This window comes from Nomascus leucogenys, chromosome 22a, assembly GCF_006542625.1.
Source record: "Nomascus leucogenys isolate Asia chromosome 22a, Asia_NLE_v1, whole genome shotgun sequence".
In the NCBI taxonomy this organism is placed as follows: Eukaryota; Metazoa; Chordata; class Mammalia; order Primates; family Hylobatidae; genus Nomascus; species Nomascus leucogenys.
In genome coordinates, this window is record NC_044402.1 from 23,064,115 (window position 1) to 23,208,293 (window position 144,179).

The 144,179-nt window shown below is 35.0% G+C and overlaps 1 non-coding gene across 1 annotated transcript; it reads right to left on the minus strand.

The window, feature by feature from the left end:
* Window positions 1–111,972: 111,972 nt before the first annotated feature.
* LOC115832716 lies at window positions 111,973–112,073 on the minus strand. The gene has a single exon (XR_004028225.1). It is a non-coding gene; the product is annotated as a small nucleolar RNA U13 (small nucleolar RNA).
* Between the last annotated feature and the right edge of the window lie 32,106 nt (window positions 112,074–144,179).

Sequence of the window (144,179 nt, forward strand, 5' to 3'; positions counted from 1 at the left end):
TCTGTTTACCAACAACGGGAAAGGTAGCATTCATTTTTATTTCTCTGATTTCCCAAGGGACACCTGCTTCCATTATCATTTATTTGTTAATACTTTACTATGTTCCACAGCAACTAGACTCAAGGAAGATGAAGCCAAAGTCTTCTGTCTGGTATTAAACACCTTGAAAATATCATAAATAAAAGCCTGCATATGGTGCCATGGTTTGTTCTGCTCTGGGCCCATTCCAGCCCACCCCTGGCCCTCACCACCACGCACATACACAGACACTGCACTTCATGCTTCTCTCAAATTAGGAAGGAATGATCATTTTCATATTGATTCTGGCCAGGGCTGCTCTATGGAGTGAATTGGCCATTAGATAACCTTGATTTTCAGCCTTTGTAAACTAATGATATCTATTAATCACGCAAGCTCCAGAATTTGTCTCTTCCAGTAAAAATATTCCCAGAGAGCAACTTATGTATTTTTTTGTAACTCCATTTACAACCTCCCATTAATTTTTGTCCATTCAAAGTTTTATTTGTCCAGTCTATCCTGAATAAATATTTCTAAAACAATTATTTACAAAAGCATCAGAATGAAAACAATTATATTCAGTTTAATTGGGTGCTTGAGAAAGTTTTTGTTTAACAACGAACAAAATGAGATAAAAACACAAAGTTGCAAAAAAAAAGAAGTTATTCAAATTGGAAATGCAGATTTGTGGTGAAACAGAAGTAAACAGAGCTAATACATCTTTAGGATGTTTTGCCTTTAATCCAAAGCATTAAAATCTGCATAAAAATAATATCATCGCTGTCTCAAGGTGTCCCTTGCCTATTATTTAAGTCAAGTTTGTCCAATCTGCAGCCAAGAGGCCACAAGCGGCCCAGAATGACTTTGAATGTGGCCCAACACAAATTTGCAAACTTTTTAATAACATTATGAGATTTTTTGACTACATATATATATTTTTAGCTCATCAGCTATTGTTAGTGATAGTGTATTTTATGTATGGCCCAAGACAATTCTTCTTCCAATGTGGCTCAGGGAAGCCAAAAGATTGGAGACCCCTGATTTAAGTCAATTGCCAATAGCGATACTTGTAATTATGTCTGTTACTTTATTGAGGACTTATTAAGGATAGATATGTTTAATTCCTGTCATCTGATATGTGGGAAACCTGTGATTGAGAGACACCCAAAGAGCCCTCAGTACCTTTAGTATCAAACTCAACCATAAAGATTCCTAGACTGGTCATCAAGAACCATCAAGGGCATGATTATGTTCCTTCTCCACACACATATCACGTAGATTCAGTTGATTAAAATTATAAATGAGAAAGTACAGATGAGAAACTTCAACTCAACCATGTAAAAAAAATTTACATGCTGTTTAAATAACCAGAGCTGCATGGTCCGTTATAAGAGCAACTGGACACACGTGAATGTTGAGCCCATAACCTCCAGCTAGTGTAAATAAGAAACTAAATTTTAATTTTATTTCATTTAATTCATTTAAATATAACTTTAAAAATTAAAAATTGAAACGTGAGTTTTTTTATGTTAAGCACATCTTTATTGTTTTGGTAGATCTAAATTTCACTTTAACCACTGCATCATGAAAGGTATCATTGTGGTATCAGTGTGTACAAGTCAGGCACTTGCGTTATATCTAGTATTGCACATAAATATATCACTGATATAGTCAGTGTTAATGGGTTGATTCAATCAAATAAGTTTTGCTATGCACTGAAATAACATTGCAAAACATTTATTTGAATAATTTAGGCAGAGAGCCAGAGTTACAATTATATCTATGTAATTGTATTTAGTATTTAAATTCAATTACTGATTTTTGGCAATAATTATTTTCCTAGTTTAAAAAGTAAATACAGACAACTTTTAAATTTTAAGGAAAAAACTGTTACCAATGCAGAATTAAGTGAAGATGCAGAAACAAGTAATATAACCTGAAAGTTACTGGAACAACGTTTCTCAAGTATAAAAGTGATTAGAACAAAGTACGTCATAAATTTCACTATGAAGGTATACTGCAATTTGCTGATAAAAAGCAAAACAAATGAAAAGTTCTTGTGCTCAAAAAAGGAGAAAACAAACTAGATAATAGACAATGCTAAGAAACATTTTCAGCAAGTACCTAATGATTTTATAAGAGGTTTCCTCTCAATAGTAAAAAAAAATGAAATCAATTATCGCAATTATAATTAAATATTAAACACAATTATTTAAATAGTCTGTAACCATTTAAGCTTATACTTTGGGCCAGCTAGAAGTTATTTGGATTCTTGCACAAAAAAGTAAATATAAAAAAAAGAAAAAAATCTCAGTTAGATGGAGAAACAGTAAATGAAATTATTATTTCACTTATAAAAGTTTTGTTAGAAGATCATGTAGGGAAGACTTAAAATAACTTTATTTTGCAAGATGTGAAAGATCTTTAGTTAAGCCACCAAATAATTTCCTGTGGACTACAAGATCTTATTAATAATATCAAGCATCAATTATTTCAAAATTTGAACAACTGCAAGTACTTCTTTTTAGATCTGCATTCATTATGTGATATAAAGACACTGCCTGATTAGTACTTTGGGTACACATTAACTAAAAAGACTTCGAAATCTATAAAGATAATTTTTAAATTTTCAACTCTCCAAAAATTTTCAACTCTCCAAAAATGGATTTGTGGTTTTCAAGGAAGAATTTCAGGTAAAGAAAATAATTATTTCTATCCTAATAAGCTGTCTTATTGCTTTGTTTCACTGTGTGATGCACGTTAAAAATATTCTTAGTTTTCTGGAAAAGATTGTAAGAAAAGTGTCATGGATATAGCTGTTAAACTGTTGACTACATAGAAGAAAATGCTAAAAATAATATGGAACTACTGAAAAATATTAAAATCTTGTGCTCTTTAACAATGTTCAGTGAGTCCTGAAAGAGTTTTACGGATTTACTGAAGTTAACTAAAATTTAAGTCTTTCTTGAAACAAAATGAATATTTTCTCAATATTCACTAATAGTGGCAAAAAATTGTGTGAGATATTAGACTACATATAAATGACTTAAATTTGAATCTCCAAGAAAGGAAAATTTGTTTTATGATCTAAACAGGTAAAATGATTTGGGTTGAAATTGAAGCTTTTCAAGATATAAACAAACAATAATTCTACACATTTTTCTAATAATCAAAATACAGAACATTTTAATTAACATTGATACGTAAAATGGCTGAAAACCATAAAAAAAATTGTATTGATATTGATAATTTTTAAGTTGCTTTTTAATTTGGGCACTAATCTTTTAAAATCAATGTTAGAGTTGACACAAGAGTTTGTACATTTCTTTATCTTGGACAGATGGAATTTGAAACTAATCTGCTGTTTATTAAAAATTAAGTGAATTATTTATTTTTTAGGATAGTTGTAAATTTATAAATTTATGTTTTGCTTAAATCTCTTTTAGTTCATTAGAAGCCCACTTATATGAAGAGATGTTACTATAGCACTTATACTGCCAGGAGTACAAGTTGGAAGTCAAGGAAATTTTTATAAAAGCGTAGGCACATATCTCTTCTACTTCTCCTTAGGAAGCAAAAATCAGTTTCCTGCTCTTCCAACTCATATAATAATAACGATATGTTAATATCACAGTGGGTAACATGTCTCAAAAGAATAAGAAATGGATCCAAGAACACAGGGAAAATCTCTCTACAGAAAATCAGTTAAATTTTTGTACAGAGAAGTTTTTAAGATAATACTTAAATTAAAAAAGTTATTAAAGTTATATAAGTTCAAGAGCTACATTCTATATGAAAATGAAAAATAACAACAGAAGAATAAGAGTGCTCTGTTACCTTTTTTTAATTTTATTTTAGGTCCAGGTGCACATGTGCAAGTTTTTTACGTAGGTAAATTGTGTGTCACAAGGGTTTGGGGTATAGATTATTTCATCACCCAGGTAATAAGCACAGTATCCCAGAGGTAGTTTTTCGATCCTCTCCCTCCTCTTACCTTTACCCTCAAGTAGGCCCCAGGGTCTGTTACTTTCTTTCTGTCCATGTATACTCAATGTTTAGCTCCCGCTTATAAGTGAAAATATGCAGTATTTGGTTTTCTGTTCCTGCACTGGGTTGTTTAGGATAATGGACTCCAACTCCATCCATGTCCCTGCAAAGAACATAATCTTGTTCTTTTTCATGGCTATGTAGTAATCCATGGAGTATACATACCACATTTTTTAATCCATTCTACCATTGGATTTAGGTTGATCCAATGTCTTTGCTATTGTGAATAGTGCTGCAATGAACATATGTCTTTACGATAGAATAATGTATATTCCTTTGAGTATACACTCAATAATGGGATTGCTGGGTCAAATATTCCTTCTGTTTTAAGTTGAGAAATCACTACACTGCTTTTCAAAATGGCTAAACTAATTTACGTTCCCACTGGCAGTGCATAAGCTTTCTCTCTTCACCACAACCTCACCAGCATCTGTTACTTTTTTACTTCTTAATAATAAGCATTCTGACTGGTGTGAAATGGTGTCTCATTTTGGTTTTGATTTGCATTTCTCTAATAATTAGTGATGTTGAGCATTTTTTTCATATGTTTGTTGGCTGCATGTATGTCTTCTTTTGAAAAAAGTCTGTTAAGTGTCCATTGCCCACTTTTTAAAGGAGTTGTTAGTTTTCTGCTTGTAAATGTGTTCCTTATAGATTCTGGATATTAGAGCTTTGTCAGATGCATAGTTTGCAAACATTTTCTCCTTTCCTGTAGGTTGTCTGTTTACTCTGTTGATAATTACTTTTGTTGTGCAGAAGCTCTTTATTTTAGTTAGGTCTCATTTGTCAGTTTTTTTTATGTTGCAATTGCTTTAGACGTCTTCATCATTAAAACTTTGCCAGATCCTATGTCCAGAAGGTATTTCTTAGGTAACTGTACAGTTTAAAGAAATAGTTTTAGCTTTTACATTTATGTCCATCTTATTCCATCGTAAGTTGATTTTTGTCTATACTGTAAGAAAGAGGTCCAGGTTCAGTCTTCTGCACATGGCTAGCCAATTATCCCAATACCATTTATTGAATAGGGAATACTTTCCTTATTGCTTATTTTTGTTGACTTTGTCAGAGATCATATGGTTGTGGTGTATGGCTTTATTTCTGAGCTCTCTATTCTGTTCCATTGGTCTATGTGTCTGTTTTTGTACCAGTACCATGCTGTTTTGGTTACTGTAGTCTTGTAGTATAGTTTGAAATTGGGTAATGTGATGCCTCCAAAGTTGTTCTTCTTGCTTAGGATTGTCTTGCTTATTTAAGCTCTTTTTGGATTCCATATGAATTTTTAAATAGTTTTTTCTAATTCTGTGAATAATGTCATTTGTAGTTTGATGGAAATAACATTGAATTTTTAAATTGCTTTGGATACTATGGCCATATGAATACAAATATTAAAGTAAATTTTTAAGGAAGCAGAATTCAGTTCTTGGAATACTTTTAGAAGTGCTTTGAACAACTGGAGTTTGTGGATATAATTTTGCAACTAAAATTTTAAGAAATCTAAATACAGATGAAATATTTCCAATAAACAAAATTAGCATCTGATTTAAGAAGTGCTGTAATTGTAAATTATAAATCAGATTTCAAAGATTTAATATAAAAATATAAAATATGTTAATACCTTTATATTGAGTGCATGTTGAAATACTATATTGGAGAATTGTTTTATATAAAATATGTTATTAAAATTAATTTTACCTTTTTCTTTTTGTTTTTTCAGTGTGGCTATTAGAAAATGTTTTATTACACATGTGCCTGACATTAAATTTCTATTGGACAGCACTACTTTGAGAGTTAATTCTTTTTTTGTCCATTTATCAATTGATTTGGCATCCATATAGTTTATTTCATGCATTCTTAAAGTTAAAAGTTTCTGAAAAATCCACAATATTCTTATTATTTGTATGTCATTAATGAAACCTCAATCTGTTAAAGTATTTTGCTCCGAGGACTTATGATCCTAGTTGTATCATTTCATCATAATCAGCTAAATTATCCCAACATTTTGTCTACTGCATGCCCAGACTATGGTTTGATTCATATTTTGTCTGAATAATCCCTGTGTTCTATATAACCAGTTAGAAACACCCGTTGGAATCCCATAAATGAGAATTATACCATGAATAAAAAGTTAAGAAAAGATTCTATTTCCTTGTGTCAAAGTCTTTCTGGAAATGTCAGAGACAGTCGAATATTCTTTTTTCTAAAGGAAGTCACAACATTAAAATAGTCATATAAATGAGTCATCATGGCTTTATCCAAGGTGATGAATTTCAGTCATAAAGTAATTCTTTGTTCTATATCATATCAAAGAAAAATAAAAAAGGAAGAAAATAAAGGGAAAGCCTAAGATTTATTAATATCTATTTGTGGAATACATCAGGGTTCCAGACAAATACTTGAAGTGTAATTCCCTGAAAATGGCTTAAACCTTTACTGTTTTACGGATTGAGTTTAATACATACTACTAGCAAATTTTTTCAGAAGTTAAAATACTCTAAAATCCAACATTAAGTCAGTGATAGCCAAAAACTTATACAAACCAAAGATTAAGGGGTGAGTGTGGTGGCTCATGTCTGTTACCAGAGCACTTTAGGAGGCCAAGATGGGCAGACCACTTGAGCTCAGGATTTCAAGACCAACCTGGGCAACGTGGTGAACCTCCATCTCTATGAAAAAATACACAAGTTGGCCAGGTGAGGTGGTGCATGCCGGTAGTCCCAGCAACTCTGGAGGCTGAGGTGGGAGTATCGTTTGAGCTGAGGAGGTTGAGGATTCAGTGAGCAGCGTTTGTACCACTGCACTCCAGCCTCAGTGACAGACATGGTCTCAAAAAGACAAAAAAAAATTATCTCTTACATCCATGTTTATTGCTGTTAGGTAGTTTTTTTGTTTGGCGTGTATTAAACTGTGCCTTAGGGACATTATGTTGTATCTCCTCGTTTGCCTGTAAATAAAATTCATCCTAATAAAAGCAACAATAAATAATTATTATGATGATGGTATATCATTTATATTGATCATTTCCCATTTCCCATGAACTCTCTCAGTGTTTTAACATGTATTAATTTGTTCTATAACATATTTAATAACATAACCACAGGAGCTAGCATAGTTATTTCCCCAGTTTCTAAATGAAAAAAAAAATACTCTCATTATATAACAGAGAAGTTAAACTATGAAAAGGGATATTTATAACAATAATGTTCACATTTTATACCATTTCTGTAAGTGTATAGCCTTAAAATTCAGAAAAAAACTTCCCTGCTTTATTCCACTAATATTTTGGATTGTTTTCTTTTATTTTGTCAAATAAAAGCATTTACAAAATCTTCTTAATTCTTGAAATTTTCTGTCCATAGGCTTTTTCTCATATTAAACTTTTGTCTTATTCATTCACTTATTGATATGAATTTATTGATATCACTCATATCATTTATTGATATGAATTTACTGGTTTATGAAATGATTTATTGATATTTACTAAATGGCTTACTTAGGCAGATTTACTAAATGCTTCTATGTGACAGGCATTGTTCTAGGCCTTAGAGATTGCACTAAACAAAATTTTTAAAAAAGTATCCTTTCCAGTGGAGTTTACATTTTAAGGAGGTTTGAGGCAGACAGAAAGTGACTACATAAAATATAAATCTAATCTGAGTGTGAAATGTTTAATGGAGAAAGATATAAGCAGAGAAGGGGGGAAGCAGAATTTCATATTGAGGTCTGTGAATGTTCTGTTATAAATATTGTCTGATGAGTGACAGAGCAAAGACCTAAAATGTGACAATTAGGGAAGATCTAATATTGGTGAGAGAGCAAGTCAAAGTCAAGTGAATTCTTGACGAAAGAGGCTTCCAATCAAAATAAATAATCAAATATAAAAACCCTTAAATGGGAGTGCAGTGCAAGTGGCAAATTTAAAGAAGAGCAGGGAGGCAAAGGCAAAGAGGACTTGCCAAAGGATTAAAAGCCAGGTGAAAGAGAAAGGTAGCAGCCCTGGATAATACAACTCTATTTTAATGTGTGTGGTTGGTTTTTTTTTTTTTTTTTTTTTTGCGTGACTAACTGGAGAGTAGAATTACCATTTACTGAAATGTGAAGGATTTCAAGTAGAGCTGGTTTTAGGAGGCAGTTCAAGAGTTCATGCGGATATATTAAATGGGAGATTTCTAATAGACGCCAAGAAAATATGCTGAGAAGTCCTGATGATTCTGTCCAGAGAAGTCTGGACAAAAGCATAGGCGTCTTCACTGTATAAATACTATTTACATCTCTGAGACTGGATAAAATCACTAGGACTGTGTATTTCTAGAGAAAATAAGAGGTCTTAAGACTGAGCATACAACATCTCAATATTTACAGTTTAAAGAGAACTACCCAAAGGAACCCCCCAAAAAGGCCAGTTATGTACTAGAACAAGTAGAAAAGTGTGGTCCCCAGAAATCAAATGAAGGGAACAGTGTGAACCATTGAACCAAATACCCCCTATGGGTCAAGAGGAGGAGCACTGGTGATCACCACCTGTAGCTTTGTGGGGGCCATGAGTTCCGCTGACAAGATCAGTTTTAATGAACTTTGGGGTACAAAACCATATATGGAATTGGTTTAAGTGTGAATGAGAGGAAAAGAAATGAAGACAACAAATAAATAGATAATATTTTAGATTGCTTTTCTCTTCACCTATGAGAGAAAAATAGTGGCTGAAAGCACAGATTCTTAGAAACTAACTGGTCTCAAATCCTTGCTCTGGCACTCAGCAAAGCTTACTCTTGGGTGAGTTATTTACCATGATGATACCTAATTTTCTCTACTGTAAAATGAAGAACATCATAGGATGCACTTTATATGGTTGTTGTTCTAAGGATTACATTGACAAATCAATAAAAGATAAACAGAATAGTGCCTGGTACAGAGTAAGCATTTAGATGTTAGGGGCATCATCAAGTAAATTTAGCTCATCCTTCAAGACCTGGTATGAGTTTTACTTCCTTTATAAAATCATCCCATGTTTTCTTATCCACAGGAATTAATCTATAGTGAGTGCCTTGAAGCTTCTATTGTTACACCTTATTAAACAAATACTGCTGTGTTTACCCTGTTTTCCCTTCTTGATTTTAAGTTCCTCTAAAGCAAGTTTATATCTTATATTCCAGAGGGTGGTAAGATCAGATCTATGATCTACAATTAAGACCTATTTTCTTGCTTGAGACTGTTTTCTTTTTGTATAACATGGGGACAATAATGTATCAATTTTTGTGAGGAATTCAATATGAACATCAATGAAGAATCTGGAAGAGCACATATGGTAGATACTTAATAAGCGTTTATTGATGTCCACAAACAAATCTTCTCATGGGCATTCTTAAATATATTCTTATATGGATGTGATGCACTTCCATAGATTTCCTGAAAGACCCACATGTATACTATGTTCCTTAATATGCACATCAAGAATCTACTAAAATACTGTATTCATGAATCTTCAACTCATACTTGACTGCATTCTTGCTGTCCTTGTTTTATCCTTGTTTCAGAAAGTTGTTTGATTATTTTCTTTAACTGCCACTTGCCCAGATAGAATGGGATAGTATTCACTCACTCACTGGAGTATATGAAAAGAATTCTGCAGAAATCTTGGCCTCAAATGTAAGGAACTGCCAAGCTAATTAAAGTTTGGCAGTTATGGCAGAGCAGCAGAGAAGGAAATAAACTACTTTTGTGGGTAATTAAGTGGTTAAAAAAAAAAGTTGAGACATTTGATTAGGACAAAAGTCATTTACCTTGAGAAATTTCAATACCACACACAATTTTCTGATTGTAGTAGAAGAAACTAAAAAGTAAAGAAGGCAACATTTTTAAAAAGAAAAAAAAAAGGAAGGAATTACTTCCCACATTTTAAAAACTGAAAATTACTATGGCAATTTGTAGATACCATTGGGAGGTAGTAATGTGATTCAACAATATTATCCATTTTAAGGAAGACATGGTGGTATTTGCATAAAGTGCATTCATGTTGCCAAAATGTATTTGCTAGCACAATTATTTTTTTTTTCAGTCTACCTTTAACACTACTGTGAATACAGAAGAAATGTAACTGGGACTCTTTATAACTCTGATGTGAACATTAAAGATGTCTGCCTTGTAAGATGAATACGGTAATAAATGGTAGGTTTTGCATATAATATTTCTTTGTGTGTGTTGGGGTTAGAATATGGGCAGAATGGCTAGAATGAAAAGAATTCTAGTATACTTAAATATTAAGTGTAATTTGATGGATCAATGAATTTGTGCATGCTACACATGTATATTGAATGACTACTACATCAAGCACTATTCTACAGCTAGGAATTTGGAGGAATAAAACAGAACGGGACTCTTCCTTTCTCTAAGGGAGATACATAATAAATAAGAAAACAAATAGACACGTTATAATTTCAAATTTCAATATGTGCATGTATTAGTCTATTCTCACATTGCTATTAAGAACTACCTGAAGGGCCAGGCATGGTGGCTCATGCCTGTAATCATAGCACTTTGGGAGACTGAAGCAGGTGGATCACCTGAGGTCAAGAGTTCGAGACCAGCCTGGCAAACATGGCGAAACCCCATCTCTACTAAAAATACAAAAATTAGGCATGGTGGCAGACACCCATAATCCCAGCTACTCAGGAGGCTGAGACAGGAGAATTGCTTGCACCTAGGAGGCAAAGGTTGCAATGAGCAGAGATCACACCACTGCATTCCAGGCTGGCGACAGAGCAAGACTCCGTCTAAAAAAAAAAAAAAAGAAAAAGAAAAAGAAAAAAAAGGTTTAACTGGCTCACAGTTCCACAGGCTGTACAGAAACTCACTAGAGATGTCTCAGGAAATCTACCATTTATGGTGGGAGGCAAAAGGGAAGCCTGCCCGTCCTACATGGCTGGAGCAGGAGGAAGAGAGAGCTAAGCGGGAAGTGCTACACATTTTTAAACAACCAGCTCTCTCGAGAGAACCCACTCATGAGCCAGCACTAGGGGGATGGTGCTGAACCATTAGAAACCACCCCCATGATCTAATCACCTCTGACCCAGACCCACCTCCAACACTCGGGATCACGATTCAACATGAGATTTTGGTGGGAACACAGAGTCAAACCATATCAGTATATAAAACACAGAAGACATAGTAAAGTATTAGAGAATACTTTGAGGAAGTGATGGAGTAGGATTTTAAGGAGGATGGAGTAGATATTTGGGGAGAGGTATGCAAGAAGCGAGGGCATGAGCCTTGAAAATAGATATGAGGAGAAGTCCTAAGTTGAAAATGAGCACGGCTTGTTTGAAGACCAGGATGGTTGAAGCAGAGTAAACACAGAAGAGAGTTGGGGGTGAGATCTAAGAGGTAAGCAGGGCCAGTCCAGTGAGAAGAGTTTAATACAATCCTGAGTGATGGGAAAATATGATATATACAGGGTCATATTTTTGAAAAAGAAATTCTATTACAAAAGAGATTTACTGTTTTTAAGCTATTGCAAAGTGCATCATTCCAGAGACATTCTTGTGTATCATCCCCTATGATTGATCCTCAAACCACCCAGTTAGGTAATTATTACCTCGATTTTATAGTTGAAAAAATGAAGTTTCTCAAGGGTTAATCAACTTTTGAAAGTCAGTGGTGGAGCTGCCACAGCAAGCTGAGTTTGTGTGACTCCAATCTCTATTTTATCCTCTTTTATCTATAGCACACTGCCCTCCAAAGTTCCATTGTGTTCTCTGCGTCTACCAGCGTTTATAAAGATACAAAAGCAAATCAAAATAAAGAAGCACTTTTGTAAGGGAGCTAAATTAGGATGTATATTATAATGCTAGGTTTTCCATATTCATTATTAATTTAATTATCATTACAATTTTGTAAGATGAAGACATAATTATTTCTGTCTCATGGCTATGGGAAAGCAAGGATCATGGAATATATCTGATCTAACCAAGGTCACATAACCATTAGGGTAGACTCAGAAGAGGATTATCATTCTGTCTAACTTCCAGACCTACTGTCTTCAAAAGGAATAGCCTATACAGGAATGATGATATTCTACTTATTCATTATACCTCTGATTGTATCTGTGCTGTAAGTACCTTGCTAAGGTAGAAAGTCATGATGTCTCTGTTAAACTCTAAGCTTCACTGCCACAAAAGCACCCTGTAGCCTCTCGGTTACCTAAACCTTCAGAATTACCTCAAAGGCCACAAAGACACTTTATCACTTCTTATCAATGAAGTTATAATGACTTGAAGGCAGACAGTGAAAATGGGCAGGACACGTAGAAGCTCTTTTGAGCAACTTGGCGTTGTAAATATTTGCCCAACTTACTAGTTTGACCCTCTAGAAATTGGAAATTAGACAGTGCTCTTTTGATTGATAACCAGGAGAGAACGGTCTGATTCTGTCCTAGGTAAAACAGAGAAAATGAATTAGTCATACGAGCTCATCTCTGGTTCTGTGTGAAAAGTCTCATCACATCTAAATAAGTTTAAATGAGGAATGATTTCTAATATTCTATATATTTTATTAAGGAGTTCCCATTTTACATGTAAGTGTGGCTGGGATTTTATTGCCACTATCAGCAGGATCAAGATTACCTTCCTGCTTTAGATTTTGTTCTTGTTTATCATATGCTTCAATCTGTCTGATATTTATCACTGGTATTTCCAAGAAAGAACAAAGAAGCACTATTATCTAGCATCTTAACACTAGAAGCCCTATTTTTCTCTTTTATTTGAAATTCTGCTGAGGCATTCTTCAGTTCTCATGTTTTCCTTCCAAAAATGTTACCGCTAAAGTGAAACATGAGACTTCATTGCAGCAATCATTAAAGCAGTTTCTACAGCGAATCAAAGAATCACAAAGACATAAATCCTGTTATTTTGGAACCAGGAAAAAGGTTAAGGTCACTGAGAAGACCGAATATTCTGCCTAAGCCATTTGGTATTACACTTAACAGACTGAAGCTAGAAATCTAAGAGATTTTTTTTTTAAGGATACAATTGCAAGTGTTAATTTTGGAGCTACCAATCCCCCAAGAACAAGCACTAAGAAAAAAAAAAAGAAAAAAGAACATTTTGGAAGATAGCAATGCATACAATGTATGTAAGGAAGATTCACCTGTCAAGTCAAGCTAATCAACCTAAAAGAACTTAAGGCACAGTCGTAGACAAGCACTTTAGTAAGGGGTCAAAAGTTAAGTGATGAGAATATACAAATAAAATTCCAAAATAAAAAAAAATTTCCAAACAAGGGCTGAATTTTTAGTGGCATATATCAATGATTTGTAATACTTCAGAATATTCTTAAAAAGTAGAAGGAGACCCTCAAAATCCCTCTAATTTTTAAACTAAGGAAAAATATATCACTCTTTGTATTGTTAGATTTCTTACTTGTTCAAGATTAGGTATCTAGTTAAAGATAAATGAAGATGGTGTAAAAGAAGAACAATTGAATAATATAATTTGGTAATATGGACACAAGAGTCAGGAAGTGTTGTTCAATGTTTAAAAGAAGTAGGAAGAAAGAAAAACAAGAAGTATGCAAAAAGGCCACAAGATCCTATGTTTAAACAATTTCACTTTTAAGTAAACATATATAGAAGAGAAATTAATAAATATATCCTACAAAAATACATACTAGAATGTTTATTCATTATAGCCTCAGACAAAGAACACCCCAATTGTCCATCAACAAGAGGATGGAAAAAAACTGTGGCATTTGTATACATTGGGATACTGGGATACTATACAGAAATGAAAAGGAACAAAGTACTGACACACAAAGCGTCTTGGACACAATTTTGATATTTTGAGGCAAGAGTAAAGTTAGATATAAAAACTACATATTATGTCTATATTAAAATGTAGTCTTTACTAATACACATATAATTATACTGATATAATATTAATATCCATATAATTATATTTATATGAAGTTAGAAAGAGTCCAAATTGATTAATGGTGGAAGAAATCTGAATAGTCAGGTCAAATCTGGAGTGTGGTCGGGTATTTACTGGGAAAGAGAAGCACCAATAAATATTTTTGGGTTCTTAAAATGTTTATCTTAATCTGGATGACAATTACATGAATGTAGACAAATGTTAAAAACACAAATTTAAGTGCATTTTTTTGCACCTTTTGCATGTATTTATACTCAATTTTTTTTTAAGTAGAAGAAATATCAAGGGCTTTAAAAAAACAAAAAAGAATGCCATAGAGGTCTGTAATTCCCAAGATAGTGTGTCAACAAACAAACCAAAGGAAAGTGTGTGAGGCGGAAGGGCACAGCTTTTAGCCTGCTCTTCCTCCCCTTCCAGTGATTCTTAGTATCACTAGCCCTTGAAGGATGATAAAAGCATTTGATTATCCTGCAGCCACATATTTCCTGCTCTAACCCTGCCTAAAAGAGATTGGGTCCTTTTTCACAGACAACAGATCTAGAAGGATGTCATTATATTGTGTCCAGTGGATATGCTTGTACTATGACCCAATGTACAATAGAACATCTTTGAATCCATTCAGTCACTATTGTTTAGCATTCTCTGTAAGTTATGAGATACAGGTACACTTAGGGAGATGGCATTAGAGGGTAAAGCAGAGGTTTAAGCACGTAGAGCCTTATGTAAGCTGAAAGCGGCAGGGTGCTGTTGCAGAGTGTTAAGCAAGTGAGTGAGCTGATAGATTTGCAGTTTAGGACGACTAAACTGGCAATGGTGTGGAGAATATCTTAAATATGGCAGGTGGAGCACTTAGGATAAAATCACAGAAATCCAAAGACTTAGTGAAAAGGGCCTGGATTATATAACTGGCAGAGGAAATTGAGAAGAGGAAATAGATATGAATGCCACAAAGGAGAAAAAAGATATGTCAGGATCTAGTAGTTTATCATACAGAGATGTGTGAAATACAAAATGAATTAGGCAGTCTCTGGACTCTGGTTCTTACATGTTTTACCTGGATTACAAATTGTACATGGATTACCACTTTTAATCTGCAAGCAATCCTATGAGGAAAGTAGTATTAGCATTCGCAGATTGTGAATGAGCATATTGAGGCACAAAAAGCTGAAGAAACTTATCTGAGGTTTCCCAGCCAGAAGTGGTAGAACAAGATTTTTACCTAGACTAGGCACTCCTGTTGCATACTCATAATCAGTAAAAGAAAAAATGGTTGTCCAGGCAGAGGGAGGAATTGAATTAGATTAGGGAAAGGACAAGATAGCCAAAGTAATTGCCTATGAGAGACAATCAAAGAATAGGATATCAAAGAAAAGACATCAGAGAACTAAAGGGCAATTTATTGTTCCAAGAAAAAATGGCAGAAATATGAAGAATAATGAAAAATAGAGTCAGTGGTGAAGGCATGGACTAGACGATGGAAAGCCTTAAGTGCTGTACTAAAAATGGTGGGTCAAGTACGGTGGTTCCCACCTGTAATCCTAGCACTTCGGGAGGCCGAGGCAGATAGATCACTTGAGTCCCAAAGTTCAAGACCAGCCTAGGCAACATGGCGAAATCTCTATAAGAAATTTTAAAATTAGCTGAGCGTGGGGTGGTGCGCACCTGTAGTCCCTACTACTTGGGAGGTTGAGGCAAGAGGATTGCTTGACCATGGGGAGGTTCAGGCTGCAGTGAGCCGCGAATGCGCCACTGCATTCCAGCCTAGGAGACAGAGTGAGGCCTTGTCTCAAATAAAATATAAATAAATAAATAAATAAATAAATAGGTAAATAGAAAAACAGTGGGCTTGTTCATGAAGACGGAAATAGTTGAACTATGGCAATTATGAAGACTTCAGTTTCTAAAAGACTTTAGCTTTTAAGCTTTTAAGTTTCCAAATATGATATTGGTGAGTTATGTAGTATCTTTGAATTTCACTAACTCTGTTTTTAAGTGGGGACATTTGGCAAGGATTAAATATAAAGTTCTTTGTAAATTTAAAAATTATCTGAACTTTATTTACATACTTTTATTCTAGAAAGAATCTGTGGTCTGAGGTTGTTTATAAAATACACGTAGTATAAGAAAAAGCTAAGTGCAAAAACGCAAGGAATTGTTATTATTGCTTATGTTGTTGAGAAAAAGCACAAGCATTCCTTAATACGAGGCATAAGTTGCAGCTCTGTCTTACTGCATATTTTACCTGTTCTTTAATTCCAACTTGGCATTTGTTTCTGGATATAATATAGGAATGATTCATAGAGGTAAGTTTTTTTTCTTTACACAAGAAGCAGGGATTCATGACCAGTTAGAAATGTAATAAAAGCAGATGCAGAAAGTATAAAGACAGGAGGCTTGCAGAACAAAGGGTGGGAAGTGAGCACACTGAACAACAACAACAAAAAGTGCATCTGACATTGAATTTCCTCCAGGAGGCTGAAAATAACTGAACCGTTGAAATTGTGCAAAGCCGATCTGATCCCACTGGAAAAATATGTTCAGCTTGTTCGCTTGTTCTCTCTCTACCTCCTTAACCAGAATGTACTGAAGTTACGATTTTAAGCAGCCTTATGGTGATGCTTCTGTAGAACAGCCCCAGTGGAGGAGGCATGAAGGAAGATTAAGGGGAAGAAAGGAAATGCCCATGCATCACTTCCATAATACTGTCGAGTAACTTGCATCACTTCATAAATACATTTACCAGGTGAGCATTAGGATAATATAAATTTAGAACAGGCAACATCATGAAGTTACATTAGCAACTTATTTGTCAAATAAAAAGTATGGGACTTTTTTCCTTGTTTGTTTTTATTTTAATGAGTTGAAACTTTCTACAGTTCTTTCAGTTTTAAATAGGCTCTGCTTATACACAGCAGGTGAGCAAATGTACTGGGCCCCTGTACAGCCAATCTGTCTGTTTTCCGATCAATACTGACTGCTGTAGCTGAATTGATTATGCAGCAATTCTTTAGGCAACCAAAGTTAACAGACTACAAGGTATATATTTTTTCAAATATATGCCTAACTGCCACTTAAACTGCTAAACTGATCAATAGCCCATGCCTACACCTTTGATTAGTACATCACTTAAAACCCTTCTTCTGTAATTTGCTTCCTCCCTGCCTCCCTCCCACTCTTCTTCCTCCCTCTGTCTCCCTCTTCCTTTCTTTTCTCTTCCTTCCTTTCTTTCTTCCTTCTTCATGGAAGAGAAGATGTCGTCTGTGCTGTTTATTTGAAAGTATCCCAGTAATTGCTGGTATATTTTGGTTTGTTTAATTTCATCATGATAGTTTGCCTATCACAGGCTTAGGCAATCTTACAGTATTTCTTATATGTAGATCAATAATGTTTATTGATTTCTTAAGGAGAAGCCCGGTGGCAAAAACTTTTTAGAAAATTAAACATTTATAGTAATATATATAGATTGCATATTTCAATGACTATAAGGAAGAATTCCCCCCTTCATATATGTGAGACAAAAAAAGAGATTAATGATTAATTTTAAACATCTCTCTCTTCATATTCACTTTGATCTAGGATTCAGCTGCCATTTTGTCAGCACAGGGCTATATGGGAAGAACCCTCTCTCCACTGAAGGATTGAATATTGGATGAATCCTATATCTTATCTCTCCAGCTGGAGTCCTAGATATTGGCAGGAGGAGACATGGGATAAATTTTGTTTGCTGCAGCTATTCTTACAGTTCATTAGCGCCTTAGTGACTAGTAATCTCACTTCATTAAATGTGTTTATTTGGTAGTGTCAGCTTTCCTTTTGAAATGTCCTTAAACAACAACTGTGGTCCCTTTAAGGCTGATGCTTCACACAAGTGAAGAATGGAGTTTTGCTGCAACAGGCAATGGGACCATTAGTGCTTTAATCTAAAATGAGCAGCCCAGGGTCATTTGGATAGTTCGGATTGAGAGATTAAAGCTCTTAACTCATGCTGTGAAATGTAATGTAAAACTCGCAGCCTAGTCTTTGAGAACACATTTCAGAAGAATTTTTATGAGTTTCCAAATCTAGAAAAAGGCCCTGTCTCGTTTTTTTCAATAAATGCAGTAATAAGCCAATGATGTCACTGATGATAGTAAGGTGAGAATAAACACATTAAAATAAAAGCAATGATTGGAGATCTCTTCCAGGCATTTGCAAAGAATTATATTAAAAAATAGACATTACACACACGCAAACAAGCACTTACCTTGCAACAGCTCAGAGTATGTAAAATGATCAAATTCGAACACTAAAGTATTGGTGTCGGGTTCATTGTAATATAAGTACTGTGCCCACTAAGTAACTGTCTGTATGACAGTTATTATAATTAATTCTTTAGCTACATTCTCAGTCAAATAAAATGTCACATAACCAACTGAAAAATGCTGTGCTTACCGTAGAAGCTCGAAATGAAGTTTAAATTCTTTGGATTTGTGTCAGGGTCTGAAAGTAAACATTGCACAAGAAGATCTTTTTTGCTCATTTGGCGAGTAATTTTTCTTGTGGGTTCCTACTCTTGATTTCACTGACTTCCAGGGAAATCAATTTAACTGATACTTTTCAAATAAACGTATTCCAGGAAGCAGTTCTCTCTCTGTTTTCTGTTGAGGTCATTTATGCAGGCAAAATACATCAAGGTATTTTAATAGAAAAAGAAACAACTAAACTATTTATATATTATGATACATTATTTTGAGAGAGTATATTCACTGGTATTCTATCTTCTCACATTTACACAAACATCATCACTGACATATCTGCCTATATATATGTAACTATTTCATGAAAAATGTTTCTTTTAATTCAATCTCTAAGTCAAATATTTGAGGAAGTAGAAGTCTCATTTCTAATGTGTATTACACAGAACATTTTCAGTAAGCATGTCTATGATTATTGCAGGCGTCCCCTCTTCTTGTATTCTCTGTTTTTCAATATCATCAACAAAGTAAGATAGGATAGTGACAGAAGACTTTCTTAGTACTACAGAAAAAATTCAAGATTTTCAAGAAACTAAACCTATAATGACCAACAAATTGTTAGGACACAATAATGGCAAACTATAGTTTTTGAGCGTTAAACTGACACATTCGAAATAAGGCAACTAATATTTTGCTGGACGGCTTTTAGTTGGAAATATATTGGTCATTCATTCACTTAGCAGATACTCAGCGAGAATCTACCATGTGTGAGACACTTTTTAAGATCTGGGAATTAAAGGAAGTGTTAAAGAAGACAAAGTATCTGACACCATTGTAAAAAATATTGGAGGGAATTTCTGTGGATGATGTGTAATGACTAATAACAGAACAATACTCTTGTTAAGCACAACCACACACACACACCAAAAAAATCTACAGAGAATAATAAAAAAAAAATCTGTTTAAGGACAGCAGAAAGGTAGATATACAATGAGAACTAGATGGGCTAGCATTCCAGATAGAGTAGAACCTCAAAAAGGCTGTAATCATATGAAGACAGTTTTGCCATGATGGTATTTTCTGATTATGGATATGGGCACAAAGCAGAGAATTTATCCACTGAGGGCTGCTGCTGGTGTTCAAACTTTGGGCAGAGACTTTGAAGGGTGGGCTCAAGAATATAAATGGTTGCCATATGGGTGCATTGGCCATATTCTGGGGCAGTACAGGTTGGAAGGGTAAAATCCTAAGAAAAATGATGGTGAAAAGAAAAGTGAAGCTGTCACATCTCCACAGACAAAGAGAGTTCCATATCCATCAGGGGCTGGAGGCCCTAAAGAAAACTCCAGGCTCTGTTGAAAACCCGGACAAGCAGGTAAAAACAAAAGGAAAACTGAGCCTTACCAAGAGAACAACCTAACCACTACTAAGCACAGATTAATGCAAGCAGTCCACAATCTACAAATTTAATAAATCGGAAGGCAAATACTTCTCTGGAAGATGATTGTCTCGGCATAAAATTATTTAAGCAGAATTTCAGATGTAATAAAAAATTACCTCACATGTTATAACACAGGCAGCATGCCTGAAATCTCAGAGAGGTAACAGACAAGACATGCAAATTCATAAATGTTTCAGAAATTGGATTTAATTATAAAAGACAATATAATTATAATAAAATTTTCAAGAATACAGAATAAACATGAAGACAAAGATGAAATATGGATAATTTAACCAGATAATTGTTATCTTCAAAATAATCAAATGGGAATTTTAGAATGCAAGTATATTTCAATATTTTAAAATCAACATAAATCAGCACATTAATAGACTAAAAAGAACAAAGGTTATCTCAAAAGATAAAGAATAAACATATCGCATTATTCAATATATATTCATGATAAAAATGTTCAGCAAACTAAGAATAAACCTGTTCGAGGAAGTCTGCAAAAACCTATAGCTAACATAATGTACAATGGTAAGAAGGCAATGATATTCTCTCCCAACCTTCCTATAAAACATTATACTGGAAGTCTTATGCAGTGCAATAAGCTATTGAAAATAAATAAAATGTAGACAGATTGGAGGGAAAGAAAAAAACATATTCTTCATTCTTATAATGCCATCCCTATGTAGAAACTGTAAAACATATATATATATATATATACAAAAAAAATACTAGAACTAGTAAGTGATTTTCCTGGTCACAAGATACAAGTTGATTATTCAAAAAAAATTAATTGTATATCTCTATGTTAGCAATGAATGGTTGAAAGTCGATTTCTTTTCAAAAAGTAGCACTTACAATATCTCTACAAAAATATGAAATATCTACATGAAACCTAACAAAACGTATGCAGGATTTTGATGATGAAAACTATTAAGCATTGATGAAAGTAATCAAAATAAATACTAAGTAAATGGAGAGATATACTGTGTTCTTGAATTGGATGACTCCATGTTGTTAGGTTGCAAATTCTTCCCAAACTAACCTATAGATTTAATGCAGTCCCAATCAAACCTCAGCCAAAATTTTCATATTAGTATACTAGCTAATTTTAAGTTTTATATGGAAAGGCAATAAACTTAAATAGTAAGAATGATTATGAAAAAGAAGACCAGAACTCATTATATCTAATTTTAAGACCTAGTATACTGTAACAGTGAATAAGATAGCATGATATAGTCCTATATACAAAATTAACCCAAAATGGATGATAAATCCAAATATGAGAACAAACACCATAAACATTTTAAAAGATAACCTAGGAAAAAATCCTTACAATATTAGATAAGGTGTATATTTCTTAGATAGAATAGTAAGATTATAATTCACATACACCAAAAAATGATGAATTTCAGTTCTTCAAAATATAAAACCTCTGCTCTTTGAAAGATATCATTTAAAAAATGGACAAGAAGAAAATTAAGACAACCCACAAAGTGTAAAAAAATATTTTCAAATCATATATCTGTTTAAAAATTGTGTACAGAATATGTAAAGGAATTCCAAAATCTAAAAAATGCAAAAACAGCCAACCCATTAAAATAATGGCCATACAATTTGGAAAAACACGTCACCAAAAATATACATAGGTGGCAAACACAGTTTTCTCAATATTATTAACCATTTGGGAAATGGAATTCAAACCCACAATGTAATACTAATAAACACTCATTAGAATGGTTGAAAATGAACAGCAAAAGCAACAAATACTGACATACCAACGCATGCCTGTAATCCCAACTCTGTGGGACGCCGAGGCGGGTGGATCATGAGGTCAGGAGTTCGAGACCAGCCTGGCCAAGTTGGTGAAATCCCGTCTCTACTAAAAATACAACAATTAGCTGGGCGTGGTGGCACGCACATGTAATCCTAGCTACTTAGGAGGCTGAGGCAGGAGAATCACTTGAACCTGGGAGGTGGAGGTTGCAGTGAGGCAAGATCGCACTACAGCACTCCAGCCTGGGCAACAAGAGTGAAACTCCATCTAAAAAAAGAAAAAGATGCAAAATAAATAGAACTCTGATATATTTTTGGTTCAAATAATGCAAAGTGGCTAAAACTACTTTAAGAAACCATTTGATAATATTTCATAACATTAGAGCTATCCCACTCACAGGTATTTATACAAGTAAAATAAACTTATGGTCACATCAAAAGCATGTATGTAAATGCTTATAGAGGCATTATTCATCATTAACAGAAATTAATAACAAGCCACATGTTCTTTAGTATTGCCTGTGATATATTTGCACAATGAATTACTACTCAGCAGCAAGTACTGGTACTGCAACATCATGAATGAACATCACAGGCATTGTGCTAAGCAAAAGAAGATAGGCTTTGAGTCTACCTACAGACTGCATACTGTATCATATCCTTTACATTGGGAAAGACAAAATTATTCAGACAGTAAAAATATTGGTGTTGGCCAGAGGATGAGGAGAGAAATTGACTCTGAAGAGGCATGAGAGAATTTTTAAATACTATACAACTATTGTATACCTTGATTGTGGTTGTGTCTACATGAATATATGATTCAAAAGTTGCAGAATTGTGAATGAAGAAGGATAGATTCTATCGCATATATCTTAATTTATAAAATTAAAACAAATACATCTGCTTATTTTCTATGTTTATAGAAAAACTGGTGATCTTAATAGGTGAAATAAAATCTTTTGATAAAGTTCAACATATATAAATAATTAAAAACATCTCATAGCATACTGTAATTAGAAAAGAACTTCCTTAATCCAATAAAGAGTATCTACAAAAAACCTTTGACAAACAACAGACATAATGGTGAACTAGAGTAATCAGTAAAAGAAAGAAACAGTTTCACGTCTGGAAATGTAGAAATAACCTTATAACAATTTGCATTTAACATGATGTGTACATAGAAAATCAAGAAAAACTTTGAGTTTTAATAAGTGATCTAGCAAGGTTTCAAGTTAAAGTGTAGATATACAACAATTTTATTTTTATACACCACTCATGAATAGTAATGAAATTTTTGAGAATTATATACAGCTTACAATGTCATCAAAAAGCTTCAAGTATCTACCAATAAATATAATAAAAAATTATAAAACCTCTATAAAAAATAACACAAATCAACATTAGGAAGTTTTAAATATCAAAATAATTGGAGAAATATAGCCTGTTTAGTTAATGGAGTATGCAGTATTGCTAAGAAGTCAAATATCTGTTCATTCTTCTATAGAATCTCACTCAAAGGTTAAAGCTTTTGATTTGTTTTTGTTTTTGTTTTACATGTGAAAATTAGTGAATTGTAAATTTTACATGGAAATCTGCAAAGCCCAGATATCCAAGACAATCTTGAAGAAGAGGAATAAACCTTGGAGACTTACATAGAAGGCATGATATTTATTTAAACTGATGGTAAGCAAAGCCACAGAAATATAGCATAGTCTATTAAGAATAAACTGTACAGGCACCATGCCACACATATATGATTAACTGACATGCAGTGAAGAATGAATGGCCTTCTTATTAAATGGTGCTGGGAAAATTGAATTTCCACTCCTACTGCACATCTTATATAAAAGTCTACTTCAGGTGAATTATAAATATAAATGTTCAAGGTAAAACAATATCGATTTTAGACTAAAACATAAGAAAATATTTTTATGACCCCAAGCTGTCAAAGGCTTCTTACAAGGAACATGAGATAATAACAAAGCAAAAAAGTAAAAGATCAATGGGGCTTTATTAAAACTAAGAACACGTCATGAAAAGAGAACATTAAAAAATTAGAACATCACAGACTGAGAGAATGTATTTGTACAACATACAGCTGACAACTTGTGTTTAGCATATTAAAAGAAATCTTAGGAATCAATATGAAAATGACAGACTAATTAGTTGATAAGTGAGAAGAAATGTAATAATTGCTTCATAAAACAGGATATACAAAAAGCCAATGGGCACATTAAAAAGAGGTCCTCAGTGTAATAAGTCATCATGAAAATGGAAATTTAAACCAATATGAGGTGCTTCCAATTTCAACCAGGATGAGAATAGTTGGGACAGCCTTGCCGTCCCTCTGAAACTAACTAAGAATCTGGGAAAGGATGCGGAACAACTATTCTCTACTATTGGACAACACAGCTCAAGGATGTGTTCCCTGGGAGATGGGGAAGACTCAAAGTGAGCACTAGAATCTCCTCAGCTTTCTGCTGGAAGGCAATTTCCAGACCACAGCACAGGAATAATTAAGCAGGGTACAACATAAAGAAACCAAAACGAGGATAAGGCATCTGGGATTTGTAGGCAGGGTACCAGAAAAGGGGAAGCTATGCAGAGAAAATGCTCCGGAAATCAAAATGACCCCTTGATTCTGAAGCTGAATGGTGAGTTCTGCATGTTGAGAGTGAAACTGCACAGGGTTTGGCAGAAAGCTGAACTATTCTCAGACCTAATTCCAGCTTGGGAGACATACAAACTAGTAAAATTAAAGACCTCATTAAATACCTAGGGTATTCAGTATAGACCATGGGAATGACATAGCTTCGTAATAGGGCCAAACCTGGCCTTGGAGCAGTGTTTCTCAGCCTTGTCACTGTTGACATACTGGCCCAGAAAATATTTTGTTGTGGGGCTTGTTCAGTGTGTTATAAGATATTTAGCAACATCCCTATCTCCTTCCACAAGGCACCTGTAACCTTCCTCAGTTGTTTCCAACAATATTTCCCGACATTGTCAAAAGTACTTTGTAGGGCAAAATCAGCCATAATCAAGAACCGCTTCCCTAGAGTAAAAGTTATCCTAGACCTACTCTAAAAAATGAAACTTTCAACCTTGGCTTGAAAAGATCAACTTCTCCACAAGAGAAGTTTTATGCCTCTAAATAAAACAAATGTAAAATTAAAAGGAAATAACAAACAGCATCAAGCAACAATGCAGCACTCATGGGGTCTACTATTCTTTCAAAATTTACTAAATATGTGAGGAGCAGGAAATTGTGACTGGTAACCAGAGAAAAAAGGAGTTAACAGAAGTAGAGCAAGAAATAACAGGTAATTAAATTAGCAGATAGAATTTCAAGTAGCTCTTACAAATGTGTTCAAGTATTTAAATGATAACATAAACACAATGAAAAGTTGCAAGTAGATAAAGAAACAAAACTTTGTGATTAAAAATAAAATATCTAAAATGTGAAAAGATACTGATGGGCTTAATAGCAGATTAGGCAATAAAGGGAAAATCCGACTATTTAAGGTCACAGCAATAAAATTTATATCATAAAAGCACACAGACAAAAAAAATACCAGAAAATAATTAACTGAGCCTCAGTGACCTGGGGGACAATTCCAAGTAGTTACATGGATTAGGAGTTTCTAAAAGAGGTAGAGACAGAAAAAAGAAAAAAGACTGAAAATATAGTGGCCATTCATTTTCCAAATAGAAAACATACAGACCCTATAAATCCAAGAAGCACAGAAAATTCCAAGCAGATCAAACATAAAGAAAACCACACCAAAGCATATCATGATCAAATTGCTGAAAACTGGTAGTAAAGAGAATATCTCAAATACATGTAGAGAAAATATGATACATTACATATAGAAGAACACAAGAACAAGATTTCTTACCTGAAATAGTGAAAAGAATTACAAGAAAATGGAGTAGCATTTTCCATAAATGGTACTGAAATAGTTGGACATCTGTACGAGAAAAAAAAAATGAAACTTGTTTCTTACCTCACATGAATGCATATAAAATTGTGAATGCATCACAAATCTAAAAGCAAGAGCTAAAACTATAAAATTAATAGAAGAAACATTCTTATAATTCAGGTATAGGTAAAGATTTTTTAAATAAACACAAAATGCATATTTCTTCAAAGGAAAAAATTAACAAATTAAAATTCACCAAAATCAAAAACTGAAAGAAAACATTTTCAATTCATTTATCTAACCAAGGTCTTGTGTCCGGAATCTACAAAGAACGCTTAGAACTCAATATTTAGAGAATAGCTTCATAGAACATAGGCAAAACATTTTAAAAGAGATTTCATAAAATATATAAATGTCAGTATGTAAAAATGCTTAATTTTTAAGTCATTTGTGACTATAATATATTTAAAGATTAACACCAACTGAACAAAAATTACATATAACTAAAATATATTTGATAGATAAATTAAAAATACTTATATCAAGTATTAGAAAGTATGGGATGCAACTCTAATTCTGACATATTGATGTTGGTCATATGAACTAGTCCAACTACTTTGGAACAGAGTTTGACATTGTGTTATAATACTGCATAAATATCTAACATACAACCCAAATATTTCGCTTCCAGCTATTTGTCTATTAAAAAGTTAAAATAGGTAGCACAAATATCAGTAAAAGAATGTTGAAAGAAACATCACTAGTAATGGTCTAAAACTGTAAATAATCCAAATGCCCATCAAAATTGAAAAAAATAGCACAAACTGTAGTATATGCTTACGATGGAATACACAGCCACAAAGATGAATGAACAGTAGATATTCAGAACAAGAGGAATGGATAGCAGAAATTTGCTAAGTGAAAGAGGGGGAATAAGGATGTATATACCTCAAGATTGCATTTTATGTAGAACTTAATAAACACAAAGCTCATCTGTAGTGACAGAAAACGGGATGAGGACCTATGGCTCAAGATAGGCGGGATGACTACAATGGGCATGGAAAATTTGGGAGGATTATAAAAATGTTCTATGTTTTTTTTGTGATGGTGGTCATGAGGATAAATATACTCATGAAACTGTATACTAAAAATTAATAAAACTGGTTTGCATTATTAAAAAAAGTTACATCATTAATTACTTCAAGTTAATTCAAAAATAGGTTATTATTACCAACCAATCATAAAGGCTACACTGATGACAATCAGAATGCTCAAGCAATGTTGGTAGAAGTACAAATAGATACTTTAAAAATATTTCACAGTACTGTCCCAAACTGAACATATGCATACTCCATGACCCAATACTTTCAATTTTAGGTAAATACTCAACAAAAACATTGATGTATGTTCACCAAAAGTCATTTATAAAAATGCTGATATCAGCAAGACTTGAAAAAATGCAAATATCTGTCAAGAGTAGAATGAATAATAAATTGTGATGTATTCATTAAACTAAATCTGTTCAGCAGTTAAAACAAATAAACTGCAGCTCTACCTATCGTATAAAAATAGGGATGAATCTCACGAGCATAATATGTCCACTTTCACTCTCTGGACATTTATAATAAAGTGAAAAAAAAACACAGAAGAAATGCAAAATATCCTACAGTTTCACAAAGTTAAGAAGTCGATTACTTTGGAACACTAATATATTAATGTGCACAGTAAAGTCTCTGAGTTGCTGTGTAGTAGTTTTCTAGGCCTGCCATAACAAAGCACCACAGACTGGGTGGCTTACACAACTGAAATTTACTTTGTTAGAATATGGAAGATAGAAGTCTGAGATTAAGATGTCAACACGATTGTTTCTTCTGAGGCCTCTCTCCTTGGTTTGCATGTGATTGTCTTCACCCTTTCTTCAGATGGTCTTCCTCCTTTATGTATCTGTGTCCTAATCTCTTAGAAGGACAGAAGTTATGTTGTAGTAGGGCCCACCTTAATAGTCTCCATTTTAACTTCATTACCTCTTTAGAGATCCTACAGTACAGTTGCTTTCTGAAGTACCTGGGTTTAAGTCTTCAACACACGAATTTTAGAGGAAACATAATTCAGCCCACAACCAAGATTCAGATATCATTTTTTTGAGAAGTGGGGATGTACGTTGTTTAGCCTACCACAGCATCCATTGTATGTATTGAAATAACCACTCTCCTGTGCAGCTAGAGTGGTACTAGTTATGTGTCAGAAGATTCTTAATTCTTCATCCTCAGAAGAATTAGGAAAATAGTCATTTGAATCATTTTCTGTCTTCTGTGGTTGAAATGAGGAACTTTGGTCTGATCTCAAGACTGGAGGATGCTATAAGAAGTGCTAAGATGTTATCATGGCAAAAAAAGTCCTACTTGTAAGAATGAATGCAAAGTCACTTATGGAATGCAAAGTCTGTGCCAGGCACTCCTATGTGCTTTCTATGCATTAACATATTTGAATTTCATGAGAACCCTAACATCATTTCAGATTTTCACATGATGAACTAAGAAGTTCAACTATATACTTATGGAAACAGAATTACTAAGTGGGAGACCCAAGGTTTGAACCCAGGAAGTCTGGCTCCAAAAATAATACTCTTAACCACCATACCATTAACACCTGCATCTATTCAAAGTCCCAAAGGATTCGTTTGCCTTAGGTAATTGTCTGAAGTTGCATTTGATCAAGGTTATAATTCCCAAGCAATTCCTGTTTAATGCTAAGCTAACAGTTCTGTATTGATCACATTTAAAAAAATAAAGCTGCTGCCTCTTCTTGGATATCCTAAGAATACAATGCCATTTCCACATGCTCCAAGCATATACTGGTTTGATTGGACTCGTGCTTTTTCTGTTAAATATGACTTAACGTAGGCTGGCATTTTCTTTGGTTTCAAATTATTTTATTTTATACAAAGATTTCATCTTTCTAGTGTTACTGTACAGGGAAGGCATTTTACCGTAATCAGAGTTAGTTATTATATTTATTTAAATTTTAAATTATTTTAAATAACTGACAATATAATTTTCACTCTAAATAATATAATTGGTGAATTACATTACTTTATGCTGAAACCAGTATGACGGCATGGCCAACACCTATAGTTTGGATAGGAATTAAACACTAAGTATATTTGTACAAAGGAATCTAATGATTAAAGTGAAAGGATCATTTTCTAAGATTCTAAGAATTAAAAAGAAGCCTCATAGAGACTGATTTAGAACAATTATGCTTTGCCGAAATCAGACACAGAAGTAAAATTACTACTGTTGTTCTGTGGAAATTCTAGACCAGACCACAATTTTTGGTAGTGTGAATAATATCTCAATGCATGTCTTGGTTTGAGGGTTATTTAAATACCTAACCTTGTTATTCTTATGGTTCATCCTTAAGACCTATTTTAACAACATCAAACGTATAACAACCAAATAATTTCAGGATTTTGCTGTTGTCACTTTAATTCAGTTTTAGTTTAAGTACGGTTATTTATTCCAATTTAATGCATAATTCTTATAATTAGGGCTTGAATAGGATTAATTTTATTCTCTGCAGCTCTTTATTGCTTTGTTATGTCTAGACATACCACACATCTGCAATAAACATGAGTTTGACTTCTTAATGCTATTGAGATGTTTACATCATTTACGTCTTAGTAATCCATCCATCATGACAATGTCAAGTAAAATTTACAGTCCTAGTGCCACTTCGAGTGACAACATCACAAAAAGAAGATTGACCGAAAGAAACCCATAGGTGGCAAAGGAAGTAAGGCTATTTTCTGTCCAGAAACCAGTCTGGCACATTTTTTATTGTGTCAGAGCCTTTCCTGCAACTGGTGATGGATAGAAATTTCTTATCTTGAAGCCATTCAAATAACAGAGAAAGGGGACATCTTGATCTTTATTTTTCTAATACGTTTGTTTGTTTAAAATAATAACTAACATAAAATGCAGCTTTTAATTAATGGTTGATCAAAAATAAGTCCCAAAGCTTTAGGGCAATTGTGAACTAAATATTGTCATTTGATGTTTATAAAGCTATGATAAACTATGGTATTAATTTTAAATCATTCATAACAAAAGATCTTAAATTACTTGGCAAATTTTAAAGATTGTTTGAAGCCTTTGCTTTTAATCTAGTGATATTTCTGTAATACTATAATCTGCTATGAAAAGATATAGTCTGTACTTGTCCACGCCAGGACTGAATTGCATCTAAAGAGATAACTGAAAAAGCCACCTACTGTGTTTATGTATAAATGGGACTATTTTCATCTACCCTATTGACCTTGTTTAAGAAAATATATATCACAGATAGTTATTGAGGCACTTTCCAAAGACTAGATTCTCATCTTCCTGTAAATCTCACAATTCTATTTACACAAGAAATTCCATTATTGTAAATATGAATATTTGCATTTTAAAGGGATTATGCATTGGTTAGGCAATGGGAGAGAGTGACCGCAGGAAATGGATTGGAAAGACAATAGGAGAGGGGATATGATATGGAGTAGAAGGCCTCTGGGATGCTCAAATATGAAATACAGTTTCCAGTTTCATAAGTTCCTGATTAAAAGGAAAACATAACAGCAAGACTGGAAGGGCTTAGATTGATTTTTTTGAAATAGTGCCCACTCATAAAAGAGGGAACGTTTTTGAAATAAAATGATATTAAGAAACTCTTTTTATTTGAGCCAGTTTGCTACCTGATCAATTTAATCCACACTCAGATATTTGGAAAACATTGGTTGAGCAGAAAAACATGAGGTTATGAACTGTGTGGTATCAGGTAAAATTTGTAAGGCAAACGAGAGCAAATATTGAAGTAATGCTACAAAAAAAAAACCCCTTAAAATTGCATTTATATTAGCATATCATGCAAACAACAGGTAATATACCTGTTTAATTCTTGGTATTCTTATATTGGTTTTTCATGAGAAACCTCCCTGGAAGTTAAAAAAAAAATTAACTATATTGAAGTGGAATATACAAGCTGTTTAAATGAGTAACCTGTTTATTAAAAGGCCTGAATTGACATCTGGGTACTGCACATAGTCATCAACAAATATGCATTAATCTTACTCTGTTCAGGACCTTGCAACAGACACGGTGGGAGACTCAAAGATAAATGTGACCTGGCCTCTCCTATTGCTGAACTTGCACTCTACTTTGGGCCATGAGTCATTCTAAGTGGCACATGTGAGGTATCACATTTCCGATGGGATTTTAGAAAAAAAGATTGATTTCTGTGACCTCGGCTGGTGAGGAAAGGCTTTGTGGAAGAAATCAGACTTGATCTAGATGGTGAAAAAAATGGGCAATAAATAATAACAATAATAACTCATAAGCTATAAAATGTTTTATTGGTATGAAAGCACTTAAATTTGGCATTACCTCATTCATCACTCACAATGGAGAAACAGCGAGCAAATGAGTCTGTCACAGGCAGGATTCAAATGTGGTTCAAGAACCACAGAGGGCTACTAGTAGAAGGGAAAGCTAGGGTCAGATAGAAAAGGGCCTTGAATCCAGAAGCTATACATTTTGGACTGTTAGGCTATTCAAGTTTTTTGGTGGTGGTGTGTGTCTCTGTGTGTGTGTGTGTATATATATTAAAAATCGGGTTGTGTTTTTTCCTTAGGTGGATTAAAATGTATAGATTTCTCCTTAAAGTTCAGAAAAATACAGATCATGCAGAATATATCTTTGCACGATTATCTTATTTGGAAAGGCATCTAAGACTCTTTTCATAATTGGCAATTTCAAACTGGAAGCAGCATTTATTCACATAATCTTGTAGTTACCATACATTTTCTGCCATATAGGAATCATGTATCTATAAAGTATTTAGCTGTGGAAAATGAATTATTAAAACAAATCCTCTTGGGCAAAGCAAGGGTGCACCATAAACAAATGCACAGAAGGAAGAAGCTTAGAAGATTGAGATTATTCCATCAAAGGAGAATAGTGCAGTCTTCGTTTGTATATTCCTTTTCAGAACTGGTTTTACTCCAAAAATATGCAGGGAAAAATCTGCCAGTAGAACTAGCAGAGTCAGTGAGAAACTAATCAAATGACCTCCACTTAGAATAAAATGAAGACAAATAAATGGCACTTGTTAAGACCCGAGATAATTACCTGAACTTTTCAACACTTGACAAGTATATATGATCCAGATTAACAATGTCTAGTGATGTAAGGGAAAGCCTTTGCCTTCCTGAGACACAATGAGTCTGTGCCTTTCTTACTTTATAATTTTTGTATTTTTTTTTTGTATGGGAATCATTTTACATTGAATAGATGACAAGTAATATTTTGGGCCTATATGACACAATAGTTTTCAGAGCCACCAAAAATGTGAACTCTAATCTCTAACCTTTTTATAAATGCTAATTCATCTTCCAGATAATATCCATGTGATGTCAATAAACTTATCAGACATTAAATATATAAAAGATTAATGTACATGAAACTTAGTTACAGAAAAATTTGGCTACGAAAACAAATGATTTATTTTTTTAAAAAGCTGATTTCTCATAAATGAAAACTTCTGGATAAGTTTTAAGTAAAGTCATCAGTAGGAGATGAATCTTAAGTGAACATACCCATACCATTTTGGTAGGGGAAAGGGAATCCAAATTTCTTAAGTATGTACTATGTTGCAGGTTATAGTAAATATTTTAGTTTTAAGTAAGCACTTTACAAACCTTATCTTATTTATTAATCTCACCTTTTTCGAAATATATGTTCATATGTCTTTTTTAAAAATGGAGAAACTAAAATTCAGAGAGATTCAATAACTTGTTTAACTTTACACATCCAGTCTGTGATACCAAATCAGGGTTCTTTTTGGAGATCGTGTTGCTTTCTTTCTTATTTTATGGTTCTCCTTTATCCTATCTCCCTGCCATCCCTCATATAAAGCATCACGTATGTAATCAGACATGCAGGACGCTCATGCTATTCCCATGATCCCATTTTCAAAACTTATGTAAAAAAAAAGGTCCATTAGCTTCATTTTAGTAAGTTGCAAACAACTTCCAATTCCTACATAGATGTTCATTTATGGGAAAACACAGGCTCTAACCATTGATCCAAGAAAATAATTGGGTACTGGAAACATAAATATCTACTAGTAGCTGTGAGATACTGGTAAAATGCCTTTAAAATTATGGTGATTTCTGGAAAAGTATTGCTGATGGCTCCTTGAATCATACTGAGTAAACAGCTTCAATTATTGAAGGATATCCAGTGTGGTTTTGCCTACTATATGTGACTACAGAAATTGGGGGGCTCATTTATAGAAAGTATAATTTAAAAAGATAATGCCTTATGCAGTGTTCTATAATTTGCTGTGTTCCCTCATGTACCTTTTCAGATTTGAAAGTCAGAAGAAGCAGGTAAGTATTCCTATTTCCTCTATTTAGAGAAAACAATCCCACCAAACCTAGATGGGGAAGAGACTGGCCCAGGTGCTCCAGTGGTGAGTGACAAAGTGATGACTTACTGTTCCATTTGTGAATCTTTCTGGCCAGACACTTCTTGGCCCTTCCAATCTTTTCCTACAACTGAAATTAAATATACAGAAAATACTGCCCTTGCTCTGCCTTTGAAATCACCAGAACAATCCGTAGATTTCCATAGTTATAAGAAATTGTTTTGCTTTGATTTCTACCTAAGACAGGAAAGAGACCACTTTAAAACATACTCAAGATGATTACATCTGGGTTTTATAGAGCAGTTGTTATTGTCTTTGTCTTCTATTAAATGGGCCAATGAGAGAAGAATTGAGTTCTATGAAATAATTTAGATTAGCTGTATATGTAAAATTCCATACAGAAAATCTTGGGAGATTCAAGAGACAAATTTTAAGCAAAACTGTAATATCATTTCCTGATTTCAGAATAGAATTTTATAGAAAATAAATTACCTTCCAGGGTCATCTCTCCATCTTAGATAATAGAATCAATGATCATTTATTATGTGAAATTTAGGATATTTTAAAATCTTCCTTTCTGTGCCAATACTTGAGTCAATATTTCATTATCAATAGCAATATGTTTCATTTTTAGAGGCAATTATTGCCAAATATAGATATTCTCATCTCTTATTCAAATGGCTAGAAGTGGAACCTCTTGTTTTGCAAGGGACAATGAGGCTATTTTGGTCCATATGAAATTATGACAAGCCGAAAGCTTCTGTCTTTACCTATTTTAACTCATTTTAATCACTTTGATGACTGTAAAGTCATTTAAAGCAGTTAACTTCATTGCCCATGGTAAAGTTTTTGCAATTCAATAGCGTGATGTATAGTTTGGATTTGTGAAGTAAGGTATTAGAGATTGAAATCAATGGAGATTAACTTTTGTATTAGGGGAAGCAAACACTCACTGACACTGAGAAGGGAAAAAATAAACTAGGCAAGATGAATTCCCATTTATGGATTTGTTTCCAAGATTCAGGCTTTTCCAGAATCTTTTTCTTTTTTTTTTTTGGAGATTGAGTCTTGCTCTGTTGTGCAGGCTGGAGTGCAGTGCAGTGGCTCGATCTCGGCTCACTGCAACCTCCACCTCCTGGGTTCAAGCAATTCTCTTGCGTCAGCCTCCAGAGTACCTGGGATTACAGGCACATGCCACCACACCCGGCTAATTTTTGCATTTTTAGTAGAGATGAGGTTTCACCATGTTGGCTAGGTCGGTCTCGAACTCCTGACCTCAAGTGATCTGCCTGCCTTGGCCTCCCAAAGTGCTGGATTACAGGTGTGAGCCACCGCCCTCAGAATCTTTTTCTATAGAAAATTACAGGTGTAAGCCACCACCTCAGAATCTTTTTCTATAGAAAATTAGTGGAGACAAGACCATGTTCGCATCCCTTTAGAGAAGTAATGTGTTGAATATTAAGTTCAATAAAGAAAACTAGCAGTCAGACATACATAGCTATAATGCTAGTGTATTCTTAGTTTGAGCTTCAATTAGTTCTACATCATTCCATTAATAATTTTGGCATTTCTCAGATTATGAAAACAATATGTAATAATTCAAAAAATTACAAAAAGTTTGCAAAACAAAACTAACCCAGTATCCCACCATGAATACATAACAATTTGATGTATTTAGAAATTATATAGCCATTCGTGGATTATGTGGCCTATGAAGATTTCATGATACTTCATTACAGTACATTTTATCGTTAAATATTTGCATAAAACATGTTTGAAGATTGGAAACTTGTATTTTTTTACTTTATCATAAATTAATCACTACTGACATTTACTTTATACATTGTTACCAGAAATGGGGCTGGATCCAGATCCCAAAAGAGGGTTCCTGGATCTCATGCAAGAAAGAATTTGGGGAGTCCATAAAGTGAAAGCAAGTTTATTAGAGAAATGAAGATACAAAAGAATAGCCACTGCATAGGCAGAGCAGCCTGAGGGCTATGGGTTGGCTATTTTTATGGTTATTTCTTGATCATATGTGAAACAAGGGGTGAATTATTCATGAATTTTCCAGGAAAAGGGCTGGCAATTCTGGAACTAAGGGATCCATTTTCATTGAGAGCATATAGGGTTACTTCTGGATGTTGCCATGGCATTTGTAAACCATTGTGTTCCGTCTCACTCTGTTGCCCAGGCTGGAGTGCAGTGGCACCATCTCGGCTGGCTGCAACTTCTGCCTCCCGGGTTCAAGTGATCCTCCTGCCTCAGCCTCCCCGAGTGGCTGGTACTACAGGTGCGCACCATCATGCCAGGCTAACTTTTTTGTATTTTTAGTAGAGACGAGGTTTCGCCATTTTGGCCAGGCTGGTCTCCTGACCTCAAGAGATCTGCCCGCCTCAGCCTCCCAAAGTGCTGGGATAACAGACATGAGCCACTGCGCCCGGCCTTGGCAAGTTTTGATGGGCTTCTTTACAGCATCCTGTATTATCAGCAAAATCTTTGTGACCTGTATCTTGTGCTGACCTTCTATCTCAAACTGTGTCTAAGAATGCCTAAACTCCAGGGAATGCAGCCTAGCAGGTCTCATTCTCATTTTACCCAACCCCTATTTAAGATGGAGTTGCTCTTGTTCAAACGCCTCTGACACTATTTTAAACATAATAAAGCAATATGGAATCGCTGTAGAAATCATTCAAATATAGAAGAAAATAAAACACACATATTTTTCAAAACAGTCAAACTGTTAGCTGTGTGTGTGTGTGTTGTAGGATATCTAAATGAAAGTTTTACCTAAAGTACCAATCCATGGGTCAACATTCCAAAGTGAAGTGAGAGATCATGATGCTGAGTTTACAAGAAAGGTGTTCCAAGACCATTATGAGTCTTTTAACCCCTCACCAACGTCAAAGGAAATAAAGGTCAGAGGTTGAAGATTAGAGTAGTGTTATTACACTGTTGGAATGATTAAGGTTAATTAAAAAAAAAATACTGCAGATGTGCTATGAGTCCTATATTCCCAAATAGAAGAGATAGTTGTTTTTCTTTCCCTTTCTTCTCTTTTGACCTCAAGTCCAAAAGAGAAGTACAGTAGCTTTTCTGGTGTGTGACTCCTGCTTAGGAATTCTAATTCAGAAAGATTGCTTGGTTAAGTGTTGATGGTGAAGCAAAGAGAGAGATATCTGTTTCAGGACTATCCTTTCAGCTTGTTAGGGCAAGGATTATGTTAGCATATATTGGACTGAGTATTACCAAATCTGGCCAAGAAAAATATAGGTGCCCAGTAAAATTTGAGTTTCAGATAAACAATGAATGTATTTGTGATAAATATTATGTGTAATAGTTGAGATATATTTATACTAATAATTATTTCTTGCTTATTTAAATTTCAAATTTAAGTATTTGTCCTGAATGTATCTGTCAGCTCTACTTAGACTACATGAGGGCCATTTATGATAGAGATCCATATAGAGGTGGATGTTGGAGCCTGCCCAAGGAGGTTCTGAGAGGGGTAAACAGACTCAGTAGAAACAAGCTGAAAGCATTACTATATGCCCAAGGGCTGACCCAGGAATAAACAACTCATGAGACTTGACCTGCCATTATTATTAACAAAAGAAGGGTTCTACAAGCCAGGGACATCCAATACTATGGAGAGCAATGGTTGGCTCTCTAGAAAGACCATGAAGATGCTCAGATCAGTACTCTGTTGTAATTCTGTGAGGAAAAAAAATGTAGTATGCCATTTTGTTCATAAAACTGATATGATAATAGTACACAAAACGAGGATCATGCTGTTTTTCACATTTTAAAATACTGAAAGTTTCATTTCCAGCCTAATTTGTACACAAACATTAAACAAATATATGTATGTATGCATACATACATAGCGGTCCTCAAAGACACAAAAGAAAGGCTGTAGCAGTCTGTAAATGAAGATTGTAATCATACTAATGATAGCTTAATCAATTGTCCTCAGGAAATCCAGGGAAATAAGAGTCTCTTTTTAAATAGGTAAACAGAGACAGAACACATCAGGTTAATTGGAAATCATGGTTATTTATTCTTCAAACCCTTCTTCAGTTAAAATACCTTAGATAACTCCCTCAATAATTTCTCAATTTAGGGCACACTCAACGACTCGGATTATATACTTGCCTGCTGATATTGTTTATACCACTAAAGTAATATTTATTAGGCTGTGTTCACATTAACTTCATACGGAGTTTTTAATAGGAGTTAGAAATGGTTATAAAGTTCTGGTGATGTATGATTTTCATTTTAAAGGAAGAGTAGGAATTATTCAGGTCAAAATGAAGGAAGGGTATTTTAAGTCAAGGGAACAGAAATTGCAGAGACACAGAGTATTAAAGCAAAACATTAATCAGAAAAAGTTAAGATGGTCATTGCAGTTGAACCACAGGCTGTCTTGCCAGGTAGTTAAAGAGGTATGAGATAATGTAAGATCACATTGTGGAGAGCTTTTGTGCAGGACAATTACCTGTATATTTCATCTCAAATATGGTGCAGTGCCCAGTGACAGTTTCAGAAGTGTTACATAAGCAAATTTGTTTTAACAATATTACACTAATTATTCCATAGAGAAAAATGCCAGAAATTGATAACTGGTGGCCCTTATTCTTTATTAGGCCATGTTCTGTTTGATCATTGCTGCATTTTAAAAGATAATGTGAATGGGGAAAAGTTGAAAGCATTCCCTCTGAGAACTGGAAGAAGACAAGGATCCCCACTCTCACCACTCCTCTTCAACATATACTGGAAGTCCTAGCCAGAGCAATCAGACAAGAGAAAGAAATAAAGGGCATCCAAACTGGTAAAGAGGAAGTAAAACTTGCTGTTTGCTGATGATATGATTGTTTATCTAGAAAACCCTAAAGAGTCCTCCAGAAAGCTCCTAGAACTGATAAAAAAATTCAGCAAAATTTCCAGATACAAAATTAATGTACACAAATCAGTAGCTCTTCTATATACCAACAGTGAGCAAGCTGAGAATCAAATCAAAACTCAACTCAAATAAAATACTTAGGAATATACATAACCAAGGAGGTGAAATACCTCTACAAGGAAAGCTACAAAACACTGCTGAAAGAGATCGTAGATGACACAAACAAATGGAAACACATCCCATGCTCATGGATGGATAGAGTCAATTTTGTGAAAATGACAATACTGCCAAATGCAATCTACAAATTCAACTCAATTCCCATAAAAATATCACCATCATTCTTCACAGAATTAGAAAAAAAAATCCTAAAATTTATGTGGAACCAAAAAAGAGCCCATCTAGTCAAAGCAAGACTAAGCAAAAAAACAAACAAACAAAAAACAAAAACAAGAAAACAAACAAACAAAAAACAAATCTGAAAGCATCACATTACCTGATCTCAAACTATACTATAAGGCCATAGTCACCAAAACAGCATGATACTAGTATAAAAATAGGCACATAGGCCAATGGAACCAAATAGAGAACTGAGAAATAAACCCAAATACTTACAGCCAATTCATCTTTCACAAAGCAAACAAAAACATAAAGTGGGGAAAGGACACACTTTTCAACAAATTGTGCTAGGATAATTGGCAACCCACATGTAAGAGAATGAAACTGGATTTTCATCTCTTGCTTTATACAAAAATCTACACAAGATGGATCAAGGACTTAAATCTAAGACCTGAAACTATAAAAATTCTAGAAGATAACATTGGAAAAACCCTTCTAGACATTGTCTTAGGCAAGGATTTCATGACCAAGAACCCAAAAGCAAATGCAATAAAAACAAAGATAAATAGCTGGGACTTAATTAAACTAAAGATTTTTCTCATGGCAAAAGGAGCAGTCAGCAGAGTAAACAGACAACCCACAGAGTAGGAGAAAATCTTCACAATTTATACATCTGACAAAAAACTTTTATCTAGAATCTATAATGAGCTCAACATCACTAATGATCAGGGAAATGCAAATCAGAACCACAATGCAATACCACCTTACTCCTACAAGAATGGCCATAATCAAAAAATCAAAAAATAATGGATGTTGGTGTGGATGCAGTGAACAGGGAAGACTTCTACACTGCCAGTGGGAATGTAAACTAGTGCAAATGCTATGGAAAAATAGTGTGGAGATTCCTTAAAGAACCAAAAGTAGAACTACTATTTGATCCAGCATTCCCACTACTGGGTATCTACCCAGAGGAAAAGAAGTCACTATACGAAAAAGATACTTGCACACACATGTTTATAGCAGCACAATTTGCAATTGCAAAATCGTGGCACCAGCCCAAATGCCCACCAATCAACAAGTGGATAAAGAAACTGTGGTATATATATACAATGGAATACTACTCAGTCATAAAAAGGAATGAATGACATTTGCAGCAACTTGGACGAGATTGGTAACTATTATTCTAAGTGAAGTAACTCTGGAATGGAAAACCAAACATCACATGTTCTCACTCATAAGTGGGAGCTAAGTTATGAGCATGCAAAGGCATAAGAATGACACAATGGACTTTGGGGACTAAGGGGGAAAAGGGTGGGAAGGGAGTGAGGGATAAAAGACTACATATTGGGTGCAATGTATACTGCTCGGGTGATGGGTGCACCAAAATCTCACAAATCACCACTAAAGAACTTTTTCATGTAATCAAACACGACTTGTTCCCCAAACCTATAGAAATTTTAAAAAAAATTAAAAAAGAAGATAATGTGACTAGACAGTGACTATGTCTGAGCACAACACAAGCCCTTTAGGAACGGCTTGCACCGTTAGGCACTTCTGTTACCTGCTGGCCCCTAAGGACTTCTAAGATTGTGACCTGTAGTGCAGATGAACTGGAGTGATGAAGAGACTGGTTCCGACCTCAGCTCCATCACTTAATGGGTTGTGTTACCTTCACAGTTTCTTCATTTGTAAATGGAGGTAAAAATATTGCCTATCTCATGGGACTGCTTTGAGGATTAAATGATTCAATGCATCTAAATAACTTGGCACAGAGCTTAATAAATATTAACTATTGTACTTAACATGATGATATCAGTTAGGGAGCTTGAGAAAAATCCATGTCAGAGATAACTGAATGCTTGGACTAAAACAGAGAGGAGGTGAAGCAGATTAGTTGTAGAGATACTTCTAAACTTATCATCAATAGAATTCTAATTAGATACAAAGTTATGCAAAAGCAAATAACCCATTGAAGTTTAAATTGCATTCATGATCTAATGACAACAATGGTGGATTGATAATCAGACAAGCTGATAATTTCTAGAAAAGGATCTTCCTGTGCACCATCAAATCATAGTAGATAAGCATCTGTACTTCTCTGTTTTTACACAGGCTCTCTGTGTGTGATATAATGAGCCACCTCTCTGGCTATGCAGGTCACAGATGTATTTATGCTGAAATCTTTTAGGTTCATATGTTCATCTTAGAAATATAATGTCGTAAAACCTCACATTATAGATCCAAACCATGGACACCTTGGCCACATTTCATAACTGTGTTCAGACATGCTCAGCTGCCTTTTCATTTACTTTTTATAAAATGTCATTGAAATCAGAAGAAGATGACACAGAGTTTTATAGTTTAGAAGTAGGAAAAAGTTAGCATTTTCTGCTACTCATGTCTTCAATTAAATTTGTTGTTGTGGGGCTAACTCAAACTAAACAAAAGCAACATCTCTGGTATAGATCTTATCTCCCAAATGCTGTTATGGTGCTAATGATGTTGACCATTGGGGAGTAAGAAGTGGTGAGACATGGACCTTCCAGGCCTGCAGAGGCTATTGCTTGCCTATAGGTTCCATCAGTTGCCTTTTGAGAACTATAGCATAATTAATCTCCATTTTCTATTTTCTATATGAAACATGAGGGTGTTAAAAAGAATTTCATGACCTAGATACCTGTTAAATTAGCACAGAACTCCCACTCTTATCCTACGAATAGGAAAAAACAAATAGTGTTGAATTTGGTCTTATTCTGAGATGTAGAAAAGTAAAGTAACTGCTGTCATTTTGATGTTCCTATACAATTCCTAACTGCACAGAGTAGAAGTAGAGAAAAAAGCTGCACATAATGATGCATTAATAATAATGTTTTGGGCTGGGTGCCCTGGCTCATGCCTGTAATCCCAGCACTGTGGGAGGCCGAGGCAGGCAAATCGCCTGAGGTTAGAAGTTCAAGACCAGCACAGCCAACATGTTGAAAGCCCATCTCTTCTAAAAATACAAACATTAGCTGGGCGTGGTGGTGCATGCCTGTAATCCCAGCTACTTGGGAGGCTGAGGCAGGTGAATCGCTTGAACCTGGAAGGCAGAGTTTGCAGTGAGCCAAGATCGCGCCACTACACTCCAGCCTGGGAGACAAAGCAAGACTCCATCTCAAAAAAAAAAAAAAATAATAATAATAATAATAATGGTTTGATTCCCCATGCAACAGCTTTTTTATGTACATTCCCAGACATTGTTATATTAATCAATTATTTTAAGATAAAGATGAATAATCTGATTAAGAGATTATAAGATTTAGAGGGTTACCCAGTTAGGAAAAATATTGGCTTTAAGATAGGAAGATATTTTGGAAATTATAATTTACTCAAATGTCTGAATAAATCTTAGGATAAAATATAATGGGAAATCTTTATGTTGTTTATACTTTTATAAGAAAGAACAAGTATCCATTGCCTCAGATCAATCTGTATAATAATTGAAGAACATAAAGCTAAGAAATGAGAATTATTTCCTCAATTTCATGTTTCTGTTTCTTAAAATCTTTAACATAATTGATTCATATTTTCAATTCACTTTGTGGGTGGTAGTTGTAGTTATTTCAGGGTTGTCATGGTTGTAGTTAATTCACGGGGATATGGTCATTTTCCGTGACCATTGCAGGTATTATTATTCAATCACTGTATTCTCACATTGATAGATTTTGCTTTAGGAATCCTCTCACCGGAGGAGGATCAGTTTCCATACCAATGAGGCCTACAGTTGAAACCTAGCTGCTATTCCATACATTTTTTCAAATCTAAGCAAATATAATGAAAGTTCACATTATTTTCTATGGACAAAATCTCTACAAAAGTCTTTTGCCCCACTAATTTGGCAAAACCTTGTTGTTAAGCTGTTTCTAGAAATCTAATCTCAGACGCTACCTGGCAATTAAATTACTATGTGAGCTTTAAAATCTGCAATTGCAATGCCTTCTGATGTGGTTTGGATATTTGTGCACCTGGCTTTAAATTATTTGAGGTCCAAGATGTATTTCCCACAGCATTTAGCATCCTGTATAACCTCGGTATTAAAATTCACAGAATAACTTCTGTTTGAGAAAGTATTGATCCTATGCCTTTTTTTCTCAGAGGTATTACAGGCTGATACAATTTACACTCTCATTTGTTTACATGTTACGACATTGAATGGTTATTTCACATATGAGAAACAGCTAAAGCAACTTGTATGCCTGAACCACAAAGCAATTATTCAAGCCTCAAGTAATCCTTTGAATGAATCACAATGCACTGAGAAAGTAAAATAAGCTATCCAATTATCAATATTTACTAAAGAGAAAAGCATTACAGGAATGTCCAGAGAAAAGAATAAACAGAATAAAAATACTGGGGGGAATTTGCAACCAGAAAGAGTAGGTGATGCTTCAGATCAATGCTGAAGTACTTATTAAGAAAGATACTTAGACATCTTTGTGTAATTTCAGAAATATGCATTTACAAAGATGGTCTATGGAGTAAAACTGGGAAAAAATAGACCTACAATCTCTGTCTAGTCTAATATTTTCTCTATCCAGTGTAATATTTTTAAATTCTGCCTTTTTATCTCCCCATTGAATCTTATTATCACCTGGAAGGGAGGCTACTTTTGATGTGTGTACTATTGTCATCAAGTAAGTAAGATGAGTATTTGTTTCCATTGCTGCCTAACAAATCACCAGAAATTTAACAGCTTAGAACAGCATAGATTTATTATCTCAAGGTTTCTGTACTTTAAAAGTCCATATATGAGTTGACCAGATTGTCTGTACATTTGAAGTCTGTATATGAGTTGACTCGGAGCCTTACAAGGTTGTAATCAAGATATAAATCAGCTATAACGTGAGACTTGGAGTCCTCTGCCAAGCTCACTGGTTGGTAGAATTCACCTCCTTGCATCTGTATGACTGAGGTCCCTGTTTTCTTGTTAGTTGTCAGAGACCACTCTCAGTTCCCAGAGACTACCCATAATTTCTTACTACGTGGGATCCACAGACAGTTCACAACATGCATCTTTATTTACTTTCTTCTAGGCCAGCAGAAGTATGTTTCTCTGACTTCTTCCTCTACAACCAGCCAGAGAAAACTCTCTACTTTTAAAGAGCTCGACTGATTTGGTCAGGCTGCGGCAGGATAATCTTTCTTTTGCCAAAAATCATAGCATGAAGACTGTGGACATCAAGAGCCAGGAATCATGAAGGGCATCTAAAAATTCTGCCTACTACAGTGACCAGGGTCATTTAAGGGATCATTAAAAGATGATATTATAATAATATTTACTCTCAAGTGAAAGTGGCTTGAGTTCTAGAGTTAGTTTATATTTATAAAAACTGTTAATTAGATAAGTAACTTTCAGTTTCTGGAAAAAATGAGTATTGGTATGCAGCAGGTCAAGCTATCATGCTTGATTGCCTCTGTGAACTTAGATTGCTTGACCTGCCTTAATCTTAATTCCCACATTTATTAACTTGGAATTTAATAATGCTTATCTCGTAGAGTCATTCCAAGCATACGTTATAAGATTTCCTTTAAAGAATTTTGCACACCATAAGGAATGAAACAAATGTGAGTCATTGCTATTTTCATCACGTATTATTACTTTTCTTTGAAGCCCTAAACAGCTGTAATATTTGGGCTTGTTTTATTTAATCTATTTATGGAAAAGCATAGCTTTAATTTTCAATTTAAGAAATGTTATGATGTCTGATTCTGTGTAGGCTTTTTCATTTTCTTTTCTTCTTCTGATTCTTTTTTTAATGTAGGAGTTACAAAGGTGCTCCTGTGCTTCTGATGGCAGATTTAGCACACGAATTTCTGGGAGCAGCATTTGTACATCAAAGGATGTTCTTCTTAAATAATCTGCTAATTAAATTAAAGCTGCTTCAGAGCATCTTTTGCAGTATGGAACTTTTTGATACTGTGTTAGTGTTTTATAATCAAGTCTCCAGAAGGATTTCTCCAAAACACATGGTAAATGGGTGAAATATGGAGTCGGAATTTGTGTGTATATTAATTTTTATGACAGGAAAATAAATAATGGAAAAAGATTAGGCGTAGGAATAAACACCTCTTTTACCTGCTATAAAAAACACCTCTTTAGCTTCTTTATTATTAAAAATCACTGCATATGAACATGAAAAGCAAAAAAAAAAAACAAAGTCAATGAGCCTCTTTAACTACTGTTCTTGTGGTAGAGGTAGGACTGATATGCATGAATGGTTTTCCAAAGGATCAGAGGAAAGAAGGAAAAATATGTCCAGAACACTGCAAACTAAATAATCATCAGTAAAATGGAGTTTCACTGAACTCGTATTCCCTGAAGGCAAAACATAATAGTAGGAAGTCTTGTCAGTCTAATTCAGGGAGGTTTATTCATTGGAATACCAAAAGTACAGAATTATTAAATTTTGCTAAGTGGTGGTGGTCTTCAGTTGATTTTCCAACATCTCAGCTTTTAATTATTGATTTTTATTAAATTTCAGTAGCAACATTTGAGTTTAGATAGAATGTCCTATTAACTTAGCAAAACCTTGTAGTTAAGCTCTTTCTAGAAATCTAATCTCAGACACTACCTGGCAATTAAATTATTATGTGAGCTTCAAAATCTGCAATTGCAATGCCTTCTGATGTGGTTTGGATATCTGTCCAGCCTAAATCTCATTTTGAAATGTAATTCCCAACTTCGGAGGCAGGACCTAGTGGGAGGTGTTTAGATTATGGGGGTGGACTTCTCGTAGCATGGTACTGTCCTGAAGATAGTGAGTAAATTCCCATGAGATCTGGTTGTTTAAAAGTGTGTGGCACATCCCCCACACTCCCTTGTTCCTGCTCTCGCCATGTGACCTGGCTTCCACCATGAGAAAAATCTCCCTGAGGCCTCCCCAGAAGCTGACCAGATGTTGGTGCCATGCTCATATCGCCTATGGAACCATGAGACAATTAAACCTCTTTTCCTTATAATGTACTTAGTTTCAGGTATTTCTTTATAGCAATGCAAGAACGACCTAACATAACTTCTCACAAAAAAAATGCATCTAAAAATGTAGGTATTTATTGTTTTATATGCCCCATCTGTTCAACTGCATTGTTGCCCTAGAATGATAGGTAATAAGGAAAGTTAGATGAATTTTTTTGGCTTTTCAGATGAATTCATTTCTTTCAAGTATGTAAACAATGTTAAACAAAAAAACATTTTTTTTTTTTTTTTGAGAAGGAGTCTTGCATTGTTGACTGGGCTGGAGTGCAGTGGTACGATCTTGGCTCACTGCAACCTCTGCCTGCCAGGTTTGAGCAATTCTCCAGCCTCAGCATCCGGAGTAGCTGGGATTCCAGGAGCCTGCCACCATGCCCAGCTAATCTGTGTATTTTTAGTAGAGATGGGGTTTCACCATGGTGGTCAGGCTGGTATCTCCAACTCCTGACCTTGTGATTTGCCGGCCTCAGCCTCCCAAAGAGAACAATAAATTTTTATCTAGAGGAAGTATAAAACTTAAAGCATTTAAACTCTTTAGTCCCCACTGAATGATAACTTTGCTACTAAAATAATGTAATACTAACCAAATTAAAACAAAGGGCCAAATAATGCCAAAGGAGGAATTTCCCATTAATTTGTGCTGTTGATTGGCCCTAAATATTAATAAACAGAGAAAATGAGGAGAGAGAGAACCTAAGTGGACATGGAATGACATTAAACTCTGACTAAAAATACACATTGAATTTAAGTGGTCTTAATTTTAAAAGTCAAGCACTTATGTAGCAATTTGTAAATAAGAAGGATATGATAGAAGATCCAGAATTTGAAGAAAGAGACAGCAGGAAAAAGTATAATCAAGATGGGCAAGACCTCTTGATAAAATATGATGTAAATACTTAGAAAGAATAACCTTCTTAATATAGTACTTCCAGGAAAATCTTAGGTTCTCTTTTCTTCTTGGAGGTCATGATCAATGCAATATTTTCATGACTGTATCATAATTATGAGCAGGAACATCTGTCAATTATCATCAAATATACCTCAACAGTCTTTGAATACTAGTCAATGTATCCAGTAGGTGAATTAGAAGTTGTAGATACTAATAGTAATCATTGTGATTTTTCACTCTAAAAACTCCAGTAGCTAATCAAGAGTTGTTTGCCCAAGTATCCACATTTTAAGGAATTCTGCATAGTAGGTCACAAGATGCTCATTTATTTTATTTTGAGACATAGTCTCACTCTGTTGCCCAGGCTTTAATGCAGTGGCATGATTTCGGCTCACTGCAGCCTCTGCCTCCTGGGTTCAGGTGATTCTCCTGCCTCCCGAGTAGCTGGGATTACAGGTCCTCACCAGCATGCCCGGCCAATTTTTTGTATTTTTAGTAGAGACAGGGTTTCACCATGTTAGCCAGGCTGGTCTTGAACTCCTGACCTCAGGTGATCCACCCGCCTGGGCCTCCCAAAGTACTGGGATTATAGGCATGTGCCACCACGGGCAGCCACAAGGTGCTCTTTTATGAGAAATCTGTGTATCCTGTTCAATGGATTGAAAATATCGAGTATTTAACGATCTGTAGATAGAGGACAATGCACATAAGCAATCTGCTTGTCTATTAAAGCAGTCACTGCATGTCAATAAATGTGTGTGGTATTTGAAGCCATTAACATGTCCATATTTGACTTTGCATTCATTATGCAATTCACACATCTGTATTGTCCATTCATACCTTTTATTTTCCCTAGAGAAAAATGGAATCAGGACAAATGCCAAGGGAGGTAAAGTTGCCTGACTACAATAACTAATCCGTGTCAATAAAATCTTTTACACAAACCAAAGTGTGGACAATGGCAAATCTTACATTATAAATTATGTTCTCCTTACTTTTCCTGTCCATGAAATCTCCACACAGGTCCAGGGGTAAGAATTTAGCAATACCAACCAGTGATGGAGGCTTTTATTCAATAGGATTTTTTAAATTAAACACCTGCTGGGCTTTTCTCCAGTTCAGAATTTCTTTTCACTCCATGGCCCTATGCTAGAAATAGTAAGAAGATATAAAGTAAGAATAAGTAGTTTTAGAGCACTTTTTAAGAAAAATTTAGTACTTTGTGCTCAAAGCATGCTGACACTGCTTTGATGAGGTAAGAGGTCAGGGCTGGGGAAATAGGTAAATGAGCAGTCTTTCTTAGCATATGAAAACAGCAAGTGCCACATATCCACACAGTGGCAGAGGACATAGACACTAGCTCATATTGAAGAAATCAGTATTATTCAGTCAGGCTACAGCACTGAGTTGGAAGACAGAAAATTATTTGGATTATTTTCTTCCCTGTTGTCTACAGGGAACAAGAAATGGGGACAAGAAGGCATTATCAGCAACCAATTGAGAAAAGGGGCACAACCTCCTGAAATACACTTAAAGATGATGACCAGGAAACCAGCAATGCATACAGATCCATTAAAAAGAGATTCCATGGCAGTTGTACATAACAGTTAAACCTCTGGCAGTTTTCACTAATGCTCCTTGTCAACAAAATAAATGAAAGCCAAATAGTTAAACCCTGAATTAGGGAAATAATCCATCATTTTACCAATCTTCCCAGGAAAAATATGTAGTACTTTCCAGGAAGACAGAAAAAAAAAAATTAAACTTTAATAAGACTATTGTTTCAACTGATTTTTTCCTGTTCATTTCTCCATTTTTTTTTCTGGCCACACAATAGTGGCTGCAACACAAAAATAACAGACTCTCATTCTACGATTTTTAAAAAATTTTCTGACATATTTTGATTGATAGATTATGACTTTATTTGCACTGGTTGGAGGTCAGATTGAGGCCTGATATGTTGTAAAGAATGAAGGAAAGCAGGAAGGAGAGAAGGAAGGAAGAAAAGAAGGAAGGAGGAAGAAAGGAAAGAAGGAAAAAAGGAAGGGAGGAGGGGGTTATATAAAAAAGAAGGAAAGAAAAAGGCAACAAGAATCATTTTAGAAGAAACATACCTCGAGGAACAGAAGGTAAATCCTCTTAATCATTTCATGCTTTACAACTAGTTCATAAGAATATAAATTTGAAAAAATAAGAACTCAAACTATACAATAAAAAACAATATTAAATCAAAAGGGAAATCAAGAACAAAATAAAGGAATTGAAGGCAAATAGTATGATTATAATACAAGTATATAAATTAGAAATGTTAGGAAACAAATGAGTCCAAAAACTAAAATACTAAAAGTTAACTCTTAAATGTAGTAAACACAGATTAAAGTTATATGTAAATTAAAGAATATGAATGTAACCTATTAGGAATTGAAAATATACACAATGATCTAGTATAGGAACAATTGGTGTCATGAAATAGCTGAACAAAACTGAAATTGAAGATGGGTATATAATATAATTTATTTGAATGGATGGAATGTTTTAATTATCATATCAAGAGAGCATAGTATGTATCAGAAAATGTTGATGCAAATTCTTCACCAATACCAAGTTTATGCTAGTTAAGTTATTGAGCTTCAACAACAAAATACACGTGTGCATCTTAGCCAAAAAATAGAAAAAAGAAATAAGAACTACAATGGTGAGAAATTCAGGCTGGCTTTAGGTTTCTTCTTTGCAATATTTAAAGTTAGAAGAAATCAGAACAAGGTCTACGGAGATTATAGAGAAAAAGTTTAATTTCCAAGAATACCGCATTCTGCTAGGAGAATGTTAAAGAACCAGCAACAGGAAGATATTATCAGCCATGAAAAACTTAGAGTACTTGTTAGAAAACCTTAAAAGAAACCATTAAAGGGTCATGACACTCAATGGCAGGACCATGCAGTGAAATATAAAGTAGGATGTATGAGGGAATTAACAACCACAACAAACTTACTGGAGAGAATTAGTTACGAACATGCGCTCCCCTCAAAACTCATTATCTCAAAGTTTAGAAAGGGCAATACTCAGAGGGAACCAGTGTCCATAATGCTTTACATATTTATAAGGTCGAAGGTGAAGGGAACATCTATGCAATTAGGAATAATGGAAGCACCCTCATCATAAAGGCGGCTTTGTGTCAGTTAGCTGCGTCTTATTTCTGCCAAACACAGACATATTTGATGATTCTGCTTTTAAGTAAGGTACCACAAGGAGGGAACAGACCAGCCTCAGGAGCATCAGATTTGCCTGTTATCAAAACATTCATTTGGACTTCAAAACTTCCTTCAATTTTTATTGTCTCTTATAGTAAAATTAAACTAATTATTGTTATTAAAATTGTATTTATAATGTAGACTCATTTGAAGGTATTTATATAAAATGTTTATTCTACTTGTCTATTTTTTTCTATCTGTCCTTCTACCTGTATATAAATGTAGAGATAGGTCTAAAAAATGTTAACACAATCTAACAATAGTAATTTCTAGAATTAAATGCATTATTTTTACATTTATTATTATGCATTATTTAATGTCTTTACAAAAAGTATGTATTATATTTTACTAATTAATAAAGTGATTATTTCTCAAGAAATCTTGAAGCAAAATGCAAAGATAATGGATAAGAATAGTAGTTAATTTTGGATGGCTATTATATTCCTTGCTATAAGACAAGCATTAGAAAAAAAAGGGAATAAAGAGAAAAAGCCCTGAGATATAGAGGTAAAAGCTATGCAATAAAAAGACAACCAGTATGTCTAGAAGATGGAAAACAGCAGAGCCAGGGCATGTAAAGCTCTACATCTAAGGCAGGAATTTTGAATTTTATTCTATGTAGAATAGAAAGTCATTGAAAATAGGGGAGTTACATGATCAAATTTTCCTTTAGAAATATTGATCTGGCTTCCGTGTAGATAATGAACTCTGGTAGTAGAGAATGCCAGGTGCAAAAGTGGGGATGAGAAAAACACTTAGAAGATTATTGTAGGGAGAAATATGCCTATCATTTAGAACATGATTAGATTTAAGATATTTTTGGAGGTAGGACCAACTAGATACAGCACAGGTAAAAATAAAGATGAATACGGAATGAATTATATATTTTTGGTCTGAGCAACTGATTGTGTCATTTATTTTGACAGAGAAACTTGGTAGTAAGTAGATTCGATGGGAAGAATGTTTGTAACCTGTTTTGGAAGTATTAAGTTTGATGTAACTTTAGACCCTAAGTGGAGATATCAAGAAGATACTTGGGTATGTGCCTGGAGTATAAGAAAGAGATAAGTGCTAGAGATTTAAATTGCAGATTCATCCACTTGGAGATGGTCTTTGTAATCATAGAACTGGACAAAATTTTCTATACAGAGTGTATAAAATTAAAAGAGAATTAAGAACAGAGACCAACAGCACTATAATATTTAGAGATATGGTGAAGAAACAGGAGCCTTAAAAAATAAAGGCTTGAAGGAGTCTTCAGCAAGGAAAGAGAAAAGCATGAATATGAAGAGGCATGAAAGGCTGCAGATAAGATGTTTCACTAAGTGGAGGTGGGGTGGTAATCAATAGCATAAAATTTTGCTGAGAGATTAATTAGATGAAAGCATATTTGGCTTTCACAAGCTTTTATTTGTAGTTACATTGATTAGGTATCATAACCTTATAAATTCAGTGTATTATGTGAAACAGCAAACAATTATGTAAAATAAATACATAAAAATATGATCATATCTCTCAAATTATACATATTTAATCCCATATTTTCTAGAAGTTTCATAGTAACAACCTCTGGCATTGCTTATAGAAATATTACACTAATAATTAAATATATATTTTTCTGATATGTGTTTAATTTGAGAAACATCATTAGTTTCTTTTTTTTTCTTTCTTTTTTTCTTTCTTTCTTTTTTTGAGAAGGAGTTTTGCTCTTGTTGCCCAGGCTGTAGTGGAATGGCATGATCTCGGTTAACCACAGCCTCTGCCTCCCAGGTTCAAGCGATTCTGCTGCCTTAGCCTCCAGAATAGCTGAGATTACAGGCCTGTGCCACCATGCCTGGCTAATTTTGTATTTTTTGTAGAGGCGGGATTTCTCCATGTTGGCCAGGATAGTCTCGAACTCCCCACCTCAGATGATCTGCCTGCCTTGGCCTCCCAAAGTGCTAGGATTACAGGTGTGAACCACTACACCTGGTCTATTAGTTTCATTTTTTAAAAGATATTAACAAAAAGAAAAATGGGATTGCTTAAATGGTACTATCCCTAAAATTAATTTTTAAAAAATTACCAAAGTTGTTTCTAAATACATCTTAGGGTTAAATTTGAATGTATTCATTACGCATGTTATTCTATTTATATAATTAACTTTTTTATTTAAAAACATTTATTAAAATTGCCTTATGCATAGCTACCAACCTAGATTGTTAGATGTTTGTCTAACAAACTGTGGCTTCCTTAGACACATTGAAATAGTCATCAAAACACAAATGTTGTGATGCTAAATTTGTAATATTGACACCAAGGCTATATTTGCTACATTCAGGTTGAGGGGGAGATGGCAGGGAATTAACATATAAGCAACTATTCAGTATGCCAGAAATTTTGCATATACAAATTTATTTCATATTCATAGTAGTCCTGGAAAGGGAAGACATCAGCATCTCCATTTAACAGATGAAAAATAGGAATGTTGGAGCCAAGTTTTAACAACCTCCAAACATCACCAGCACCACACTTGCAATACACTGTGGTAGCTCAAAACTCTCCAGAACTCTTTGGCAGTAGATAATCCATGCATACTGGCCCTGACAAAGGCCCAGATCTCTTCAATTTTCTCTGTGTGGTTTATATTTCTGGTGATGTATACTCATTTTGTTTTGTAAATTTCCAAAATGTCATATGCTGTATCTTCTCTTTCCTATAAAATTTTTGACACCTTAACATAGAAGGACCAACATATGCTGCTAATAGTCAGATAATAAGATGGCTATTAACATAAATATTCTTTCATTTTGCACATATGGATCAAACTTTCTACAGCCTTATTTTCACATTCCATCTGAATCCACATGTCATTGGAAATAACCTACTGACATAATGTGGAATGTCTGTTCCTTTGTGTGGACAGACGGAGGGCCCCATTCAGACAACTGTGCAAACATTGTGCAGTAACATAAAATAAACTCTTAACATTTTATATGAACACTGAAATCAGTATATTTTGTGAAGTGGTGAGTGAAAGGGAAGTTCAAGAATGTGACTAGACATTTATGCAGAGAAATAAATACGTGGTATAAATGTGAGATATTTATCTGTGTTTTAATTAATCATTGACTAGTTGAAGGATGACATGGGATTCTAAAGCTGTTGGAAAGGAGAGTGGATTGTGTAGTGATCTGGTAATTGTCTGGGAGAAGGCTAACAAAAGAGAATGATGGTTTAACACTAAAGGCAACAATAAATGTGCATATAATAGAGTGAGAGTTGGAGAAAGAGAGAGCAAATGTGCTTTAGTACATCCTAGAGTCTATAACACAGAATGTAGAATGTGTAAGGTTCAGAAGTTAAATGGAAAACAAAGCAAAATTAGAAATGCTGACAAAGAAATGCTACCCCTGTCTCTGCCACAAGGACTGTTGATTCATCAGTTCAACAAAACCAGTTAGCACTAAAAACCAGTTAGCAATTGAAGCCAGTTAGAAAGACGAATGGAAACACCGAATTATCAAGCATAGAAACATAAATTTGTAACTTTATCTACTATCCACATTGTGTTGTCCCCCATGGAAGGTCTTCTCAACTAGTGTAGTACTTAAAGTTCCAGGATTGCACCCATGAAGGATATAAATCAAATGTTCTGGAATCTGGACACTCACTGACATGTATAAACACACTGGATACATGTATGGAGATGCCATAATTAAATATGGGTAAAAATGTAGACATCTTTCCTTATTCGTAAGTGTCCCATTTCATTTTGAATAAAATTTATGCTTTTATCCTATGGCTCCCAAGATGCAGCATTATCTAGTCTCTGTTTATCTCTACAAACTCATATCCTGCTATACATTTTTTATATTATGTTGTAATCACACTTCTCTTCTTTCAGTCTCAAATTAATCAGATTATGTAATAAAAGAGGAAGTTTCTGTATAACACTGAGAAAAAAGGAACTTGAGAAAATACTATGTCTGTGGTCCATCCTCCTTATTCCTCAGTGCAGACATATGACCATTGGCATTTCAATTCCCAAGCAGATGGTGTCGATAGTTGGTTGAAAGACAACCTCACAAAAGAACATTAATGTCTAAATCCCTGGCACCTGTGAATGTGACTTTGTTTGGAAAAAAGATCTTTGCGGATGTAATTAAGCTATGAATCTCAAAATGAAATAATTCTGAATTACCTGAGTGGACCTTAAATCCAAGATTGAGTATCCTTATAAGAGAGATCGAAAAGGAGAGTACAGAAAGAGAAAAGAAAGAATGTGAAGAGAGAGGCAGAGATGGGAGCGATGTGACCACAAGCCATGGGAGACAAGGAACACTGACAACCATCAAAAGCTGGAAGAGGCAAGGGATAATTTTAGAGCCTCTAGTAGTAGCTTGGCACTGCTAACATCTTGGTTTCACACTTTCATCCTCCAGAGAAGTGAGAGAATACGTTTCTGTTGTTTTAAGCCACCTAGTATGTGGTAATTTTTTACAGTAGCCCCAGAAAAATAATGGTAGAGATGGACGTATCTGGCTTTTGGAATTTAGCCATCAAGAGTATTTAACTAACTCTCTGCTCCAAAATGATGCTCAGCAAACAATTACTTCATTGCGTATTAACTAATTAGTATTAGTTAATACTTTTCTCAGAGGAAAGTATGCTGGTCAATCAGTAAAATATGTTGCTTTTGACATATATGGCAGAATTTGACAAATTTGACAATACTATGGAATTCTAGTTTATTTAATAATCTCTTGTGGATTTGGTTAGCTTGACTCAACCCAAAGATACTGATTAATGAAAATGTCATAATGCATTAAAGTCTTGGATCTGCAAAATCACTGTGATTACCATAAGAGATGAAAGATTCTGAAATCTTTGGCAGAGATGTGTTCAGGAAGATGAAAAGGGGCTATGCTGTTGTTCATACTGGCCAAAATTGGCATACAGGAGTTTTTGTATATGCTTATTCTTGACTTCTCTCTACAAATCTTTAAACTGGTAGAAAAAAACTTATAAGGAGGTAGAATTTAAGACAAATATATATAGGGATCTGTGAATACATTAACTGTAGACTTTTCTAGTACATACTAATCACAGTAATATAAAAGGAGCTTCTTTCAAAACTGCATGCATATTGCTCATTGATGTGTCAGAAAAAACATAAGTTTGATTAATTTACCAAATATAATATCAAAAATACCTGAATTTACACATATTGTATTAGCATCAATACATCACAGGATGCTTTGAATGATCGATAAATGAATCATCAATGCATACATATATGTTTTATATATGTATATATGTGTGTGTGTGAATGTGTGTGATATATGAATGAATATATATCTTTACATTTCTAACTACTGCTTTTACAGCTAGATATTTTTAATATTTTATTAGTTTTTCAGAATAAATATATGCTTCAATTGTTATGAGCCTCATAAAATAACCTCCATATTGGGTGTAGGAACCCTCGTGGGATAGAGGAGAAACAAGAACTTTGGCGATGCCACAATTAGACAACCTGCCTCCAATATCCATGTCATAAGAAATTGTATCTTTTTTATTCCATCAAATTAGCATCTGATTCAGTCACAATTTGGTTTACATCACTGCCGTGTATAAAGGTGTAGCGTAGATAACTACCTTGCAGGGAAGGAAGGCCTGTAGACATTTTTATGTGTGTGTATATATATATGTGAATATATTCTATATATAAATAAATATAGCATAGATTATATATTTACATATTATATATAATATAAACTTAATATATAAATATATAATATGTAAATATATTTATATATTATATATTTATATATATTTATGTGTAAATGCATATCTATTTATAAATTATATGTATTTACATACATAAAATATAAATATATTAAAGATATATAATCATATATAAATATATTTATTGTATATAAATTTTTTTATTACATAGAATGCCCCAACACTGTTTGTTTATAGAAGTTACATAACAACATTAAGAAGAAGGCATGGGAGAAATGAAAAAGGAGGAAAGAAAGAAAAAGGATGAAAAAAAGAAAAAAAGACTCAAGTAGTGCATTGAAGCCAAAAGCCCCTGTGCTAGGTATATATGTGAGTGTGTGTGTGACTGTGTCTGTGATATATGAGTGAATATATTCATTATGTCTGATTATATCAAATCCTGTATATATTATTATCATTTTGTATTGGTGAAGAGATTGAGGCCTAGAAAGATTTGTGTCCAAAGTCAAAAGTGACTGAGCTGGATCATTGTACTAGGACTATGAAGCTCCAACATTGATTGGTTTTTCTTCTCCCTTTTTTGATGGGGAGGAGATACAGTAAGTTTAGTCATCCACAAATTAGGTGTAGGCAGTTAATGACATGATGGGATTGTTCTCTTGCTCAAATTTCCCCTTTTGCCATTCCACTAGGGAGTATCTTATATTACCAAGGAATAATCTCCTTAATTATAAAACAGTTTTCTGGACTTTCCTACTATAATAAAATAATTTAACTCATGTATTCCAATCATCATGTTTTGTTATGAAAAAAACACAGGGCAGTTTAATTGATAGTGTGCAGACCAGGATAAAATGTGGTGAAATTTAAAAAATAAATAAATCATTGGCAGATTAGATTTACATTCTATTGAATGCAAATTCAATGAACTATTTTGTAGTCCTTGAATACAAATGAGATCTCATTGATAGGAAACTCATTTTTCCACATAGATTGTCATTAGAAACATTTCATTTTTCCTTAAAGGATTAAGAAATATGACTGCAATATAGTGAATCAGAAGTAAAATAGTTGGTTTATGCCTGTAATCCCAGCACTTTGGGAGGCTGAGGTGGGCAGATCACTTGAGGTCAGAAGTTTGAGACCAGCCTGGGCAACACGGTGAAACCTGATCTCTACTGAAAACACAAAAAAGTAGCTGGGTGTGGTGGTGGGTGCCTGTAATTACAGCTACTCAGGAGGCTGAGGCATGAGAATAGCTTGAGCCTGGGAGGTGGAGGTTGCAGTGAGCCGAGATCACACCACTGCACTTTAGCCTGGGCAACAGAGGAAACTGTCTAAAAAAAAAAAAAAAAAAGTAAGATCTTTAACGCAACTATACTCTCTGTAGGAAAATACATGGCAAGAGATGCTATATTTTTTGTCAAAGACTTTATAATAGTAATAGGCTGGAGATGTTAGTTAAAATGTCTTCCAGGGAATAGGAGGAAATACATTTTTTCCAATAGCACTATCCTCTCTGGAAATACAACAAAACCATGGAGAGAAAATACATGTAGCTTGAAGTGGTTATATAATATACATATTATCAAGGGGCAAACAGGATGAGATCCTTGTGCTGTGGAATCAACTAGTTACCTTAAATCCCAACTATGTGTCCTTGTAACTACATCATCATGAATGGCTTCCTTTTTCTCATAAGCATTCTCTTTACCTGTGAAAAGGAAATATTAATGAAATTATTTCAAGGCTCAATTTGAGGGCATGTGTACACTAATTATCACAGAATCAGGGACAAAATGTCTTAATGAACGGTGGGTTTTATTATCATCTTAATAATTATCATCATCCCATTCTTCCCTACATGATTCACACTTACTAAATCACTCTAAAAATATATAAGGTTAACTATCTTTAACAAAAGAAACTTACTATGCAAGATACGTACTTTCTGAGTACAGTATGTGAGATTCACAGGTTGCAGCAGAGGGGTTTCCTTTTTCCAGCTCTCCCTCAAAAAGATCAGTTGCACAGAATTTTATTATCCTGTACAACTCTCTGATTGGTGTTAATGGAACAAACTCATGCCAAATTCTTAGCATCTATATCAACTTATATGCTGCTTTAAACTTAGAGCTCTGATCCTTGCTAACTTGCTCACTTTAATCTTCTATGATTCCATTTCCTTGGATTCTGAATAGAATACATTTTTTTCTTTTACAAGTGAACACATTTGCCTGTTAACAGAGAGGTCAATTAGCTTAAATGTACTGTGATAAAAATATTTACTACTTCATTCTTGATGAATTGGGAATGTGTGTTTTTCATGTTAGCTTTGTACATGAGGATGAATTGCTTTAGGTCCAGTAATCACTAGTTTTGATTACTACTATACTTTACATCCAGGGTAAAAATGTTGTCAAGAGCAACATAAACTTGTACAACTCTGTGCAGGATCTCTTCCACTTGCCATCCTCTCCTCTCATTCTCCATCCTTCTCCTTTTGTTTTCTACCCAGAAAGTTGACCTATATGCACTACATCAGTGTGTTTGCATGCCTTAAGTGACAGCAGGAAGTCTTAGGGAGGAAGGAGTGTGAAACAGGATTCACCTGCCTCCTTCACTTTGAGGATGCCTCAACCTGGCTGTGCTCTTAACCAAAGGTCACTAGTCTCTCAACATAGTCTGCTTTATTTAACATTCTTTCATTTGTTTTTTTCTGATTTCTGTTAACCAAACCTTTTGGGCCTAGAAGTTGACATTTCTACAACTCCTAGTCTGGATTCCTGCAATTGCTCCGTTTTGCCTACATATTGGTCATACCTTTGTAATTAATTTTTTTTTTTTTTTGCCAAATAAGGAAGCATTGCTTAAATTATTTTTTTAAATTTTTTTCATTTCCATAGGTTTTTGGGGAACAGGTGGTATTTGGTTACATGAGTAAGTTATTTAGTGGTGATTTGTGACATTTTGGAGCACCCATCACCTGAGCAGTATACACTGAACCCAATTTGTAGTCTTTTATTCCTCACCACCCTCCCACCCTTTCCCCTGAGTTCACAAAGTCCATTGTGTCATTCTTATGCCTTTGCATCCTCATAGCTTAGCTTCTACTTATGAGTGAGAAGATATAATGTCTGGTTTTCCATTTACGAGCTACTTCACTTAGAATAATAGTCTCCACTTCCATCCAGGTTGCTGCAAATGCTGTTAGTTCATTCCTTTTAATAGCTGAGTAGTATTGCATCGTACATATATACCACAGTTTATCCACTTGTTGACTGATGAGCATTTGGGTTGGTTCCACATTTTTGCAATTGTGAATTGTGTTGCTACAAACATGCACGTGCAAGTATCTTTTTCGTATAATGACTTATCTTCCTCTGGGTAGATACCCAGTAGTGAGATTGCCAGACCAAATGGTAGTTCTACTTTTAGTTCATTAAGGATTCCCCACATAGTGGTTGTACTAGTTTACATTCCCACCAGCAGTATAGAACTGTTCCCTGTTCACCACATCCATGCCAACATCTATTATTTTTTGATTTTTTGATTATGGCCATGCTTGCAGGAGTAATGTATTATTGCACTGTGGTTTTGATTTGTATTTCCCTGATCATTATTGATTTTGAGCACTTTTCATATGTTTCTTGGCCATTGCTCTACATATATAAAATCATCTAATTAGAACAGCAACACTATGAAACCGATACTGGTTTTTGTACCTGTTTATTACACGTGGAAATTGAGGCAGTGAGAAGCTAAGGAATTTGCTCAAGTTCACATGTCAATAGTGGTGAGGTGGTGATTAAAGCTCAGGCAATCTGACTCCAGAGCCCAGGTTCACAAAAGTGCTATAGTTCTTCATTTGACAGCATCCATTTTTATAGAATAATTTGTACCCATGAAACAAATGCTTTAAGACACTTGTTTTGATAATATGAGAAACTGTTATGTGATATTGGTAAGCGAAATAAAATTTTGCTTTGCAAGATATATAAACATAAAATCAAGATTGGAATGTCATATGCAAAAGATATTTCCAGAAATGGAAGAATAGATTATTCATATTGTTGTTATATTTTGTGTTTGCCAACATTTCTAAAATAAACTTACATTAATAAAAACATAATTGTGCAAGTAAATTTTCAATATTTTATAGCACAAAATATTATATGGTATCTTTATCATCTAATAATGCTGATGTGTTGAACAGCATATAAACAGCACTAGCATTTCCTGGAAGAATGCCTATAAAGTATATATTTATTTCTTTTTATTGATGACTTTTTTCTTTATCCAAAATTATTTTCAACATGATCTCAATCTTAATAACAGGCTAGCTAGAGCTAAAATGAAGAGGAGGGAGTGAGGGCATACACAAAAGGAAAAGGAAGTTATACATTATATCCAAAAGAAAAATTAAATATAAAATATCTGGCAAAATTTACTTGTAACAAAGAAAATTTGTCCAGGGCTTTTAGACAAAAATTAGCCTATTTAAGGAAACAACATATCTCAATTTTGTTACTTCAATACACATCATCAGATTGTACAGGTTTAAGATTTGTTTGTTAAAGTAGAGCCATTGATCTCTTTGTTCTTTCTTTTGTAACTTCCTCTCCTCTCCTCTCCCCTCCTCTCCAGGCTCCTCTACTTTCCTTTCCTTTCTTTTCTCTGTTTCTCTCTCTCTCTCTCTCTCTCTCTTTTTTTTTTTTTTTTTTGTCTGAGATGGAGTCTCACTCTGTTGCCTAGGCTGGGGTGCAGTGGCTTGGTCTCGGCTCACTGATGCTTCCACCTCCTGAGTTTAAGTGATTCTCCTGCCTCAGCCTCCCAAGTAGCTGGGATTACAGGTGCCCACCAGCATGCCTGGCTATTTTTTGTGTTTTTACTAGAGAAAGGGTTTCACCATGTTGGCCAGGCTGGTCTCAAACTCCTGACATCAAGTGATCTGCCCATTTCAGCCTCCCAAAATGCCGGGATTACAGGCATGAGCCACTGCACCCGGTCCTTTGTTTATCGCAATGGAAGATTAAATTAGAGGGAAAGGAATAAAATCATTTGCTAGAGAGCTACAACTCTCTAACTTTTTTCTTGCCACCCCCAGAGTAAAATGGTTTGGTTCAACAAACACGAGGACCTAATTACTGATTGAGCATTTTAAAAACTAATGCAAAATTATCAAATTAATAAGTAGCAGTGAAAATGAGCCCTTTTATAATAAACCAACAGAGAAATAAAACTCACATTTGAGCTTCATGGTTTAGTAAACGTTTAGGATTGAGAATATGTCTGTAAGACATGAATGGATTTCAAAATGCACATTTTTAGAAGAAACATGTTAATGAGTACTTGGGGGTGAGTGGGGGAAAAATAGGAGTATATTCTCTCTCTCTAGAGATAAAACGCACTTATTAGGCCATCTTCCCGTAATTATCTTACACTCTAACTCTCAGCTTACAAAGTGTTCATTGCCTGGGCTACTGCTCAAAAATGCAAAGTGAGTCATATCACTGTCTGCTTAAAATCTGAGATATTCCCTGTTTTTTTTTTTTTTTTTTTTTTTTTTTTTCTGATGAGGTTTAAGTCCATGGTCATGGCATCCAAAACCATTTATAATCCAGTCTCAACTGCACTAATTACCACTTTTTGTGACTCCCTCTCAAGTACCAGTAGCCCTTGCTAGAAAAATATCTCAACATTTGATGAAGTCAAACTCTTTAAAACTTTATTTTTTTTTTCAGATATTATTCTGCCTAATCCATTCTCCTCCCTTGATAATGACATTTCCCTGTTTGATTGTTTTCTATTTACAGTTTTGGTTCTAATTTTTATACATTAACATCTGTGAGTTTCTCAAGGAAATAGACCACAATTTTTTCAGTCTTATTCTTTGCATCCAATATCGTATCAGACCCAAATAATTAATAGATATTGGTAGAATTAAAAATTAACAATATAGGCATTTGTTGAAAGAAAATATTTAAATGAAATAGGTGAAGTTGTGTAAAATACATATTTCATTTCTAAATCGCTCTGAAGTAAGCACATTATTTTTCCTAAAGTTGTGGAAAATAAGGTAAAAAATAATTCTTCTTAAAATCTATTTCTGTAAATATCTATGGGCTATAATGAACAATGTGTCTACAAGTGAGTTATTAGCCTGACCAAGATTATTCGCGGACTAATAGGATGTCAGAGGGAACATGCAAACTGTCTAGAACCTCCGGCTCATCCATCCGTAGGTTATCAATTTGGACAGTGGATGAAGTTAATCCGATAAGGTGATCTGTGGCTCTTTCTTTCTTAGTTTTGTGTTTGTGTTTCATTTTGTTTCCATAAAAATAATCCTTCATATTGAATATATTCAGTTTTATAAGTATGCTAATAACTCCCTAGCTTTCTGTTTTCTAGGCTTGGATATTTCCTACTCATGTCGTCAGCCTTCAGTTTCTGGTAATGATATTGCTGGCGCCCACACTGTGACCATATTGCCCTCTCATTAGGGCTTTTGATTGTTTTCTATTTGCTAGAAAAAGGCAGACTAAATTATTTTAATTCATATGCATTTATTCATTTTTTTCCTCAAGAGCATAACTGAGTTTCTACAGCTTTTTAGTTAATACTGTCATTGCTGACTTACATTAGGTCCCTCCAATTCCATTTATTAATTTTCTTATTTCCTTTAAACTCGTCCTTACTCTTCCCCTCTCCAGTATGCAACCATTCTAGTGTGTTTCGTGTGTTCATTTTATTTCCTGTGATCTAATAAAATGCACATAGATTACATAGTGGTGTTTTTTCAATAAATTTATTGCTTATTTTTTCACTCAGCAGTGTAATTTTAACATGTAGCTGTGTGCGCATTTAGTACATTCCCTCGACTGTTATGCAGTGTTCCACAGTGAATACCCATTAAGTTTGACTTAATCACTTCCTGAGTGCTGTTTTAATTGCCTCCAATGCTTGGCTATGCACACAACACTGTGATGATCATCCTCATCTTTCTTAGGTTCTTAGGTTAGCATTTCTCCAGGATGTATTCCAAGAAGAAAAAATGGTGGGTCTGAGGATGTCTAGAGATGGACATACTGATTTTAACAAAGAACTGCCAGATTGCACTTCAGAATGGCTGCACCAGTCTATACTCTCATGAGTAGTACATGAGGGTTTCCACATGCCCAACATGCCCAGTGCTTGGCAGTATACACTTTCTAATCTTTGCCAATTTGCTGGGTGGCAGTGATACTTTATTGTTGTTGTAATTTTGCTTTTTTTCCCCAGTGAACATGGGCATTTATTGACATATTTCTTTGCTATCTTAGTTTGTTTGGGCTTCTACAAAAAATACCTTAGACTGGGCAATTTATGAATAATAAATTGGAAAATCTATTTATAAATAATAGATTGTGCAGTTCTGGAGGGTGGGGATTCCAAGTTGAAGGTGCCAGCAGATCGAGTGTCTGATGAGGGTTTGCTGTCTCTGATTCAAGGATGGCATCTTGCTGTGTCTTTTAATGGTGAAAGGACAAGTCAGCTCCTTTCATCCTTTTCTGGAAGGGCACTAATTGCGTTAATGAGCATCTTGCCCGTGCAACTTAATGACCTCCTAAAAACCTCACCTCTTAATAATGTCATGCTGGTGATTAATTTTCAAACTCAACATTTCAGGGGACACATTCAAACCACAGCACTTGCCCTTTGACTTTTCCCATCTATAAATTCCTTCTTGGTGTTTGTGGCTTATTTTTCTATTTGGATTCTTGTCATTCTTTTTGTGATAATCTGGTAAATTTCAAATTTCATCAATTACTGATATATAAATTAGAAAATGCTAGTATCTTCTCTTAATCTCACATTTATTAAACTTGCTATCTTCCACGAAGAAAAGATGATTAATTTTGCTAACTTATGTTTTTATGTATTTATTTTCTTTATATTTGTACCTTTGCAGTTTTATTTATTTATTTATTTATTTATTTATTTATTTATTTATTTATTTTTGAGATGGAGTCTCACTCTGTCCCCCACGCTGGAGTGCAGTGGTGTGATCTCGGCTTACTGCAAGCTCTGCCTCCCGGGTTCACGTCATTCTCCTGCCTCAGCCTCCCAAGTAGCTGGGACTACAGGTGCGCACCACCACGCCTGGCTAATTTTTTGTGTTTTTAGTAGAGATGGGATTTCACTGTGTTAGACAGAATGGTCTCAATCTCCTGACTTTGTGATCTACCTGGCTTGGCCTCCCAAAGTGCTGGGATTACAGGCATGAGCCACCGCGCCTAGCCATTGCAGTTTTATTTTAAAAGATATTTCCCTTGTTGTTTTCTGTTAGATCTGTAGAGTTATCTTGATTTAGTTTTATTTGCTCCTTAATGAAAGTGTTTTCTCAGTGAAATCTCCTGAACAGTTTGTCCTTTACCAGTTATTTTTTTTGGTGCTGTTTAAACCATGGAGGATTAATTGCCCAAACATGGAACTTTTTCTGAAACACCTGCTCAATTTCATATGTTTATTTAAGTTCTACTGTGTTATTAACAATAGTTTTATTAACATGACCTTGAGTATGTATTTACCACAAGTCCTTGCTTTCTGATCATTTTCAAAATTAATTGATTTTTCTATGGTCTTTATTTAATATAAAATTTTGAATATATTTGTTAGAATCTCCCATAATTATTTTCACTGTGACTGATTAAAGAGATAAACAATGTTAGGGCCATATATATAAAAACAGAACTCTGATCTTCCCACAATCTGCAGCAACCAACTTAAGAAACCAACGCATTATCTGCAATAATCAGCCCAGAATACAACCTGCTATAATGAGACTTGTGGGAAGTCAGACCACTATCTCTAGCAAATAATCTAAGAGGGCAAACAGTAACCCCTGTGACAATAGGCCCTAAACAGCAAGAACTTGATTTAATAACTGGCAGTTTTCCTATTGTTGTTCCTACTTCCAGCATAGAACCAACCAAAAAAAGCTAAATATGCACACCCTAACAATCACGTAAGAAGCCCTCCTTTTAGTTAGCTGCATACAGCTTCCTCATACCAATAGCTTTCAATCAGGGTGCAACTGAAGCTTTCTGTTTTTTCCACTATAAAGTTTTCCCACTCCTCTGCTGTCATTTAGTCTCTACCAAAACAAAAGTCATGGTGGCTGACTCCCTAAGTGGGGCAAGCTCTGAGTCAATGGTCTTTTCTCGTTTTTATTTGGTTGGTCTTTATTTATTTCCACAGTTGTACTAAATTTATAGATTAATCTGGGAAACATTGAAAGATTTATAATGAGTTGGTCCACCTAAGAACATGGAATAAATTTTCATTTATTCAGAATATATTTCATTTGCATTGTTTTAAAGTTGTTTTCACAGGTGTAAACTTTTTATCAGGTTAATTTTTTTACTTCTATTATTCACATTTTCTTTTACTCTGTTTTTCTGCTTAATTACTTCCTTAGAGGAAAGTTCTGGAACATCCACACACTATTATTTAGTATTTACTTCTTTTCTGGCTGCTGTCTATTTGATGGTATATATTGGCTTTCCATATGGTCTGGAGGGTTACATCTTCTTGCTACATTTTTTATTTAGCAGTATACTGCCGTTCCTATTTGTCTCTCAGGATATTTTTTCCATGCATTTTATCGTGCTTGATATTAAAATGGTACTAAATTTTTCTCTTCCTCTCTTCTTTTCTTCCTTTCGTCCCTTCTTTCATCCCTTCCTTCATCCCTCTCTTCCTTCCTTCCTTTCTTCATCCTTCCTCTTTCCTTCCTTTTTCTTCCTTTTCCCTAATTGCATGGTATAAATTCTCATTTATTTTTTTGAGTGTGCTTCTTGTAAATAATTTTTTAGATTTTAACTTAAATTGAGATTCTCTGATGTTTATGGCTAACGTGAAATTTATATTAGTTCCTGAACATGTTAGAAATTCTTTGTCACCTTATTTCATAAATTTGATCTCTTCTACTTTCTTTTTAATGTTCTTTTCCCCTTTACTTCATTTACTTACATTACTTTTTCTGCTAATGTAAAATTTATATTTTCTGTCTATTTTTATGTTAATTATGTTTATTTAAGATCCATACTACCATTTATTACTCTACCTTCTTAGATTTATCAGTACTGTGTTCTCCCATAATTCAGCTGGTACTTTAGCTTAACCTTATATTTCTTTATTCCTGCTCTCTTATGCCAACCCTTTAAGGGTTCATACTACCTAAAGACTTAGTTCTAAATGTTTTCATGGTTATATTGTTTTTCTTTCATTTTACCCTTGATTTTTCAAACAACAATAAACTTTCTTAAGTTATGTCATGATTTTTTCTTTCATATATCTTGGTATAGGCCTCCTGAATTCATTTTTGTTAATTTAAATCTTCTTCCAGAGATGTTTTCAAAATGGGTTTGTTTGCAAAATTTCTGGGAAATATTATTATGCCCTTATATTTTAGTGAAAATTTGGCTCATCTTTTTTCCTAATCAATGATCTAAATTAAGTAGCTGCCTATCATTTACTTGTAGTTAGCTTCTCTTGATCAAGATAATCAGCAGTGTAAGTTATTTTGGATTTGGGGGTAGGAAATGATCATCCCAAGGCAATGTGAGAGAGAGTCAAGAACACAACTTTAGAGTTCTCTCTCAAACTATGTCCCATTCTTCACTCTAAGCAGTAGCTACCATCAGTCCTTTTTCTACAGATGAGTGGATAAGTCTTTACTCTATCAAATTACATATTTTTAATTTTTTCTAATTTGTGCTCTCTCTCTCACGTTGCACCAAAGTTGTTATTATCAAACCTATTAGCAAGATACATTGGTTATAAGAGAGAAAATAGAAAATAAGGAATAAATAGAAATATAAGGAAAACAGAGGCATCCAGATAGCCAAGTACATGGGGGAAAAATCACTTTTCTTTCCTCCTTTACTTCGTCTTCTCACTCTATTTCTTGAATGTGATAACTTAGAACTTTTGTGCAAAAGCAAATATTTTATCTGTGTCTGGGTGATGCTAAGTAGTCTTTCTATATAGTATATGTTTGTGCTATTAATTGAACTGGAAGTGAAGGGCCAATAAAAGTTAATTTCCTTTCAATGAACATGTCATAGATGGCCAACCTCATGCTTATAACAAGGCATGATCATGTAAAAAATAAAAACTGAGGATTATATGCAAGGAGTAACACCAGCTACTAGCAAGGATTCCAACCAAATCTCAGTTATAGCATCTGGCTAATAAAAGACACCTAGCTTCCATTTATGGCCTTAATAATATTAGTTTTTCACTGGGTAAACAACTGATACAAATGTTCTAGTTGTTCATAAAGTATGCATTTATATTGATCACATTGTATTTAAAACTCCTATTGAAACTTACAAAAGTAGTCTCTGAAATTTAAAAAGCAACAAAAGGAGTTTGTAATAAAACTTGAAAAAACAAATACAGGATGCATTCAAGTAGTGCTAATTAACTGGCCTTCAATAACTAAGAGTAAGACTAAAACAATTGTTTTCTTTTCAGGTTCTATGACCTGATTCTATAAAAATAAATAATGTATATTAAATAATAAAATAAAAACTGATGTATGCATGAATAACACCACATATTTATTGGCAGAATATTTTCTATTACATAGAATAATATGTATAATATTTTTGTATCCATAATAATTTGTAAAATAGGCACTGTACATCTTACAAAGATGATCCTAATTGCATTTCTTCTTTAATTTTCACAAGGCTGTGATGTGCATGTTTTCTTTCTCTTTATTTGATGGAGAAATAATTGATCCAAACAGATTAATTGATGTCCTGAAGCTAGTAAGAGGAGGAGCTGTGACTCTATCATCTCCTCTGGTTCCAACATCTATACTCAGTTATACTGAGGAAATTTAGTAAAATAATGACTGATATATATAATAAACCTGAGAATTGATTTTCTTCTGGATTGCCTCCTATCATAAATATATTATCAATCTTGTTTTATGGATGAGTGCTTTTACAATAAATCCTAAACATTTGAGTACTCAAAATCCACGAGGAGTGTCTATTGATAACTTAAGCAAGATGTTAGATTAGCCTAATCACATTATTCTTCGTTTCCATGCCATTTTCTCAACGTGGATTTTGATGACACAATTCTGATTTTCTATCCATGTCCTCATCTGTAAAATTGGGTTATTCATAGTACATATATTAGGGATATTAATTGTGTCTCTATAGAACAGGATCAAGCACATAGCAAGACCTTTAGAATAGATTTATTGATGATTGTATTAGAGGAATTTCCTTATTATTATAATCACCAACTGAATATCACTTTCTCTGGTCAATTAATAAAGAGAGTTAAATATGGGCTTTCATGATTCAGCTAGCATCATTTATCAAATATTTTTAAGGCCTGTGAGTTCATTTTCATAACTACATAAAATAACAAATTATTAGAATCATCTTATTGAATAATATTGTTACCCATAGAGGGTCTTGGCTGCAAGTTGTCCAAGCTCTTGGCATTTTCTACAAAGAATTGGACAAAACACACAGCAAAGCAAGGAAAAAATGAAGCAACAAAAACAGACTTATTGAAAATGGAAGTACACTTCACAGGATGGGAGGGGGACTGCGCAACAGCTCAAAGGCCCTGGTTACAGAATCTTCTGAGTTCCAAATATGCCCTGGAGGTTTCCCCTTGGCCACTTGGTGTACACCCCATGCAATTGAAGTAGTGGCCAGCAATCAGAGGCTAAAATGAAGTTACAAAGTTGCACTCTACAACCAGAGGCTAAAGTGAGTTACAAAGTTACACTTTGCAATCAGAGGCTAAAGTGAAGTTACAAAGTTACACTCCTATGCAAACGAAGACTTTGGCCTGCAATCAGTCTGATTGGTTGTGGAAAGCAATCAATCAGAGGATGAAGTGAAATTACAAGTTACACTCCTATGAAAACATCTGATTGGTTTGCAAAGGGAGTAGCTTCTGGTCCTTTTGTTACTTAGGTGTGAAAAGTTGGGGTTTTCCTTTCCATTTAGTTCTAAGAGTCAGCATCAATCAGCCTTAGGTTCCTTGCCTCCAGACCCTATTCTCCTGCCTCAATGTCACATTTTATTTCTGAACGTATCAATTTTGAATATACTATTCAAAACACATATTTTCTAGTGTCTTCATTGTTTTCACATTCACTTGTTAATGGTAAAAAGCTAAAACGTATGCCCAATTTAAACTTAATTTTTATGCTTTTTACATGTAAATTTCTACTTTATTTTTAGAATTTAAAGATGAGTCATCTATTTGTACTTACCATGGGTACCCACATGATGAGCAATGTTCTTTAGGAGCAAGATACTGATAGTACCTAGAATATAGGATAGCAACAAGTGTTAGAATTTGAGATTGAGAGTCACTTATTTAAAAGCCACATCACAGTCTGTCAGAAATCATAACACCTTTTGCCTGTAGCATTTTTAGATGGATATAATATCTCACTTGTTTTAAGATTTTTCTCTCCTAAAAGCATGCTGTGGCATCAATTCACATTATGAACTAATGGCAACAATTTTGTTCTAAATCCCTAAGGGAAGAAGATGTCAGAATGTTGGCCAGGATTCACTTTCCTTTTTTTTTTTTTTTTTTTTTTCAGTCTTCTACACAGGAGCCTTTTGAAAAATGGTGCTTCTAATGACACAGGTGTGGGTCTTGTAATGTGAAGTTAAATTTGCTGTCCTTCCAAACAGAAAGCATTTTTTGCACCCTGAAAATTCAAAAGCATTTGGAAATCTCTTGATTGACTTGGCCATTTATTTGACTCTGCATCAAAAAAATAACCAATTGAAAACAAACAGGCATGGTGGGCTGCCAATCTTCACCTCGGAAGTGAAATCTCAGTCAATAAAAGGCTCGTGTTGGAAGCCCTGAGTGAGTGACATTTAACTAAGGGGTGCAAAGCATATCAATGTATTTTTGACACCATTCCTTCCACGCAACTGTCAGCAAGTTTAAATTAACACTAGAGGTCTATAGGTTTCAATGATGGATGAAGATGTTTAAGCCACATCCCAGAACCAAAGAAGTAATGGCTTTGACGTTTATTCAGATGCCTATATATTTGTGTTATTTCTTTTATTTTGCTTATATATCTTCTTATGTCACTATAGACACTATAAGATTTGTATACGTTTCTCATACACAATATGCTACACATTCCCCCAAGAAAGGATTTCAAATTGTTGCTGTCATTTAACATTCTTTATGCTAAATCCACAATTTTTATAAACCCAAAGCAAAGTATACTCACCCGAAATGTGTTCAATTTTTATACTATTAGATAATATGATGCATGCATTTTTTCCTATAAATGATTTTATAAAACATTAGGTCATTTCATGTCCTCTCCCTCCTCACTTTTCCTAGGAAACTTAGGGGTTGAAAACGTGAGAAACTAATTGTCAGGTTAATGCTGTTAAGACTCAGCAAGGACTTTTTATGAAAAGTGCACGCTCATTGTTAATCATGTCATTTGGTGGATACAGTGCCATGCAAACTACATTAGTCTTAAAGAAAATATTTTCATGTGCTATACTGAATTCTTTTTTCGCACTGAGAAATGCTCACATATCCATTTTGCTTTAGATCTGAAGTCAGCAAACATTTTTTGGTAAAGGGTCAGATAAATATTTTAGACTTTGTGGACCAAAGGGTCTCTGTTACAAATACTCAACTTTGCCACTGCTGTGCAAAAGCAGCCATAGATGATATGTAAATGAAGGAAGTGTAGCTATATTTTGATAAAGCCTTACTTATGAACACAGTAACATGAATTTCATATATTTCTTATGTACCATGAGATATTTTTATTTTGATTTTTTTAAATAATAAAAATGTGAAAACTACTCTTAATTCATGGGACATACAAAAACAGGCAGATGGATTTGGTTCACAGACCATAGTTTGCTGATCCTTATTTTAGACATCTATACAAACTGTGCAGTTATCACTTCTGCTCATTCAACGATCAGTCAAGCTCTGCATTACTGGTCGGTTGTTACAAAAAAATGAGAGTAAGCTATAACTTTATTATTATTAATACTTATAGACTTAAATTCATATGACAGGTGAAATCATTAGTTTTATGACTTATTCTCTGTATATATAATAGTGGAAAATAATGTTTAGAAATTGTGTGTGATTTGGGGAAGTCTTAAAAATGAAAAGGCAAAATTGACTTTCAGTTTTAGTCCTTTCAAAAGTTGCCTTTCAGTTGTAATAATGCTTTCTGTCTGCTCTGAAAGAGGTTATATTATATAAGTGATGAATCTTCTATTATGAAATAGTTTTTGTTCATAAGGAAACATTTTCTGCTCCTCTAAGATGAAATAAACCAGGTAAAATTTGCACATATATTTGACAGTGTGATAACTGATCTTCAACTAATATATAACTGCGATTGTTGTAACTTGCTGATTGTATTTTTATTTTTTGAAGCATATTTTCAGAGGTCAGAGACAAAGATTTGAATACCTTCTTTTCATATTTAACTGTCATTGAAATGTACTTGAAAATAAGTATTTCTACTGACAACTGAAGAATGACAAGGTTCATAAATTTGGAAAGGAGAATTTTATTTCCCATATGTAGTTGCAGCCTGCAGGGTGGCCATTTTGACAGGCTAGGAAGCATAGCCTCTGGCCAGACCCAGAAACAGACATTTTCAGAGAAGGGTAAAAGGAACAGGAATTTATACTGAGCAAAGTGGCCAAATATACATATTGAATAAGCTATAAGAAAAGTCATGATATTTATGGAAGGAGAACAATGTACATCTGCAATTGAGCTTCATGCCTCTCCACGGGTCCCATGTTAAAAAATATATATATATGGCAGCCTTAGCATATCTGAGCGTGGAGGTTTTTGGCCCTCTGATGTCAAAAGGTGAAGCAAAGGATATGAATGCCCTCACTGCATATTCTCTGTAGACAAGCCAGAACCACTCTGTGGTCAGTGGCAAAAATAAAAAAGAAGACGCAACATCAGGAAGTTGGCTGGTATCAGCGGTGGAGTCTTTGGAAAGGGCTGGTTTCCGTTTAGCCCTTAGAGAAGAAAGGCAGATGGCAGTTTGCACAGGATGGTGTATAAGGAGGTGTGTCTGACCTCCCATCGGTCAATCAGTCATGACCAAGATACTCAGTTTTCAAGTTTTCTCTAAGGTCCCCTTGGCCAGGAGAAGTTCTGTTCAACCAACTGGTGGTGGGGCACCTTAAGAATTCACTGTTATTTCTCACTGCCTACACAGACTACTGCAAGCTAATGTAAAGCAACTTTAACCAAAAATTCATTTAAGATTAGAAAGTTGCAAAGAGAATTATAAATTTGCTTTCTGAGGGATTAGGAAATTAAACACAATGGGGAGTTTGTTTGCCTATCGTTGTTTCTTTACTATCTTCTCACAAGGAAACTTATTTTGCTCTTTAATTCTGGTGTACTCACCAAGGAGATCTTTGACCAAACCATACTTTTTTCTTCCAGCTCAGCAGTTCTTTTATTTGTCAAGACTCCGAGAGATAGTCCTGTGGAGAAAGAGATATGCAGAGATCTCCTTCAGTGTTTTATAATGTAGTAGCAGAACTCCCTTTGAGAACTTATGAATATCTGATCTTCTCAAGGGATGTGACATGTATGCTGTACATTAAGAGATGAACGGGTATTTTCTAGGAAAAAAAGAGGGAAAAAGTGCAATTAAGACATAAAAAAGGGCGTCTCAAGGCACAGAGGCATAAAATAACAAGTCACATGTAGAATAAAAGCAGTTTAGTGTTTGTATGGGAGCCCACAGGTACGGTTTTATTATTTATTTTATTAAGTTAGAACAAAGACCACAGGCAACAGTTACAGCTTTATCCTTCAGGCAGTCATTACAGTTTTAAAATGGGAAGTTATATGGTAATAATTGTACTTCAGAAATATCCCTCTAGCTATATAGATAGATATATAGATGATATATAGATACAGATATACAGATACAGATATATAGATATAGATATAGATATAGATATTGCAAAGACAAATGGAAGTGATGCAGGCAAACCGCAAAATTGGGGTTCAGCTCAGGAAGATTATTGGTTTTGCTTAGGAAAGAATTCAAAAGCCAGACACAATGAAATAAAGTAAGTTTATGACAGCAACAGAGTACGGCAAAATGGCTGCTCTATAAAGCAGGGCTATCCCATAGGCAGAGTAGCACTGTCACTTGCTGGCTAGCTTTGTGTATAGCTACTCCTTAATTATCTGCTAAATAAGGGACAGGTTATTCACAATTTTCTAGAAAAGTGGTAGGGAGTTCCTGGAACCAAGGATTCCTCCTATTTTAAACCACATAAGGTAACTTCCAGGACCTTATATTGCTGTGGCATTTATAAACTGTCACGGCACTAGGGGGAGTGTCTTTTAGCATACTAATACATTATAATTAGCATATAATAAGCATTGAGGCAACTAGTGGTTGCTTTCCTTGTGATCTTGGTTTTAGCTGGTTTGAGCTGTTTTCTGTGTCTGGTTTTGACTATATCCTGTTTTCATCAGTGGTATCTTAAGTGGTGGTCAGAAAGAAGTCCTGCTGATTACCGACCTCGAAAGGAATCTTTTGCAATAGTAAAGATTATCAAAATTAAGGTGAATAACATTAGTGATAAGGTGAAAGGGATCAAATTCTAGCTTGTGTTATCAAGGAGTTATAGTAGCAGTAATTAAGATAGAGCATAGAAAAAAAGATTTTTTAGAAGAAAGGTGACATAGAACCAAGTTTTGGATGTGCTAACTATAAGGAAGCTATGAGGCATTTGAGTAACAGTTCCAGATCATAGCTGAAATGCATATTTAGAACTCAAGAGAAGATTCTGAGCTAGAGATATGTAATGGGAATCTTAAATTCTCTATTTAACATGTATATGTGGATTTATTAAATAATATTGAACGTGTACTATGTGGCAGCCAATGCTCCAGATAATAAGGATATCTCAATAAATGAGACAGACAAGGTTCATGCTCTCTGAAATTTTTAAGTAACTATATTATATATTTTACAATAATCTTTGCATATATTGTACAAATGCAAATATATTAAATGTACATAATGAAAAAAATATGTCCCTTTCTCATCCCATATCCTCAATCTCCTCTCCTGTAGGAAAATATTTGCAGATAAAACTCTTATTTGCAATTCACAACTATACTTACACATATGCTTATATAATTGTTTATCTAGTTAGGAATGTATTTTCCAGTTTTCTATACTTGCTTTTTTCACTTAACAATTTATCTTTAACTCTTTCCATGAAAACACCTGTAATATCTTTCTTACAGTTTTTCGAATATAAATTAATTTATTAAATGTATAAACATAACTTATTGACTAATGCCTCATTAATGCAGGTTATTTTTGCCATTTTCCCGTAACAAATAATGCTGTAGCAAATAGTCATGCAGACACAAATTTATTAGTAATATACATTCCTTGAGATTAAATCACTGTCAAAAGTTATGTTTATTTATTTTTAATTTAATACCTATTTCCAAATTATTCTCCAGAGAGTTCGTACTAATTTACACTTACACCAACCATGAACCTGAACTGTTGAAAATTCATCAACACAGCATATATTATAAATTCTTCTATTACCTTTTTAGGTTTGCTTTTTGAAAAGTGGAAAGATGTACCATATTGTCATTTTTATTTTTAAATTATGAGTGATATGGAACATTTTTTCCAAATGTTTATATATGGTTTGTGCTTTTGTTTTCTTGGAACTACATCTGTGTCTCCTTTTTCCATTTTTTAAATTGGTTTTTGTTCTTAGTGTTTCATAAAATGCTTTAATATATTTCAAATATTAGCCTTATTTGAAATATTGTAAATATTTTCTTGTTTTATAAATTAAAGTTCTCTTCAAAGTTAAACAATTACCACATTTGTACTTTTCTTTTCTGATTCCTAGGTTATCTGCTTTTGGTAAAAGGTCATTTCCCACTTCAGCATAGTTATTTCAAAAATTTACCAAGTATTAGTTTAACTGAAACTTACAACAAGACTGTGAGGTTTGTATTAACATTCCAATTGTGCAGTCATTAAACAGAAACAGAGAGATTGAGAAACTTGCTTTTGGTCACACAACCATTAAATTATTGAGCCTGAGTTTGCAACCAAACTCTGACGCAGCTCTGGTGAAGTTAACCTGATCCTGAAGAAGACGACCCACAGTTAACTCTTTGGATGATTGTTTTCTTTCTCTTCTGAGAAGACTGCTGAGCCCCTCCACTGCCATGGGGTTTGTGTTAGTCTGTTTTCGCACTGCTAATAAGACATACCCAAGACTGGGTCATTTATAAAGAAAAAGAGGTTTAACCGACTCACATTTCCACAAGGCTGGGGAGGCCTTATAATCATGGTGAAAGGTAAAAGGCATGTCTTACATGGCGGCAGGCAAGAGAGAAAGCATGTGCAGGGGAACTCCTCTTCATAAAACCATCAGATCTCATGAGACTTATTCACTATCAGGAGAACAGCATGGGAGAAACCCACCCCTATGATTCGATTACCTCCCACCTGGTTCCTCCCATGACACATGGGAATTATGGGAGCTACAATTTGAGATTTGGTGGGGGAGACACAGCCAAACCATATCAGGGTTGTTCTTCTTATGGGAATAAGCAGTGCACTACAGAAAGGAGGCTACAAAAGTTCCAACCAAGTAACCACAGGAGAATAATAATCTACATATTGTTTAAAAGGCAAATTGTTTTTATTGATTTAAAAAGAGCCTAAGAATAACTAATGCATTCATTATGTCAACAAATAAGTTTTGAACATGTGTAAATGTCAGGCTATTTTAAATGCTTTTCCTTAGTGAATCAGAGAGGCAAAGTCTTTTATCTCTAGAAGCTTATATTTCAGCTTCCTGTTTATGTTCTCTGCTCCTTTCTCTTAACTTTTTTTTTCCCAAATAACACAACATGTCTCTTTCTTATCATAGGCTTTTTGTGTTTCCTGCATAAAATCAAAAGAAGGATTTTGTAGATATTATCTTTTCTCAATAATATAAATTTTTCTCTCATGGACACTGTGAGGTGCTATACAGATCCTCTGCACACACTGAGCTGTGTATTTCCTTAGCTCACGGTAGTGTGGGCTGATTGCTTTTTGCTGAATCCCCCTTCAGATCTTATCCTCAGCCAAACTCAACATTATGCCCCTTCTAAGGGACAGTACTAATCTAATGACTGGTTGATGCAGCAGTTCAAGTGTCTGGACTTTCAGTTTTAAATAAGGACAACTTTTGAAGGATTATGGCAGGTCTAAAATTCCTCGTGGAGGCTAAGCCTTCAATTTCAACAGTATCAGCCTTCAACTTGCCTCCATCCAATCTTGTTTTCTTCACTCCTCATAGTCTCCTGATGTTGTGGGAAGTCAGGGACCCCAAATGGAGAGACCGGCTGGAGCCAAGGGAGAAGAACATAAATTGTGAAGATTTTATGGACACTTATCAGTTCCCAAAATTAATACTTTTATAATTTCTTGCACCTGTCTTTACTGCAATCTCTGAAAGTAAATTGTGAAGATTTCATGGACATTTATCACTTCCCCAATCAATAATCTTATAATTTCTTAAGCCTGTCTTTACTTTAATCTCTTAATCCTGCTATCTTCATAAGCTGAGAATGTACATCACCTTAGGACCACTATTGTACAAATTGATTGTAAAATATGTGTTTTTGAACAATATGAAATCAGTACACCCTGAAAAAGAACAGAATAACAGCGATTTTCAGGGAACAAGGAAAGATAACCATAAGGTCTGACTGCCTGTGGAGTCGGGCAGAATAGAGCCATATTTTTCTTCTTACAGAGAGCCTAAAGATGGACTTGTGAGTAGGAGAAATATCACTGAATTATTTTCCCAGCAAAGAATATTAATAATTGAGACCCTGGGGAAGGAATGCATTCCTGGGGGTAGGTCTATAGATGGCTGCTCTGGGAGTATCTGTCTTATGCGGTTGAGATAAGGATTGAAATAAACCCTGGTCTCCTGCAGTACCCTCAGGCTTACTAGGATTGGGAAATTCCAGCCTGGTAAATTCTAGTCAGATCAGTTGTCTACTCTCAAACCCTGTTTCCTGTTAAGATGTTTATCAAGACAATGCGTGCACAGTGGGACGTAGGCCCTCATCAGTAATTCTAATTTTGCCTTGCCTTGTGATCTTTATTGCCCTTTGAAGCATGTGGTCCTTGTGACCTACTCCCTGTTCGTACACCCCTCCCCTTTTAAAATCCCTAATAAAAACTTGCTGGTTTTGCAGCTCAAGGTCGCTATCACAGTCCTACCAATATGTGATGACACCCCCGGAAGCTCAGCTGTAAAATTTCTCTCTTTGTACTCTTCCTCTTTATTTCTCAGACTGGCCAACACTTAGGGAAAATAGAAAGAACCTGCATTGAAATACTGGGGGCTGGTTCCCCTGATATCCTGAGAATCTTCCCCCAATAACCACCTGCTGCACACACCCGTTTCTCTGGACCCAACCTACACTTTCATTGCATATTCTACCAAGAGGCACTCTTATTTCAGCCATTTTTTTGTTTAAAAAAAAACTTATTTTAATCTTTGAGTGAACAGCCCTGTATCTGCCATTTTTTATGTTTTTGAAAACAAAGTCATATGAATTGACTTTTAGAAGTTTTATTGGAAGGAAGAAAGTTACTTTAAAAAATATTTTATTTTATTTCTTTCACTGATGCTTTTCTATAAAAACCTTATTCAAACTATCCACAACTCAAGTCTCACAAACCAAGTAATAAACTTTATAATATGAGGCCTTCTTGTAAAATTCCAGTTGTAAATTTTCAGATTTTGTCCAGAGCTTAAACTGGCAATTAAAACTGAGGAAATAAAAATAGGAACAATAGTCTAAAAATTGAGCCACCCAAAACTAATTAAACAAAGAGACACTGAAATTTTTACTTGAAAGTAACTTGCCTCAAGGTCAACAATTAAAATCCAGGTCAAACCTAACTAACTAAACTTACTACCTCCTTAATTCCTTGATGTTCTCAAAATCTATCTTTATAATTTTAGCAATGCTGTTTTAAAGGCAAACAAATAAATCATTAGGCTTGGAGTGGAGAGAGTGCTATTCAATTAGTTTATTGAGGTGAGTTTAACCAGCGGAAAGTTGGTTCTTTTTAAGACCAAATGTTTCAAAGTATGGAGTCTAAATAACTAATATTTTTATTAATTTGACCAGCAATTACTGAGGCCTTCAATGTCAGATAATATTTTAACCATTGGTGAAACAATGATAAATGAAATTGACATCATCCCATCACATAAATGTGTGTTCTGGATGAGATGGTCTAAGTTATCCAGATAAGGGGAGGTATTGTAATAAATCTTGATGTTTTATATCAATATTTTAAAGTCATATTTTTTAAAGGCCAGAACAGTTGAGTAACTGGTATTACCAAGTGCCAATTGTAAAGTGCTCTACGGCTCTTAAATTTAGAGATGGTCAAGTCCATTACACATTCACTGAGTCCCAACTATGAGTCAGGCCCAATTTTCTCTCTAACTCCTGACCTCAGGTGATCCACTTGCCTTGGGCTCCCAAAGTGCTGGGATTACAGGTGTGAGCTCAATTTTCAGCTTCCCTTTTATAATTCAGTACTGTTCAGGCTCTTGTGTCTGTTATTATCATCATTCAGCTTCCTTTTTTCAAAACAGAAGAGTATGTCTGTATATACTATGCTTGCCTTTTACATATTATTTTCATCGTAAATAACCACTAAAAAAGTTGTTTCTATAGAGAAGGTCCATTGTTTTGCCACATTCTTTTTAAAAGAAAGGTCCTGCAAAATATATATGATCATTAATTCAATAAATACTTATTGAGCACCTATAATGTGCCAAAAGCTATTCTAGATACAAAAACCAAAGTTGTCCCCAGGCACAGTGGCTCACGCCTGTAATCCCAGCACTTTGGGAGGCCAAGGCAAGTGGATCACCTGAGGTCAGGAGTTTGAGACCAGCCTGACCAACATGGTGAAACCCTGCCTCTACTAAAAATACAAAATTAGCCGGGCGTGACGGTGCAGGCCTGTAATCCCAACTACTCAGGAGGCTGAGGCAGGAGAATTGCTCGAGCCCAGGAGGCGGAGGTTGCAGTGAGCCAAGATGGTTCCATTGCATTCCAGACTGGGCAACAAGAGCGAAACTCCATCTAAAAATAAAAACAAAGTAGTCAGAGTCTCTGCTTTCATGGAGTTTTATTCTAATCTGAAAGAAAGACAGTAAATTAAAACATTTCACAGTGATATTACTATGAAGAGATATCTCAGAGAGATGTATAGAGAGGAGTATGGGTTTGTCTGGAGAGTGGCATGAGGTTTGGGTAAGGGTTAACACTATACTGGGGGTCAGGAAAAGTTTCCTAAAGGCCTGAACAGTGTGAAGTATGGGGAGGGAGGACAACTCCTTGCTATACCCTGTTGATAATCACTAATATCCAACATTTACACATTGACACACTTATGCATGTTTTATAACAAACTCAGCATTTTTCACATGATTCTAATGAGACCTTGGTGTTCTCCTATTGGTTTGATTTGTACCTGTGTATGTGCAACATTTAATTCCCCATATCAAATATAAGCATTTGTAATCCACCTCCTTTTCAATTTCTTGAGCAGCGCTGGGTACAAGTTTGTGATAGTGAAAGCAGCCTCAAAAGAACAAAATGAGCCCCAGAAGAAAACAATTAAATATCGTGGAATTTTTTAGACCTGCCAGGTCTTAGGAGAGTCTGAGCTTCAGAGAAACAAATCTCCTAAATGCCAAAGCACCATTTACCCAACTCAAGCATGAAGTTTTGGGACATTTCCATGCTTCCAGTCATAGCGACCTCTAATTATTTAACTAAGTGGATGTACATTTAATGCATAAAATCAGACAATATTTCCAGCCCTTTTTATTAACTGCCTGAAGCCCAACTTTTTTTCCACTCCTTCCATTTGTCTGCCTTGGGAGTTAAAAGCAAACTTGAAGAAAGCCAGAATTGCTTTGCCCAGTTGTAACCATTATTGGATTCCTGGATCTTTTTGCCTTTCTTGTTCTGCCCTCCCCTCCACCTCCTACCAAAACACAACCTCTGCCTAGAAAACAATACTTACATTTTAAGAGCTGGTTAACTATTGCTTTCACAAGAAAATGCCTCTGAACTGCTTTAGTCCATGTTGAACATTCCCTTTTCAAAACCTCTTCTTGTACAGAGAGTCACTATCTTACCATATTGCGCATCACAGTTTATTCATGCATTCTTGTAGCTAACACATATTTTTGTAGAGGAAGAGATCTTTATTCTACACTAGCCTACCTCCTATACAGAAATCAATAAGTACCTGTTACTTAGGGAATTGTTTGATCAGCAGAACTAGTCTGAGCTAAATTGTAAATCAGGCGATACAATACTTCAGTGTTCCTATTCTCATACTCTCCCCACTCTTCTTGCTATCACAGAATAATAGGTTGGCCAAAGCTAGCCTTGCCCCTACATCTGGTACTCTCAAATTTCATCAAGATGTCAAAGTGTGCAAATATCAGTAAGATAGTAAAGAGGCAATGATGCAAATGCGGGAGTTCCAGGAGGTGAAAGGGAATGATTTTGAGGAGCTAGAGATTTTCTTCCCCCTCAATTCAACACAGAAGTCATTGCTGTCAGTACCAACCCAGAGTAACACTTGCAGCTATTCTTCATCATTTCATATTTTGATGAAACCTTTCGAATGCTCTTGGCAAATCTGTTAGCTGTGTTTCATCAAAATATTAAAGTAACCTAAAAACAAAAGAAGAAACCAACAGCATAAAAGTTGAATCAAAGAAACGAGTGTTCTGTACCCACTATCTGGTATAAGGCGCTATCTTGTTGAGTAGGTTAGTCTTTGAAGGGAGTCTGTTTATGTTTTTCAGCCATCATCCTCCTCAGAGGAGCTTTTGATATCTTCCTTGTTTGATGTTCTGATGCCTGCTACAATGTGGACTGTTTATTTTTTTCCTTTTTGAGCTTGGCTCTGCAGTAAATGAACATTCCACTGACAAAATGCTGTGAGTCATTAATCAATAGAAAGTTGATTAATTAGGTAAATCTGCGAGAGACTGAGGATAAGCAGAAAAGGGTCATTTGAAAGATTCAAAGGGTCTGCTTCTGGTGGATTTCTAATTTTCCCTTCTGCACCATGAATCCCTTATGCTTCCTGAATAATAGGAGGTTAGAAGAATAAAAATATCCTCACAAGTAACAGTGTAAAGTGGAAACAATAGGAAATGTCATCATACTCTGTGGTAATATTCTGGGTGGGAAACTTCATCACCTAATGAAAAAAGCACTTTGATGGATTAATGTAGTGGGGTTTAAGAGAAATATTCTGATCATTGCAAAATCAGTGAGGATGAAAAATGTGAGCAGGTAATTGAATAGGAAACATTTATATGGCATTGAAGCTATGCTGGCAAAAAAATTATTATTAAAGTAACCTTTTATTTAATATATCATCACCTATAAGATGTGCTTTGTAAAATTTCAGCTTGGAAGGACTTCCTTTTTAATCGTGTAAAGTTTTGGCAACTCTTTTTATTAAAGGATTTTGTAACTGAAACCGAATATAGTTTAGGGTTATATAAATTAAAATGAACCTCAGAGACCACATAGGCAAGCATTTTGTAGCATAAAGACTTTTCAATTAATCATAGAGATGGTTGGTACATAACCTTCCTTATGAGCAGGACTCACCTTAATAATTTTTATATTTTGTGTTTGATGCAGTATCACAGCAAAAGAAAGAAATGCTGAAAAGCTAACTGAGAAAACTCTACATAAAATTATATAATACATAGTCATAAACCAGGAGTCTTTTAGGTATTAAAATGGAACAATTCTTTTAATATCTATGTTTTTTCATTTATATTCATACCAGGAAATAGTAATGTCATTTTATCACTATGGTTCTTGGGGAGCAGAGTTGGGGTAAGGAGCTAAGCTCTTTTGTACCCCTTTATTCTGTTCCAGACTCTTCTGCCCCCATCCCTGCATCATCAGTTTGGGAAGTTGATTGCATTAAATCATGCTCCCTTCCTAAGTTGTTAGTGGTTATTATGTTTAATATATATTGCTTATTTTTAAAATTATATTAGAAATTAGAGGTTAGAGAAATTCTGCATTGCGGTTTAAATGTATCACTTTAATCCTGTTTTCTTTTGGTCATTCTGATTGCAGAAAGGAGAGAACTTCAGTTTATTATTGCTATGTTCAGTACTTCATGTTAATTCCCAGTTTCATCAAACAAAGGTCCTGAGATATGCAACAGTATCTGAAGAGACTTTGATCATTTGATTTTTGTCTTTTTGTCTTTGTGGAGTTTAATTGGTAGGTGCTTTTTTTTTTTTTTGCAAGGTGAGGGTTTTTCTTTCATATACCTTAGAGATATTGAGTTTTATTTTCAAAGAAATTTGAGTACAAAATTAAGTAAAAAAATACTAATTAATTTAAAAAGTATACTACGTAAACAGCAATACAAGTGGAACTTGAATAGCGAAAATCATGACAAAGATACAAAAATAAATGAAGTTTGAGAAACATTGCCTTGCTTAAGACCACTTAAAATGAAGGACCTAGGCCCATAGAAAATAATAGAAAAATTAACTCAATGTGATAGGACACAGAAACAGAGAGATCAGAAAGAATATGGTAGCAGGCAGGGTTATACTGGTAACATAAGTGAAGAGATGCTTAAGCCAAGGGAGTTGGGCTTCTGTCAATAATCCCTCCAACCTGAGGCCAAGATTAGAGAGTGGAGCTTTGAGGCTTCTGGGGAGGTCAAGTGAGGAGAGAACTGCAGAGGCTGAGGATGAAGCCCAGAGGATTGCATGTCCCGTAATTAAATAATGAACTCAGAGGGAAGAAAGTCCAAAAGTTAAAATGAAGTACATGAAAAGAAGTAGAAGCAGCTACCAAACAAAACAAAACAAGCCAGATCACAGAGGAAAACGTGATTGTATTCTGCTTTCATTCCTTTTTAAAATCAAAGCAATGACTATTTTTTTAATTTGTTGCAATCCTTTCTCTCTTTTATTTTGTAATTCTCATGTAGTGGAGCCTCATCTTAATGTAGGGAAGTATTAATTTTCAGAACTGTTTTGAAATACCAACTTAGAACTAGTATGTGTCAAAATTGTCTAAATTTAACATTATAAATGATGTAATTATGTGAAGTGTTTCTGGGGGAATCCTATATTTATATTAATACCAGTCTAAATATAATGCATTTCATCAGTCATTCAAATAAATTATTTAGATTTCTCTGCAGCACATCTTAAAATAGTAGTTTCAAACCTCTGAAGAGATGATATAAATAACTATTTTGTCAAATGTTTAGTACTCTTTGTTAATGATGCTATAATATCTAGTGAGTGGTCCTCACTTACTAACATGTCTCCAAACACTGTTGATAATTACCTTAATGCATGGATAATTATTTACTTTTACTAATACTGTAGAAATTATCAAAATATTTAAGTCTCTTATTTAGGAATCCTAGTTACTTGTATAGCCTATGATATTAAATATGTGACTAGCAAACTCAAGATAAAATGCATGCAGTTTGGAATATATTTCCACCTATCTTGTCACATTCTCTCTGAAATTCAATTGGAAAATATAACAATTTCTTCGTGAATATGTCCATGAATAAAAGCATTTCTAAAATTAACCTTCTGCATGACTCAGAATATTCTCCTTGGCATAGATTTCTGCCACAGATTTGTAAAACAGAAACAAAAAAGCTCTATCTAAGATGGAAACCCCATGTACACACTTTTTTTTGCCACCCGCAGTCTTCACCTATGTAATAGCAATGTGTGTCTCCATATCACTTGTCTTTTGATTTGTCTTGTCTTTTGATTTGTTCAATCATTGCATGCCTCTATGATATAAATATTATATTACCATGCCTTCTAAGGTCATTGATGAAAGGTATTTTATTCATCCTTGCATCTTCTATTCAGGTTTTGGCATATAGTAGGCACTATAAATAAATGTACAATCAATGAAGTAATGCTCTGCATTTTAAACTAAAGATAGCTAACTAAAGTCAAAGAACCCAAGTAATTCATTCAAGTACACATTGTTCAGCTGGAACCCAAACAGAAATCCAAGCCTTTATTCTTGAAATACCACCAGTGCTTTAGAGTTTGGCACTTGGCCCCTCCTAATCTTGTACTTAAATCCTGACATGTTTATTTTCCATTTTAAAAGCCAATCACTTTATAAAATGCTTTGACTTACTTTTTTGGTTTTTATAAGTCTCCGTTTTATACCCTATGAAATGATGATAAAAGCAGTACCAAACTTACTGAATTATTGTGAGAATTAAATAAGATAATACAGGTCAAGCATTTATTCCAGTGCCAGTACAAGCTAAGTTTAAAAAAAAAAAAAACAAACTTATGTACTAGCTATTATGATAACACCGTATCAGACTTACTCTTTATATAATGCAATAAAAAATAAATTGCATTTGAACTGCAAAAAAGAGAAGAAAACAAAAGTTTAGATCAAATTATAAAAAACAGATATCAAAAATAATATTTAAAGTGACAGGGATATTAGCACTCAAGCAAGTCTCATATCTTTCAGTGGAGGTTTTTTGGAGGAAACAAAATGGAAATGCAGAGAACAATATTAGTCAATGACACTGTGTATATGAATAATCAATATATTCAGGCAACACAAAAGAGAGGAGCCTAGGAATGAAGGTGAGATTCCTAGTGACACTGAACACATTTTGACCCTTCTGAGGCCAACATTTTTAGTTCCCACATGAATCAGGAGTAATATTACCTTAAAACTGCAGTTGTTCAGATCTGGAGTCAGACTGTCTTGATTCGAGCTTAGCCCTAGCCATGTCTAGCTGTGTAATTTTGGACAAGTTACTTATCCTCTCCATGTTTCAGTTTCCCATCTGTAAAACTGAGATTATAACATGTGTTTAAAATATTTGCTATGAAGATATAATACCTGTACTAGTCTGTTCTCATGCTGCTAATAAAGCCATACCCAAGACTGGGTAATTTATAAAGAAAAGAGCTTTTCTTTAATTGACACAGTTTAGCATGGCTAGGGAGGCCTCAGGAAACTTACGATTATGGCAGAAGGTGAATGGGAAGCAAACAAGTCCTTCTTCCCATGGCAGCAGCAAGGAGAAGTGCCAAGCAAAAGGGGGAAAATTCCCTTATAAAACCACCAGGTCTCATGAGAACTCACTCACCATCATGAGAAAAAGACGGGGAAAACTGCTCCCGTGACTCAATTATCTCCACCTGGTCCCTCCCATGACACGTGGGGATTATGGAAGCTACAACTCAAGATGAGACTTGGGTGGGAACAGAGCCAACCCCTATCAATACATTTATTTTTATAAAATGGGGAATTGTAAACACTACTTAGTGACAAAGTATAAGGAATAATGAACATTTATCAAAACAATGAAAGCATTAATTATTTTTTTTATAACAAGCCTGTTAAAACTGCCTCACAATTATAACACAAATTTATAATTTATAGCTTTAGTGAAATTTAGTGTATCACATTTAACTGGGAGAAGTTTTAGAATCGAATGTAAACTTCTTGAGGAAATGCACTAACTGTAATGTGTATTGTTTTATCTTACTTCTTTGCTTATTTGGCTAGCACATAGTATTTGCTCAAAAATTATATATTGGATAAATGATTAAAGCAAAAGGGATACAGTTAATTATGTGCCAAATTCCTTGTTAAACATTTGCCCTCATCATATAAACAATCTCAAAACCTTTCTGCCCTTTTAATAAAATTTGTTCTGAGCTCAATCTTCTGTCAGAAGCTACATAATAAAGGAATTCACCTAAAGATAAAGAAACGATAAATTCTTCAAAGAAATTTACCTTAAAGACATGCAAAACCGATATTAGCTGAAATTTCATATCCCTAATTGCATCTACCTGCTAATTCTCTCTATCCAAAGAATTTGTTTTGCATAAACAACTTCTCAGTGAGAAAGACATATTTATCAGTAGCATTTTTCCAAATCCTCCTAAAGTAGCCATACACACATTAACGTAAAAAGACCAGCCATGTTGTAATAAGCATGGATAAATTTATATTATACTTAGCTTATATAAGATACTATGCTACGAGTGGTTTCTGTCTTATCTCATCCCACTCTGTGAATATCTTATCCATAAGACATGATTAACTCAGGAGATGTAAGTCATTTTGCCCAAAGCCTGAGAGCTAATAAGTGGCAATACAGAGATTCCAAACCCCAGATGTCCGGCTCCAAGTTGCAAGAAACTTGTGATGGGACAGCATCAAGTGCTTGCCTAATAAAACATAATATTAGGGGGTCATTCTTCCTATTAAGATGGAGTGTTAAGATACTTGAATAATGAATCAACTCAAGCTTTAACAATGATGTAATTTAAATGCTAGCATACCTAAACTTCCAAAATACTCAAGTAATTTCACACCAAATATATGATACAATGATCTTTTATTATTTTTGAATTAAGTATTTTAGTTATGATAGTTACGTGTATTTAAAAATAACATGGTAATATGTGTGGTGTCCTGTTAGGGTACCCCTCTGAATGAGATTGGTCATTACAACAACCTAAACATAGTTTTCTGGATCATTGAAGCTGGTCTCATAGATATCTGGTTCAGCTGTTTTGCCTTAGGCCATTATACTCAGACAGTCTTTTGAAACCTCCAGGGAAGGTGTCAAATGCCAATAGCTGTCACTGCTACTGTGACCTGTTTAAATTTTTTAAAAGCAAAGCTATGAAGATTTTCAGTCTTGGTCATAATAGTGACCTTTGGTTAATTCTCTTAAGACCTGGAGATACAGAATCACTGTGACTTTGCCTCTCCTCTAGGGCAGGTATATAATGTGGTATTGCATTAAAATTAAAGACCTTGAATATTCGGAAAGTAAGACTTATGCAATTGAAGTTTCTTAGTTAAAAATCATGATTCACTTCTCTGAGGATATTTGCCCAAGAAAATAGTTTCACAGTTACCAACATTATGCGTTCTGTGTCACACATCAGATTTCCATAAATATAAAGCATATAACTATACATAACATTGTAAAGGACAATCATTTTCTTGGCAAGGTTACAACCTAAAAGAGGTGGGCTTTGTTCAGAAAGTGCAAAGATTTTTAGTTCACTTTTACAAGTATCTATCTCTGTATCTTCTGGAGCATGTATTGTTATACACCAATAATCGTTTATGATACACTTTCTGCAGAGAATGAAAATTGAACTGAAATTAGCACTACTATTTGTTTTCTGGCATTAAAGTATGTTATGGATACTACTAGTCAGTGTAGAGGTAGCTGGAATGATTGATGGTGAAGATACTCTCTTCAACACCAAATCCTGATTTTGCAGAATGATGACAGAAAAACCATACTTCCATCCAGAGGACCGGCTGGGTGACATGGTAGTCAGATTGTCTTAATTTGACCTTGGCCTTAGCAGTGACTAGCTGTGTGATCTTGGTCAGATTTCTTGACCTCTGTGCTTCAGTTTTCCATTGGTAAAATGGAAATAATACCATTTATGTTGTATGTTTGCTATGAAGAAACGTACGGGTAAGTGCCATGATTGAAAAAGGGTTTGTAAGAAGCCTTCCAATAAACTCATCAAAGATCTTTCCTTGCATCTTACCTGCCAGGCATCTGCTCTTTTAGGTGAATGCTTCATAGGCCTGAGATAGGTATCTTTAAACATCACCTTCCCATACACTGAAGTAGGCAGTTCTGTTCTGTCCGCCAATGAAAAGGTCAAAATAAAGGAGTGAAAAGTGTGCTGTGGGTTTCAGTGGTCAGATTTTTCTCCGAATTTTTGATGCCTATAATTCTCTGTTAAACCATGAAGATTAATAGCCCTACGTGACAAGTGAATCATTGAAACTGTTAAGCATCAGCGATAAGCTAACCATCTGATGATTGGAATGAGCTAGTAAGGGAAAAAAGCATTCTCTGTCACAGACCAATGATCCAATAGATATGTGGATCATTTGACTTCTGGAGTGTTAGTTCCTTCACATGTTCAGTAGAGCTGCCTCAGGATAGAAAAAAAAAGGCAGCCATAAGACTACGTGTTCAAAGTATTTACACCTATTTAGAGATAGGAAGACAAGTAAAATAGTTTGAATAATTATTGTTGTACAGAGAAAATGCTGACTTTTATAAAGTTACTTTAAAATTTACTTAAAGAAATGAACTGGAGAAGGTATTTTTTGTTTTAATTTATTGCTCCCCCCCTTTTTTTGTCATTCCAGAAGAATTGAGCTCTGCTGCCTCAAGAATAGTGGTTCTCAAAGTGTAATGTCAACAGCAGCACTATCAGCATTGTCTGGGAGCATACTGATGCATGTTACTGTGGGGGCAGGCAGCATATGGAAAATTTGTACCTTCTCCTGAATTTTGCTATAAACCTTAAACCACTCTACAACATGTACTTATTTTTAAAAATGCATGCATTTGGCCCTACCCCACATCTACTGAACCACAAACTCTGGGGCTGGACTCAACAATCTGATTCAGCAAGCCCTCCAGGTAATTCTGATTCACATCAAAATTTAAGAATCACATTTCTAGAGTATGCCTGAATCCAACAAAGCAGGTGGTCAGCCCTACTTTTACGCTATAGATTTCCAAGTGGAAATCAACCGCCAGTCTATTATTCATTCATTTGTAAACTCGGACTTGAAAGCATACAAGAAAAGTCTTGCTTAAAAACATAGTTTTCTGCTTTAGACAAGAACACTTGTGGATCACGATCACAACAGATGATTCAGTCTCTAGCGCAGGCTGAAAACATGTTCAGTGATGGAGTGTGTGGCTGTATGAGTTACTAGCAAAAACCTTAGCTATTGCTACAGGAAAACCAAAAGTAATGTTGGTTCAGGAACAAGGAATTCTCTTTCATGTAATCATCAGAGGTGAATGTTCCATTTCAAGATTTAGGGACCCAGGTTACTTTTATCTTGTGAATATGAGGTTTGTCCTGAAAGAAGTATGTGAGACCTTCACTTAAATTTATTGGCAGGAACCTAGTCATCTGGGCACATCCAGCTGGAAGGACAGGCTAGAAATCATAGTCACTGACTTACCAATCAATTACAACTCCATTACATAGAAGTAAAGGGTGAGCGGGCGGTGTATAGGGAGGCTTTGTGCAGCTGTGTCAATGGATTTAGGCAGGTAAACAGTAGACTCCATCTAAAATATTTTAAAACCAAATTATTAATACTTTAAGCAAACTTTCAGAATCCATCTAAATGATTAAAAATAGGGCTTAACTGGATAATATCTGATATATCCATATGAGATTATTATGTGCAGATATTGATCATGGTGTTTATAAAAACTTTTTATCGGCCGGGCACAGTGGCTCACACCTGTAATCCCATCACTTTGGGAGATCGAGGCGGGCGGATCACGAGGTCAAGAGATGGAGACCATCCTGGCCAACTTGATGAAACCCCGTCTCTACTAAAAATACAAAAATTAGCTAGGCGTGGTGGCGGGTGCCTGTAGTCCCAGCTACTCAGGAGGCTGAGGCAGCAGAATCACTTGAACCCAGGAGACAGAGGTTGCAGTGAGCCAAGATCGTGCCACTGCACTCCAGCCTGACAACCAAGTGAAACTCCATCTCAACAAACACAAAACAAACAACTTTTTATCATGTATGAAATAGTTAAGCAAAAGATATTGAGTAGGCATTATTTCATTAATACAGAACAATCTCAACTATCTAAAAACTGTGCAGAAGGAAACAGGGAAAGGAATTCTATTTTTAAAATTCAAAATCTATTTTTGAGTTTCTACTGTGTACCTGGAAATGTGTTAGTGTTTGGAGACATAACAGTCAACGAGATAAAACTGTGGACACACAAGAAATAATATACTTCAGCTTATAATAGTAGGAAATAAAACTGTTTAAAACTCATGCCCAGGTGGAGAGGTTAAATTGATTCATTTTTATGCTCTTTTATATTTTTCATGTTTTCTATTATAGGTATGTCTTACTTTTATGGTCAACATTATAACAAATGCTTTTTTTCCTTATAAAGAAAAATGCAAATAGACCTCCATAAAATTAAACTACTATATTAAAGAGTAAGAGAAAGAAAAAGAAGATTATATGAGGGAACCTTTTAAATAAACGCTTCCAATTACTTTCAAGATGCAGCCTTAAGCCAATATAGATTTACTTAAGGTTTTTTTCACCTTATATGTCTGCAGTCTTGAATAATCGCAACTGAGCATTTTGCCAGTTCTGTAGAAATTCATTCTGAAAATAAAATATGTTTATGTTCCAAACATTGTATTTATTCATGAAGAAATAAATGGCTTTTTTCAAAAAAAAAATTTTGAAAAAAATTGAATTTATTATAGCAAGACCCTCACTTCAAATTCAAATTACCTGGAGTGTATTTTTGTTTCCCAGTTAGTTGATTTTCTCCAATATTGCTGTCAACAAATTTGTGTAAACTTTAACCATACTTTGCACACCTCTTTTTCCTGGCCTCAGAACTAGACTTCATTTTCCAGATTGCCTTTCAAAAGATGGTGGGCATGAACTGAGCTCTATCTAATGGCAAGTGAGCAGAAAAACATGTATCATTTTCAAACAAAACATCTGAGAAACAGCGGAGTCCTCTTTATGCCCCCTTATTTTCTTTCTTCCATCTGGGTGCAGACCATCATTAATCCCCTGTTGATGCCAAAGACAGGTGATGGAGGGAGTTTTTGCCCCTGGATCACCAGTTGAGACGAGTCATCTCATGTCCTGACCAGAACATCCTCTTTGGCCTGTTATATCAATGAGGGTAAACATCAGTCAAACCATTGTGTGCTTGGTGTTTAATTTTGTGACAGCCTAATCTACTCTAAAGTCTCATACAGGTTGTTGAGGGAACATTTGGTATTTGTGGTCATAACTCTGAAGTGAGTCTAACACTGGGTATGGGGTGGTTTGATCCTCATAAGAGTTTGAAGGCAGGAGATAATTGAATATTTGTCATAGAAATAATGAATTCAATGTGGTTGGAAAATTGTTAGACTGAGAGTGCTGGAGTGAGTGGCTAGGATAAGTATGGGAGCTGTATTAGTCCATTCTCATGCTGCTAATAAAGACCTACTGGAGACTGAGTAATTAATAAAGGAAAGAGGTTTAATTGACTAACAGTTCTGCATGGTTGAGGAAGCCTCAGGAAATGTACAATCATGGCAGATGGAGAAGTAAACACATCGTTCTTCACAAGGTGGAAGCAAGAAGTGCCAAGCAAAAGGAGGAAAGCCCCTTATAAAACCATCAGATCTCCTGAGAATGAATCACTGTCACAAGAACAGCATGAGGGTAACTGCACCCATGATTAAATTACCTCCCACCAGCTCCCTCCCACAACACACGAGGATGATGGGAACTACAATTCATGATGAGATTTGGGTGGGGACATAGCCAAACCATATCAGGACCCATAAGAATAGGAGTTGATAGTCAGGGAATGAGACTAGTGATTCAAGGTCTAGAGTAGAATCTTAGGAGTAGGTACCTAGGTAGGAAAGAGGAACAGATTGTAGAGGTCTAGAAGGTGATGAATCTGAAAGATCTTCACTTCAATTTTTAAAAGAGCAAATTGATATATTGCAGAGACAGGTGGAGGCACTTTTACTTTTTTGTGCCCAGTTGGAATTAAGGTGTGATCAGACATAAACATTTATCTTCATTCTGCTTGGTGGTCCACTACCTTACAGCCATTTAACATCCTAGGACATTTTCAGGTGATTCAGAAGGAAGAGTTATTGAATCGCACTTCAAAATTCATATTATGCTCCCATTGTTCTTAATGATTTAGCTGAAAAGATCTAAACTGTCAAATCATAACAGAAATGCACAACAGTGTAATCAGAGAATAGTGTTTTTCTTTGCTTGGAAAATAAAAACCTTATTTCACATTTGCATTTTCCCCAAGTCTGTTTGCTGTAAAAATCTGAAGCTAAACACAAACTCAGCCTGTTGCTTCTTCCAGCGAACATTAATTGTCTCCAATCATTGTTAGAGCATCTGTTTCACATTTTGACAAGTGCACTTATCTTTTTTTTTCCCTTCATATTCCTCTGGTAAAAATAATGAATAAATTACAGGGGGATGACAAATGTGTTGATAATCAAGATGAAACATAAATGAAGTGGAAGAGGCTGTATTTCTTTGCAGAGTTGTAAATTGCTTTCTTTTCTTGTGCATCAGCATGCGTGACTTAGAAACTAAAAATACCAACACAGGGAAAATTAACAGAATTGCTCCAACAGAAATTATTTTTCATAGGTGAAATAAATACACAGAATTTTTTTCTGACACTGTGTATCACAGTTGCCTCACAATCTGGGTAATTTAGGAAAGAGTAATTCTAAGAGGATGAAATGGTAGTGGATGTAGTACATGTTAGTTGCATCTGAAAATAACTGTTAAAGATTTAATGGAGTTTGGGAGTGTCCAGTTGAAGAGAGAAATCTTTACTCTATTCCCAGTGTATCAACTTCTGAGAGAAAGAGCTCCACCCTAGTTGTCAGGAGACTTCAGCTCCATCTCTAGCTCCTTCCCATCAGCTTCACTATGAAAATACAAAGCGTTAATATGGCAAGCTCGCTAATCACTGCACTCCGGGTTCACATCAGTGAAAAATAAAAGGTTGGATAGATGAGCGGGGGTCCTCGGTGGTGACCCACTGACTAAGACTTGCAGAAGTGCTCCTTTTTTAAAAAATATTTATTTTGATTGTCTTTAGAAGGGACTGGCTCTCTCTAGTATGACCATTACTTATTTTCCAACACCTGGGCAGTAACCTATCTGAAGTCCAGAGGTATTTGATTTGCAGAGATCTAGACTAGATAATCCTTTCACACTCTCAGTGCTCACATATTCCATACCTTTTATTTCTGTCTGTCTGTATTCAGATTATTGATATCCTGATCCCTTTTCTTTCATTAACGTTATACTTCTAAATTTGAAACCAGAAAAAAGAGTTCAGAACAGGCAGAATCTACGTGATCCATTTGAGCAAGCACAAGCTCACTGGCAAGTTATTCCCTAGTTATAAAAGAAATACATGTCGTATAAGTTACAAAAGAAATACGTGTGTGTGTGTGTGTGTGTATATATATGTGTGTGTACACACACACACACACACATATACAGCCAGGCATGGTGGCTCACGCCTATAATCCCAGCACATTGGGGGGCCGAGGCTGGTGGATTGCTTGAAGCCAGGAGTTTGAGACCAACTTGCCAACATGGTGAAATCTCGTCTCTACAAAAACATACAAAAATTACCTGGGTGTGGTGGCACATGCATGTAATCCAAGCTACTTGAGAGGCTGAGACAGGAGAATTGCTTGAACCCGGGAGGCAGATGTTGCAGTGAGCCAAGATCACACCATTGCACTCCAGCCTGGCAACAGAGCAAAACCCTGTCAAGAAAGAAAGAAAGAGAGAGAGAGAGAGAGAGAGAGAGAGAGAAAAAGAAAGAAAGAAAGAAAGGAAAGAAAGAGAAAGAAAGAAACATAAATACAACAAATCCTAAAAGGGACAATTCTATTTACACATTGAAGCATAGTACAGCCTTGGCATATACTTTATTTTGAATGGAGATTTTTAAAATACAGTAACCTTTGCTGGGGAAAAAGCCTGTCCCTACACCTGCAATTTCTGCACATATACTTGAAAAATTTGCTTTATGAATGGATTTCCATGAGACTGCTAGGCTAAATGTAGAAAGCATTGTGCAAACATGAGTTCCACTTTGCATATGCAAATATATGTTGAAACTTAGAGTTGCTGTCTTGCATGGATAAACTATGTCCCAGTAGATTTGAATTAAGAAGGAAATGTCTGAAGTAGCGATAAGGAACAACCACAGTAATTAAGAAACTTCTCTGTTCTTAGAAAATTGACACATCCCACATGTGGAAAATTGCCACTTCATAAATATATTATGCAGTTACTACCATATGGGCTGTTTTGCTATAGCTATTAAGATGCAATTTAGTAAAGATTTGAACTGAAGAAATGAATATGATATTTGCCCCAAAATATAAACTGAATGTTATTTTTGAATTTATGTAAAAGTTTGGCTCACTTTTTCTATTGTTTAATATCATGTTATCTTTCTCTGTATATAAAATATTAAAATATTTGAGTCAGAAGTGAAATATATAAGCTATATATATTTCACAGTAGATATCTTAAAACTCACAAATTTAATTCTTTCAAAAATGATTTTGTCTTGGAATAAAGTTTTCACTTTACATGAATTTCTCCATATATTCACCAAATAGAAACAATATTAAAACTATTAAAACATTCTTTATTCTGATTTTTTTTAGAAAAATGTTTAATCTGGTTTATTTATATGAGGCACTAATTATTTCCTAAGGAAATAATTTCAGTGTCTGGACAAAATGATAATTTTATCAATGATGCCATTTAACGCATGCTGTGCTTTGGTTTCACCAGAAAACAGACTCTGAGAGAATTTATCGCTCAGGAAGATTATTAGGAAGTGACCTTAAGATCATCAGTAAGGGAGATGAGGAAGCAAAATTGGGTAGAGAGAGAAGTGTAGCCTTGATAGAGACTCAAGGGCCTCATTTGACACCACAAGAAGCTAGGGAACTGGAATGTCTCTTTGGAGGTTTAATGCTTATTATCAAGCAGTGTAGAAATATTTCAATGTTTTAACCACCAGAACCCTAAATACATACCAGTGAATAGCAGCCCTACCTGTGAAATTTCCTAAGATCTATTTTCTTTCTTCCTTTTCAATTAATCTCCACCCACTCTATGCCTTGTTTGACAAATTCATCCACAGTGGCATTTTTTTCCCTGTCTTTTGAACATATGAAACTTCTTCTCATATTAGACATTTTCATTTGCTCTTTCTCCTGTTTCAAAAACTCCTTCTATCTTCCTATGAATGCTTCATTCTCATCTTTCAGCTTCAAATTAAATGTTGCGTCTTGGGAGAGCACTTGTCAGGCACATTAGCCTCTCCGCCTCTTCACCCACTCTTATCCTCTTCATAGCATGTATCAGTATCTAATTTCCTTGCTTATTTATGTACTGGCAAGAAGTTAACAATTTATCTTCCCCTATCAAATAACAATTCTTTGACAACTGTCTTGCTCAACACTCTATTTCTACTGCGTAAATGTCCTTCACTAAGAAAATTTCCAAATCCAGAATATCTGGTGGTGCATATTAATCAAGAATAAATGTCTGAATTAATAGATGCTAACCTCAACGCACCTCCTTTCCTTCCAACCACTGCCTCTTACGGTTCACTCTCAGCCTCATCTCCTCATTTTTCTTCGTCTTGTCCCCCAGTTGAACATATTTCTGAAAATTTATATTGAAAATTAACCACAGATATTCCATGACTAATTAAAAGAGATGAGACAACATACCACATTCCACCCTCAACTTAAAATTTCAACTGTCTTAAATCACTCATTTATTTAGAAAACATTTATTGAGCTCCCCTTGGAGCCAGTACTCTGCTACTTGCTGGAGATACAGAGCTGAATAAGAAATGGGCTTTACCCTTAAGGAATTCACAATGCAGTGGAATGACTTATCTCTAAGCAGAGCAATTCAAATAAGCACAGTCAGTGCATGGCCCAAGTATGCACAAGGTGCTGGGCAAGCCATCGGGGGAAGCAGATGGTGTACAGGGTCAATAAAATTTCATTGATTCTCCGAAGTCATGAGTCACCCCAAGGATATGGAAGGCCAAAAGCACAAGATAAACATGCCTCTACAAATGCCTCCTTCGACTGGACTGGATTGTGGGTGGAAACTTTAAATTGGTAAATATTTTCTTATAGGCTATCAAAGATTCTACCTTTAAATTAAAAAGAAAATAGCAAAAAAACTACACAAACTGAAACTTTGTGCATTTCCAAGGGTGTCTGATTTAAGCTTCTCTAATGGTATTTCTTTTATATCCAGCTTTGTGAGAAAAGAGGTTTATTGCCGTGATTTGGGATTTTCACCTTCGTATATTTCTATCTCTTCTTTCTATCATTAATACATTTACTGACCTCTTGTTGCCACCATCAAAACCAAGAGTATTATTTGAAAGACATATGTCCTTTAAAATTATTGCCAAGACAGGGCATAAGAATAGACGCAATCCTCCTGACTACAATTTTCTCTTCAAGATCAGAGTTCCGTTGTGAGACAATGAGAGTTCTGTGCTAGAGGGGAAACAGGTATCCATAAAATTGAGCCCCCTAGAACCATCTGCTCAGATAATTTATCATTCTACTCTCACAGAATTGTGATGTTCCTTCGCCCCGTCACTGCCACCTTGTTACTTTTGTTTTATATATCCTTTCAGATTTTCACATGATCACAATCTTACAGCAACCTTCAAATACGCCAGTTAGCAAAAATATCTAAATATGAACAGAAATGCCTGTTATGAATTAAGCTGAGGGACAAAAATACCTGCTTGGCATTATGGTATTTTGGTTTTATTTAAATTCAGAGTTATTACATTTTATATAGCTTGCTTCTTATTGGTCCATTTTCGTTCTCCTTTCAAGTCAATGCAATGCATTTCAATGGTGCCAAATTATCAGCAAAGACTTGAATTTTTATTTAGGTCATAGAACAGATACAGCATCAGCAGCAATAAGTAATCATATCAATGTTATCTGAATAAACATTTATTGACTACTATGAACAGAACAAGATCCTTGACAAATATTCCAGTGGCTCTATCTACAATCCATGCCAAATGAAATAGTAGATCTATGAATAAGCTAAATTTAAAAGAGTAAAGATAAATAGAGAGAGAGAGAGAGAGAGACAACACAGTAATATTTTGGGACTGTGTATACTATTAAAGAAAATTTTATTTCTTCATCTTCATAAAACCAACTGGCAGCAACTAACACTACCTCTTTCCTAAAGGTCATTCTGTCAGGCCTCACAGTATTGACAGAACTTCTCATTAAAGGGATAGGTGTAATAAGTTTCTTAATTTAGATTAGGTAAAGAAAGTTATCCCACTGTTAAATTATCTTTGGACAGACCATCGATTAATGTTGATCAAGTTATCTCCTTCTTTTCTGATAACTCTTCTAAGAGCTCTAAATAAAGGCAATGACTAAATCTGCATTGTCAATTAAAGCCTATAAGAAAGAATGTCATCCCTTGTCACCACTGTGAAGTCAGTAAGGGAGCACGGTGGGTGCCAACCCAAGTGTGGGTAAGTCTGTGTTCTAGACTTTCTTGCTGAGAATATACGTCCATACTGGATTTGTGAATAGGAACATTTCAGTTTGCCCTTCGTGCCTTGATGGATGTGATTTATTTTTTATTTTTTTAGTACACTAACCATTTAAAAATAAAACTTAATCAGATTTGCAATGTATGATGGGATTTCCCTCCCTGGTCACAGTTGAAATGACTAAGAGAAAGGGAACAAAAATAATGACAATTATGTCAGTGATGAAAATCAAAGAAGAGCACCAACCATAGGCCATAAACTGAACGTTTTCAGTAATTATTTCAGCATGATGCACAAGGGACTCTTGTACCAGCAGCTTTTCTACCTCAGTCTGGATGCTAGAAGTTTAATAAGGTACAATCGCCCTTGAGTTTGGAACTTTCATGCCTGGAAATGAGAATGAGCAGAGGACCAGTATGCTAACAGTAGGAATAGTGGGTATTAACATGCATGCTCTCTGTCAGAATGGTCAGTCCTAAACTACCATTGTATGGAAAATGGGATGGGATGCTACTGAGTGATACTTCTGAGTTCTGTAAGTTGGAAATTAATTAATCTGTGTCCCTTGGTAACTTTAGGATACAGAATAAATATAGAAAACCCACCTCTCAGCTCAGAAATGAAGCTTCTACGGTGTTATTGCAATTATTGAACATATAGTTTCTGCTTACCTGAACCACTAATATGAAGAAAAATTAAGGCTCTAAATAATATAAATTGTCTCCTTTATTTTTGCCCTAGAATAAAGTAATTGATAAAGGAGCAGTACAGTCTCTGAGAGAAAAAAAAAAAACGCCCACTCCAAGTATTGAACAAGTATGTAGACCTGCTTCTTCAGGATACATATAGTGTGCATTTGGAGAGCTTGCCTGCCTTGTATTCATTTATCTTTATCCTAATAAAGGTACTGTGCTCTAGCTTTGTGAAACCATGCTACTCCACCCTTTTTCCCGTTGTCTAGGTAAGATAGATCATAGTAATTACTCTTGAGGTTGGCATATAACTCAAGTCTAAGCTAACTGATATATCCATCTCTCTGAACACATTGATGGCCCTGATCATCTTTGGGCCCATAAATACCAGGCCTTGACTTTTAAGAAATTGTTGCAAAGAGAAAAGTTCCCTTTATAAAAAGCAGTTAAACTCTGACAATGACAGTGCAGCACCCTTAGCAGCCATATTTCTATTACTCAGACATAACTGGCCTGAAAATGGAGTCAACGAGAGGCAATCTAAGAATTCACAATAAATGTTCCTAAATGAGAAAAACCTAATATGAAAGTGCTTTTAAAATGTAATTTGTATTCTAGAAATAATCATTAAAGATCTTATATATATAAATAAAAAAATTTGAGGTTCCAGAAAGGTGACTTCCAAAAGAAATATGTGAAAAAAATATATTTGAGATTGAAAAATACTTTTGGATGGCCAATTAGATATTGCAAAACCTGCATCAGTAAATCAGAAGGAAACCTTGAGAAATTCTCATATAATACAAAAGAATTCTTAAAGAAATAGCCATAACAATTCAATTGAAAAATGCAAAAAAAGGTTCACACAGGCCCTTCAGAAAAGAGGTTATCCAAATGGCCCATAGCATATGAAAAACTGTTCAACATCATTACTTATGAAGAAAACATTCCAATTATACAACAATTTGAGTGGCTCAAATATTAATAAAACAAACAAAAACTAATAAATATTAACAAAACTAAAATTATCAAATATTTGTCAAAATGTGTGTCAACTGGAAGTCTCATACACTTCCTGATGGAGTATAAACTGGGCAGCCCTTTGAACATGTACTTAGTGGCTTTTATTACAGCCAAATATACATTTACTCTATGCTTGCCTCTTCTAGATTTATACCCAAGAAAATTAAGTGCATATGTCCATCAAAAGACATGTGCAAAAATGTGGATAAATTTCTATTCATTAAAAAGCTTGAAACAAATATCTCATCAACAAAAAAGACACATATTTATATCTTAATAGTAATAATAATTTTAGCTTGTAAAGTAGTAAGAGGGAATCTTCTAGCATAATCGTAATATTACATATCTAATTTGGATTGTCATAATCAAGCACATGCATATATAAAAGTTGATCAATTTATACATTTAGTGTATACTTTGATAAATGTTAATTACATCTCAATTAAAAATAACCAATAAATAATGTACACAACAAACACAGAAGACACATCTAGAAACGTACATGTAATTTCACATAGGGAGAATGAAGCAGGGAAGATATGAACTACAATCAAATAAATAATATGCGTTTTATATTTATACTATAACTAGAAATTAATATCAACTCTAAAGAATAATCAAATTATTGCAATTAAAAGTAAATCCGTTTTCAGTCATTCAAAAAGAAATCTAACACTGTAATCATATAGCATTTTTAAAAAAAAGGATAACAAGAAATATAGAATGTGGCCAGAGTGAATCAAAGACAAAAGTTATTGTTTCTAAACTTTAAGACTGAAAATTAAGAATTAAGTACTCAGATAAAACCTTAGAAAAGTGCAATTAAATAAATTAAAACAAAATCACAGTTAAAAGGCAGAAATCAATTTATTAAAAACAGAAGTGGAGTTGAAATTAAAAATAAATATTTATTTATTTGAAAATTAGCCAGTAAGGTAGACACTGCTATGCAATGTCAAAGTGAGGAAAACAACAATTCTCATCAGATTCAGAAATAGTTAAAAATTACAAGATAATAAAGTGATTTGTCATTATATAAGACAATTTTAATGAAAATGCTCATATCCTAGACATACAAGTTTTCAAAATGCACATAAATATCGATTAAGCTACTTCTAGTCAGATCCTCAACATCCTCATCATCTTCAGCAAGTTGTTCTGTTAGCCTTTCACTAGTAAGTAAATTTTGGTAATTCTACCCTGTCATAATCTGAGTCTAAGTCAATCGCCCCATTTCTACTGCCACTATCCTAGTTCAGGCCACAGATTTCTCTCACTTAACCAGCAACAGGCATTGTTCTTTCTTCTGATTTGTTCCACATCTCCACCCTCTGTAAATCTTTTAAAAATTACTGACCATTGCTTTTTCTGAAATATCAATCTGGTTATCTTGTTATCCTGATTAAAATTATTTTGTGCTCCCATATACATTTGTATTCTGGATGATGTTTAAAACCACTGTCTGTTGTTTCAAGGTACTCTAGGTGGTTTTTTTTTATATATACTTTAAGTTTTAGGGTACATGTGCACAACATGCAGGTTTCTTACACATGTATACATGTGCCATGTTGGTGTGCTGCACCCATTAACTCATCATTTACCATTAGGTATATCTCCTAATGCTGTCCCCCCTCCCCTCCCCCCACCCCACAACAGGCCCCGGTGTGTGATGTTCCCCTTCCTGTGTCCATGTGTTCTCGTTGTTCAATTCCCACCTATGAGTGAGAACATGTGGTGTTTGGTTTTTTGTCCATGCAATAGTTTGCTGAGAATGATGGTTTCCAGTTTCATCCATGTCCCTACAAAGGACATGAACTCATCATTTTTATGGCTGCATAGTATTCCATGGTGTATATGTGCCATATTTTCTTAATCCAGTCTATCATTGTTGGACATTTGGGTTGGTTCCAAGTCTTTGCTATTGTGAATAGTGCCACAATAAACATATGTGTGCATGTGTCTTTATAGCAGCATGATTTATAATCCTTTGGGTATATACTCAGTAATGGGATGGCTGGGTCAAATGGTATTTCTAGTTCTAGATCCCTGAGGAATTGCCACAATGACTTCCACAATGGTTGAACTAGTTTACAGTCCCACCAACAGTGTAAAAGTGTTCCTATTTCTCCACAAAAGAAACTACCATCAGAGTGAACAGGCAACCTACTGAATGGGAGAAAATTTTTGCAATCTACTCATATGACAAAGGGCTAATATCCAGAATCTACAATGAACTCAAACAAATTTACAAGAAAAAAACAACCCCATCAACAAGTGGGCGAAGGATATGAACAGACACTTCTCAAAAGAAGACATTTATGCAGCCAAAAGACACATGAAAAAATGCTCATCATCACTGGCCATCAGAGAAATGCAAATCAAAACCACAATGAGATACCATCTCACACCAGTTAGAATGGCAATCATTTAAAAGTCAGGAAACAACAGGTGCTGGAGAGGATGTGGTACTCTAGGTTTTATGCAACACGCTCACTTTTTCAAGTCCATCTAAGCCAACTCGATCATTTGTACCTACTATTTGAGGGGAGCAGATAGCAGGTTTTGATAGATTCCAATATTTAGAAATGAGCAATATCTACATAGGTTTCTTCCCCCAGTAATCTCACTGTCAAACTCTGTGTTATAATGAAAGCAGCTCTCAGAAATAATTCTGTCACATCAGCAAACCTTTATTAATGAAAGAAATGAACAAAAAATGTTATTAAGCTCATTCTGAAAGCTTAGATGAATTATCTGTTCCCTAAGAACCTTGCATGAAAGATTTATTTGAGGCAGATGCAACAAGTAGCAAGCTTCAGATAACATTTTATTAGGCTCAGCAGAGAGAATCTGCCTTCATCCAAGTAAACAGACTTAAAAGAGTCTCCTGGTCACTCTGAAGGTTCTGCAGGCTATTGATCTTGATGGAAACTTACACTGAATTCAAGCAAAGAAAGGTCGTATCTGTACAATATCTTGAACATCATGAATTTCACCAATGAAAAGTTATTTCTATCATTTGTTATGCTAATTAACAAGCTTGTTAGTACTGATCAAAAATAAAACTCATTCAAACACATGTAATAACTGCCTTTGAAATGTGGCTTCTGATTAAAAATTTTCAAACGTATCCTGATTAGGCTACTTCAAATGCTAACTACCCTCCTGCCACTAACTCAATGATTAGAAATCAAACACACATGTATACACTGCTGATACATAAATATTTAAAACAGACAAGATGATCCTCTTTCCACTGGCACTTCAGCCAGTCTGAATAATTTTAATTCCTGTGAACACATTATAATTTCTAGGTCTTTTTATGTTCTCTGCCTCAGTAACACTTGCATCCCTCCATGTTTTCACATAGAGAACTTATATCCATTCTTCAGATTTGCTCTTTTAGGGAGTTTACTTTAATCTTCCATATTTGGACTAGAAATTCTAATTGCTTTTATTAGCAAATTACGCATGATCATTGTAGCACCCTTTGCCAGTATTATATTGTACGTATTTGCTTAATTGTATGTGATGTTTCTCTGCACTTTTAGGACGAACAAATAATGTATCCTGGTTCATGCCCAGATTCCTTGAGTATATACCTGTGGGTAATAGCAGGCAATCTACAAGGCTAGTCTATTTCTTTTCATTTGTTCTAAATTTATTGTAGTATATTTCAAATTCATTCCTTTTCCACTTAGTGGACATGGATCTTAGGATACTGTAACTTCTTTTATCCCTAATCCTAATACCAATTTTTCTATTATTGCATTATATGAGATACATATATATATATACATATATATATATAGAGAGAGAGAGAGAGAGAGAGAAAGAGAGCAATAGATAGGTAGGTAGATGATAGATAGATAGATAGATAGATAGATAGATAGATAGATAGATAGATATGTATGTATGTGTGTGTTTGTGTTAAAACCCTATGTTAGGCTCAGCAGAGAGAATCTGGCTTCATCCAAGTAAACAGACTTAAAAGAGTCTCCTGGTCACTCTGAAGGTTCTGCAGGCTATTGATCTTGATGGATTCTTACACTGAATTCAAGCAAAGAAAGGTCGCATCTGTACAATATCTTGAACATCACAAATTGGTACTTTGTACCAATATTTATTATTATAATTTTACCACCAATATTCGTATATTAACTCTTTCCAGTGTCCTTCATTTCCATTTTTCTATGTAGTATGATTTTTCCTCTGTCTGAAAACTGTCTATAAAACGTTTCTGGGGAAATTTGCCAGTGAAGATCTCTCATAAGTTTTGCTTGTTTGGAAACGTCCTTGTTTTGCTTGCATTTTTGAAGGATATTCTTATTGAGTATAAAATTCTAGAACAGCTGATTTTTAGTATTTTAAAAATGTTATTTTATGGCTTCCTGTCATTCATTTTTGCTAAGAAGTTAGGTATCAGTTTTATTGATTTCCTGGATGCTTTTAAGATTTTTCTCTTGTTAGATTTTCAACAATGATACATCAATGTATCCAGACATGATTTTTCATACGTTTATCCTGCTTGGTTTGCAGAGGGTTTAAAATCTGTGGCTTGATATCCGTCTTAGTCTGTTTGCTCTTGCTGTAAAGAAATACTGGAGACTGGTTCAATTACGAAGAAAAGAGTTTAACTCACAATTCTGTTGGCTAAAAAATTGGGCTCCTGGTGAGGGCCTAAGGCTGCTTCCACTCATGGAAGAAGGCAAAGGGAAGCCTTAGTGCGCAGAGATACTTGATAAGAGAGAAAGCAAGAAGGGGAGGAATGAGGTTTTAAATTAGTGCTAACTGTAGTCACCTTTCTCTGCTATCAAACATTAGAACTTATTTATCTGACTGTACGTTTTGTTCCATGCTCTTTTTAATAATCAGCTCTTGTGGGAAGTAATAAGAGTTAGAACTCATTCACCCTCCACCTTCCACCAACGGACTGTATTAATCTATTCATGAGGAATTTGCCCCCATGACCCAAACACCTCCCATTAGGCTCCACCTCCAACATTGGGGGTCAAATTTCACTGTGAGGTTGGGAGGGAACAAATATCCAAACCATAAATGTTTTTCTTCAGTTGTGAAAAAGTCTTATGTCTGATTCTTTCAAATGTTGCTTAAAGTCCTTTTCTCTATCTCCTTTACCTCTTGGGAGTCGCTCTTTTCTATATTTATCTTATGATTTTTTTCTAAAATTTTCTATCCATTTTTTCTTCATACTTTATTCTGGATCTTTTCTACTGACTTGTCATCATTTTTAGTTTGTAAGTGTAAGGTGTACAATATGATATTTTGATATACACAGTTAAATAATTACTATAGGTAAGAATTTAACACATTCACCATCTCATAGAATTATGTTTTTCTTTTTGTGACAGCACCACCTAAAATCTACTTAGAAAATTTCTACTGTACTATACATAGATGATCATTAACTATAGTACTCATGCTGTATTTATATTTCTTGCTTTATTCATCCAACATAACTGCAACTTTCGACCCCTTGATCTACAGCTCCCCATTTCCCATCGCCACCCCTCACCTGTGGTAATCATCATTTTATTATCAGTTTCTATTTATTCAGCTCATTTTATTGTTTGTTTGTTTTAGATTCCATTTATAAGAGAGATCATGCAGTATTCTTTCTGTATCTGGCTTATTTCATTTAACATAATGTCCTCCAATGTCATTCATGTTGTCAATAACGTAGGCTGCCCTTCTTAAAAGATGAATAATGTTCTATTCTAGTATATATATATAAAATATATACTTAATGTATATATACCTCAATTTTTTATCACTAATAGTTTTAATTAATTCTCTTTTTTCTCTCTCATAACTCCTCTTAATGTGTTTATTAAGCTCATAATTAAAATAATTTCATTTTTAAAATAAATAATTTTAAAAAAACTTTGAGATTTACATACATGTTGCAAAGATAGGACTACAGGCTCTTGTATGCCCTACATTCAGTTCCCCTATTGTTAATATCTTACCATAGTATGGTACTTTTATCAGAAGTAATGAACCAGTATTAATATATTAGCCATTCTATCTTTAAGTTTTTATCATTCCATTATACTTTCTCTTACGTTTTCTGGAACTCTGGTAAAATGCACCTTGCAATCTATTTTCCTCAAATACTAATCATAGTTATGTTAATATCTTTGTCCAATAACTTCAACAATGGTGCTATCTGTAAGTTGATTTCTCTAGCTGTTTTCCTTTTGTTCTTTTTTTGTATAGCTGGTGTTTATTTTTTTAATGTCAGTCATCATTTATAAAAAGTTTTGGAAGTTCTGGAATATGTGTTTTTATCTGGAGAAGGTTCATTTGACCCTCTAATATAGAGAAAACTATATTAAACTCAACAATAATCAGACTAATTTGAAGGCAAGGTTCTGCCTACTTCTGGTACATTTGCACTACTAAGAAGCTGCTTTCCAGTAAGTACTGCTTGGAAGTCTTGAGCAATGACTAGGGTTTCTATTAATTGGTGGCTTGTATACTCATTGCATTTTTGCAGTTCTGTGAGATCGCAGATACTGCTTTTTGATGGCTTTCTGCTTGTCTCTTTAGTTCCCTTCCTTGAAACACTTAATCTACAAATACCTTTAAGAGAGAACTGTGCGCCGTTTAGGATTGATCCTCCTTGATCTTGGCCTTCTAACTCCTAGCTGCTTTCGCTGCACTGAATTTCACATTAGCTTTCCTTAGAGTTAAGCCATTTCTCAAAGCTCTTCTGGCTTCTTTACCTGTTAGCCATAGCCTTCTTCCTGGATTTCTCCACCATGTGTGCTTCGTGAATTTGCAATCAGTACGAAGAGAAAGATGGTTCACAGAATGCACAGGTCTTGGCTCTTCAAGTCCTAATTGCCTTGGAAGGTCATTGATATCCCAAAACACATTGTTTTCTCTAATATTACATGATCTATCTAATTTTCTCAGTTGGGTCATTTATCTACCATAAGCCACTCTATTTTGGATAAAATGAAAGTCTTTCTTCATCATTCTTTTACTGTTGTAATTTGTTTTACTAATTTAAGGTAAAACAGATGCAGTAAAATGTGCAAAGTGTAAGTACAGAGGAAAAGGCCTATACAAAAAAGTATTTTTATGCAAGCAATAATCAATATTTTAATATTTTGACCTGGGAGGTACATGTATTTGATGGGAGGGGAGGTACAAATATTTGATCTGGAAGTATTTGTACCTCTCAGATCAAAGTATTAAAATATTGATTATTGCTTACATCACAAAAGGCCCCTAGAGATCATTCACCATTGTGCAGGGAACTGCTATTCTAACCATAATCTCTAGCCCGTTTGATCAATGTTACCTGTTTCTGAATTTCTTATAAATAGGATCATACCATATGTCTTTTGTGTCAGCTTTTGTCACATGACATTTACTTTGAGATTTGTCAATGTAGTTGCATGTATCAATATTTTGCTGTTATTTTTTCTGATGAGTTGTTTTTTCACTATATGAGCATATTACAGTTTACTTATCCATTCTATCCATGGTAGATATTTTGGTTATTTCTGGTTTGAGACTCATGCATATATCTGTTATTTACAGTCTCACACAAGTCCATTTGTAATTATCAGGCATTCATTTTTGAGGAGTATGTGCCTAACAATGAACATTTTTAAATATGAAGCAGAACATTCATTCTCATTGCAATAAGGTAAAGCCAAAAAGCTATTTATAAGCACCACTGTTTTCTATTTTTCTGGAACTGCTGGTCAGTGTAACTAGGAAATAAACTAAATTAAATAGAGAAATATTGCAATAGTGAAGACAAAATGATTACCGTTAGTAAGAATAAGCTTCCCTAACTGAAACCACAACAACAAAAACCAAAAACATCCAAATAATGAATGAACCAAATAAATCAAAGTTTGTTTATTCATGAAATGAATAAACAAAAAACTTAAAATAAGCCATCCTGCTTAGAAAACATAAAAGCTATCCTAGACACTCAAATTGCATTTGACTATAAAAAAGCAGGAAAAGTCACCAAAGACCAACCAAAATGAGGGAATAAAACAAATAAAATTGTTCAAATATGTGACAGTCTCCAAACTTAATCTTTTACAAGGTCAATAGATTAAAGAGCCACTCACCGTGGCTCATACCTGTAATTCCAGCACTTTGGGAGGCTGAGGAGCCCAAGGCCAGACTACACAACATGGCAAAACCCTGTTTCTACAAAAAAACAGAAAAATTAGATGTGGTGATGCGCATCTGTAGTTCCAGCTACTCAGGAGGCTGAGTTGGGAGAATTACCAGAACCTGGGGAGGACGAGGCTACACTGTGAGCCATGATAGCACCACTACACTCCAGCCTCCAGCCTGGGCAGCAGAGTGAGACCCTGTCTAAAAATAGCTTAATTTAATTTGTAACATAGAATCTAGACATTCAGATAAATAACTAAGCTATAAGTTGTCATTAAATAATTGGCATAATGTAATTTGATTTCTGCCCTTCTTCTTGATGCCTACAGATAACTGTTTTTACAAAAAAACAATTTTTCCAAGGATAGCATATGATATATACCTTATCAACAAGAAGAAAACAATTTAGATATTTTCCTGTTTCTATGGGAGAATTAATGCAACTAATGGGGGAGTATGGGATTTCTGTTCAATAGAAGTAACATTATTTTAAATCAAATAACCTCTTCTATATAAACAACTAACTAAAGAAAGACAGAAAAGTCAGAATAGATTATTATTTCTATATTTCTCTTTTTTAGCCATAGTATATCCCACCAGTAGTGACTATCCAGGGAGACTAGCAACTGCGTTTATTAACACAGTTTAAATTTTAATATTGTCTACCTAGGTATGAGTCATCGTGAAAACATAATAAAGGTTCACAAGAAAAAGAAGAAAAACTGCTAAGATCCTAAAACATACACAAACACATACAGGATATTCAATTAATTTTATTTCAGTATATTTGAAGATAAGGTTAAATTGTGCCTTCATCAACTAAAAAAATCAATCAAATATATATTATGTCCAAAAAAGCACTCAATACATATTTGTCGATGGAAGCTTGCGGATTTAATTTCTTATTATAATATTCTCATTAAACCTTGATTAAATCAGTAATATAGTGCTAGGTACACAGTACACAATTCATAATCGTTGAACTCGAATTTGAATCAGTATTTAGGTTAATGGTCTGTAATGCTATTTTACTCTCTGGCCTGGCAACAAGCAGGGGTTTTCATTCCATGCCCATGACCCCTAAAGTTTTCTGGATGGTTGGAGATGAGAAGGAGAAAACATAAACATTTTCTTTGGGCAAGGCTTTCTCAATTTTCCTGTTTTGGGATAATAAAGAATGAGTTTTAATTAAGTTTGTAGGCTTACCATCTGTGAGCATCTGGAGTTTCATTCTGTTGCAGTGTTGAAGCAAGTGCACCAATTCCAATTCTGAAAGTGTAGAATATGTAGAACAAATAGCCATATAATGGACAACAGTTATTTTATTTTCCTTAAGGTCACTTTTCATTCTGTCTTTGAGTCTACAAAAGAATTTATATAACCCTTCAAAGTCATTTATATCCTATTATCACATGCACAAAAGTTCATAATAAAACTATCCTTTTTCTCTTTTAATGACTTGCTAAATTTGAGATTTTATATTCTTAGCTAACCACCTTTAACCTACAGTTTATTGAGACCACTGTTTTTCTAATGGAGAAGACAAAAGCATTCATTTTGTTTACAAATATAGTAGGCTTTTTTTTTTAAAGGTATTGCTATAAAAAGTAATTCTGAAGTTTGCTATTTTTTTTCCTAAATCAAAGTTTGGGAAACAGAAAGGTCTGGTTTTAACAACATTTTCAAAATGATAGGATCATTTTTTATCTACAAGGTTAAATAAGATGATGCCTAGACCATTTTAAGTTTATAAAGCAGGAAAACAACATCAACTGATGCTAAATCATCCAGAGTATGGTCTTAAAATTATGACATAAAAATATCATTATTAATACGTAATAGAGTTATCAGTTCTAGATGGCATATGTTGTTGGAAAGGCATTTAATTTAGTCTTTTGTTATAATTATTGTCAAAAGCATTAATCAAATAAGATATATTTCTGCAATTGGAGATGATGTGATATTGTGGAAAAGCATAATCACTAGACCTAAGCCTTAGCTCCAAAGAAATATCAATAATTTACATGTACTTTCAGATAGAAGAATTTTAACAGCCTATAAACTAGCAGCCTTCTGTCAGTTAAATGGAAATTTACATATAAAATATAAATTGGTGTCTTGAGATTTAAAAAAGCATTTTTAATGAAAAGTATAGTATATGTTTTAGTTATCTATTGCTGTGCATAAAACTACCCCAAAACTTCTTAAACCAGCAGCTATATTATAATATACTATAATTTCTGAGAGATAGAATTTTGCAAAGGAGTCAGCTGAATGTTTTTTTTTTTTTTTACCTGACCTAACTGAGTCAGTTGGTGATAATCAGCTGACAGATGGCCTGGTCTGAAAAAATCTTAAACTGCTGTATTTACGTTTTTTGCCTTACTAGTGATGACTAGAAAATAGTCAACCAAAGTGTCTACCCAGGCTTCTTCCACTGGCTTGGGATTCCTCACAGTGGGGCAGTCTCAAGATAATCAGATGTATGGAGTGGCTCAGAGCTCCAGTGAACTGTTTTTCAACAGATCTGGGCAAAGGCTGCAAAGCTTTTCATGACTTAGCCTTAAAAGTCTCAGAATGTCGCATGCTCTTAATTTTATTGATTTCCACTAACACTAACCCAAATTCAAGAGGGGTGGAAACATTCATTGCCCCTCCGTGAGAGAAGTAACAAAGCATTTATGTGCACCTTTAATCTAACACAATATACAGACAAACTAGTATATATTTCATGACTGTACATATTGACATATTTTCATACACTGGATACGCTGAATAACCAGCACTCAGATTAAAAAAAAAAACAGAACATTACCAGCACTCTTGAAGCTCTACTTTATTCTCTCCCTTTTCAGTTATTAGCCACTCCCTGAACAACAATCGGAATCCTAATTTCTAAAAGCTTAGATTAGTTATTGTGCTTTATAGTAATGGAGTCAGATACCTATCTTCTTTTGAGTCTAGCTTCTTTTGTCCAACATTATATCTGTGAGAATTCATCTATATCGTTGAGTATAGTTTCAGTGTTTATTTTCATTGCTATAAAGTATTCCACTGTGAGAACTGTAAGGGAGGCAAAACTTTCTCTCTACCCTCTTAGGGTTCTAGCTGGTCTCGAGAATTAAATTTTAAAAAGATAGAATAGCAGGAAAAAAAAATTACAACTTAAGTTTCACATTACCTCAGAGCCATCTTAAGGAATTGGAGACCCAAAGAACTGGCAAACCCCTAATGCTTTTATATCAGGTTGACAGAAGAGATTCCATTGTGGAAAAGTAACAAAATCATGTACAAAGCTACAGAAATGTAAGAATTATTTTTAAAAGGTGTCTTCATATAGAATTCTCTTGGCTATGACCGCTCACTGCAGAATGTTCCTTTTCTCCTGTTACAGGGAGTATATCTTTCACATGGGAGATTTATCTCCAATTTTAGGAAGCAAAGGGGAGTTTAAAATGTCTTTCTTGCATCTGTTGTTTCTTGAGTTTGCTTAGATCAAAATAATCCTTATACCAAAGTAGCAAACTTTGGGGAACATATTCTTCCACCCTTCAGAATAGAACAAAATTTGTTTATCCATTCTATTTCAGGGCACATAGCTATGTAAATAGTTTCTAGTTTTGGCTAGGTCTTAAAAGTACAGAAGTCCTCTCATTCGTAGGCTCTTTTTTTTCTAGATATAAGGAATGATTTTTCTGCAATATCACATGGAACAATAGAAAGGTTTTTTATATAGAAAAAAGTGGGACAGGGACTATTGATAATTTTCTGATAACATAGTCTACACATATTGGTTGGAGATGAGGTTGAGAATTCATAACAGCCCAAATAAATAATTTTTAAGGAGAAACACTCTCGTCCCCAGAAAAAGTTACTTTGAGGTATCACTATTTATTTTCCTTAATAAATTTTTTATTGTGAATATTTAAGATATACAATATGATGTTGATGTTATGGGATACATACAGAGCATAAAAAGATTACTATACTGAAACAAATTAAAATATTCATCATCTCTCATAGTTACCATTGTTTTGTTTCTGTAGCAAGAGCAGCTAAAATCTACTTATTCAGCATAAATCCAAAATGCTGTATAATTTTATTACCTATAGTCCTCATGTTATTATATCTCTAGACTTGTTCGTCCTACATATCCTGTATCTTGTTCATCCTATATAGCTGCTACTTTGTATCCTCTGACCCTATTTCCTCCTCACCTTCTCCTCATACCCTTGCCAACCACTGTTTTGTTCTGTGTATTTGTATATTGGGATTTTTTTTAGCTTCCACATATAAGCAAGATCATGCTACCCAATCACTCACCACTTCCTTTAACTGGGAGTGGGGGGTTCTTTGGCTCTGTGCTGCTTCCAGCTGGGCCATTATCCCTTCCTGCTTTTCTTCTTTCTCTGCGGGCTGGGCTGTTTGCCTAGTCAATCCCAATACAAGAACCTGGATATTTCAATTGAAAGTTCTGAATTCACTTGCCCATTTTCATTCCTCTCCAGAAGTGTCGTGAACCAAAGTAGCTTCTAATCAGCCATCTTCTATCTCATTCTTTTTTAGAGATGAGTAATATTCCTCTGTGTGTGTGTGTGTGTGTGTGTGTGTGTGTGTATCAATGTCTTTGTCTAGTCATCTGTCAGCAGACATTTAAGTGGTTTGCATTTTGGCTATTGTGAATAATGCTGCAATGAGCACAGACATGCAAATATCTTTATTAGGTATTGATTTTATTTTCTTTGGGTATATGCCCAGAAGGGGGATTGCTGGGTCATACTGCAGCTCTGTTTTTAATTTCTTTAGAGATCTCCATACCATTTTTCATAATGGCTGAATCTACTTTTCCTCCAACAGTGTAAAATAGTTCCCTTTTCTCTACATCCTCGTCAAGATTTATTATCTTTTAGAGTTCCATTTTCTCCATACATTTACCAACATTGGTTATATTTTGATTTTTTGATAATAGCTATCCTAATGGGTGTGAAATGGTATCTCATAGTGGTTTTAATTTGCAATTTTCTAAAGATTAATGATGTTGAGCACTTTTTCATATGGTGAGCACCAACATATACCTGTTTGTGACATTTATGTCTTCTTCAGAGAAATATCTATGTAGGTCTTTGGCCCATTTTTCAACCAAGTTATTTACTTTTCTACTCTTGAGTTATGTGAGTTCTTTAAGCCCTTTGGATATTAACTCCTTATCACATATATAGTTTTCAAATATTTTTTCTCATTTCATGTTGATAATTTTTTCCTTTCTGGTGCAGAAGTTTTTAGTTTAATGTAATTCTACTTATTTATTATTGTTTTTTGTGGCCTGGGCTTTAGTTGTGATATCCAAAAAATCATTGCCAAAGCCAATGTCCAGGAGCTTTTCTCCTATGTTTTCTTCTAAGAGTTCTAGAGTTTCTGTCTCAACATTTAGGTTTCTTATTCTTTTTTTTGTCTGTTTTTCCCACATCAAATAGGTAACGTGCCAACGTCTTAAGGTTTAAGGGAGGCACATCTCACACATGAGTGTGAAATCCCAACCCCTATTTTTATGAACCATAAAAGGATCTTTTATCTATTTTGAGTTGATTTTTGTGTACGGTGTAAGAGAAGCATCTAATTTCATTCTTTTGCTTGTGAAAATCCAGTCTTTCCAGCACCATTTATTGAGAAGACTGTCCTTTCCCTGTTGTGTCCTCTTGATACTTTTCTCAAAAATTATTTGACTGCATATATTTGAATTTATTTCTGGTCCATGTGTCTGTTTTTATGCCAGTACCATACTGTTTGATGTATTACTATACCTTTCAAATATAATTTTAAATCAGGAAGTGTGTGAGGTATCACTATTTCTAATCACTAAAAAAATGCCCTGTATATTTTTCAAAAAGCTGAAAACAAGGATTCCTTTGCATTTATTTTAGGTCATAGTCTGTGAGATTAAGAATTATTTTTGGTAAGGTTATCACTGCTATGTTTTTCCTAATCTTATAAATATTTTTGTTTGTTAAATTTAAATCATGGTCCCTACAGCTAAGATTATAGAATGATGAAAATTTCCCTTGAAGGGTCTTAGAATAATGTATTGCTAGTCCAGTGTATAATATGTAGAACCTTAAAACTTTTGGAAAAAATATAACCCTTGAGAAATAAATCCAAGAAAAAAATTCTCATCAATTGTAGAGAAAAATCAACTTCCTCATTCACAAAACAGAGCATCCATCATTTTTTACCAACTGAAATAAATATAACCTGAAAGCAAATGACAGCGGATTCTCTTTGCCTTTCCATGGGATTACTTCCTCATGAATGTGAATGATTTGGAAAACAAATAAATAAGACAAAATATAACCTTGTTTTAAATTTGAAATTTCAGATTGAGCATGAAAGAGAAATGATAGTTTGTTTCACCATTAGCTATCAATCAATAAAGTATGCTAAATGGTAGACCATGTTCTCTATTTTACAGAAATATTACAGAAATATATAATGTACACTTTTAATTAATAATTGCTTTGACACTTGGTAGTTGTCTCTTAGGATTCTGCATTTTCACATTTTACTATTTATACACTATCTTCAGAGAAAGTTGATAATAATTTTGTTCTTTTTCATCAATCATCTTTGTACTTATGATAATTTCTATTATGTCTAAAGTTAGTCTTTTTATTCACATCATATCCTGACTGACATTTTTCTGACCACATGCCAAGAGCAAAAAGAAGAAAGAATTGGCTTTAAGACTCTCACAGGATAAGTTCCTATGACTTTAAAATGCTTAGATGAAAAAAGAAAATCTGCAGAAGAAATAAATTTGTCAAAAGCTTTTATTTAATGACATATTGACAAATATGTGCAAGTTAAATTTTTTAAAGGGGTTCAGATATTGTTTGTTATATATTTGTTTGTTGCTTAATAATATTTTCATTCTTGATTTTTTTTTTTTTTTGAGGCAGGGTCTTGCTCTGTCTCCCAAGTTGGAGTGCAGTGGCACAATCCTGGCTCACTGTAGCATTGATCACCCAGGCTCGAACAATCCTCCAGACTCAGCTTCCCAAGTAGATGGAACTACAGGCACACACCACCACACCCAGATAATTTTTGTATGTTTCACAGAGACAGGATATTGTCATCTTGCCCAGGTTGGTCTCGAACTCCTGAGCTGAAATAATCCTCCCACCTCAGCCTCCCAAATTGCTGGGATTACAGGTGTGAGCCACCATTCCCAGCCCATTCTTGATTTTAAAACCTATAAAAGCTATCTTTATCACAACAACTGTGACTGACTTTATCATTTGAATTCATAGATCGAATATCTGGAATTTGGGGAATCCCTTGTTCACTATTCTTGACTGGAAATTGAACCAGCAGCCCTTGTGGATGTGACTGCCTATGCAAAGATAAATGTAAGGGCTCGCCATATTTATTCAATTCTCTTCTACGTCAGGACACCCCTGCACATAGTTTGTTTGACTCCACTTTTTTGGCACATCTATTAGTTGAATCTAAAGGGTATATTACAAGGATCACAAATGATGCAGAAAAAGACAAACTGGGGGAGAGAGGTTTCATTGTGCAAAATGACTGGATTTCAGCCAAGCCAATCCCTCATGGACATCAATGTACATGAGAATGACTGAAGTCAAGTATGAAAATTGCTACCTATGGCTCATTACCCCCATGTGGTCATGTCACCCTTTTAGGTCAAGTTCTGTAGCAAGGCCAGAATTTCCAAAATGTCGAAGGCAAAGTTGTTGCCATAAACCTCATTAAAATAGAAAACCTCATTATCAAAGAGATGTTTTATGTAATAAATGCCAACTTGTAAACCCTGAAACAACAAGCAATGGCAAATTTTTAGCACAGCTTAGTGATTCTCAGACCGAAGTTTGAATTTTGGTCCTGAGCCCGACTGTTGTTTAATGGATTATGCTACATTTCTGAGAGCGGGACCACAGGGTGGCTAAAAATATGGGGTGGGTGTGTGTGTGTGTGTATGTGTGTGTGTGTGTGTTCAAACATATTTTGGGGGTTCAGACAAAGTCAGATAATTTTGGTAAGTGTTTACCATCTTATGTTTTACCTTTATTAAAAACAATAATTATTGGACAGACCAAGATTTTCTTTCCTTTTAACATAATGATTTGGACCTACTTTACTATTTTGTCACAGTTTTCTGTTTAGTTCATCAGTCTATTTCTGTGGCTTTACAAAGTTAGATGTTTATTCCTTTAATTGTATTGCCAATATTCACTTTTACTTTTTTGATGAACATAAAAATATCCCCGTTGTTACAGGGTTTCTCCCACAGTACTCAACTTAAATTTCTTAACTAATATTTGATAGAATGGTGAGGGAATGAATGCCTGAGGTTACAGTGCAAGTGGCAAAACAGAAGCAGAGAGACTGTGTAACTACAAAGAAGTACAAGGCAGGGACAGCTTATCCGTTGTTCCCTAGGCTACCAGTCAAAGGTGACTACATTTACATGATTTCAGGGGAAAAAAAATGGTAATATCTAAAAATGCATTTTCTTTATGTTGTCAAGGTTGAGTGTGTGTGTGTGTGTGTGTGTACATAAAGTGATACAATAATTCAGTTAGCTTAGTTCAATAACTTACATTCTAAGGAAATAAATAAGAGATAAAACTCATTAACAAGATTTTCCAGTGGGATTATTTTAATGACTTGTTTTTAATAGTTTTACTTTAGTTTGTGGTCAATCAAATGCTGTAGACAACTTAGATTTCTCTAACAGAGTACCACAGAGTCATACAAAAAGATAAGGATTGTGGCAGTGACTGCTAGATGTTAACAGGAGCCTTCTTTCTAAAGGCATGGGGGGTTAACAATATTGAACTTCTGTGCAATTAGATGTAGCCATGTGACTAAATTAGAGCTAGTGGAATACAGGTTGAAGTGATAGGCCACACTTCCCAGCTAGGCCCATGGAAAACTTCCTGTGTGATCCTTGCTCTCTTTTGCTTCTGCCACCAGCTGATGGGCAGGGCCCTGTGACATCACTTGCAGATAAGCTGCCCAGGGGACCTTTCAGATAAGAAGGCCTGTTCCATGGAATGTTCCATGACTGAGATATGAAATTTTATTTTGTTCAGCAATTGGAATGCCAGGGTTTTGAGTTATGGCACTTAGCCTACACTAACTAGTAAAATGATATTCTTGTTAATGAATGCTTTTTAACTGACTAACTTTTATATACTTTACAGAATACATTGTTGTTATGGAATAATTTCTATAATAATAATTCTTGTTTATTAAGAATACTTTAAACATACACTAAAAGATTTGTGCAATGAATCTACATACATCACCTACTTTAAACAATTATTTACTTTCTATCATATTGACTTTATCATTCTTTCTATATATGTGCATTGCTTTTCAATTTTTTTCTTAATTTGAAAGTAAGGTACAGCTGGGCACGGTGGCTCACACCTGTAATCCCAGCATTTTGGGAGGCTCAGGTGGGTGGATCACTTGAGATCAAGAGTTTGAGACCAGCATCACCAACATGGTAAAACCCTACCTCTACTAAAAATACAAAATTAGGTGGGCATGCTGGTGGGCACCTGTATCCCAGCTACTTGGGAGGCTGAGGCAGGAGAATCGCTTGAACCTGGGAGGCACAGGTTGTAGTGAGCTGAGATGGTGCTGCTGCATGCCAGCCGGGGCAATAAAGTGAGACTCTGTCTCAAAAAAAAAAAAAAAAAAGTAAGGTACAGAAATCTAATTCAGAATGCATTTTTTAAGATAGAAAATAATAATAATGGCTTTCTATTGTCATCTAATATCTAGTCCACATTCAAATTCTCAATGATTTCAGTAACTGGATTTTATAACTGCTTTTAATAATTTGGATCCCAAGTCAGAATTCAGGCCCCACTTTTAGTTGCTATATCTTTTTAATCTCTGAGACCAGAAGAGTGCTGCTTCTTCCTACTTGTTCATCATTATTATCTTCTCCTTTTCTGCATGCTTTCATTTCTTATAGCCACTGTAACAAATTACCACAAATGCAGTGGCTTAAAACAATACAAATATATTCTCTTACAGTTCTGAAAATTAGAGGTCCAAAAGTAGGGGCTAAACTCAAAGTGTCATCAGAGCTGGGTCCTTCCGTGAGTCCATGAGAGTCTGGTCCTTTCCTTCTCCACTTCTAGGTGCTTCCAGCATTTCTTGGCCCCTGGGCACATTCCTCTAACCTCTGCTTCTGTAGGCACATCACGCTTTTCCCTGCTATAGCCAAGTTTCCCTCTGTATTCCTCTTATAAGGACACTTGGGATTACATCGATGGCTTACTATGTAAACACCAGGATAATCTTTTCTTAAGAACCCTAAGCTGAGCACGGTGGTAATCCCAGCACTTTGGGAGGCTGAAGCAGGCGGATCACCTGAGGTCAGGAGTTCAAGACCAGCCTGGTCAACATGGTGAAACCCCGTCTCTACCTAAAATACAAAAACTAGCCGGGTGTGGTGGCATGCATCTGTAATCCCAGCTACTGGGGAGGATGAGGCAGGAAAATCACTTGAACCTGGGAGGTGGAGGTTGCAGCAAGCCAAGATCGTGCCAATACACTTCAGCCTGTGCGACGAAGTGAGACTCTGTCTCAAAAACAAAACAAAACAAAACAGAAAAACGCTAAACACATATTTAAAGTCTTTTTTGCCACCAAATGTGACATTCACTGGTTCCAAGGATTAGGATATGAACATCTTGGTGGGCCATTCTGCAGCCCACCATAGTATGCATATTATTGTTTATTTGGGAAAACCAAGCCAGTTGCCTTACCGTGTGCCTACATTCTGGATTTGCCTATTACTTACCTGTGTTATTTAACTTGTTTCTCTATGTTTTATATTTCTTAAATGATAGAGATTCAGCCTCAGGCTTGAAGAAATCTGGACTACACATATTTGGCAAAAATAATTTACAGGAAATGCTGTGACCTTCAAGTCACATAATGTTGGAGAATGTGACCTGTCAGGTTAATTATCAGTGAAACTAATTTTGGTGACATTGCTAAAGTGGTCCCTGCCAGGTATTGCATTATAAAAAAGACATTTTTTTTTTTTTGCAATTTCAAGTAATCGACCAAGTTACATTTTAACACTATGCGACCATCCTATTCCATAGTATTTTACCTAGCTTTTGGCCACCATTGATGATCATACTATCTCATGTTATCTATTTTTATTTCTGCCTCTTTTGCAAAATCTCTGAAAACTTTGCTAATCCTTTCTTTCTTCCTTTAGAAATATAGTTCTGTGAAGGTAATTTAATCTTTCTTTGATACTAAAAAATCTTATCAACTCTGGGGTCATCACTTGAACATTAATTTTCTTTGAACAGTTATAGAATAACAAGGAAGAAAATTCTGATGATTTAAGAGGTCCTGTTACAAGGATCCTGTTTTAAAACGTTTTGAAACAAAAACAATTTCCTATAGCTTACAGTAATTAAAACAAAAACAATTTATTGGACCAGACCTATGAACAATAATGATATCACAGGCATATCAAAAGAGAAGCTGAAACATTCTGTTCTGTTCTTTGCATTATAGTAAGAGGTTACCACCTTTTGGAAGTTGGAGTTTTTTGATATCATGGTTTATATTGGCTCACATGAAATTTGCCTTGATGTGGAAGGCCCTCTCAGCAGGGGTTATCAAACCTGTTTTTCTCAAAGGGAGCTGCTTATGTCCAGATGGAGCTCACTGTGAGAATGTGGTCATGATCACCTTTCCATCTGAATTTCATTCTCAAAAGATTATAATCATCTTGCCAGCAGCAAACTGATCAAAATTCCCCTGGAAATTCTATTTGATTGAAATTTGGTGTCATTTTCTATAGTATCCATTTCTAAAACCTTCTACACAGTTAATAACGAAACAACTCTGTTGCCAAAAGTAAGTCAGAATGCCAAAGCCAATGGCATATAAGATGCTGACCAGCTGTTTCCTTTCTCTGGTAAGTACTGACTCTGAGGATAAACAGGAAAACTGTTAGGATCAGGACTTCAGGTTGGATGGGATTAACTTCCTGACTGAGATATGTGAAGACGGCAAGACCTATAATTTTATTTCCTGAATATATTCATGAGGAATGACAGCCAGATCTTCAAATACACCAAAATAAGATAGAGAAAAATATTTTTTTAAGTTCAAACATTTGAATTCTTTTTGTTTTTCCTACTAGAAAGTTTTCCCACATCACAGAGTAAGTTAATACTTAATTTTGCTTTGGATTTTTTTTTTTATTTTTCTATAGGAGGACCAACTAGTTAACAATATAGTATTGACAGAGACAAAATACTATCTTGAAATCCCTAAAAGCTGCTGAACAGGAGCTTTTCAGACAGAAAGTGGTAAATTACAAGATATTTCAGTTTATGGACTTAAAAAACAGAAGCTGTGCTATGTTAGAAAGGAGAGGATTGGCCAGGCATAGTGACTCACGCCTGTAATCCCAGCACTTTGGGAGGCCAAGGCGGGTGGATCACCTGAGGTCAGGAGTTTGAGACCAGCCTCACCAATATGGTGAAACCCCATATGTCTCTATTAAAAATACAAAAATTAGCTGGGGGTGGTGGCAGGCACCTGTAATCCCAGCTACTCAGGAGGCTGAGACAGGACAGTTGCTTGAACTCAGGAGGCAGAGGTGAGTGAGATGGTGCCACTGCACTGCAGCCTGTGTGACAGAACAAGATTCTGTCTCAAAAAAAATAAAAAAATAAAAAAAAAGGAAAAGAAAAAGAAAGGAGAGGATCATTGTGGAGTCAGGGTAGGTGGTGCTTCTCAATTCTCAATGTGTCTGATGGTGGAATAAATCCTGATCCAAGGTTCCTGGCACCAGCTGGAGCCCTGGCAAGGTTGTGCCTCAGTACCAGAAAATCTCATCATCTGAAGTTCTTCCTCTCTGAGATCAGTCTTAGAAGGCCTTGGGTGGCTGATGATTCTAAATGTAATGCTAGGAAATGGTTTCTATTCAAGGATATACTTAAAAATGATCCTCTTATTGCATGGCAGAAGCAGGAGCAGGACACAGCCTCCATTACTGGGCTCTGATTCCAAGATCCAGTGAAGGCAGGGATACCACATCACTTCCCTTTCCTCTAGTCCAGTGATCCTCAAACTTTAGCGCCCCTCAGAATCCCATGGCTGACTTGCTCAAACACACATTTCTGGACTCCACCCCCAGGGTCATGAGAATTTGCATTTGTAACAAATTCTCAGGTGATGCTTCTGCTGCCCACCTTGGGGACCACACTTTCCCATTTTTTGTTGGGAATAATGTCAGAGACTCAAACCTAGCTCCTTCACTTAATCTGCTCCTTCTCTCCAACCCAGACTGATGACAACATTGTCTCCTTGTTCAAAGCAGTGCTTGACAACCCAACTATGCTGACTTTCTCCAGCCAGGGCCTTCGTACCTCCCTCCCTGTGGCCAGACAAAAGGGAGTATCTCATAACCCGAAGAACACTGGCAGGTGTGGCTGAGAACATTTCTGTTTGGCATAATACTGGGGTGGGGCACAATATATTCCTGAATAATTAGTCATTTTGCAAAACTGCATGCCCCTAGCACCATAGAAACTCCATGGGTCAGGGAACATGCTGTCTTGCCTCAGACTTGACTCCCCAAAACTAACATTTATAAAGCAGGTATTCTGCTTCTCCTCAGTGGCTAGCTGGATTTCATTGTAGTTAAGGCCACTAAAATACGTTAAGCCAGACTTATTTCTCCCATTGAGGTGCTCCACACATCAGTGAGGCCTTAGAGTGGCTAACACAGATGGGGTTAGAGCCACAGGAGAGGGGTAACCTACCCACTTGTATGTCCTGCTAGTTCCTTGATCGGCTTAAGTATTTCTATGGTACAGAATTGTGTGTGGTCAAAATTGTGTGGAGTGATATCCAACTTCATAAGAATATGCCATTATTTCCTATAGCATTTTTTAATTCTTTCATTAAAACATGCTCTTGCAGTTCAGAATGTTAAGAGATAGGAAATGGTACCAAGAAGAAAGAAATGGTCTCTTGCTGTCACAGTCTATGCAATTACTTGTGGGAGGCAAATATTAAATAATAACAACAGAAATAATGACTAATCACACTGTTATGAATGATCTGAAGGAGAAACATAGCAGGCAATAAAAGCTTGTTACAAAAGACCTGCTCCAGTCTGATCTCTAAGGAGGTGTCATTTGAGCAGTATTCATTACATTTGTTCAACACTCATTCCACAGACCTACTAAACCTCCACTCTGTGAAAAGCACAATTAAACCAGCTCGCAGTCTTTCTAGAGCAGAATTGTCCAAAAAAAAAAAAAAACAACTTTCTGCAGTGATAGACATTGTCTATAATTTCTGCACTGTCCACTAAGCAGCTTCTAGTCTTGTGAGCCCATTGAGCACTTGAAATACTATTAGTGTGACTAAGAAATTCTTTGCATTTGCATATAAAAGTTTTTACAAGTCACATGTGGCTAATAACTACCAAACTAGACAGTCCTTGCAAACTCTATGGTAACTAAAAAGATATATATATATATATTTTTTTGTAAGAAAAAGATGTCAAGGTGTAAAGATTATTAGAATGTGCAAAGTTTGAGCAATAGATGAAGACCTGATATGGCAGAAAGCCAAATATTTAGTTCATATCCAACACATTTCCAGCCTTGGTTATTGTAACCTTCTGTTTCCTAGCTACTTACACACATTTGTTTGAATCAACCCAACATATTTCTGCCAAGATCACTGCTCTCCCTTGCCATTTTGTCTGCCTCTTCAATTTCTTGCCCCAGAATCTTATTTATCTATTTTCCCCTCAACTGTAAATCTCTTTCTCTCTCTCTCTCTCCCCGTGTCTCTCTCTGTCTCTTTCTCTCTGTCTTTCTTTGCCATTGAAAATATTCACAGTTCTATGTTGACCTCCTTTGGGCTTTGATACAGCCACAGAATTTTATTTACTTCCTATGTTTTCTTCTCAAGTTCCTGTACAAAAAAATTTCCTCATGCCAACAACTTTGATTCAATATTGACCATACTAACAATATTTTGTACAAGTATAAATGTTTAATTTTTATCTGTTAAATAAACAACCCAGTGAAGTTCAGAGTTCATTAGCCAACATTACACAGTCTGTATTTATTTATTTGTTCGAGTATTTGTTGTATGTAAACTTCATAAAAGCGTAAGTTCATTTAGGAAAAAAATCTGTGTTTATTCACTAATATCTTTTCATTGCCTAGCACAATGTCTGGCTTAGACTAAATGATCAATAAATAAATATTTATTGTGTAAATAAATCACAAAATATATGTCCTGTTGCTTTTTAGCAAAGAGCACAATCAATTGTACTTTCTAAGTCTCTGTGAAAATAATGCGCATGCTTAACTTTTTGCTCCTTATCACCAATTTTATGTAAATAATTTACTAAGAATACCAATGTTAAATTTAATAAGCAGGAAGTCATTGGCCTGAGGCTGTCTCCTTACTTTGTGTTCCTACCTAAGAAATTGCAATGTAAATTAATATGTAAACAAATTGAAAACCTAACCTAGAAGTATAACAGTGTAGCAGACAGCTCAGCCAATCACAAGTAGCCAAGTTTCAGCCAATCACTTGCTGCCAACTGATCAGACCATGTTTAAAGAAAGGAAATGCTGAGCTGTAACCAATCAAGCTACAGTGGCCACCCCCATTGGCCTCAAAGGATACAATCTAAGATTCCCAGTAGATGCCTGAAACTTTGCATACTACTGAACCCTCATTTGGAAGATGTTTCTGTTCATGTCTTCTGCTCAAAAATTTAATGCCTTTTCCATCTCACCTAAGCACTTTTCATATACCGTGGTTATAACTTTTACACTTTGAGGTGTGACAGCAAAACTAACACAGATTTCTTTTTCCTTCTTCACAATTTCATGGATGGAAAATCCATTCTTATCATCAATCTTCGTAACCTCAGCATATAATTTTTTTCCTTCCTTATTAAGTCAAGAACTTTCATCTTTTCATTTAAAGTAGGCACTTCACCACTTCTTTGGCATATCTGATTGCCCCACTATTGCACTTTGGGCCAATATAAAGTAAAATAAGGATGACTTGAACCCAAGCATTGCAATATTGCAACAGTAGATCTGACACCAAAAGGGCTAATAGTGACTAACGGGCAAGTAGTGTAGACAGCGTGGATATACTGGGCAGAAGGATGATTCACATTCAGATGAGATGGAGCAGTATAGCACAGGAGTTTGTCACACTACTCAGAACAATGGGCAATTTAAAAATTATGAGTTATTTATTTTTGTAGTAGTCTATTTAATATTTTCAAAAGTTGATTGACTGTGGATACCTGAAACGCTGGAAAGCAAAACTGAAGACAAGGAGACACTACTGTATTTTTGCAGTTGACTTCTGTTTTCTGTCTACAAATACTTCCTGCCTGCATTGTGGCAGGGAGCTCACTGATACTCTCCTGTTTCCAAGTGCTGCCTAATTTGTGAATCATTCTTTGCTCAAATAAACTCTGCTAAATTTAAATAGTCAGATTTTTTTCTTTCAACACCAGCATAAATCTCCTTTTCCAATAGGAGAACAATAGTGATTTTTTAGCCACATAATGAATTATTTATTTACATTTATGTGATGCATTTCAGAACTTTTTATTGCTGGTCACATTGGAGCAATAATGCGGTGGGAGGGAATGGAATATAGAATGAAAGATTATGAAGATTATGATACCAGCTGATATGAATGCTATACACATTATGTCTTGATAAATTGAGTTTGAATCAAAAGGCAATTAACTATTTTTGGCACCTTTAGAAATTTTTGAAAGGGGGATTCTGCAATAAATTGGCTGCATTTACTCCAAACAAAAGGTATGATTACAACAACAAGAAAAATAGCAAAAATGAGAGATAACTTCCTCTTTAGCTTGCAGAACTGGAGCATGAGCAGTTTTAGTGATATTAGTGTTAGGCAAGCCTAGGTACTCTGGTATGTCTCTCTCCATGAATTAAATCCAGAAAATAAAATCAGTCCCTTTTCTCTATGTTAAAATTTGGTTTTACTTTACAATAGTGATTCATTCAAGCATTTGTGAGATTGATCATCCAAAAATGATCACGCATCTCAGAAAAACAAAGCAAAGGGGAGGGTGGGAAGTTTCCCTGTGCCAGAGCCCCTGCTATCCATCACTACCAGGGACAGAGAGGAGATGGCCCTTTAACAGAAACTGGCTAATTTCTTCAGAAATATCTCATTAAGCCCGCCCTTCCTGAGTGGCTTCTCCATTAAAATTTGATAAATGAATTCTGCCATTGCCAATTCCAGCCTGTCCTTCTTTCCCTTAATGAAATGAAGATGTGTCATGCTGGCAAGCACTCCAGACACAGATAATTATTCATGGGATGCTAGAAGTGCTGTAGTCACCCAGGCCATCACTGCTCCACAGACACTGGAGATGGGACCTTCAGAAGCCTGAATGATTTTTGAATAGAGATTTATTTATATTTTACTCAGGGGGAAACAAATCACATGGGTTTATATACTCCTCCTTTTAGCTTTTCCCCCATATTGTTTTTCCACCTCAGATCACAGTGTATGTGTGGGAGTATGCATATATGTTTGGCACTTTTACTTACTGATTTAAGATATAACTCAGTTTGATTAAAATTAATATTATTTTCAAGTTGAAATTGTTTTTAATAATGTGCCTTTAGGAGAGGCTATATTTCATGATGCTATTTTCTTTTCAAACATTAGTTTTAAGACCTATGTAGGCAAAGTATGTAGTACCAAACTATATAATTTATTTCTTCAAAGCCTCTGTTACTGCTGACTAGCCTTAACTATCTTTTAACTAGTGTTTTTCCATTGATTTGAACATATGTTTTCTGTTACTGGGCATATCCCTGCTATTAGCCAGAGTTAAAAGGTTTGCTCTCATGTTTTAAAGTCTGCAGTCTTTTATGTCTTCTCTTTTCTCAAATTATGCATAACTGAACCTGCTATCGTAAAAGGATCTGAAATTCACTCCTACTAATATATAAATGGATATCATCTCAAAATACTACCTCTATAAAAGGTATTTGCTACTTGCCAAAAAGCCAGCCTTTATTTTAATTTCTTAGGGTAAAATTATACACACACACACACACACACATATAAACATACACATACTTAAATTTGTTTGTTTATTTTAGTCTCTTTGCAGGGCTGCAGGCAGCCATCTTCTCTTTTTAAAACATACCTCTCACGAGTCTCACATGGTGCTTTTAGCCCATGTAACAGCATTAAAATTTATAGATTCCAGAATAGCACTGGGAGAAATCAAACCTCCAATTTAAAAAAAAAACTTATCACCAAGCAAAAGAAAACATTCACAAAACAATATTTTGATTGCCTGTTATATGCAGTTATTCACTAATGGGATTACCATATTTGTAGATATTTTATGTGTTTTCATTCCTGAGAGTAAGGTAAATCATTATTTATTTTTGATAAGAGAACTAACTAATTTTGAACTATGAAAATTTCAGATCCATTGTCATTTTGCCTCTTTATACCAAATCTCAGGGGTACATAGGGATTGTTATTTGTAAAATAAATATTCAGAAACTGAGGAACTGAGTGGCCAATTTCTCACACTGCTGAAAGGTGGCAGAGTGAGATGAGACTCCAAACCACGCTCTCAGCTTCTTCAGAATTAGCAAGAAGCATATTGCCAGAATGCAGGGCTTAATATCTCTGTACTTTATTTAAAAATCTAAAATAACTTAATAGTGCTGAAGACAAACCAAGCTTGGATGGGAGATTAAGAGGTCAGATGAGGGTTGATAGCATTACTAAGTAAACAAACCTTTTTACGAATGATATCTGGTACTTTATTTACAAAATTAAATGCATACTCAAAAATTTTTCCATATAGATTATTCACAGACTGCGTGATGATCTCAAGTCAGCATTTTTCTTGTCACTTGGTACTTTAATAGCAGAGGTCATAAATAATATTTAGGACAATGTCAGAAAACTAAAATATTTGAGCAATTATTATTGATCTGTCACTGTGCTAACAATTTTATGTGATACATTTCAGAACTCTTATTGCTGGTCACATTGGAGCAATAATGCACTGGGAGGGAATGGAATATAGAATGAAAGATTATGTTACCAGCTGATACAAATGGTATACACATTATGTCTTGATAAATTAAGTTTGACTCAAAAGGCAATTAAATATTTTTGGCATTATTGGCTTTCATTCTTGTAACACTATGAAGTAACTTGCCCAAATTTACACACAGCTCAACTCTGGAAGAGCCAGGTTCCTGGATCAGATCTCTCTGCCTTCTGCAACTGAGCTCTGAACCAGTTGACTGTATGTGCACCTGGAGTTTTTCTTCTGACTGATCATGCAGTGTTTCATTTATATTTCATCTGTTAACCTCCTGCCTGAGGATCCTGTGTTTCTCCAGTGACCCTCTAATAAACTAAGAAGATTCACTCTAAATATTTCTCAGCAATAGAGTGCCATATGAGTCAAAATATATCTGAGAATTTGAAAGACTCTTCTGGTCTCACTTTGCTCTTTAAAACCTCGAGTGTCAATGAGTGCATTTGCCATCCTCCCCAGCTGGCTTAGCTGGGAACTCATGATAACTCAAGCTACAGGACACCTCTGCTCAGTTTTGTGCAAGAGGGGAGCATCTGCTGGCTGATGAGCATGTCTGCACAAAAGGAAAAAAAGAAAAAGAAAAATGCCTTTTAAAAAAAGATCAGTAACCTAGACAAAAGACAAATGAAAAGGCCCAAGAACAGAGGGCAGCTACCAAGATTAGAATGTGTACAGCCGACTGAAAAATTCCCATATATTGTGTGAAAAGTGCTTTGCATGGAAATAGTTATAATCCATGCTCTTTGGAAAATGAGCACCATTGATTGCAGGCTAAGTGTCTGAGATTTAATAGCAGCAAAGGAGCAGTGAATCAGGTCCGCATGACTGTTTGTCCCTGTGATGCCCATATCTTTCGCATAATATAGAAAAGACATTTTTGTCTATGCCTAAAATGTTGGGGCCTAGAGATTTCTGGCATTCTCCAATGAATCTGGTCCAATTAAAGGCAAAAGGGAACCTTCCGATCTGAAATCTTTTCTCTTTCCCTCTTGCCTCAGGTATCTTCGTGAGAGGCCTGGGCCTTTCTACCTTAACCTAGCAAAGGTTTTTATTCTATTATTATTATTATTATTATTTTTATCCCTGGCTAACTCTTTCTTTCAGTTGCTGTGTATATGTTGACTTGTTTGAGATCTGTCTTCCCCACAAGAATGTACAGCTCTGACATTTTCAGTATTTTATTTTCCCGAGTGTATCCCAGCCCTGAGCATATTGCCTGGCACATGCGAAGCTCACTAAATACCTGTAGAATCAGGCTTTATGTCTTCATTGACAATAAGTCAAAGACTCTATCCTTTCTGACCTGCACCTTCTTTATTGTAAAATGAGAATATTAGATCATAGGTTTTTGTGAGGAATAAGTATATGTTAGAAATTTTGCTTATCCCACAGCATAAAATAAACACTTGGTAAACAGTAGTTGCAAGAGTATTATTTTGGAAATAATTCTTAAACTTCCCTATACTGATCCTTGCCATTCTAGACTCTGTCTGCTTCAAGGAACATTCTCAATATGGCACACAAAAGGAGGAAAAACTAGTATTAGATAACAATCAACATTTACAAACATTATATTATTTATTCTTTACAACTACACTGTAAGGTAAATAACTTCATATATGTTTAAAGACTTGTGATGAGGAAAACAGAAGTTCAGGGAAGTTAATTGACTTGTGGTAGATCACACAAATAAAAAACAGCAGATCTGGGTCTTAACTCGAGTTTAGACTCTGAGCCTCTGAAGTACCCATCCTTTCTGCTGCACTTTATTGCCTGTACTGGATCAGAGAAACAGACTTCTTTATTTATAAGCTATCAGAGATATTTTGGGGTGATACTCTGTCAGCTTGCAGGGGAGTGTTTCCTCCTACACTCAGGGCTAATTTATGCGCTGGCATTTGTGACCATATCGTTCTTGAGTAGGAATGGAAATTGGCTCAATCCATCAGCCAGAAGCAGGTCTTCCTTTAACAGCTGATTCCATGACTTGTCACATTTTCAAACTCCTCTGGGTGTCATGAAGGGGGTGGATGAGCATTTTATTTAAAAATATGAAGAAGAGGGCTGTTATTCCTGCAGCCTTACAAGATTATAGTTTACTGGAGGGTAATATTTACTTCCCCTAATTTTGTACCAAACAGAATTGACTAAATTTATACATTTAGAGGAAAGAAATATCTAAGACTGACACTTAAAAGGAATAATTTGGCACATGAGTAGGAATGGCAGTGAATCATTTTGGACACACATTGCAGCTATTAGCCTCATGAGAAATGACTGTCACCACAATCACAAACACATTTATGCCATTAGTATGAGGGGGGAAATGGGACATTTTTCTTCACTAATGCTTTTAACTCTGATTCATAATGCCCATCCTTTTTCTTCTTCCAGATCACTCTCCAAAGAACGGCTGACTACACTGAATTTCCACTTCTAGCAAGTAACTTCATTGTTGAAATTTATTTTTTTAGGGTTTGGATTTATTTAAGAAAGTAAAATAAATGGCACTGAATTTTGTTAATATTTATTATCAGTGAAAAATAATATTGAACTTCTCCAAAGAAAAAATAAAATTTAATAATAAAACAAAACTTAGTTTCAGGTATTGAGTAGGAAGATAAAAATGGGAACCATGAAATAAACTCTTTGTTCTCTCAAATATCATGTACCTTAAAATATAAAGGTTACACAATAGTTTAGGATTAGTAATACATCCAGAAGTGAAGACTCTGTTTCTTGTTGATGCCAGAAGACAATCTTAAATAACTTTAAATTCTAAGAACAACTAATAATTCAGAAGACACAGCTCATTTGTTCCACTATAAGAATTTATAGAAATGATGCGGGAATTTCATGTTATTTATTATTTTTAAAAGAGCAGACTTTCTACCTCAGTGGTTTCAAGGTGACATGAATTAGCACACTGAACACTTGAATCCAAATCTTACTTCGGTCTCTAAAACTTATGACTTTGGACAAATCATGTAACGTCTTGAAGAAGAAAAATGATCAAAGTCCCCTTCTATCCATCACATGGTAAATTATTATTTTAAAGTTATTAATATAAATTTACTTTGTAGTCATTGAAAAGATGGAGAATTCATTTTAACAAATACATTGAATACTTTGCCAAGATGTTTAATGTGTTTATCTTTTGGGAAAAGAGCAGAGATACAACAAGAAATATTTTTATATCATTAGCAATTCCCCATCCCAGTTCCCAAGCTAAGACCTTTCATTGTGGTATCTTAAACCCAAGATGTGGGAATATGTAGGAAAAGTTTCTTTCATCATAATATTAATATTAGCTATTAAAGCTACCATGAAACCTACAGCTGAACATATTGATACTTTATTTTTTACTCTAAATTTTACCATATGTTCAGTTTTACTCATTTTATGTTATGAATTTATTGATGGTGGGAAGGGTTTTATATAAATACACTCAGGTTTTAGAAGTCTTCTATAAATGAGAGATAAGACTATTTCCTGGGATTCAGGATAACGAGCAAGTTGCAATGATACTGTTCCTACAAAAGGAATTGAGTAGCTGACATTATTCATCTAAATTGAATTTCCTTGAAAAATTCAAATACTTTTAAAAGGGAGAAAACATACTAACTGCCAATCTTCTGGATTTGCATTCATCAAATCAAGTTACCTTATTTGAGATAACATCATAATAAAATATTGTCAAAAGATTCATTTCTCTTGCTTGGAAAACAAATGGTTCCCTTGTGAGGTAGCAACAGGAAACATCCCCTGATGAAGCTCCAGTCCACTGACATTATATCTGGGGATGAACTTGCTGGAGATTAATATGGGTCTTCATCATGTTAAACTTTTCTCTGCGATTGCTATAGGGAATTTAGGTGTGTAACCTGCAATGTGCAGTGCTGAATCCCAAAGCACAAGCAAATGACTTGCCCAAAACATTATACATATAGGATGGAGTATACATTGTCATAAAAATCCCATCCAAACCACAAACTCAGTCTATTGATAATAAAGGGAGCAATGAGATGTGTTGAGCTGTCTGCCAGCCCTTGGATACAATTCTTATGGATGCAGTTATCTCTCTCCTGCAAGAAATCAGATTTAACCCTATCACACAATACTTTTAGTTTTACTGAGAACTTCTATTGAATATTTCCTTTCCACGTCCCTAGGCTGACACACAGCAACATGAGAAAATGTACGTTCTTCCCAGGTTTGAAAAATGCAGTTCATGTTTCAGCTCCTGTGCTTCCCAGGTTACTGACATTTGACAGAGTCCCTTTACCAACCTTGAGATTGAGTTTCTTTATCTGTAAAATGGGAATAATCAGATAATCATGCCTTATCTACTTTACTTAATTGTTTGTTAAAGAATAAACTAGTTATGAATGTGAAATCTCTTTGTAAGTTGTAAAGCAATATTTAAACATTCATTGGTAAAAGGAAACAATCTCATTAAAAAGAATAAGCTTGGTGTAGTGGTGCACCTATAGTCTCAGCTATGTGAGAGTGGAGAATTGCTTGAGCCTGGAAGTTCAAATCCAGCCTAGGCAACATAGTGAGACCTCCATCTCGAAGAAAAGAGAAAACAGAAGAAGAAGAAGGAGAAGAAGAAGGAGAAGGAGAAGAAGAAGAGGAAGAAGAGGAAGAGAAGAAGAGGAAGAGGAGGAAGAGGAGGAAGAGGAGGAGGAAGAGGAAGAGGAAGAAGAGGAAGAGGAAGAGGAAGAAGAAGAGGAGGAGGAAGAAGAAGAAGAGGAAGGGGAAGGGCAAGGTTTAAAAAGGTCAAGCAGAATACCTACTATGTAATCAATGCTTTCTCAATTAATAAATTTGTAGATGGCATCCAAAGATCAGAACTGGGGTATGGGAGTTGGGAATAGAAATATTTGAGTATCTGGATGATGCTAAATAGCCAGGTTAAAAAATACTAAAATTATGTTTCAATGTTTTCTATGTATCTAGATCATTGAACTTTGGGTGAATAGGCTCAGTTGGAAAACTTGGATCAAGGTGTTCCAAGATAGGAATGGAAGTTGAAGATTCTGGATAGTGGGGGGGGGAGTTTATAAAATAGAGGATGACTATAAAGTAAGTGGAGATTTGAGAGAGAGAGGAGGCAGTGCTAATACCTTTAAGTCTCTAGGATGGAAATAAAAAAAACAACAAACAAAGGAGTTATCTTGTTGGCTCTAGGTTGAGGAGAGTCAAGAACTCCAGATTCTATACCCAAAATAGTGGTAAAGCACAACTAAGCAGATTTGATGGAGCCTCTAATCTTTCGCCAATCTCATACCTGGCTCAATACTGAAGCAATTTTGCAAGGGGATTCTACAAAACCCACAGCATGGATGTGGATATCAATTTGCAAAATACCTCACCCTCAACACTGCTATATGCATCTGGCTCTTATGAAAAACAGCCCACCTGAGATTCAACCTTAGCAGCAATGACAGTGACAAGAGTGAGGGAGACTCATGGTGTTGGAGCTGGGCACAGCCTGAGACACTTTGGGTTGAGCAATATGACGGTAGCATAGGCTTTATTGTCTGAGGAAAGTTGAAATGTGTATTGGCATGCAGACATGGTAAGAATGAGAACATTTTGGAAAGTCTGAGTTTCCTATAATCAAGGTGATAGTAACTTGTTTATATGGCTATCTTTGAAGAACAGAGGCAATTGCATAGTAGATATCTAAACATCTATGTGTACCATCTTCACACATTCTTCACTCTGATGAAAAAAAAATGCTAGATTCCTAAAGCTTGCATCTAAATCAGTATATGCAGAACATAAATCATTTTCTTTTCTTCAAGTGCAATCAGGACCATTTTGCCCCACTCTTTAAGCCCCTCTGTCATATAGTAATCCAAGCTCCTTAGAAGGTGCTCTATCTCTATCCTTTATCAACATCAAGTTGTTTCTAATCTCTAATATACAACCCATTGACCAATTTTATCAGCATTGTTTCCACTACCGCAAATGCCCTCATTAGCCCTAACCTTCATTTAGTTACCCAATTCATCTCCATTTTACCACTTACTGATTTTATGACCATCAGAAAGTTACTTAACCTTCATAAGCCTCAGTTTTCCCATATTTAAATTGATGATTCACTCTTGTCTTTTTAATGAATATAAAATATTTATTGTGCTTATACAGCAGTGAGCAAAACATAAATAGCCCTGCCCTCATGAAGTTTTCATTTTAGTGGAAGATATGAACAATTAGCAATACAAAAAATACAAAAAAAATAGGTCAGATAGTGATAAGCACTTCAAAATAAAATTTTCACTTATACATTTGAATAAAGATCTGAAACAGATGAGGGGTTGAGTGACACATCTAGTATCTTGGAGTGAACATTTCTGGCTTGAACATGAACAAGTCTGTGAGCTCTGAAGGAAAAAAATGAGTGTTTCAGGAGCAGAATGAGTAAGGCAGGAAAGGAATAGAAGGTCAAGGGAGTCAGTTTATGTAGAGCCTCATAGATCACCATGAGGACTTGAATTTTACTTTGAGTGGGGTGAGATTGTATTGAAAGGCTTTGATCCAACCTACATCTAAAAGGATCTTGACGACTGCTAAACTGAAGGAGCTTAAGGGGGGAAGAAGGATGACCACTTATGAGGACCATGCAACAATCAGGAGTGTGGTGATGGTGACATAGACCAGGAGTGTAGTAATTAAGATGAGAGAAAATGGTCATGGTCAAATTGTGGCTACATATGGAAAGCCAAAATGGCCAGACTTATTAAAGGAGTAGATTTGGATATGAGAGAAAAGAAGAGTTGAGGACAACAACTTTGGTTCCAAGAAATGATAATAATGAAAGACAATTAAATGAGATAAAGAATATTGCAAGAAAAGCACTTTTAGGAGGAGATATTTGGATTCCTATTAGGCGTCTAATTAATACATCAAGCAGTAGTTCCAATACATGAGTCCAGAGTTCATAGGAGAGGTCAGGGCTGCAGATATGATTTGGAGGATCATCAGTACGTTTAAAGCCATGAGATTGCAAGTGACTATTAAGAGAACAAGTATAGATCAAAAAGTGAAAAGATGCAATGATTTATCTAATGCCCCTCCAACATTTAGAAACAAGAAATTGTAACTTAGGAAAAAATCAAATATATGACAACAATAGAAAAAAGGGCAAAAACTAGGGTTAAATGACATTACACTATGGTAAGACTCCTTTTTATTGGGCAAATTTCATTGAATTGATTCAAAGTAGGCCATGGTGAGCTAAGAATGCATATTATATTTTTTAGAGCAAGCACAAACATAAAAATAATACAAAGATACATAGCTAAAAAAACAATAGATTAGATAAATACTAAACAGTACTCAATTCATTCAAACATATACAGAAAAGGAGAAATAAAGAAACAGATGGGATACTTAAACACACAGTGAAATGGTCACCTTAAAAAGCCAACTAAATCACAAATAACCCTAAGTGTAAGTTGACTAAGTCTTCCAGTTAAAAGACAATACCAGACTAGATAAAAATAAAGGGATAAAAATAAAATGCTGTTTGTAAGAAACAAATTTTAAATGTGAGGACATAAAGAGCTTGATAGTAAATAAAATAAAAGAAAGTTTGTATGACTATATTAATATCCAATAGAACAGATTTCATAACAAGGAATAATACCTTTCAAATTTGCTTGTTGGAGTTAATGTGGTACAACCATTTTGAAAAACTGGCAACTTTTTATGAAGTTAAACATACAACTATCCAATAGCCCAGAAAATCTACCCCTAGATATTTATCTAAGAGAAACGAAAACAAATGTCCATATAAAAACTTCCACAAGAATACTTAACAGCTGCTGCAGTCATCGGAGTCAAAAGCAGAAAACAACTCAAAAGCCAGTGTATAAAGAACATATAACGTTCAATGAAATATTAAACAGTAAGAAAAAAATTACTCCTGTTACATGCACTAATGTAGATAGATCGTAAATACATTATGTTGAGCAAAAGAAATCAGACATAAAAAATATACATCATATCTATATGAAGGTGAAAAACAGGCAAAACTATGTATAGTTACAGAAATCAGTATAGTTGTTATTTCAGTAGCATATGGGAAATAACCAGGGTGAAGGAAATAATATACCTCTATTGGGTGAAGATTATATAGAATATACATTTGTTGAAATTTATTCAGTTACATACTTAATTATTTTTGTGTATAAAAGTTATATATTAATAGAGTTATACTTTAAAAAGTTATAAAAAAAGACGAATTAGAAAAAAGACCTAGAGGAAGCAGTCAGTGAGGTAGGATTAAAATCATATCCTGATGGCCTCTGAGCCAAATAAATGAGGAAAGTGTTTCAAGTTAGTCAGTATTCAGTAGATGACAGAATCTTCAGAACTGACTTACTATGACAAACGTTAGTGACTTTAAGCTAACCATTGAATGTAGTACAATAGAAATTATTGATGACTGATAAGAACAATTTAGGTACAGTGGGAGGCCTCCAATCTTTAGCAGAAGTTCAAAAGAAGAATTGGCAAACAAGATAGATTCAGTAGTTGTTATAGAGCAAAATAGAGACTTGAGTCAGTTACTAGAGAATAAAGTTTGCTCAAAAAGAGATTTCTCTTCCAAGATGGGAAGAATAATAGCATGTAGCTCTGCTGATGGAAGTAATCTAATCAATAGATAGAGAAAAACTGATAATAGAACATAGACTAAAGAGGCTTGCCATGTCTTTGAGTAGTAAGTGGGGGTTAAATCTAGTACAACAATCAAAGGCTAATAATATTTAACTCTAAAGATGTCTCTCTGTGTGTGTACGTATGTGAATGCCTGTATTAGTCCATTTCACACTGCTATAAAGAAATACCCAAGACTGGGTAATTTATAAAGGAAAGAGGTTTAACTGACTCACAGTTCCATGTTGTTTGGGAGGCCTCAGGAAACTTACAATCACAGCAGAAGGTGAAGGGGAAGCAAGGACCTTCTTCACATGGGTGGCAGAGAAGCACAAAGGAGGAACTTCCAAACACTTATAAGACCATCAGATCTTGTGAGAACTCACTACCATGAGAACGGCATTGGGGAACTGCCTTCATGACATCTTCAACTCCCTCTCTCGACACGTGGGGACTACACGCCCTCCCTTAACACTTGGGAATTACAATTTGAGATGAGATTTGGGTGGTGACACAGAGCCAAACTATATCAGGGTTAAATTAAATAAGACAATGAATTGTACTTAGTATAGCATCTAAACATAAATTTCTCTAAGCATTAGCTACTTTACTGAAAGTTAATAATCAACTCATGGGCCATTCCTCCCTTGATATTTTGGGTAGCTCCAACTTTGTCTTTGTAAACCATGATGTGCTCACTTCTAGCTATAAATATTCTATTTATATATTATATATGTAAATCATAATATAATTTCACATTATATTTTGTTGGTTGTGTTCCTTTTTCTCTGATTGGGATAATGACTTGTTATTTCATAACTATGATGTCCGACATAGAGCTTGGTCACAAAAAGTCTCCAGAAAATGTTTGGAAAATGAATAAGCCACTGCCATTTCCCCAGAGATGTCTGTATTTACAACCTTACCTCTCATCGTGCCCTGGAAGGCCCTAAATCCCACTAGAGTCATGCTAGTCATCGTGAAATATCTGGAGCAGTTTCAATACCCAAGTAGTTCTCAAAGTGTGGTTCCCAGAACAGCAACAGCAGCATCTCTTGGGAAATTGTTAGAACTATAAATTTCTGGCCTTGCCCCAAGCCCACTGAATCAGAAATTATAGTTGTGCAGCCCAGCAAGCTGTAACTTAACAATCCTTCCATGTCATGATTATGTACACTAAGGTTTAAAATCTACTTATGTAACATATTCTTGGTTTTCATTCCTAGGACTGGAAAGATGCAAGGAAACATCTGATTATACTTTGATTACTAGCCAGATATTTCAATAACCCTGGTTGTACAGTTTTTCCAATAACACATATTTTTTCTATTATTAGAAACATAACATCATAATTTCTTTATCTTGTGTTCTTTAAATGTGTTTTTCATTCAAAGACAAATATGCCTTAAAATGTTAGGAATCTTTTATTACTTTTAGGAGGTGGGAAGCAGGAAGTGATTTCTCTGCTTCCAAAGGCATAGAAGCATCTATTCTAAATAATCTCGAACTCCTTTACTTTGGGAAGATAAAAGGAGTGATGCAGACACTAATGGCTTTTATAAGCAACCCTTAGATGTATTCAATTCTAGGGAATCACCATTGCCTGGGAATTCAGAGTGTAACACACTGACTCTAGAATATCTGAGATACTTGGGAAAGAGCAGTAATCTGAAAGTATAATTTGAAAGACACCTTTACTCTTAAAATCTGTTCTACCCCTATTGTTACAGTATGACATTGTGCAGGTTGCTTAGCCTTCCTGGATTGGTTTTCATATCTGGAAAATAAAGAGCTTTGATTGTTTAGTGTTTATCCAAAGAGGACATGAATTATAAAATGTTATTTAAAATGCAAACATATCCTCTCATCTAATTCTTCCCAAGGTATAGATGTTCCATTTTAAGGGTTGTTCTCCTTTTCACCCAGACTGAGAAACCCTGAGTCCTGCATCTTTAAGGTCCTTCCATCTCTAGGATCATATAGCTATTGCATAGCTGAGGAAGCCTGGTAACAAAGGATGTAATGATGATTATGCTGATTGTATTAGCCTGCTATCACGATGCTAATAAAGACATACCTGAGACTGGGTAATCTGTAAAGGAAAGACATTTAATTGACTCACAGTTCCGCATGGCTGGGGAGGCCTCAGGAAACTTACAATCATGGCAGAAAGGGAAGCAAACAAGTCTTTCTTCACATGGTGGCAACAAAAACAAATGACAAGCAAAAGGGGAAAAAGCCTCTTATAAAACCATCAGATCTCATGAGAACTCATTCATTGTCATGAGAACAGCAACATGGGCATAACTGCCTCCATGATTCAATTACCTCCCACTGGGTCCCTCCTACCCACAATACATGGGGATTCTGGGAACTACAATTCAAGATGAGATCTGGGTTGGAAAAACAGCCAACCATATCACTGATATTTAATAATGATTTCAATATCAGCACATTTTTCAATGCCCACCATGTCTATTAGTACAAACAAATACAGACATGCTCTTTGCAGAAAATAATTGTTTTATTTAAAAAGAAAAAACAGTTTTCTGGATAAGTGAAAAAAGAAAAGCTATTTGTAATCAAAACTAAATAGAACACAATCAAATTGCAAAACTTCATCAACAAGAAAATTATAGAATATGTAAAGGTCTTTCAACAGCTAAAGACCTGGTTCTGTGCATTGCAATATGAAGTGGCAAACATTTCTATGTGTAAGGGAAATTAGATTGCTATGTGTATTAATATAACAAATTGTCACAAATTTGGCAGCATAAAACAACATTCCATTTGTTGTCTCACTGTTCTGTAGGTCATGAGTCTAGGTGGGCTCAACGGAATTCCCTGCTTAGGGCTTCACAGCCTGAAACCAAAGGGTTGACTAGACTCAAATCATATCTGAAGGATTTTGGAAAGAATCTTCTTACAAGTTCAAGTTATTGGCAGAATCCAGTTTCTTGTAGTTACAGGAATGAGGACCCCATTTTCTTGCTGGTAGTCACTCCTGAGCCACTGTCTGCTTCAAGAGGACACCAGCATTTTTTTGGCATGTGACCCTCTCCATCTTCAAATCCAGCAAGGGTATATTAGATTCCTCTTGTACTTTGAATCTCTTCCTTCACCTTTTATCACAAACTGGGGAAAACTCGCTGCTTCTAATGGGCTCCTGTGATTAGATTCGTCTCACCCAGATAATTACCCTTTTATCATATAAGGTAATATAATCACGGGAATGGTATATCATCCTATTTGCAGGTTTCACCTACATTCAAATAGAAGCATCACTGGGGGTCATTCTTAGAATGCTGCCCATCACACCACCACTTTTGAGTGAAGAACAAGCCCAACTTTGAAGCCCTGCTCCAAAACCCTATTCACTGTAAAAGACAGTTTGAGGAGAGGTGATGCGATGATCAAAGAACAAAGGGAAGAAGAAAAGTGAGAGAGAGATGAGCATAAACGGGGGTAGCTCTTAGAAAAAGTGTATACTAGCAGTTTTGTCTTTGGTGCAACAGCTTTCCCCTTTTATTCTATCAGACAGCCAGGGTCCTAATGTTCTTTCACTCTGATCCTATCACAGATTACAGGGACAGATGTATTACAATTATGTACATTCAAACATGAATGTAAGCTAAGGCACTACTTGTCTAGGGTTATTTACAACCTAATCACTAATCATGAAGAATTTTTCCACATTGAATTTCTGGGATTTGGGAATAAACCAGACGAGTTTTGGGGGGACAGGATGATTTCAAGTGACACTAAAAGTCACCAGTCTGCTTACATATAAGGTTGGTTCTGAATATGAGCAAGTATCAAAAGTCTTCTTTCCAAACAAGGCAAACTACCTGGGCTTTCTGTTTCTGGTGGAATATATTTTAAGTTGGAACATTTGGATAAGTATCCATGTATATTCCTAATTGCTGCTAGGAGCTTTCAACCAATCAGACACAAATGTCAGGTTGTACTTGGAAAGGCACAGAGCTAAAGCCACAGGGCTGAAGTTTAGAAAAAAATGGACTTTTTGCAGCTCCCAGACTCACTATTCTGGGCTATGAGCTCATTCCAGTATTAGTGAGTCCTAGAATTCATCACCCTCCAAATGCTAAAATAAAATCGGGGAAATGTCATCAAGTTGTTAACCATTGTTATCTATTAAAGTAGCCCTACCAAAGACAGGGAAATCACCTAATAAAGCCAATCTTTCTTTTTTTATATCACCTAGAACTGTCAGGACTACAATAAATTATAATGGACCCAACTTAAAGCCAGTGACCTGCATATTATAGACTGGAAATCTCTCTTATCTCAGCAAGTAACCAACACCGGACTTGTCATTTAAGATTGGAGCATGTCAAGGTTAAATGTTTCTCAGAGCTCTGATATATACCTTTCAAGTTTGAACCACTCGAGGTGTCTGTTTATTGACTCTTGGCAAATGTGTTTTCCTATTTCTTAAAAAAGATGAATTTTACAAAGAGTTCTTACAGAGAGCACAGCTATGCAATGATTTTAAGCTAAATGATTTATAAAGAAAAGCATTTTGGGGAAAAATAAATAAAACTTTTAGAGAACCTCCAAAGTGGCCCCATTATAAACAGTGAAATCTCTGGCAAGCTTTCTCTCCAAGTCCCATTTTCTACATCTAAAAATATAGATAATAACAACTCTTACAAATGACTACATTAAAAGTCAAATTAAAATGAGATGGTACATTTAAAGTACCTGAACATAATAAAGGTGAACAAATCAATGATATTACTGTTTGTATTACTTTACCAAATGTTCCTTTATTTATTCAACAAATATTTTAAAAGTATCTATTTTATATAGGCATTTTATAGGGGCATAAGGTAGAAAACAGGTATTTAATAATAAATAGGACGAACATGATATCTACTTGCATGAAGTTTGCAGTCCAGTGGTGGATAGAGACAGTTAAACAAGCAATTTTAATACAGAGTTATTTGATAGGAGAAATACGAAGTTTTATGGATGCATAAAGCAGAGACACCTGATATTTAATGGCCTGGATGGTCTGGAAATTCAGGAGAAGTTACCCAAAGAAAATAACATCAAAATTCCACCCTCAATAGTAAGAAGACATATTAGGCTAAGTAGTAGTGGAAAATACTCAAGGCAGAAGGCAGCAGGTATGCAAAATCTTGGGGCAGAGAAAGCATGGTGCATGCTGATGTGTGAGAACAATTTGTAGTGTATAGAACAAAGGTTCAGTGAGAATAGCCTTTCCTGCTTCTATCTCAGCATATTCCTGGAAAGACTTGATATCGCACAGTGAGGAGAAGCAGATCAAAATTCCAGCTTCTTTCATGTTCACATTATCTCCAGAAGATGGTAAGTCAGGGACAGCAAACATTTGTGGAAGCAGTGTGATGATGTCTTTGGCAATTTGGAACACACAGAGGAACTAGGACAGTCTAACAAGTGATTAAAGAGAAAAGAAGAGCTTGTACTAAATAAAGAGTTAAAATATGGGTGATGAATAGTAGAAATAGAATTGTGCTAAAAACTTCAAACAGAAGACCCATCTGTAGTCTGCTTGTGCCCAGATATCCTGTCCCAGTCTTCCTTCTGGTAGACTCCCACTAATATTTGAATACCTGACTTAACTGACTCCTCCTTAACTGAGCTTTCTTCAACTCCACCTGGAAGAATGAATCCCTCTTTCAGTATAATCCCTCGCATAACAAACTGTATTTATCTTCACTGATGTACTTTCCTTCTATTATTTTATTATTGTGTATTAATACGCATTTCTTTCCTGCAAAATGAACTCTCTGAGGGAAAAGCTAAAATCCTTATTCACATATGTATCTCTGTTATGGTTACAAAACTAGTTTGGAGTAATATTTAACTAAAGAATATGTTCTTTCAACTTCCAAACTGTTTAAGTTTAGTGTACATACATGACACAGGTATGTGCATCATCAACATAAGGACTGCAGAGTTCTTATAAGCAGTTTACAGTCAATAAATAGGCTAAATTCCAAAAGGTGTCAGATAAGTTATTGCTTGAAATTTGAAGCATTTACCCATAGAAATAATTGTATAAGGGACATTAGCTTACCACAAAGAGTTTATATGAGCCTCTATAATCCTATGTAAACAAAAACAATTTCGTTATGATTTCTGTAGCAAAATATATCCCAGGTTTCAACAGGGGATGTCAGAAACAACTCTCATAAACCCTTATCTCTTGTTGTTAGCACTAACAAGGAAAGCTAAAACCTTTCCACTACAGAATATGAATATATTTCTCTCCTCATCCATGTTGACAGGATTCTAGAAACGGAATAAACAGAGTTTCTGAATAAAAAATCAGTATACATGGCATTCCCCCTGGCAAGGTAAATAGAATATTTGAAATTCTATGGTTTCTGTTTACAATGGAGCTTTAGAGGAGTTATGAAGTGATGCATTATATTAAGAAAAATAATAGCACTGTATCAGTGAGGTCTGGAGCAGTAGGGACTACTTGCTATGAAATGAGAAGGATTGGTTAATGAGGCCAAAGCTCCTAACAAGTCTTAGGAGAATTTGGTGATGGTTGGTACCTAGTATGGAAATGATGGTTGTACTTCCTGGCAGAGGAAGCAACATAGTAAGTATTGGTACCCAGGCTCAAAGTCATTGGCTTCCTTGGGCAGGCAATATCACTTTAGTAGCTCTCTATGTCTCTTGGTGGTAATACCAAAGGCTCCACTGAAGGACAGCTAGGGCCTTCTGTGTGAGCCACAGAAAACAACAGCAGTGGTTCGCTTATACAAGTTGAAAGCTCACAGATCAGTCACTATTAAAAGAATGTCTAGCATTTCTTTTTATATCTTCCTAATTACTTTCTCTCTTAAATTTGCGTATTCCATTTTTTTTCTAATTGCTTAGAAAGGGCTTAATTAGTAGAATATTTTGGTGGAAAATTCATGTTACAGGCTTTGTAACAGTAAACTTTTGTTAAAGTATTAATCTGCATATAAAAGAAAACCACAACTGGCCAGTTTATGCTGGGTCTACTTAAAGGGACAAAAATAGACTGAAAAGAAATGCAAATAATGATCATTTAGACTGGGGATAAATTTCCCAACTTTAACGTTTCAGCTTTGATGAAAACCCAAAAGCCTAACACAATGAACATTAAATAGCCTGACATTGGTCTCCTTAGCTTGCGCTGCCAAAGATTCCTGCGATGCATACTTGGTTGGCTAAGTGATTGCTACAATTGAATGAAAGACAAATGCAAATGCTATGCAAGCCTCACACAAACTTTTCTTTGAAAACAGAATTTATAGCCAAATAAAGCAGCTGCTCTAATTATAAAGGCAACACCTAGGCAGCTACTCCTAAGCACAACTTAATAGGAGCCACTGTGAATAAATCAATTAATCAATTATTTCTTCAATGTAGTAGGCTTTATCTAAATAGGTATATAGAGAGAAAGGTGTGATATCTTTCTTCACCCATCTTGAGGGCTACAGCCTACACACCTATTGATGTGGACATGAGACAGGGAAATACTGGGTAGAAGAGGGTGGTTCCCTGGCGAAGGCCCCACCCTCAAGCCTGGAGACCCACGATCCTAAATGGGGACAGGAATTCCTGTTTTTGTGCCCAAAAAGTTCTCTTTTGGCCTGTCACACTCCCTATTCCGTACCCTATAAACCCCAAACCTCAGTATCCAGAAGCAGACAAAAAGAGGAGGAGAGACAAAGAGACAAGCAGAGAAATTGCAGAACAGTGCAGCAGAGAAAGGAAGAAGAGAAGAAGCAACTGAAGGCCAAGAGGAGTTCAGCTGGGGGTGGCTGGAGAGGAGTTCGGCCAATGCATGACCAAACTCCACAATTACTTTTGCACTAACCTAATATTTTGGTTTCATTCTTTATTATCTAGCTGCTCTATGCAAGCAAGGAAATTGCGTGCATGATTTATAACCTCATCTTCAATGTCTAGAAAAATATATGGCACATAATAGGGCCTCAAAAATATAGTTTAATTAATAACAAATATTGCTATAACAACACTGATTGCTTAATTATCCTGATCTCTCATTGAAATGCTTAGGGCCAAACACTGCTCTTCTTGCATTATAATAAAAAGTAATTCCTATTCTCATCCCTAGTCCTCCTTTTAGTTTCTTAAATCAACTTTGCTTAGACTATCACAAGGCTATATCAAAGAACCCAGGAAGGCCAAAGGACACAATCTATGATGACTTTAGCTCCATAGGGGGAAAAATAAAAATGGGCTGTCTTCAGAATTGCTGAACAGATGTCAAACCCATTTGCTACTTCACAAATCATTGTAAAGGATAATTAGATTCCATTGCTTCTCCAACAAGGTGACACAAAGAAAGATGATACTAGTTTCCAAAGAGGGGGCTTTTTCATAACCAAACAACTGAGAATTGCTACTTGAGAGGTCACTATCAGATTAAGGATCATAATATCAAGGCTGAGTCTAGAAGATAATTTGGGACATCTCCATGGCCTGGCCAGAACAAAAAGGGATAGTGAGAAAAAGAAAATATGTATATATATAAGTAAAACTATCTGCATCTGCTGAGTATTTTTTATCATAAAGAAAATAAAAGCAGCTCTCCACTTTCTTACAAAACACGCTCCTGAAAATGTACCTGAAAGTGGAGTATCTGAAAGGCTAAATAGAAAGGTAATTTTATAAGAAAATAGGTGATGGAAATGGAGGCTTTTTTGCAAGACTGCCTAGCAGTGTGACAAAATACTTATGTACTCCTTTTTTATTTTATTTTATTATTATTATACTTTAAGTTTTAGGGTACATGTGCACAATGTGCAGGTTTGTTACATATGTATCCATGTGCCATGTTGGTGTGCTGCACCCATTAACTCGTCATTTAGCATTAGATATATCTTAGGTATATCTCCTAATGCTGTCCCTCCCACCTACCCCCACCCCACAACAGTCCCCGGAGCGTGATATTCCCCTTCTTGTGTCCATGTGTTCTCATTGTTCAATTCCCACCTATGAGTGAGAACATGCGGTGTTTGGTTTTTTGTCCTTGCGATAGTTTGCTGAGAATGATGGTTTCCAGTTTCATCCATGTCCCTATAAAGGACATGAACTCATCATTTTTTATGGCTGCATAGTATTCCATGGTGTATATGTGCCACATTTTCTTAATCCAGTCTATCTTTGTTGGACATTTGGGTTGGTTCCAAGTCTTTGCTATTATGATGGTCCTTTCTACCTCCTTGTTTTCTAGCGACTCCCAGCATAGAGAGAGGAAACTTTGTAAAGGCCAGGGGCCGCACCCAGGTAAACATCTACATGCTCCCAAAGAGACAGTCATTCTGACAGCTGAGAGCATCCATCCAACCACAAACAGCTGCTACTTCAACGAAGACTTACCCTGTGCAATTGTGAAATATCTCATAATCATCATTATTCTGCTAATGTATACACCCACCCACACACACACACACACACACACACACACGTTATTATGTGAAAGGAATTTTAATTGTGAAAACGAATAAAGGGAAAATATAAACCATGCAAAACTTGAACACTTATAGTAAAACAAGTTAGTAAATCAGTAAACTGTAATAATTGTGCAAATAAAAAACATGTTGCACAAATATATCAAAGAAGAATACAATGTTATTTCTGGAAACAATATGATATCACCAGTGGGTCTTGCAAACTAAGCATGAGCCCTACCATATTTTTTCTGTTAACTTTGGGAAGCTAGTTTCCTAGAAGCATTAATCATATGCTTTATTATGTTCAGGAAGTCACCATTT